This window comes from Lontra canadensis, unplaced genomic scaffold (genome assembly GCF_010015895.1).
Source record: "Lontra canadensis isolate GAN:19392208 unplaced genomic scaffold, GSC_riverotter_1.0 scaffold4, whole genome shotgun sequence".
NCBI lineage: Eukaryota > Metazoa > Chordata > Mammalia > Carnivora > Mustelidae > Lontra > Lontra canadensis.
In genome coordinates this window covers 1,272,243-1,416,421 of record NW_022630998.1, presented here as the reverse complement: position 1 = coordinate 1,416,421, position 144,179 = coordinate 1,272,243, and the positions used below count along the sequence as shown (strand labels likewise).

The following is a 144,179-nucleotide window of genomic DNA, read 5'->3' as shown; positions in this document are numbered from 1 at the left end:
CTCTCTCTCTCTCTCTCTCTCTAATAAATAAATAAAATCTTAAAAAATATATATATATAACTAAATGAGAGCGGTTCTGCCATTTTTGTAGTAGATGTTGGTATCAGAGGCCATATAACCCAAGTTATATGACCCTACATCACATCTTCTGGGCAGTCCAGAATATACCATCCTTTAACTTGAACAGTTACTTAATGGGAATCCAGGCAGTCCAACACTCTCTGTTAGATATCATTTGATACTAATACCCTAACTGATAAGAAATTGTAAGATGAGTGAATATAGGGAAATTTTTAGCAATAGATCCTGATGGAAAGACAGAGAGTCTGGGACTGGTTGTTTGGTACACTTGGAATTAAAATCAAAGTAAGCAAGTATTAAGGCATGCCTCTCTGGCAACCTTTTCATTCAGATTGAATCAAATTGTCATCTGGATTGAAATCTCCACTGAAGATAGTAAGACTTTGGGCAACCACATGGCTAATGCCATAGGACAGTCTAAAGAGCATGAGTTGAGGAATCCTATGTCCAGTGTTTCCTGGATATTGTATGCTCCTTACACCAGCATAATTTTCTTCAGTGTGCCCATTTCACTCTCCAAAGTGTCCCAGTGTGGACCACGAATCTCAGGCTTAACCTAGGATTAGGAGACTGAGAAAAATTGGTTGAAATTTTGTTGGTTCAGTTGGTTCCAGAACGCTTGAGGTTAGTGAATGACAACAAACTCCTAAAGCAGAGCTTACCCCCACCCAAATAAATAAATAAATAAATAAATAAAATAAACACCCAAAACCTTTTATCTCTTTAAGTTGCTGGCCAGAATAAAATACAGAATCTGATCCAGTGGCTTGTTGAGTAATATCAGCTAATCCTCAGCTCTTCTTGGTCCCTTGTGTGAAAATTAGAGCCATGATTGAAAAAGATTGGATCTATGAGAATAGGAATAAAGAAATTTGGAAGGAATGGAATGTCTCAGAGGGTTGTCTCTCTCCTCTTTGCAGAAGCACCTGTAAGAACCCTACCTGAGGAAGTTATCAAGCTAGGGAAATCTGAATCTGTGTGCTGACCGCCACCAACCCTGATCATCTCCAGGCCTATAATTAGAGTCCCTGGAGAAGAGCCCATGGAGGTTCTATTTGATTTCTATAACAACAGCAACACCCCTCTGGGCTTGAAGAGGCCTGTTTTCAGCTCCCACAGCAGTCTCAGCTTTCCCCCTAATTCTCAGACCTGTGTCTATACACAGGCATTCATTCCTAGCACATTGGGATGAGGCCCGATGCACTTAGGAAAGCACCTTGTAATATGCTAGTGTGTTCTGGGATTTCCTTTCCTGCTTTCCACAAGGAAAGTGTTCATGTACCAGATTGACAGCGCAGTGGAGAAAGCAAATACCGACACCTCTCAGGGATTGTTGGACATTGGCTCTAAGCTTAACACTGATTTGCAGGAATGGGGAGAGACCATCCTCATTGGTGGGGTTCACTCCTTAGTGTGGAGGCTGAAATAGATCAGGTAGTGGGGGAGCCTGGGTGGCTCAGTTGGTTGAGCATCCAACTCTTGGATTTAGGCTCAGGTCATGATCTCAGGGTCCTGAGATCTATCTTCAACATCAGGCTCCATGCTGGGTGTGGAGTCTGCTTAAGACTCTCTCTTCTGGGGCACCTGGGTTGCTCAGTTGATCAAGCATCTGCCTTCAGCTCAGATCATGATCCCAAGGTCCTAGGATCCAGCTCTGTGTCAGGCTCCCCGCTCATCGGGAGGCCTGCTTCTCCCATTCCCACTCCCCTGCTTATGTTTCCTCTCTTGCTGTCTCTCTATCTGTCAAATAAATAAATAAAATCTTTTTTTAAATGTACTGGTTTTAACAATAGATTATATGGTTACCTTAGCTATTATGGTAGAAAAGACGAAGGAAAACTCTTCTAACTCCCTCTCCCCAACAGAAAGTGAATCAAAATCCATATCATATCCTCAGGAGGAGGCTGGGAAAGGTGGGGGAGGAAATACAAAGTTAAATGCTACCTTCCAAGACTTAGAAGATGCACAGGTAGCTGGTTTGACCTATGCAGATATCACCAGAGTCTCCCAAATGTTTCCTGAACATCCTTATCCAGCTGATTATCATTGGCTGAATCCGTTTTCCAAATTCTAATGGCCAATCCAGATATAATTTCTTTACTGGAGCAAATAAGGACAGTTTTTATTTTACATCTGTTGATCTCAAAAATACTATTTCAATAAATAACATCAGAAGGTTCTTTTCACTTGGCAGGAGCACTAGTTTACTTATCTGGTCTCAGAAGTATGGTAGCTCTTTTTTTTTTTTTTAAGATTTTATTTATTTGAGAGAGAACATGAGAGAGAGAGAGAGGTCACGAGCAGAGAGGGGAGAGGTAGAGGGGAGAAGCAGACTTCCCACCAAGCAGGGAGCCCCATGTGGGTGGGGCTCGATCCCAGGGTCCTGAGATCATGACCAGAGCCGAAGCCAGACGCTTAACCGACTAAGCCACCCAGGTGCTCCAAGCACACCGTAGCTCTTGAACTGTGTGCCACAGTTGGCCCTTGGGTCCTTGATAGTCCCATCTTTTCACTGGGCATCATGCTGCTCTAATATATTATTGTTTCCTGTCAAAATACCCAGTAATAAAATGTAGAAATGACTTGAGAGGGGCCTCTCACCTGTCTGAAGTCCATGGGGATCTCCTTGTCAATATGAAGGGCAAGTTAACATACCTTGCATCTGACAGCGATAGAGAAAAGGCATAACGCTCCATCAACCTCACTGAATTTTCCAAGTAACGTATACTACAGGTGTGCTTCTTCAATTCATTTATAGGATGGCCCAAATGACTGCAAATTTTGAGTAAGACCGAGGATCTGAGAAGGCTAGGAAAGGTAAGCTTCACAGCAGGCTGCTCTACTATTTGACCTTTATGAACTGTGAATGACTCAAAGTCCCACAGCAGATTGGAACGCTGTCTATACCCAATGAAAATTCCAATAAACTGGGGGTGCCTGGGTGGCTCAGTTGGTAAGCATCGGCCTTCTGTTCAGGTCATGATCTCAGGGGACCTGAGGCAGAGCCCCACATCAGGCTCCCTGCTTGATGGGAAGTCTGCTTCTCCCTCTTCCTCTGCCCCTCCCCACCTCTCAGCTCATGCTCTCTCTCTCTCTCTCTCTCAAATAAATAAATAATTTGGAAGGAAGGAAGGAAAAAGAGAAAGAAAGAAAGAGCGGGGGGGAGTGAGGGAGGGAGGGAGAGAGGAAGGAAGGATGTTTGAGCATAAGCACACCCTCTATGGTGAGTAATAATTCTCCTTTTGAGAAACAGCTTTTGGCTTGTGATCAGTTCCTAAAGGGGTTGAACACCTGTCCTGATAAACTCCATTCATGAACCTCCCATTGTAAATGAGATGTTTGTGATAAAACCGGACATTCCTCGAGATACTCTATGCCTGCAATGAGGTCATAAACCAAGCGGTTTACCATGCATAGAACCTAAGCACGGGCTTGGCTACTCGGAGTTCCCCTCCCCAAGGCTGGCCTGCCTGCTATTACTGCTGAATGTCCAACTTGACATTTGCAGGAAACAGACGGAAGCCTCCATTGTGGGACCCAACTCTCATGAGACCAGAAAGGTGCTGGCATCCCATTGATTACATTCTTTCACGTTATGGACACTTATTTTGGATTGGATTTGCTTTTCCTGTCATACACCTGCAGTGTAGCACAGTCCATAGATGTACTGTATGCCTGACTCATTCGCAACTTCTCCTTCAAAACATTGTTTTTAATATTATAATTTTTAGCGGCGCCTGGGTGGCTCAGTGGGTTAAAGCCCCTGCCTTCAGCTCAGGTCATGATCCCAGGGTCCTGGGATCGAGCCCCACATCGGGCTCTCTGCTCAGCGGGGAGCCTGCCTCCTCCTCTCTCTCTGCCTGCCTCTCTGCCTGCTTGTGATCTCTGTCTGTCAAATAAAAAAATATATATACATATATATATATATAAAATAATTTTTAGTGAGAAAAGGCATTATACTAATACCCGTGGGATCGCTGGTCACACACGTGACACCACTTCAAAGCAGTTTGCCTTACAGACTAGCAGAAAGCCTATTGAATATTCAGTTATGTAGCTCAGGGAGAAACATCATGCCAGTCCGTGGCGGTAATGTATAGATGCGGTATGTCCTCTGAACCAGAGAGAAATAGTGATATAATATATGGGCCTGAGAACGAATGGGTGAAACCACTCACTGTTAAATCCAATGGCACCTCTCACTATTAAATCTAATGGCCCACTTTTCCTTCCTGCGTGGGGTTCTGCTGATTTTGAATAGTTTTTTTTTTTTTTATTTATTTGACAGAGAGAGAGAGATCACAAGTAGGCAGAGAGGCAGAGAGAGAGGGGGAAGCAGGCTCCCGGCTGAGCAGAGAGCCTGATGCGGAGCTTGATCCCAGGACCCTGAGATCATGACCTGAACCCAATGAGCCACCCAGATGCCCCCTGATTTTGAATTCTTAATACTCCAAGATTTCTTCCGCCAGGTAAACAATTATGGTTCCACTAAACTGAAAACAACTATGTCCTCTTAGCCACTTGTGACCCTTCACGCCATTGAGGGACAAATTCAAAAGGAGGTTATAGTCATGTCTGCCACACAGAAGTGACGCTCTTTTCAATATGGAATCATATACACACTATGTCAAATATTTTTTGGGCTTAAGGTAGTCAAGTGTCTTGTTCTAATAAGATCAGTGTATTGTAACAATTTTCTGACAGATGTCCCTAAGGCATCTTGAAGAAAGATCATTTTTTCCTAATTTACACATAGATTAGGTGGTCCTGCTTACCGTGATGGTTAGGGGAATGGAGTCTATCAAAAGATCATGTAGTTGCCACCAGATAAGAGGGCAAAGACATGTCAAGAGGCAACAACACAGTAGATAGCGGGGTTGCCATTCTGGTCACTCAGATCTTTTGTGGTGTTGGAGTTTTTCTGATAATCCCCCAAAGCATTGCAAAACTTGATGCTCTTTACAAGTCTGAAGAAATTGATATTGATAAGGATGGAGCATGAGGACAACTGCCTTCCTTATTTCAGATAAATTCCTTAGGGCACCTGGGTAATACAGTCAGTTAAGCATCCCACTCTTGGTTTTGGCTCTGGTGGTGACCTCAGAGTCCAATGAGATCAAGCCCTATGTTGGGCTCCGTGCTTAGCAGGGAGTCTGCTTGAGATTCTCTCTCTCTCTTCCCCTCTGCCCTTCCCCCCTCAAAAAAATAGATATTTAAAAATATATAAGATAAATTCCTCAGATAAATCACCTTGAATGATTCTCAGATGACCTGCATTTCTCAAGAGAAATTTCTGAAGAGAGTCTTGGTCACTTGTCTGAATGGAAACCTCCAGGAAGAGGAAGATGGCTTCCTTGACTACCGTGACTTCTGTACCGGAAGGGATTGCACAGTGGGGGATTCTATACAAATAAGAAGGAGACTGAGGTGCTGGTCGCCCTTCTTTAATCCCACAAAAAGGCAGTAAAAAATCAACTATCTAACATCCCTATAATTAGTATCTGGCATGTGTGTAAAAAAATTCTAACAACCTACAAGTAAAGTAAACAGAAACATTGTTTTAAACAAATCTATGGTGCTGGGAAAGCAATTTATATTTAAAACAAGTTTGTTTCAAGACAACACAATTCCTGCAGTGCAAAAGAATTTTGACAATTCCTTATAACTTACTGAAATGAGAGTTAACTTTTGAGGGGTCAAAATATCATGTCATGCTAACAAACGCAGTGACAAGTTCACGGTCATATTTCCTTATGATACTGGAGGTGACCAATTATGTGAATTGTTCTTGAACAAAGTCTCTGGAAATCTCCTGTTTATTTGTTTAGGTCCCACTGGGGGACTCAGGGTACACGGCAAGGACTTGCCTGCAGAAGCCTGAGAGGATAAGGAGACTGAGCAGGGCAAGGTAAGGTGTTCACCTTAAGCAGCCAGAAACAACATAATCAAGGGGGTGAATAGAAGTCATGATGAAAGAGGGATGCCAGCAACAAGAAAAAAGTTATGAATGAGGTCAGCTGTTGGGAAACCAGAAACAAATTTGAAAGCAGAAGGTTTAGGGGGAAAGCTTTCTGCCTAGAGTTCATACGGTACGTCAAAGTTGCTGCATGATATGGGAACAGCTCAGAAAATGTTGAGGCCTTGCAAGACCAGGCACTAGTCAGAAATCTTCTGGGCCAGAGCAGGGAGGCTGAATTTCTCTGGCCAGGCCACAGCTTAGCATGGTAAAGTCTCTTAATCTCAGCCTGGGCATCAGGAATTAACAAAGCAAGTGGACTAGAGAGTCAAATACACTTTCACCTGCTCTGGTGCCCACAGCATAGTCACTGGAAGGCAGAGCTCTGCCACTGGGGGATGCCTCCCATATCCCTTTCTGGGTCACTGGGCTACCTGTGACCATGAAGAAGAAAGGTGATCCCCACCCCCGTGCCTCCTCAAGTAACATGAGAACTCTCAGCACTCCTTCCACCTTTATTTAGAGAAAGAACTGGGCTGCTTACACGTAAAGGGATTTCCTCCACACCAAGCAACTTGTCTTCCTCTTACGTGTTTGACAGATTAGAAATTGTTCCATGACATATGACACTGTTGGCTTTACGTGGTCAAAATAGCTTCAAAATTCTCAAGAGAAAGGACAGTAGTTCCAATGGCCAATGCTATTTATAGTGTATATAAATAAATAAATATAGTGTATATAGGAAGAAATATAAATAAATAAATAAATAAATAAATAAATATAGTGTATTTATAGTGTATAGTATAGTGTATGCAAAATTCCAACAATTCAGAAGAGAAGGGTAAGGATCCCAAACTCAGACCAGGTAGACAAAATATGTAACAACTTGAAACAAATGAGTGCTATTGTTTGGAAGTTTCTAAACAACAGCATTTATTTATTATTATTTTTTATTTTTTATTTTATTTTTAAGATTTTATTTATTTATTTGACAAAGAGAGAGAGATCACAAGTAGGCAGAGAGGTAGGTAGAGAGAGAGGGGGAAGCAGGCTCCCAGCTGAGCAGAGAGCCTGATGTGGGGCTTGATCCCAGGATCCCGATATCATGACCCGAGCCAAAGGCAGCAGCTTAACCCACTGAGCCAACCAGGTGCCCCTATTTATTATTATTTTTTAAAAGATTATTTAATTTTAGAGAAGACAGAGTGAGTGAAGGGGAGAGGCAGAGGAAGGGAAAGAGAGAAAATCTCAAGCAGACTCTGCTAACAATGGTGCCCTATATGGGCCTCAGTCTCACAACCCTGAGATCATGACCTGAGCCTAAATTAAGAGTTGGTTGCTAACCCACGGAGCCATCAATATGCTCCTAAACAAAACTGTATAGGGCGCCTGGGTGGCTCAGTGGGTGGGGCCTCTGCCTTCAGCTCAGGTCATGATCTCAAGGTCCTGGGATCAAGTCCCACATCAGGCTCTCTGCTCCTCAGGGAGCCTGCTTCCCCCCTCTCTCTGCCTGCCTCTCTGCCTACTTGTGATCTCTGTCTTCAAATGAATAAATAAAATCTTAAAAAAAAAAACAAAAACCTTTAAACAAAATTCAAGAATAGGAGCACCTGGCTGGTTCAGTTGGTAGAGCATGTCACTCTTGATCTCAAGGTTGTGGGTTCAAGCCCCATGTTGGGTATAGAGTTTACTTAAAAACAAAATTTTTTAAAAATTGGGAATAGCTTTATACACATGGTATTATACCTTAAAGCCAATGTTACTTTCTGTAAAGTGATTTCTGAATTCTAAAACAGCTTACATTTTTCTAGTTTGCCATAGATTCATAAAGACCTTCTTTAAAAAAAAAAAAAATTATTTATTTATTTATTTGAGAGAAAGAGAGAGAGAATAAGCAGGAGGGACAGAGGGAAAGGGAGAGAGAATCTCAAGCCGACTTTGCCCTGAGCTCAGAGCCTGACACCAGGGCTCCATCTCATAACTCTGAGATCATGACCTGAGCCAAAACCAAGAGTCAGACCCTTAACGGACTTAGCCACTCAAGCACTCTAATTCTTAAAGACCTTTTAAGTCTGAACCATTTAATGTTTGATAAACTCAAAAGCTTTATGTTCAATACTGTATTTCCATGGTGTAGTTCAATATTTTGTTATCATGTTCTCATTAAATAGTTACCTGCACTTAAAGGTAACAAGTAGGCCAAATTAAAAATAAAGGAACCCTTTACTGAAATTTCATTCCATGAAAACCTAAAGACATTACCAACTTCTAAACATAATGTATGGCAAAGGACAAAAACACTTTTTTCAACATAATAATTGATACCTTATATAGTCAGTCAGTCCTATGTACTGTCAAGGATCAAAAGAGACTATAATTCTTGCCCTCATGGAACTGACATTATGGTTATCTCTGATTTTTTCCTTACCTGTATTCCTGATATTTACAAGTTCTCAAACTGCGTCATACTGATTACTGCATGATTTCTTAAATTTGTTCTTTTTTTTCCTGTTCCTCTAACCCCTGGGTTGATTTAGACTTTCATAACTGCTTTTAATGTTTATTTACTTATGACCAGGTACTCTGTACACATTCATTATTTCAAAATATTTTTTTAAAAGATTTTATTTATTTGACAGAGAGAGATCACAAGTAGGCAGAGAGGCAAGCAGAGAGAGAGAGAGAGGGAGAGGGAGGAGGAAGCAGGCTCCCTGCCTAGCAGAGAGCCCGATGCGGCACTCGATCCCAGGACCTTGAGATCATGACCTGAGCTGAAGGCAGAGGCTTAACCCACTGAGCCACCCAGGCAGCCCTCAAAATATTTTTAATGCTAAATGTTCTGAAGTATTCAAGCAGCAAAAAATGTCTCCCCCACATCTGTCTGTCTTCCCTCCCTTTTCTTAGAGGCAATCCCTCTCACCAGTGTTTTGGTATATCTGGACAGATATTCAATACATATGTTAGTATTTATTTGTATTTTATACAAACAGTAACATAATATATACTCAATTCTGTATGTTGGTTTTTAAAGTTAATATATTTAGAGGATCTTTCTATATTAACCATCCTAGCCTCATTTTTTTTTTTATTACATGATTACTGGACAGATACCAACTCACATTTTGCTTAAATAGTCCCCTACTGTATTAGTCAGGATAGACTAGGTTATATTACAGAAACAAATAATCCCACAAGTCTCAGTGGTTTATTTCTTGCTTACAAAATGTCTGTTGAGTTTCTGGGCAACTATCCAGGGCAAATGCCTTTCCATATGGCTACTCAGCGACCATTTGTTAGCATTTCCACCATCCTATAGCTGAACCATCTGGACCAAGTGTCCTCCTTCATTGATGCAGAGGCAGAAGAGAGAGTCTGGATCCAGAAGTAAGCCTCCATTGTTTCAGCCTAGAAGAGAGGCACCCAGTCTTCATGCAACCGATTCTCCAGCATTTATCTCATGGCCCCCCATCACTGCAATGACAATAAGGAAGTAAAATTCTCCACTAAGCCAGGCGAGGAGAGCTGTCTGTGCAATTAACTACAGATCCCCTGAAAAGCTATACTTGACAGCCATATTATTGGTCTGATAAGGAAGTACTTCACATACCTCTCATGTTTAGTAAATAAATGTTAGCTAGCCAGCTTTCATAGAGAACTCATATCCATTGATAGCAGAGCCAATCAATGAATAACATTTTGCAAGTATAAAACGGCTTAGTCAAACGGCATCATCACAATCATCACAATCATCACTACGTTATCATCACATTTTCAGGAAAGGCAAAGGGAGAAGACAAATGGCACATGTTTGAGGGATTATTTTAACACTGGTTTGGTTCATAAATGAGTAAATTACAAAGACTTTCAGAAATTGAGAGCAATAAGAAAGATAAGTGAGTGTATCAGTGTTTCTAACAGCATCATTCACAATAGGCAAAGGGTGGAAGCAACCTAAGTGCCCACCAGCAGACGAATGGCTAAACACAAGATATGGTCCATCCATGTAATAGGGTACTGTTTAGCCTTAAAAAGTCAGGAAATTCTCACACATACTACAACATGGATGAACGTCACATGAACTCATGGGTGACCTTGGATGAGGACATTACGCTGAGTGAAATAAGCCAGTCCCAAAGAAGCAACTACTGTATGACAAATGAAGTACCTACAGTAAGTCGAATCCAAAGAGACAGAGAGTAGACTGGTGACTGCCAGGGGCTGGGGGTGGGGAGAGGTGGAGCAAACTGAGAGTTAGCGTTTAATAGGTACAGAGTTTCAGTTTTGCAAGATGAAAAGAGTTCTGGAGGCGGGTTGCACAACAGTGAGAATGTACCTGATGCCACCAAACTGTATGCTTTAAAATGGTCAAGATGGCAAATATAATGTTGTGCTATTTTAACCGGTAAAGAAAAAAGAAAAGAAAAGAAAGAAAGCTGAATGAGGAAATATCTTTAAGAAAATGGCTGCAAGGGGCTCCTGGGTGGCTCAGTGGGTTAAAGCCTCTGCCTTCGGCTCAGGTCATGATCTCAGAGTCCTGAGATCGAGCCCCACATCAGGCTCTCTGCTCAGCAGGGAGCCTGCTTCCTCCTCTCTCTCTGCCTGCTTGTGATCTCTGTCTGTCAAATAAATAAATAAAATCTTTAAAAAAAAAAAAAAGAAAATGGCTGCAAAAATTTGGGAGGAAACTGAATGGCTCTGATTACTTAGAGGAACTTAGGAAGCAGTTGACAGGACAGTGGTGAGCTAGCAAGCTAGGAAACAGTTGTGGTCAGAGAACAAGAAATACGAGTTAATGATTTGGAATGTAAAATAGTTTCCGGGGGCGGTGACCGAGGTCTGGGGATCTGGCCCCAGGAGCAAGCAGATCCAGTGAGGCGGAAGTGAAGGAGAAACTAATGGAAACATTTGCCTGTCAAAGAACCAAGAAGCAGACTTTGGAAGGGACTTCCATCCGGGTGTTTAAATCACCCAGGAGGATGGCAGAATGTGAGATGAAGAGGAAGACTGTGAGCAAGGGGTCAAAGTCTGTGAGTGAGCAAATAGTTAAGGGATGTTGTCTTACTCAATCAGCATTCCTAGACCACGTTTAATCTCTAGATATCCAGGAGGCACCGAGTGAGCTGATGGAAGAGGACTTGTATAAATGAGAATGACAGCTAGCTGAGAGGAGAAATGTAGGCATCCCATGGACTTTGCAAGTTTGCAAGAGCAGCACATTCCTGCCCTGTGCAAAATCTGTCCGGGAAAGCACATTACAATCAGAAGCTATTTAATGAACATGGAATGAGAGACAGAGAGCTGTGGTGGTTGAGAAAGGAGGAGAGACAACTGTAACGTCTAAATGCTTAATGACATCCCTTATAATAACCTGATTTTTCAACCTCTGAGCTGTGGTCACTTGCTGTGGGGGTTGGGTAGAGGAGTTGTAGAACTAGACTATCCCCTCTCCACTGGACATGCTGAGTGGGTATTGCCAAGTTTTTTCTCTGCCGTCTCCTCTTTTCTAAGCACTCATGCTGACTACCCAACTTTCAGTGACTCCTTTCTTCTATTAGAAAAACAATAGCATCAATTGATTGATGGGTAACTGGTAACAATAGGATAAAGGAGACATTCTGCCTCTGGAAATTAGGTTGGCATTTGCCGTGGGCTGAATATTTGTGTCTCCCCCAAAATTATATGCTGTAGTCCTATTCCCCTTTGTGATGGCATCTGGAGTGGGGTCTCCAGAATGTGATCAAGGCCCTCAGGAAAGAGAAAGAGACATGGGATCTGTCTCTGAGTGTGTGCACCCAGGAAAGGCCAGGCAAGGACAAAACCAGGAAGAGGACCCTCACCAAGAATCTGACCTCGCAGGCACCCCGGTTTCAGACTTTTATAAGTCTCCAGAACAGTGAGAAAGAAATGTTTGTTTTTTAAGCCATCCTGTGCATGGTACTTGTTGTAGCAGCCGGAACTCACTGAGACAGCCTTTTTCTGATACCATTCCTTGGGGTTACTTTCACTAGAGTCTAAGAACCTTGGGTTTGCCTTACTTCATAACAACACAATTATAATTTTGTCACTTTCAGCTTCTTAAAATTTCTGATGCTTAGGCTGGCCTCTTGGCCATAGAATTACTTATCTAATTATTCTTTCATTAATTCATTCATTTCAGCGAGGCATCCAAGCGAAAGGCACTCCCATAGTTACTTTATACATTAAGATCCCAAGAATCCTAAACTGAGCTGTGTCCATTATGGAGAGACCTGAATTCCTGAAAGAATGATCTCTGATCTGGAGCAAGGACCACTCTAAGGAAAATGGGTTCTTAGTCTCAACGCTGAAGGAGTTGGATTTTATACCGGCATTTGTCCAGTTTTGAAAGGCTATTTTTATTTACTACATCTCACTTTTCATTGAATACTTAGGTGATGTAACCCTTTCAACTCTCTAGAGACCCATTCAGGATAGTATCACATTAAGGAGAAAATAGTCTGTGGTATCTAAGAATGACAAGGCTTTTCATTTACTTTTCTTAGCTCCAAACTTTCAGCGTATTTTCCCTTTCATAGTGGATAGCCCATTAAACTTGTAGATGGATAGGAATATGGTTATGTAAAATCATGTCAAACTATTTAGATTTGGATTTTTAAGCTTAAAAACCACATTTTCCTTTTAAGAACAATCTGTATCAATTACCAAGTCATTAGAAAGTATAAGAGAATATAAACAAGCAAAAATAAACTAGGCAGCAGCCATAATCCCATGTAAGGTTTAACATTTGGTTTCATGTCTTTCCAAATAATTTTTTCTCTGGTTGTGTCTCTCTTCAGACATTTATTATGTGTCAGTAAATACCTTTTTCATAGATGGAATCATACACACCATACTTGGTCACTTGTTATTTTTTCTGGATTGTAAAGCACTTTCGATGTTGATACATACAGATCCACATCTCTGGATAACGACTTCATGGTATTTCCTTGTACACATATACCCTACTTTAATTGTTCCTCAAAAAATGGACAATTTTTTCCAAATTTTTTGCTCTTTTAAAATAACTCTACCGTGAACATCCTTATACCTATACTTTTTGCAATTCCTTCTTTGAACTTAATATCTAGGCATGGAATTTTTCCAAAGGATATACTTTCTCTACTTATTGCCAGACTGTACAGAGTTTCTTCTGTTTTACTCTCTGACTCCAAGTCCAGAAGAGTGCATATTTTCCCAAACCCTCATCAATGAGGCATTATTACTCTTTCTCCCCCCTGCCAATTAACAGACAAAAATGGATAATAATGTTGAACTTATGCTTGAATGTGTGTAGATTTGCCATTCTGGGAGACTTGAAGAGAAAATAAGCCACATAAAAGAGACAGAGTTTAGTATTTTCTGGATGTTGGTCAATTTCTCCATTTTATTCCTTGCCCTGCATTTCCCCATTTTTGCTCTGTGGTTCATTAGGGGAGGGAAAAAAAAATTCATCTCTGACACTGAAGCAGAACAGCAGTCCTTTTATTTCTCAAATTACCACCTAGGTTTGAAACCTTGGACTTTCCCTCAGTCCTACCACCTATACTGACATAATCACAAAGTAAAATAGACTCTTGAAATGTCTCTTGCACCAAAACTTCCATCATCATACTTGACAACATCTTTATTTTACCCATTTCCCAAGGCTTAGTTTATATACCACATCCTCCCTAACCACCCTGCCATCTTTTCCTTAGGCTAAACTATGTATCTCACACCATATTGTGACATGGGTTCTTCCTGGTATAAGGAAGGATCTTTTCAAGTCCAAGTATATCTAATTACGGTTCATCTCCCTGAAAGAAATATGATTTCTCAGGTTTCTCTGAATCTTTGCAAATGCAACATCTTTCTTATCTTCACTGTTGCCCTCTGTAATAGGATACTCAAATGTGTTCCTCGTGAAAGCAAATCACCCTATAACTTCATAGCCCCCTACGGTAACCATTTTTTCCTTTGTAACCAAATTAGAAAGTGGACTAGGCTCTTCCTGATCCATGTCTTGTTCTCACACTCACTCCTCAGTACAATTGAACCAAGCTTCTGCTCCACCCACCCTCACCCAATTTTGAACAGTCTCTTTTAAATGCCAGAGTTGGGTGTTTTACCAAACAAAACAAAAAGAAATTCAATTTATACTCCCCAGCTCAAAATGTCTCTTTGTTGTTAGAAAAATGGCTGAAATCTTTAGCACGATTAACAAGGACCCATCTGTCTTCCATCTCACCTTATACTTATTTCTCTGTATTCCCGATACATCAACCATTTCTTATTTCCTTGAACATGACATTTCCTATCTGTTTTCCTAACCGAAATTCCTTCTACGTATAAGTACCTTAGCCTGAACAACAGCCATTTACCTTTAAGTCTTACTTTAAATATAGTTCAGGTTCTCCTGATATGTGGTCTTACAGCATCCTGTTCTCCTAACAACAATCTATCAAGAATGAAATTAATTCATTATTTGGATAGTTATTTAATGGATCTCTTCTCCACCAAACTGTAAGGTCCATGAGGTAAGAGATCACGTCTATCTCAGTCTTCTTTGTGTTTCCAACACCTAACACAGTGACTGGCCCAGAAGACCTTCAATAAATGTCTGTTAAATGGATTACAGTAAGATGGAAGGAAGAGTGAATGCAGATGTAAGTAAGCCCGTAGATGACAAGCTGAGGAGACTGCTTTTGTGATTATGTTAGGAAATGAAAAAAATCTGTGGGTGACTAAGAATTTGAAAGTGGGAGAGAGTATCAGAATCTTGAGGATAATGGGAAATGTATTAGAATAATATATGAAGAATTAGAGAGTTGGCTAAGTAACATAAATGTTTTTTTAGACTTTGTGAGAATTAAGGTTAACAGTCATGACAATATGGCAACAGTAACCTGTCCAGTGCAGGAGCACTAGAGTGTATAAGTGCACCCTAGTGTTGAAGCCTGAATGGGCCTGGTAAGGAGGGAGGACAGAAGAATAACTGAGTAAAAGAAGTTTAGGATACTGGGAAGAGAACGTTGGAAGTGTTGGAGTATAGTAACTAAGCTGTAGAGGAAAAGAAGTAAAGTCAAAGGGTTGATTGTTGGGGAAAGATAAAAGCTTAAAAGACTAGAGATCTAATGAAGCTTTAGAAAAATCGTGGTGAGAATATAGTTCAAGAAAAAACTGGAAAAAGAGGAAGCTTTGGTCACAGCACAGAATATTTAAATTAGTCATTCTGAGGGCAGAGTGCTTTCAGTTCATAAAAAGTTGCAAGGAATGACCACAGGAGTGGGTGGTAAAGTGGTATTGGGAGGTCATGGAAGATGTGAGAGGCGGGTGATGGGCCATCCAGGATACTGAATCACCTCAGATGGAAACCTAGCTCACCGTGGAGAGGAAGAGTGAGCGAGGTGCCAAAAATTTCAGAGAACGGAAGGGAAATGACCAGGCTGTTGGAAATATGGTTCTGGAGGGTCCTATAGATGAATCTGTGAAAATATATGAAATTGCCTGAGGAGAGCTCAGAGCCCAAGAAAATGAAAAGTCAATATTTACAAAGCAAGGAAAGGAAGCTCGGTACATTAACAGCATGGGAAATCATGGCCAGATAGGGAAGAGGAAAACCAATACAACGCATATGAAGGTAAAGAAAGTGATAGCAATTGGGATGTGCCTTACATAGATTAAAAATGAAGGGGGAAAAAAGAGGCCAATGAAATCAATGGTTGAAAAGAGATAATGATTATATTTGGGTATTAATAAGTTCTTGGTACACGTGGGGAGTTGTATAGTGAGTATCAGCATCAAATCCAATATTTTAATTTTAGATCTTATTTCAGATCTTCTGAGAAATACAGATATAAGGCATCAGATGAGAGGTTCTATCATTTTTTTTTCCACATTGAATCACCTGTCCCATTATAATTATACATTGGTTTTAAAATTTCTGCAAGGCTCCATCTTCTCTGCATAGGCTGGTGATTTGCTCTGTCCCAGTCCCCCTACCTTCCTTTTTGTCAAAGCTTAAGCTATTCTCATGACAGCACTGAAATTCAACAGCTTTCCTATTGAGAAATTGTCACAAATTATAAAGATGTGGTACTATAAATTTGGAAAAGCCACCATAGCATTATTAATATTTAGATAAATGTCTTTTGCTGGATATCTATGCTTGGCTCTATTGATTTTTTGCGGTGTGAGTGTGATCTGACTTGGAACAGGTACTGTGTTGTGAAGTATTTACTTGAAGACTTACTATATATATATTTTTTTCATAGTAGAAATAGAGTAACATATCAACCATTGTATCACCTGAGATAATCTTTTAAATTGTGTATGAAAGGCTTTTTACTTGAAAACACATGCTATTTAGAGTGCCTGGGTGGCTCATTTGAGTAAGTGTCTGCCTTCAGCTCAGATCACTATCTGAAGGTCCTGGGATCCCGCCAGGCACTGGACTCCCTGCTCAGTGGGGAGTCTGCTTGTCCCTCTTCCTCTGCTCTTCCCGTACCCCTCCCACCCCGCTCATTCTCTCACTCTTTCCCTCCCTCAAATAAAAAAAAAAAGAAAACACATGCTATGTCCTTCTTCCTCTGCTCTCAACAGCCCCCACCCCCGCTCATTCTCTCACTCTTTCCCTCCCTCAAAAACAAACAAACAAAAAACCTTAAAAAAAAAAAAAAAAAGGAAAACACATGCCATCTGGACTATATAGTACTAATTTTTGGAAGCAAAAAATATATGTATAAAAATGCATAGAGAACAGTCCTCTTTCCCCAGCCAACACGTGTTAAGTACACACACACACACCCCTAGGCACTCTGGATATGATAGTGCCTAGGGCAGAGACAAAGCTGCTTCCAGAAGATGGCAGCCTACAGGGAAAGCCAAACATTAAACTAATAGAAACGTGATGACTATTCTAAAGGCAGCAAAATCTGGGCTCTGGACATGTGTAACAGGGGATGGACACAAGCTACCATGTAATAGAGGTTTTTTTCTGGAAATCAAGAAAGATTACACATGATTTTCTCTTTGTTCCCTTTTTTTGTTTGTTTTTTTGTTTGTTTTTTTTTGTTTCAAACTTTGAATTTAGAACAAGACTTGTGTTACCAGAAAAGACACAAAGCTCATTGAGTGAAAAAAGTCAAACAAAGCATTTTGGGTCTGCTTCATCTCTTCTAATCAACAACTTCAGAAATTTAAAGCTTATTTTAAGACACATGAAAATTTAAGCTAAGGCACATCCCATGTTTTTTTTTTTTTTCCTGGATTAGTCGAAGACAGATGCTGGTCTTTTTTTTTTTTTTTTTTTTTTTTGCCCCTAATCCTGAATGTTCTAAGAATACTTGAATTAAAGAAAAGATTCATGGCTAGCCTACCAAAATAAGCATGAATTAAGAAACCCAAAGATTTAAGGCCAAGTGTCATGCTCTGCTCATATAGAATCATGAACACTTTTTACCTAAGTTTCTCCAAAGAAAGAAAGCAGTGACTGGGATGGACCACAGAGCCATATATAGGTAGGTTAGGAATCTACTTAAAATTACGGAAAACAATGCTCACATTTATTAACATTAAACCACAGAATTAAAGGACAGTTGGTGGAAATTCAATGTCAGAGTCTTCCTGGTTATAACTGTAGAGAGATAACTTTCATAACTATATATTATAACTTTTCCTTTCTGAATTCTGAAATGACCCATTCTGGGAACATAAAGGAAAAAAGCATGTAGATGAGAACCAAAAAAAAAAAAAAAAAACCTGGAGTGTTTAACAACAACTTTGTGCACACAGGGCACTCTATTAAGGAAAAAAGACTAATGAGAGCTAGCAGTTAAAAATATATACCCCCTTAGATTACCTGTACAAAACTCGCAGTACATTTCAAAAGGGATCAGAGAGTAAACGCACTCAACACTAAAAGCACACCAACCCTAACTGAATGTTCCCGATCTTGTAGACTCTTCAAGTTCATTATGATGAGCATCATTTACTATAGATCTGTGAAAGTGTCAGATGACAGAAAGCTGAGTAGATACGCTTTTGTGTTACATATAAACCAGGGTGAGTCCTCATTTTTCAAAAGAGCCTGAGTTATCCCTTTGGTCCAGTAACTGGTATATTACTTGAATTAGGTGGTTTTGAAAGCTATAAAGGGACTACTTCAAGATACTGACGTGATAATACGCCAAGTTGTATTTGAGTTTCCTTTAAGGCAACTTTCAAAATTGAAATATGCTGAATCAAAGCATTGCTAAAAATAAAGCTCAGTAGACAGCATTATATTGGGTTTGCTTATTCGAAAGATCTCAGTGATGAATGAAGTTTGGGCAAAATAGCAAGTGTTTCAGTGGAAAACAGCACAACAGGGATTAGGAGAGGGTTACGGCCTTGGCATCTCGTGAATGTCAACGATGCACTTAAGGAACCCTGTGCAAGAAGGCTAATACATCCCAGCCGGCCATCATTAATAACGCATGACAGAAAGGGAAAGGGAATTTAGAAAGAGAAGGAAAGTAGGAGCAGAGCAAGCGTTCCGTAGCAAGGCATTCAGCAAAGCACGAAGTGAACTGTAATTAGAATTAGTTACATTACCAGAGGACTCGGGAAAGGCTGTCTAGTGACAAGGTCAAGAAGTAACTAGGGGAATTGATAAGCATTTTGTCAGACTGTGAGTTTTTCATTTACTCCATTCCACCGTAAGTGTATGTGTATATGTGCACACAGGCCCCATTTAAGGGCACGTGGTATCATACTGGGCACATATAATGTGGTCAAGTTCTGACTTCCTTTAGGTTCCTAAAGATACTATAATTCAAAGCAAAAGACAGCTAAAATATTGCCATCTGGTCTGTATTCATCCAAATCCCACTAGGGACCATTTGTCCCTAGTGATATATGATACTAGCTGTTACTTCTGGGTTACCCATATACAAAGAGCTGAAAACTCTTCCAATATCCCTTTGATGCTTCCAGTCAATGCTATTATCCTTATCAGTGGTGCCTGAATTCACAGGGAGAAGTGTGCCATCCTAATTTTAAAGCACTCAATGGTTTATTCAACTGACCATCCCAACATGGTGTGCAAGTGGAACGATATGGAAGTAGATGGTGATATTGTCAAGGTGAGGATTTTGGAGGTCAAGGAAAGCTTCCTGCAGGAAGTGACCTGTAATATGACACCTCCAGGATAAGAGGTAGACAGGCAACGGTGGAGGAGGAATGGAGTAGAGAATATGATTCAAGGAGAGGGAATGTCATATGCACAAACTTAGAGTGACAGGGAGTGCAGTAATCTGGAAAACAATTTAATTTATATGGAGTGTAGATTTTGAGTTATGAAGAGACGATAGACAAGCTGAGAGACCCAATCAATCATAGAGCTGTGAGATCCGAGGGGAGGCAAGAGCTTTAGCAGGGGGATGGCATGATGAAGTCCGTATTAATTGCAGTGACCCAGGTGAGAGTGGATGAAGGTTCTCAGCAGTGGTTGTACCTGCATTAGGTGATGGTTGAATAGTGTTCCTAAAGGGGATGGGAAGCTGTAAGAGAAAAAATTAACAATATATACAGTTGATTTTCTCCCTTGAATTACAAGTTCCTGAAGGAATTTCAATTGTCACCTTACCTCATATTATGTAGCCCAGAGTAAATATGCAATAAAAATTTGTTAAATAGATGAATGAATGAATGAATGAAACAAATTCAAACTTATTTTCCTTTGCAACCTAACTGGGGAGAGGAATTCTTATCTCTATTTTATTGTATTGGGTTTTAACCATTGGCTCTGCCTGGAGTGTTTGGTTCCATCAAGCTACTCTGACTTGTGGAAGGGAAATTAATATTGCTCAATTTTTAATGTGAAATTTTTTTTAAAGATTTTATTTATTTATTTGACAGAGAGAGAGAGAACACAAGCAAGGGGGAGTGGGAGACGGAGAAGCAGGCACCCCGCTGAGTAGGCAGCCCAATGTGGGGCTCCATCCCAGGACCCTGGGATCATGACCTGAGCTGAAGGCAGACACTTAACGACTGAGCCACCCAGGCGCCCCTAATGTGAAAATTTTTTAAAAATGTGGAGAAGTTGAAAGAATGATACAATGAATAATTAAATATCATCTTGTTAACAATTTCATTCTTTCCCAAGTTGTGTGTGTGTGCTCACCTGCACATTGGTGTAGCATTTGAAAGTTACAGACATCACACTTCATGCCTAAATATTTCAGCTGTAACTTCTAAAAATAAGGATATTTTCATGTACAAGTGTAATAGCCTATTGCTCCTAAGAAAATTAACAGTAATTCGCTAATATAACCATATTCAAATTTCTCCACTTACCCTAAAGATATCTCTTATACTTTTTTTTTTTTTTCCAAAATCAGGATCCAATCCAATTTCACAGATGTACTTGGTTGTCAGGCATCTGGAAACGAGAGCTTCCTGGGTAAAGAATAAAAGTGACTGAGTTATTTAACCCGAGGCAAAAGCGCTGAGGATAACTTACTATTCGGTAGAAAACATGGGGCAACCAGATTTGTTTCCTAATTTGAAGTACTTTCTTTTTTTGTCACCAGCAAGTTCAGTTGGCAAGTGCATTGTATTTATGAGTCCCAGGTCAAGGGCTCACTGTATGGCTCTCCTCCCACTCCATGGAGAGTGATCTCTGGGTGTAATCATACGTTGTGCTGCATGCCCTAGGTAATCACTTGATAAAAGACTGGACTTTGCCACCAGCGGGAACTCAGTGAGTGTATACAGATGGTTAGGTGAAAAATCTCTTACTCCCTTAGGGGGAAAGAAACGCACTCAATAAATAAAAAATTCTTCATTTGGTGGGACAACTTCATAGACAAAATAGCCCATTGGTTTAAGACGCTTCCACCATGCATGGAGCACTTTGCATGGAGCCTCCCACTGACTCTGGGTCTGGGTACAGAGGATAAGCTGAGATAAAGGCCAGAGTTGGACATTAGTCTCTACCACTGCACCTGCCAAATCATCAAAGCGTAGAATATATTAAGTGCAAATATGTGAGCTGACTTTCAAGGGCTAAGATTTTTTTTCCCTTTCACAATCCTTTTCCTCTCCCCCTCTTCCCTCTTTAGTTTTTAAAAAAACCTTTTAGGGGTTTTTTTTTTTTTCTGTTGTTTCTTGTTTTTTGTTTTAGTTAGTCAAATTTAGGAATTTGACAGTGATGGACAGCCTAGTGGCACCGTAACCAGTCATTATTTAACCACCGTTTCCAGTCATCCCCGGGAACTGAGTTAGAGAGGATGGATAACCAAAAGAGGAACATTAGCGATCTCTGAATGATGGAGGTAGTTCCCTTAAGGGCTTTCGTCTTCCTTTTACGGCTTATAAATAATATATTCTTTAGTGGATCATAAAATCTCATTTTATGTTAAAACAAGCATCCTGGTTTCTCTCTGCACCGCTGTTTAATGTAGTACCTGAAGTCCTAGCCTCAGCAATCAGACACCAAGAGAAATAAAAGGTGTCTGAATCAGCAGAGAAGTCAAATTCTACAGGTCTTTTTTTTTTTTTAATAATTTTTTATTTTTTTATTAACCTATAATGTATTATTAGCCCCAGGGGTACAGGTCTATGAATCACCAGGTTTTCTACAGGTCTTTTTAAAAATAGAAGTGTTTGCAAGGTGGTGGTAGCGCCCGGGTAATGATGGGGCAGTAGTAGTGCTTTTGAAAAGCTCATGCAGGAATGATAGTCCTTTTCACTTGTACTTGTCAGTTTTTGGTTTCAGCCTTGCACGGCTGTTTGTACAGCCTGGCCTTGTTGGTAAGCTGGTATCTCTCATCTTAATATCTTTCCCCAGCCTTCATTTCAGGCAAGCTGCCATGTTTCCAATTGCTCTATGCTAGGCTAACCCATCCCCCTATCTGAGAATACACTTGAATGCCAAAGTTAGAGGCTTAGGGAACCTCTCTGTAGATATAAGGGAAACACTGTACAAAGCATTCTTTCAACATCCCCAGATCACTGGAGTTAAAGGGGGAAATGTACCTTATTGAAATAGGGCAGTAAATAGAGTTCCGGACCCAGATTATTAGAAATGCTTAGGGACGTTGCCATTTTCTATTGAAGCTGAGTCAGAGATAAAACTCACAAAACTGGAAACACCACCAGATGGGACAGCAACTGAAGGTTAGCTCTGCTTCAGGATATATTAGCAACTGCAGCCTTAAATTGTATGGCCATATGTTCATGGTAGAAAGGATTAATGGCAGGACCCGGAATTCCTAATCACCAGTGTGTGGCAGATTAGTGGGAGGTGAAGAGAGGGACTTACAGCTTAGCCTTCAGAGTACCGTGTGTGGCCTGCTTCCAAGTGTACCCCTGCTAAGCTTGTAGAAACAGTGGGTATCTTTATTTGTGCATATAAACATTACCCATCAGGAATGAGCTGCAGAAAAAAAGTTTACTACTCCCCACTACTGTGAAAGCCTTCCTATTTTTTCCCCAGAGCTTTATGCATGTCAACTTCCCTTTCTTCCTTTTAATTTAAATTCAATTAGCCAACATATAGAACATCATCTGTTTCAGATGTAGAATTCAGTAATTCATCGGTTGCATATAAATTCTCTTTGTTTGCCATTGTGAATCTCAAAGAAAAAGCCTTCCAGATAACATTAAGTCAGTTGATTGCCTCAACTGATAAAACACTGAACTGAGAACGTTTATAATAATTAATATTACGGAGAAATTTAGTACTTTTGATGGGAAGTTGTTTAAGGAAGTAGACACATGTGGGACTGTCTTACCAGTGATGCACACATTTCAGACTTTTAGCAGCATGCTAAAATCACCAAAGCATATGGAAAACTTGTCTTTGTTTAGAAAATGTAGTTACTGAAAACAGCCCGGGAATCGCCCCAAAGGGAGCATTAAAAGGAAATTTTCTCTACTGGTTGCTCAAAGAGGGTGTCAGGATTTCACGAGCATCTTTGTATAATCATGTAGCAGGGAATTCAGAATCCTGGACGGAGCCTGAGGTAAGATTTGAGCCACCAAGCTCACTTGAGGAACTGTTGGATGGCACTTCTGTGCGTCCATCTGCAGGAGAGTTTCTCACTGAAGACAATGGAGGGTGTAGAGAACACAAGGGGATTTGGGCCTCAGTTATCACTATCCCCTCCCCCACCCGACCGCCAGGGCCCCAGGTGTGGAGCTTACGGGGAAAGAGGCAGAAGGCAGGAGACATAAAAGTAAATTCCCTGAGGCATACTCTCCCGAGGGCAGAACATGACATCAGGAGGTTGGTTCCAGGTGAAACAGACCTTAGCTTTGGCGCAGTGGGAATCCAGGATTAGAAGCATCGAGAGATGGCACCTTGGGTCTGGCTAATCAGGCTACCACAGGGCCAAAAGCACATGAGTCAAATGATGCCCTTGGGTAGCTTAGGCCAGCATGGAAGAATATGTGTTTTTTGTGAGCTCACAGGAACCATTATTGGAAAGTTCCAGAAATAAACTGGTGAGACTTTAAGTGGTGCCAGAATTCCCTCAACAACAGACAGGGGAATAAGCCAGTGCACTCACATGAATATTAGCTCATGTGCAATCATGACCAAAGACAACTGTATCAGTCTTACGAGATAGATACTATTGTTATCCCTGATTTCTTTCAGATGAGCATAGTACAGAGGCACAGAGAAGGTGAATGACTTGCCTGAGATCACACAGCAAGTAAGTGAGAGAGTCCCAGGATCAGGCCCACCGAGGCAGTTAGACCCAGATCCCACTCCTGATCCCTTTATCTCATTGTCTTACCATATTAGCCCACAGTCCAGGAACATTCAGGTAACATATGTGATTTTCTATTGCATTTTAGGAACATCCCCAAGCCCTTATAAATCTAAGTAAAAAATTGTAATTTTTAAAAATTTAAAAAATTCTCTAATTTTTAGAATTCTCTAATTCTCTAATTGTAATTTTTAAAAATTTAAAAAATTCTGCTTCTATTACTATAAATTACTTGAGGTTGAAAGATTTCTAAACATAGTTTGATTTGAAAGATAAATGACTCTTTAACTCAAGGGTGGCTAATCAGTATATAAAAACACTGGTATTACTTATTCCTTAATTTGAGCAGTTTATCTAAATACTCATGAACAACCCTCAAATCACTGAAGCAAAATTTAAAATATAAAAAGTTTTAATGAGGAAGCTTGATGTGTGCGATGAACCTGAAGTGAGACAAAACAAGTCCCAAATTGATTCTTTGGCCACATTTTTTACCATTTTCACTGGAATTTCCTCTCTGAGAGGTTCTATTAGATGGCAAGAAAGGAAAGAACCCCCCCCCCCACCAAATCACCAGGAACATGTAAGCAGTGTTGATAGTAGTAAGCTAGGAAAAGATGGAGAGAAAGTAGAATAAGGCCAAACTCCAGGGACTAGGAAGGCCAACCTTCCTCCCTTTGAATTATTCTGCCTTTAGAAAGAAGGATTACAACTTGAGGACTGGATGTGCATCTGATGAGAGAAAGTTCTGCCTGATCATTAAGAACACTGGAGATGTCTTTCAGACACAGTTTTTGCTGTCTTGCTTTTTCGTTTTTGTTTTTGTTTGGAGTTCTGGTCTTTGAGAATTTAGCCTGTTGGGTGAAGACCATCTTCTTCAACCTTCTCATGGAGACTACATTTTGTGTGTGTGTTAAGAACAATTAACATGGGGCGCCTGGGTGGCTCAGTGGGTTAAGCCTCTGCCTTCGGCTCAGGTCATGATCCCGGGGTCCTGGGATTGAGTCCTGCATCGGGCTCTCTGCTCAGCAGGGGGCCTGCTTCTCTCTCTCTCTCTCTCTCTCTCTCTCTCTCTGCCTCTCTGCCTACTTGTGATCTCTCTCTGTCAAATAAATAAATAAAATCTTTTAAAAAACTAAAAAAAAAAAAAAAAGAACACTAAACATGAGATCAATTCTCTTCACAAACCTTAAAGTACCCAATACCATATTGTTCATTATAGGGGCTAGGCAGATCTCTGGAGCTTACTCATTTAGCGTAATTGAAACTTTATATCCTTTGAATATCAGCTCCTCATTTTCCCCTACCCTCCAGCCTCTCACAACCACTATTGAAGTTTCTGCTTCTACAAGTTAGACTATTTTAGATACCTCCTATAAGTGGAATCAGACCTTATTTCACCTAACAGAATGTCCTCCAGGTTCATCTACATTATCACAAATGGCAGGATTTCCTCTTTTTTTTTTTTAAGGCTAAATAATATTCCATTGTATGTATATGTCACATTTCTTTGTCCATTCATCTATCAAAAACAGTGTGGTCCTGGCATAAAGACGGTCCATTGGAACAGAATAGAGAGCCCAGAAATAAGCCCACACATACATAGTCAACTGACCTCGGGCAAGAGTGCCAAGAACATACAATGGGCTACTTTCTGTTTAAGTTTGACTGCAGGCTTAAGTGACAGCAGCCAAAGTGAGTTTACATTGCTTTCTGGCTTCCTGTGATAGGCAAACGATTCAGGGGCAGAAAACCTGGTCTGGGACCAAAATCCACATTCAGTTTGAGCGCCTGTTCAGAGGACCATGAACCGGGGCAAAGACCAAAAGGGAGATAAATACCAATAAATTTACAGTGTATTAATCCGTTGTAATGTGCTAGGTGCCAAATTGCTGAGTTCTAAGTACCTCCCTTATTAAATGATGACAGCATCATATATCCTACTTCCCACAGTTGTTCTAAGATTAAATGAGACGATTGTACATGTAAGTTCCTAAAAAACTATAAAAATCTTTTGTTTTTCAAAAGGGGTTATTGAAATATATTATTTTATTATTAATTAATAATTTTGATTATCTTTTTAAAAAAGATTTTCTTTTTTTACCAGTGAGAGAGAGAGCGTGAGTGGGCTGAGGGGGGGTGGGTGGACAGAGGCAGAAGGAGAAGCAGGCTCCCTGCTGAGCAGGGAGCCCAAGGGGGGACTTGCTCCCAGGACTCTGGGATCATGACCTGAGCCAAAGGCTGATACTTAACCAACCGAGCCATCCAGGCCCCTCCCAATAAGGGGGATTATCTTAATGAATAAGATTCTCTATGAGTAGCAGAAGCAGGGTTTTCAAACATATTTTAGAAAGTAAAGTTCTTACAACACTACCACTCTCTGCACTCCTAGTCAAGCCAGGTGAACTTTTATTTATGTAGTTTTTTTTTTTTAAGATTTTATTTATTTATTTGACAGACAGATATCACAAGTAGGCGGAGAAGCAGGCAGAGAGAGAGAGAGGAGGAAGCAAGCCCCTCGCTGAGCAGAGAGCCCGATGGAGGGCTCGATCCCAGGACTCTGGGATCATGACCTGAGCCGAAGGCAGAGGCTTTAACCCACTGAGCCACCCAGGTGCCCCTATTTATGTAGTTTTTATTCTTTCCTAGATTTTGAGAATCTTGAATTCAGGGAATATTGGATTTATCTTTATTCTCAATTCGTGTCACTCAAAGAAGTATGTGACACAGACAAATGACAACCCAGTCAATCAGGGATTCATTAATAGACCCCTTGGTGTTTCTATGAGCAGCAAGTATAATGGAATTTTCATGAAACGAAAAGTGTAGATTCTTAAATAATTTAATTAGGGCAAAAGTTTCGGATTATTTGTTAAAGTACCAAAGTAAATTAAATTATTCAATTCTGGTTTAATATTAAGTAGTCTCCATGTCCAACGTGGGCCTTGAACTCATGATCCCGAGATTGAAAGTCAAAGGCTCTATGGACTGAGCCAGCCAGGTGCCCTCAATTCTGGTTTAATATACATCGAGGAACATAAATTCTTTCACCCTACTAGGATGCCTTTAGTTAAACTAAAACTCCATTGCTAATGGCACCCTAATGACCTGTAAGCATTAATGAATACTGCCTCATTTACACCTGAGGCTAACCCACTTGTCAGATGATTCTGCCCAGAACTACGGGCATGAGGAGAAGGGTAGATCCCAGCAGGAACAACTGAGCATCTGCGCAGTGCCCCAGGATGGAAGACACTGGAAAATACCTCTGAGAGGAAACAGAAGTGGGTCCTATTCCTGACTCTTCCACCAGCCAGCTGTATGACCTTGGCCCCTAGGGCTTGTTCCCTAATCTGGAAACCAGCAGTGGCTCCCAACCAAGAAAAACAAAGACACAGCCGAGGTGGCATGCCTGCATCTCTGAACACATTCTAAGACGTTCTCATACTGACAGAAAGTACAAAACCTTCTCCAAGAATGTTTTGTATTTTGCTTTTGTTTCTGTTGTTCTTGTCATGGTGGGGTCCGGGGGGCGTGTGCATTTATTCCACGTGAAATGTGGAGAACGACTAGAACTCCCTAATGCATCTTCCACATTACAGCTCCGTGATCCAAGTCAAGCTGGATGTTTGTGTGGAAGGAGACAAAGCTGGCCATGAGCCAGAATTGGTTCTAGTTATCAAGCCAAAGCCTGCCCCTCAAAATAATGAGCTTTTGAAGAGGCTAAAACTGTTTTTATTCTTACAGGGAGCACCCTGCTTATAATGAAAGAGCAACTGACTTCAAGTTAAGAGTCAAAGCTAATATCCACATCATATGAATCTGCCATAGACAATTACGGTTGCAAAAATTAGAAAGGATTGTCATAATTTTCCCCTTCGAGTTTAACCATTTGTGACAGGGAATTTTTTCAAGGTCACCTCCTGTATTTTATTTTCTGTTTTTTAAAAAAATATTTTATTTATTTATTTGCCAGAGAGAGAGAGAGAGAGATCACAAGTAAGCAGAGAGGCAGGCAGAGAGAGAAGGGGAAGCAGACTCCCTGCTGAGCAGAGAGTCCAATGAGGGTCTCGATCCTAGGACTCTGGGACGCTGGGACCCTGGGACCCTGGAATAGTGACCTGAGCTGAAGGCAGAGGCTTAACCCACTGAGCCACCCAGGGGCCCCACCCACTGTATTTTAAAGAATTACACTTATTCTGAATAAGAGGCTAAATGCTTTTTTGGGGGGAAGGGGAATTAAACAAGATAAAATTCTCATTTTCTACATTTCATTGAGGAAAAGAGAACAAGACCATATGTTCCGATTAGCATAAAGAGACAATAAAGGTCTTCTTCTCCACTGCCCTCTCAGATCTCTGATAGGAGACATTATGTCTGGGACAAGTTATCAAGGGAGCATCAGAACTATTTTGTAGCATGACATAAACAAAAACTCAGCAAGCAGAAGGGAGAAGAAAACTGTAACCATGACAGTAATAATGAAACAATGTAGCATTTTACTAACCTTTCAAACGTTTCAGAAGTGGCTCTGAAATAGTGAGTCATTTTGCTGGGTAAAAAGAGAATCAGAATATTTCCTAACAGTTCTAAAGGCAAGAAAAACAGAAATCATGAGAACTTGCAATGATAAAAATATTTAAAATATCAAGGGAAAAAGAGCCAGCATTTGAAAGGGCACGACCTGAAAATAAATAAATAAATAAATAAATAAATATGTATATGTACGTGTGTGTGTGTATATATATATCTTCTGCCATTATATATTACATATTATAACAGATCTGTCTTTATCGTGAAGTAGACTAGCCTGGGTAATAAATTCTACCTAGCTGTAATTTATATGAATTAATGAATCTAATGAATAATGAATTCTTCATGGAAGGACAAGATTCTTAGAAGGAAACAATTTATCTATGGGCTAGTGTTTTCAGGACTGGCAATTTCGTTCTATACACTTGTTTGGAGATAATCCTCTGTGGGTCTTTCCCATTCCTGCATGTATTATAAGCAAGGTACTGATTGCCTTTTTTTCTGGTTAGTCTCAAGGATAGTTGTAGAGAGAACACACTTGGAAAATAGAGAAAGTGTTGCCCTTTGGAGCAAAGGGCAGGTTTCCTTATAATCCAGAAGAGAGGGATAGTGTCAGCTACTGGAGCAGTGAATGAGCAGGCATACATCGTATCTGGTATAACAAAGATAACCCCTCCCTCTAGAGTGAAGGACAGGCATGCTTACTGCCCATTGTAGAAGATGCTGGCTCTCTAGGCTCAGGGTCTTTCTCTCGCAAATCAGTCACCTGTGTGTTACAGCTGTCACCAGGCCCGCTTCATGTTGTCCTATGGGAGATGGGGCTCGGAGAACCTGCACAGAATGCTGACACACGGCTAAGGCTACTGCTGACCTTCAGCTCTGATCTGGGGACTCAAGTGGTTTCTACAAGCATCCATGACGGTGCAGCAGCTAACTTGGGAACTAGCAAGTGGAGTAAAAATCTCAGAACCGTCAAAGTTCTTGACAGTACTCACATGGCTGATTATCTTGGAAACATAGTGGTGTCTTCTCTGGAGTTTGGGTATGTCATGAAAAATTTCATGTGTTTAAAATAGATTTTTCAGGACATGCAGTTTACAGATGAGATACAGGTGTCTGTATAAAATCAGACTGACCATGCCAATAGGCTCTTGCAGATTTAGAAATTCTGTGCTATCTGGGTGTGTAGAATCAATGCAGTTTTAGGGCCAACAAAACTCCTTTGAGTCTGAGACATAGTCTATAAGGCTGATTTGTCCATTTGTATAAAAAATATTTCCAAGCAGATCAAAAGTTTGCTGGAAGAGGGAAGAGCCATGTCCCTTTTATATGCACATCAGGTGTAACGATTACAGAGATAATGAGGAGTTCTCAAGGGTCAGTGTGGTCAAGTCTGACACATGCATGAGCACTTTAGGTTTGATTTCAGGTTGACCATCCATAGCCACTAGTCGAGGTCTCTCTCTTGGGTGGATAATTCCGAATCGCTACATATGTTACTCTGAAGTCTTTTTCCAGAATCTATCCACACCGCTTCTTCTCTGTAGATGGCTTTCTTTTTTTTTTTTTTCTTCAGACACATTGCAATTCAGCTAATCGGGTTTCAACTTTCTATGTCACTGTCACTTTCTAACAATTCCATTTCACTGAAAAGAGCAACCTTTGCACATTGGCCAGCCCGATCTTCTCTGTCACACATTGACAGATAATAAAACAACTAGTTTCACCGGTTGTGTTTTCACTCTCAGACAGCTCACGATTGTTCCACTTACTTTCTGAACATATGGTGTTAGCTGTGGTGTCTGTGGTTTTCATCCTTCGGTTCTCAGAGAGAGAGGCCTGGGCTGCCATAACTACCATCGCCATTATCCAGCATCTTCTGGAAATTTTTCTTTTTTTAGGTTTTATTTATTTGACACAGAGAGAGGCACCGAGAGAGGGAACGCAGACAGGGGGAGTGGGAGAAGGAGAAGCAGGCTTCCTGCTGAGTGGGGATCCAGATACTGATGCATTGATTCTAGGACCCTGGGATCATGACCTGAGCCCAAGGCAGATGCTTAACAACTGAGCCACCCAAGCGCCCCCTCTGGAAATTTATTAGAACTGCAACTTCTAGGACTGATGGAAACCTAGTGAATTCAAAATTTTAGAGAAGCCCAATAATCTCTGTTTAAATGTGTTCTCCAGGATCCACGTCAGCGAAATCCCACTGGGTAGTTAGACTGAATTCCAGCAGGTTGTTAAAATTATTGAAAGATATCCATTTTGCCTCATGAAAAATAAACCGACCATTGAACTTTAGAGCTTGAAATATTTTACTGTGCATAAAAGACAATGTTAAACTTGATTATTGGAGGAAGCTGTATGAAGGTAGTATGGTATCTCTCTGTAATATTTTTTTTACAACTTGCTTTGAATCTATAATTATTTCAAAATAAAGAGGCTTTTAAAATTTTTGAAAATGTATGACTTTTTAAGTGAAGAGAATTTTGCCTTTATACGAAAAGAGTAAAGGGGCACCTGGATGGCTGTGTTGTTGTATATCTGCCTTCGGCTCAGGTCATGATCTCAGGGTCCTGGAATCGAGCCCCACATCAGGCTCTCTGCTGAGCAGGGAGTCTGCTTCTCTCTCTCCCCCTGCTTATGCTCTCTCTCTCTCTGTAAAATAAATAAATAGAATCTTTAAAAGAAAAGAGTAAGATGGCACATAAGTAAGAAAACAATGATGCTCACTAAGCAACCCGTGTTATATTGAAACTTGTCTTTTACTCTTGTTCTTCATACCTATGAGAGAAACAAATTCGTGAGTTCCCAAGACACAATGTCTACTTGGGTCCTGAATCACAAATAATACACAATTAAACTGATAGTCCTCTGATTTAAAATTACATAGACTATGTGGTTTCCTTCACTAAGAGTTTTGCAATTTCTGGATATCAGAGTTTAATTCATAAATGAGGAAGTGCAGGCTTTATAGATTTTCACGGACTTACTGTGCTTTAAAAGATAAAAGTAGCCACGTGTTAGAGATTGGCCTTTGTATTTGTTTAGGCCCTCTGAGGAGCAGATGCTGAGATGGGAGGAGACAAGCAGGAAATTTATTCATGCAGGGTAAAGGGGAGGAAGTAGGAATCAGGTGAGAGGGAGAGAGAGAGAGAGTGAGAGAGAGCGGACTGTCATGTAGGTCTAACCCCTAACAGAAGAGGATAGAGAAGAAGTCTCAGAGCATAGGGGTCTAAGGGAATTTTGGCCATCCCACGGGTGAGTCTTGGAGTAGATATTGTAGACGAGTCTCATGTCCAGCAGCAAGCAGTGTGCCCTAGCAAAGCCTCTGTGCTTAGTCCCGGGCTGGGGAACAGCCCAGTGCAAGCGTGTCCTCAGCTTGTACACTGAGGTGCCTCCAGAATGCTGAGCTGCCCGTCAACTATGCACACTGCCCCAGGACTTTTGCCTGGTGCGTTCTCACGGCCACTGGAGTTTTCAGCCAAGTCGTCTCGAGAGCACAAAATGCCTAACTACAAAACCAGGGTATGAGCTCCCTGTTCAAACTACGTAGTCATCCAGACACAGCGATGTCACACTGCAGATCGTCGAAGTCATCTTTGTCATTCCGAGAAATCTCTGAGATGAATACAAGAAATGGCAACTATACTATTTTGAATGTAATTCAGGGCTGAAGTGTTTGAAAATATGGGTTGAGACCAGAATATTGCAATATATCATGCGAAACAATGACGTAATAGTTTGCACATGCACGTTGCATGGATGCGCCCATTGTGACACTCATTCTACCATTCATACGGTGCTCTGTACGCTGTAGCACACGAAGCCACAAACCCGGACAGGCAGTGACATTCAGAGCAAAGCTATAGACACTTTGCAGGGCTCTGTGATAGATTTGGATGTTCACATAAAAGTCTTGAATGACTTTTTTTTTTTTTAAAGATTTTATTTATTTATTTGACAGAGATCACAAGTAGTCAGGGAGGCAGGCAGAGAGAGAGGAGGAAGCAGGCTTTTCTTGGAACAGAGAGCGCAATGCGGGGCTCGATCCCAGGACCCTGAGATCATGACCTAAGCCGAAGGCAGAGGCTTTAACCCACTGAGCCACCCAGGCACCCCTGACTTTTTTTTTAAGTCTTTATTTCAGTGAGCATCTTTTTTTTTAATATTTTATTTATTTATTTGACAGAGAGAGATCACAAGTAGGCAGAGACACAGGCAGAGAGAGAGAGGAAGCAGGCTCCCTGCTGAGCAGAGAGCCTGATACGGGACTCAATCCCAAGACCCTGAGATCATGACCTGAGCCGAAGGCAGAGGCTTAACCCACTGACCCACCCAGGTGCCCCTGACTTTTTTTTTTTTAATTTATTTATTTGACAGACAGATCACAAGTAGGCAGAGAGGCAGGAAGAGAGAGAGGGGGAAGCAGGCTCCCCTCTGAGTAGAGAGCTGGACGTGGCCCTCGATCTCAGGACCCTGGGATCATGAGCGGAGCCGAAGGCAGGGGTTTAACCCACTAAGCCAACCAGGCGCCCATGGAAGTCTTTTTTTTTTTTTTTTTAAGATTTTATTTATTTATTCGACAGAGGGAGATCACAAGTAGGCAGAGAGGCAGGCAGAGAGAGAGAGGAAGCAGGCTCCCCACCAAAGAGAGAGCCCGATGCGGGGCTCGATCCCAGGACCCCCGGATCATGACCGGAGCCAAGGGCAGAGTCTTTAACCTACTAAGCCACCCAGGTGCCCCTGAAAGTCTTGAATGACTTTTTAAAATCACGATTGGACTTTATATTTTAGAGAAGTTACTGGTTTGTGGAAAATTTGAATGGAAAGTCCAAAGAATTCACAAGTACCGCTTCTCCTTGCTTCCCACCTATGTGGTTTCTCCTGTTATTAGTATCTGGCATTAGTGTGGTACAGGTGTTGAGCCAGTCTTGATACATTATTGTTAATAACTAAAGTCCATAGTTCACATCTGGGCTCACTTCTCTGTGTTGTGCATTCTGTGAGTTTGGATGAACGGCTGAGGACATGTATTGACCATCATAGTATCATGCAGAAGAGTTCACTGCTGTCAAAATCCCTTGTGCTCCACACACCTCTTTGTCCCTTCTTCCTCTCCTTCCGAACAACCCCCCTGCAACTGCTGACTTTTCTCAATCTCCATTGTCTCATTTTTCCAGAAAATTCTCACATCGTGGGAATTATATAATGCGCAGCCTTTCCACATTGGCTTCCTCCACTGAGCAATGTGTGTTTAAGATTTTTCGTATCTTGGGGGCACCTGGGTGGCTCAGTGGGTTAAAGCCTCTGCCTTCGGCTCAGGTCATGATCCCAGGGTCCTGGGATGGATCCCCACATAGGGCTCTCTGCTCAGCAGGGAGCCTGCTTCCCTTCCTCTCTTTCTGCCTGCCTCTCTGCCTACCTGTGATCTCTGTCTGTCAAATAAATAAATAAAATATAAAAAAAAAGATTTTTCGTATCTTGAAAGCCCATTTATTTTTGCCGTTATGTGGACGTACCACAGTCTGATTATCCATTCACCTACTAAAAGACATCTTGGTTCCTTCTAAATTTTGGCAGTAATGAACAAAGCTGCTATAAACATTTCTGTGGCAGTTTTAAACTCATTTGGGTAAATACCATTAAGTTTAAGAGTTTAAACCATTCATATAATACCAAGGAGCATGTTTGCAGGGTCACATGGTAAGAGTACGTTTAGTTTTGTGTGAAATTGCCAATCTGTCTTCCAAAACGGTTGTACACATTAATGACCACCCTCCCACCATCCAAATAAGAGAGCTATTGTGTGACCCCTTTAAAAAACAAAAATTATCCCACTGTGAATTACTTGCTGTAATTTTCTCTTGAGACAGTGGGAGGAAATGATAAAGCTGTGAGGACAAATAGAGATTTTTCTCTGCTCCACTCAAGAGACCATCCGCCCCAAACCTTTCTAGTACAAAATAAACCTTTAATCACAAGTGGGACTTTCTGGAAAGAACTTAGTCATTCATGGCTGTTTTCACTTTACCCTAAGCTATTAATTAACATCTTTTTGGCAAGTAAACTTTGGCCGGAGTCAAAGCCTGCATTTGCAAAACTTCGCGAACAGCATTGTTGGTTGTTTCTAAATACACATTCCCTGAGAAAAGCAACAGAAGGTAATGCTGGATTGTAAGAAAGGTATTAATTTTCTTTTTCTAGCTTTTCAGCCAATGAGAATATATTTTAAATCCTTTTCCATCCTCTGGAAAAAAATCTCTAAGAGGAGGAACAGATGGTCTACCCCACCTACCCCACCTGTTTTACTGGTTACTCTTAGACAGACAAAGCTTCAGATATAAAAGACTCACACTGATGTACTAAGAATAACTACATAATTCTAAAATGCATGTGCCTCTACAGAGTGTGAAGGAACTGAGGCGTTTTCCATTTTTAAAAAAAGTACCATTGTCATTAATACAAAAAAAGATTTTTCCTGAAAGTAAGGAGAGAGCGTCTGCTTTTTGGTTCAAACATAAACGTAAGGCATGTTCAATGTAATCATTTTAAGAATGCAGAAAAATATTAAGAATATGACAAAAACCATGCCAGATTTCAGCACCTGGAGATAATTGCTCTTCGTATTTTGAGTAACGTACTTCCAAGTATCTCTCGATATATATAGGCTTATAAAATTAGGATAATACTATATAGGCTGTGTTGTAATCTATTTTTTAAAATCTGCATGGTCTTCTGTACATCTTTCCGTGTTAAATACACATGCAATTAGGGGCACCTGGGTGGCTCAGTGGGTTGAAGCCTCTGCCTTAGCTCAGGTCATGATCCCAGGGTCCTGGGATGGAGCCCCATATCGGGCTGTCTGCTCAGTGGGGAGCCTGCTTCCTCCTCTCTCTGCCTGCCTCTCTGCCTACTTGTAATCTCTGTCTGTGAAATAAATAAATAAATAAATAAATCTTAAAAAAATACACATGCAATTAATTATGATTGCTTTTTTTAATGGCTGCGTGGGTATTCTGATGTATGACTCTGTCCTAATTTATTTTACAAACCTCTTATTGATGAACCATTGGACTATTTTAAGGATTTGGTGTGATGTTCCCATAAAATATTCTTGAGGATTTACTTTACTGTCTTCCTGAGATATATTGCTAGTAATATAATTATCAAGTTAAAGCTTATGTAATTTGTTGAGGTTGTTCTATTTTGCCAGACTGCCTTCCAAGAGATTTGTACCTATCTAAATCCCATCAACATTACAAAAGAGATGGCCTGTTCTCTCCAGCTTCCCAACCATGGGCATTGAAAGATTTGTGGAAAAGTTCTTAGAGGTGAGAAACTCTGTGTCAGTGTTGTATTTATTTACATTTCTTTAAGTTTGAAGTAAAAGCTATTTTCATTTGCCTATTGGCCATTTGTGATAGTTTTATCCTTTACCTGTATTTCTATTAGAGAATATTTTTCTGGCTGACTGAAGATCTCACTATATATTAGATTAAGCGAAATGAATTTATTGAATTTCTAAAGGAGCTGCTTCTTTGACATTTCTATTTGGAAGCTTTGAATATAAAAATGTTATCCCTACATGTACAGGCAACTCACTAGAATTCTGCGAAGAGTATAAAAAAAATAAAAAAGACATTGCTAGGACAAAATGCTTTAAAAGGCTTTGTTTCACTCAGGAGAGAGTTCAAACGAGCTGCAAAAAATAATTTCTAATAGTCATTATCTAAGGAACTCGGTTCGTCAGGAGCAGTGAAAATCAAGGCAAACCAAAGAATGGAAAACCAATCTAGGTCTGCATCCGTACACTTTCAGGCTACGGTCCCCGTGAGTTCTTGTCTAGCTCTCTAAAATGGTAGGACGCAGTGTCTACTTTCTGTCTCATTTACACAAAAGAACCTGAAACTCAAGAAGTAATGAGGACAATGGGATGCTGCCTTTGTGAAAATCATGTAGCCGCCTGTGTCCCCACTTAGGCTTTAATTAGCAGGATCACATCCCATACTGTCGGGAGAGCAAGGCACCCTAAATGAATGCTCCTCCAGTGATTCCTGAGGAACATGGTCAATTCAGGCGTCTGCTTAGCTAAGTCTCAGGGTTCTGCGTTGTGCCAGGGGCTCTAAAGAATGCAACGTAGAGGCAGACGAAATGTTCTTATTCTCTCTGAGCCTTAAAATCCACCCCTCCAGGCTTGCAGACAGGAGTCAAAAAATAGAAGAATAAGATACGTGGGGTGTAATACACTGTATGCAGGTTTCTCAAATAGAAACAGGGAGTAGAGTCTCAGGTTTAAATTCTAGGTCATTGAGAAACAGATCTACAGGAGAATTTCTTAGACCCTATCTCGAGGAGAGAAGGAGCGTCTTACTTAATCTAGCTCTGTTTTCACCCCTTTCAGTGGAAAGAATGAGCTCTTCACTCAATGGTATGGCTCTGACCCAGTAGACGTTCAAAGAAAGATCCTTGAAAGGCATGGCATCGTTCACGAGGTCAAGCCACCAGTAATGCCAGATGAAAAATGAAAGTGCGATTTTTTTCTTCCTTTAACTCTGTCTTTTAGAGGGAGAGGGGGCAAATATTTCTATAAGCTCAGAATAAAATACAAAATGTGTGAATGTGCAAATCCTGTCTTGTTCACAGGGTCACTGATGGTTTTTTATAAGGCTATCTTATTTCCTAATCAGATTGACAACTCCTTTTGGGTGGGGATTTATTTCATACTTTTCTTGTATTCCCTCACACCGTATAAAACAAGTATCTCTTCATAGATTGCTTTGCAAGGCTTTGGGCCAATGAGCTAAAGGCATCTACGGTTGTGTGACACAGTTGACTTACGATTGTGCCTTGAAGAATATAAATTCCATCAAAGAATTCTGGGAGACAGGATGGATTTCAAAAGAATTGAAGAAAGCCACATTTAATAATCTTCAGAGACTATAGTGAATTTCCTACAAAATAGATCATTATGTATTTGGTGTGTATTGTGTGTGTGTGTGCGCATGTACATGCACGTCTGTGGGCTTTCCCTACCATGGTGGAAAATCAGTTTTGCGGGCGCCTGGGTGGTTCAGTGGGTTGAAGCCTCTGCCTTCTGCTCAAGTCATGGTCTCAGAGTCCTGGAATGGAGCCCCGCATCGGGCTCTCTGCTCGGAGGGGAACCTGCTTCCTCCTCTTTCTGTCCGCCTGTCTCTCTGCCTACTTGTAATCTCTGTCTATCAAATAAATAAATAAAATCTTAAAAAAAAAAAAAAAAGGAAAATCAATTTTGGTCCCAGACACGATAAATAGTCAACAATATAAACACAGCATTTTGCAACAGTTTGAGTCGTAGGTAAGAACACATGATGAAAAACCTTTATTTTTTCTGCAAAATCAACAATCTAAATGGCCATTTGACTGTCAGCGATTTGTTCTTGCATGAAAGGCTGTCGTTAGACATATCTCTGAGGCTAAACTGGAACTTCGAGTTTTGTTAGCCTCCCTTTGTAAGTACAACCCTTTATAGTCAGAGGACCCAAGAGTGTCTTATGTTCCTGAAATATACACCCGCACGCCCACACGGGCTTCTAGATAACAGCCGATTACAAGACATTGACTGCTTGCCTCTCTTTTTGTTACAGAAGGGTTTCATTCAGACACTTATATAAATCAGTTATAATCTGAAGTTTTTGTAATGATTTGCATGAACGTCCTTATCCTTTATGGACATTTCATAATGGATAAAGATATGGAATGTTTCATTACATACAAAATAATCGTAAAAACATTGAAATGCATTGTATGCTGTAGGAGACTGCTTTCTGTAATTATATGCAATAGTCTATATATTGAGTTATGCATTAATTATAAACAAAATATGCTGACTAGATTTGAACACCAAAATTCTAAAATAAAAAAGGTAAACTGATTCTTATAACTACTACAGTATAATATTGTGAGAATTTCTAAATGTGTTTTGGCCGTCAGGATTTTGTTTAAAAAACTTTTTATGATTTATTTGAAAGAGAGACAGAGAGAGAGGGTGATCACAAGTGGGGAGGAAGGGCAGAGAGAAAGGGAGAAGTAGGCTCCCTGCTGAGCAGGGAGTTGGATGTGGGGGCTCAATCCCAGGACACTGAGATTATGTCCGGAGCTGAAGATAGAGGCTTAACCCACTAAGCCACCTAGGCGCCCAAGGAATTCAGGATTTTTTTAAAATAAAAATCTAGGGGCGCCTTGGTGGCTCAGTGGGTTGAGCCTCTGCCTTCGGCTCAGGTCATGATCCCAGGGTGCTGGGATCGAGCCCCACATCGGGCTCTCTGCTCAGCGGGGAGCCTGCTTCCTACTCTCTCCCTGCCTGCCTCTCTGCCTACTTGTGATCTCTCTCTGTCCAATAAATAAATAAAATCTTTAAAAAAAATAAAATAAAAATCTACAGGGCACAGAGGAAAAAAAAGTAGTGAAACCAATGATTTGTACAATGTACTTTGGCCAAACACTCCATTCTCTGTCAATTAAATGGATTCAGTTTTTCTGTTATCTTAGAATAATTATAATGATATTAATATTTATTAGGCAGTTACATGCCAGGTGCTATGCTATACTGATTTCTTAAAACGGCACTGTGAAGTAGGTTTCCCTCCATCCATTTTACAGATAAAGAAACTGTGGCTTGAGAAGAGTCTTGCCCAAGGTCACAGAGCGACTTGAATGACCCGGTTGAGATTTCCATCTAGATGCTCTTGCTTCACAGTCTATGCCCTTGGCTCTTATCATTGCTTCGAAAAGTACAAATTGAGCATAGACTATGTGTCACACACCCTGCGAGATGCTGAGGATAAAGTACTCAAAGCTGAAAAATTCTGGATCTCAATGGGGATTAGCAGGAGGGTCCCAAACAAAAAGCTAAAAATACAAATGGTGAAAACGATCACGTCTGTGTGATATGTTCTGAGGCAGGTATATATACCTCCTGGGGAAGTGGCATTACTGAGTCAGGTGTTTCCCCCTCATACTGCCAGGTCATCGAGTTCACGCAGCAGCATCTCACAGTCTACTATCCTGCATGCTTGCAGGTTGAAGAAACAGAGTACAGAAAAATCTTTGATTTATATTACTGACCATTCTGTCATCCGGCTCCTCCCTTCCACTGTACGGGAAGCTAGAGGGAAACATGCCTGGAGGGAGGGGCCACACTCTGTATCAGAGTCTCGCTGCCCTCCTTAGGAGTCAAGCTTCCCCTCGGCATGGCTGGACTGGGTCTCACTCAGATACATCTGGTGGACAGTCAGACTTTTAAAATTTGTACACCAGAATAGATGGTTATTAGTTGATAGAAATAATGCTTATCTCACTTATGGATTATTGTATGATTTTATGGGGCCCATATTTTGGAATACCTTCCAATTACCTCTTATGACAAGGGTCACACCTCCGAGAACACCATCAGTCAGACTCATGGCTCCATTTTAGCCTGAGATGGTTTCCTCCCTTGAAGCACACACCTCATGCCATCAACAATATTCAGGATTGCTTTTTTTTTTTCTAAAGATTTTATTTATTTATTTGACAGACAGAGATCACAAGTAGGTAGAGAGGCAGGCAGAGAGAGAGGAGGAAGCCGACTCCCGGAGGAGCAGAGGGCCCGATGTGGGGCTCGATCCCAGGACCTTGAGATCATGACCTGAGCGGAAGGCAGAGGCTTCAACCCACTGAGCCACCCAGGTGCCCCTGCTTTTTTTTTTTTTTAAGATTTTATTTATTTGAGAGAGAGAGTGCACACAAGCAGCTGGGAGGGGCAGAGGGAGAAGCAGACTCCCCGCTCAGCAGGGAGCCCAATGTGGGGCTTGATCTGAGGACCCAGAGATGGTGACCTGAGCTTAACCAACTGAGCCATCCAGGCACCCCTACAGGATTGCTTTTAGTCACTTGACTTGAATATGCATCCTTGGTTGGCCCCCAATACAGAATTCCCATTAGTAGCCCCAAATACCCATCACTACCCAGAGAACCAAATCCAGATGGTCTCCATGTGTGTTCTAGATATCACTATCTTTGTCATATTCCAGGAAACGAGCCGCAGCAGTTGTATGAAATCTTTCAAATTTTGCTCCACTCAGAAGATGCCTTAGTGTACGAGGTCTGCCAGAACAGAGCACCACAGACTAGGTGGCTTGAACAGCAGCAGTTTCTTTTCTCACAGTCCTGGAGACTGGACGTCCAACGTATGAATTTGGGGGTGGGCAGATTGAGGGCACATGACAGGGAGTAACAGGAACGTTTACAAGATAGGAGAGCATCTCTAGCCAATCTGTCTTCCAGTTACAGAGTATACAGGATTTATGCTAAGTCCTCAACTCCTAGGACCTCCTAAACTTGGCCTACGGGTGGCATGGGGATATTTTCCCTACCGCTTCACAGAGGAGGGCAGCTGCCTCCAGCAGTGTTTGCTAGAGAGGGGTGTACCCCACCAGACAGGAAGCTAGATGGTATAAATAACGTTGAATCACATAGTGAAAGTGACCGCATTCCTTTGGGTTCTGAGGAAGTCATCTGGCAGTGGGAGTTTGTTGGTAATGTTTTTAACACTTGCTAAGTCCTCCCTCCCCATGGCTTCCCCCGCCCACCCCCCTTTTCCTAAACAAACAGGAATCAGGTCTCAGGCTCAAGAGCCTTTGGCAAGCTGCAGCGCCCATCCCTAACTAAATCCTATTTTTGTAGCTGTTGGTTTTCACTGGATTCATGAGGTCACCCACTATTCCATTTGTGGTGATTCTGTTCTCCCACTAAATTCATGACTTTTTTTTTAACGTAACACGAAGTCTTTAAGTTAAAAAAAGACTCAGTTGAGGAAAAAATATTAATGATGGTGCTCGCTATAGGCACAGATGGAAAGATCAGGAAGGCAGTTTATAAAGGATCGAAAGTCTTAGAGAGGCTGCTTTCACGTGTAAGGTAAGCAGAAATAGTGGTCTTCGGTTTTTGAATTGTCCACGAGGGGACTCTCCCTTAGAACAAAGGCACTTCTAGATCCAACCCGGAATCACCATTGTCAGTGTTGTGGTCAACGCTGGTTTCCAGGGTCCTGCTCCCCTCCCCAGAGTGATGGAGATAGTGGGGCACAGCTTTCTTTCCCAGCTGTTCTCCTGAAAACTCCCATACCCAGGATCCAAAAGAATCACGGGTTCCCCCTCTAGATCTTCTTATCCCTTTTACTTCAGTTCCAGCATTGACAACCAGCCCTCCTCTTGGTAAAGGAGCAGCTTATTACAGAAGCTGAAAGCAGACACGTGTAGACAAAGCAACATTTCTGGCTTGGATCTGAAGACTTCCAGGAAATCCCAGCCTATATTCAACTCATCATTCTTTTCCAAGCTTGTTCTGTCTCTTTGCCACATTTTTGTTTTACGATTTGTGGTTTCGTTCCTCACTTCCCTACCAGATTTCTGATTTAACACTAATTTTAGGACTCAGGTCGTTCAAAAAGGAGCTTGGTTTATGACTGTGTTTGAGACCTTCTAGCTTTGTGAAATGTTTTATCTGCAAGAGTAAGATATTTCCCCCAGTTAAGGTTGGTTAAATAATCTTATATATGATGGTTTTAGAAGAATTATTAATCCATGGGGGAAATGCATTTTAAACAAAGAAAACAGTTTACAAAACAGCATTTCTGGTAATGTACTACTTTTTTTTCTTTTAAAGATTTTATTTATTTATTTGACAGACAGAGATCACAAGTACGCAGACAGGCAGGCAGAGAGAGAGGAGGAAGCAGGCTCCCCACTGAGCAGAGATCCTGATGCAGGGCTTGATCCCAGGACCCTGAGATCATGACCTGAGCCAAAGGCAGAGGCTTTAACCCACTGAGCCACCCAGGCGCCCCTACTTTTTTTTTTTTTTTAAAGCACTCTATGTATACATATATTATCTGTAACAATTGATTCATATGTAATTGGAAAAGTATGCCATAATGTTATTAATGGTTCTTTAGGTGAACAGATAAGGGTTTTTAATTATATTCTTTATACTTTTCTACATGTTCTCAATCTTCTGCATTTCATTTTTATTTTGTTTAAAATTATCAAAATACTATTAACTTTCTAACACACCACATGGCAGGGGGGGAACAAACGAACAAACTGTTCTATTCAAATGTTTCCAAGATGAAGCCTCTACCCTCTAAGCATGACCGAACCACTGCTGGTCTGGAGGCTCTTCGAGAAATTCTTTTCGCCCTCTGCTGAGAAAGGGGTGGAAACGCCATAGCTAGTTTTGAGCCATTTTCTACCAAGGGACACGGTCTTAGGTGAGATACAAGGTCAACACCACCAAACAAGCTTGCCTGACTTTCTTAACACCAGGTTAGGTGAAATCTTTCTTTCTTCCTCAAAGAGATGAAAAAACTGTCATAGCTTTTATCACAGGGTTTGTGAAAGTGAAAGACAAGTGAAGAGGCAGACCCCGAGATAGAATACCAATAACCAGATATATCATTTTATTTCTTTATGGACCATTTATTTCGCCCCCTACCCCCTACCCCCAGATCATAAAGCTTTTTCCGTGGCAACAGTTCTCAGTCTTTTGAACCCCTATCATCTAGCAGAACCAACATAGTTCCAAAGTGTAATTAATTTTCCACAAGGCAGGCAAGAGAGCCGCATACAGAATCAAATCAGAATGGGCAGTGATTTTACTTAGATAAAATTATTTCTAGTTGCTTCTGATATCCCCCCCCAACTTTGAGAATTACTGCTTTATAGTATTTTGTTGGCTTTTATTGAATATTTAGTAGATCAACATCACCTATTAAAAAAAAAAAAGCTTGGCTGTCTTCTGCTAAACACTGTTAGCATTCTCCCTTCACCCTTCCTCACTTTGTCCTTTCCGTTGTGTCTCCCAAACCCAGATGCTTCAGGGCAAGGTGACTTCATCTCCAGCCTCAGAGCTAAGCCTGGGTGATTTGAAGGGTATTCTACTTAACTAATGAATCATTGAACACTACATCAAAAATTAACAATGTACTACGCAGTGGCTAACGGGACATAAAAATTTTTTTTTAAATAATAATAAAGGTCATCTCAAACGCTTGCAACAGTGACTGGTTTGGGAGGACTGGGACCTGGGCAAGTCAGCCGTGGCATTTCCCCAGCCACGGGATTGTTCAGGAATGAGCAACAGCCAATGGACTTTATTTAGCTGGTTAGAAAGAAATTTCGTCCCTGTTAGGAGAAAGTCCCTGGGAGAGACAAGTTCTTTCTCTGAAAGCCGTTTTGTGTAGCCGTGAAGTACAGGACTGTTTCACGTTCTCCCCAGTGAAGGAAGTGGACGCGAAAATGAAACAATTCTAATTGAAGAACACAGATGAGGAACTCACAGGAGCTACCCCCACCCACCCTGATACCTTTCCTGCTGCTCAAGCCCCAGTGGCAACCATTGCCTTAGTCTGCAACCAGCGGGGTAGGAGGGACTTTTCTATTCCTCACAGCTGAAAGCACACTGAGACTGATAAAATGTATGTAATAATGAAAAATTCCTCAAAATAGAGGTTCATGATTCTAGTGTGAACTGAGTTTTACTTTATAGATTGGGATGAGTAGGGAAAGAAGCTGCTTCGGTCTCTATTGATTTAAGTTAATCCCCTTAGATAGCATCTTAAATATTAATACCAAAAGTTTCCATTAAATACAGCATAATAATACAGTTGGTTAGAAGAGATGAGGCTTTTAGCAATCATAGAACACCAATGATTGTGAAGCAAATCTCAATAATAGGATTTGTGCTTAAACTATGTTTTTACCTATAATGCCCTTGAGATCTAATCTTAAAATATTGGTGCTGATAAGTGATTAAGATACATTTCTTAGTGAATAATTCATGTATCAGATCATCAAGTTGAAGAATTATATTGCAGAGAGATTTCAATAACCATTTATACTATCACAAGAATAATCCTTATGGTTTTTTTTTAAGATTTTATTTATTTATTTGACTGACAGAGATCACAAGCAGGCAGAGAGGCAGGCAGAGAGAGAGGAAGGGAAGCAGTCTCCTTGCTGAGCAGAGAATCTGATGCGGGGCTCGATCCCAGGACCCTGGGATCATGACCTGAGCCAAAAGCAGAGGCTTTAACCCACTGAGCCACCCAGGCACCCAATCCTTATGGTTTTTTTTAAAGAGATGTCTTTTTCAGATAATCCATTCATTCCTTTAAGTTTATCAAAATATTATAAAATAACAAAACTGTGAAAATAAAAGGTCAACTTAAAAAAAAAACCTCAACTTTTTCCCTCTTTGGTAAAATCATTTCATGTTTTGTTCCATAAATTGCTTGTCTAAGTAATCCGTACCTTTAAGTATGTGGGAAGGACAGGTGATAGAAAAAACAACAACAACAACAAACAAACAAGCAAACAAAAAAACTTAAAACCAAAAACCATAAACCCAAACCCAGATGCCAGATAATCCACAGGATTCTTCTCTAGAATTGAAAATGTGTGTTTTCGAAGGTTACTTAGGTGCCAGAATCATTGTGGAAATGCTATGCTCCCTTTTCATAGGAAATCTTCTGTCCTTCAAAGATGCTTGTTTTGAGGTTTCCATTTTTTTTTCTCCATTGAACTCAGTATCGATGCTGCAGACTCAAGGTACATAGGCACTTTGGTATCCATCTTCCATTATTTACTTATATTTAATTTGCTAGATTTGTACATTCCTACACATCATAATAATATGTGGCCACAGAGGAAAAAAAAGTATTCAGGTTGGCTGGATATTGACCATCTAGACTTAAACTGATTTCTATTTTGCTGACACAAGAAAGTGGGAAAAAGAAAGAGCGATGCTGGAAGAGAAAGCTCTTCCATTAAGGGAAAACGTATTAAATTAACTCTATTTTTTCTTGTTTGTTTGTTTGTGTGTGGAAGTTCATGTTTGAGACTTTAAAATGGGAAGGTGTATCGAATAGGGTCCAAACAGTTAACCTGAGACTATTTGGGGGTTCTATTTACCAAAAAATCAAACACATTTTAATACAAAAAGACTTTGGGGGGTAGGACCTGTAAACAAAATATCTCAATGAGTGAAATTTTAACCAAAGTGAATAACACAACTGGATACGTTATTATCTTTGGATAGAGCCAACGTTAATCTGAGAGGACTGGGAGAAAAAAACATATAGAATAATTTTGTCTCACTTCTGGTATCAGATTGAAGCACGTTGCTTGTTTTAAATGGATTTGAGGTGAATGCATCTGAGGAATGGCTATGAAGTTCTACCTTTTCATATCAAAATGATAACACGAGGCACCCACACTCATGAGAACCATCCTGGGTCGGGAGAAAGTTAATTGATCTGGGCAGAAACGCTTTAGGGAAAGGACAAGAAGAAAAGAAACCCCAGCACGTGTGTAAGATAAGTATTCCCTAGGCTCTCCGTCTCAGAAGTGGTTAAGTTAACTATTTGGATAGCATGATAATTGGGTCCATTGCAATGCATTTGATATTTAATGCTTTGAAAATGGAAGGAAAGTGGAATATCTGATCACTTTTCCTAAAACTTAAAAGCTTACTTAAAAAAAAAACACCAGTGAATTTGGCAGAACGTAGATATATGATAAATTTATTCAAACCTTCTGATTAAGTTCAGTGAGAATATTTTCCAAGATAGGCGGCAATGTGAATTTGGATATTTGAAATTTAAAGAACCCCCTGGGAATCTGATGGAGCCGATGGTTCTGTTTTGGTCCAATTACGAAATAGGAGAAAGTCCTTGAAAACTTTCGATATCTACATTTAAAAACCTGAAGCTTAAGAGTTTGACCAAGGTAGAAAGCCGCTGGCCAAATCTAAAAAAAATAATATAACATTTTATATTATATAAATTTTATATTATAAAATTATAAAAATGTTTAATATTCTTATATTTTTACTTTACAATAGAGGGTATTGGTCAAATATATCTCATGCCAGGTTTAAAGTCCATCTACTGGCTAAAATCCATCATAGTTTTGCCATTTGTGTAACAAATATTTACTGAATGTCTATAGTGTGCCATCTACTTATTCCAGACCCTGGGGATAAGGTCCCTATCTCATGGAACTTAATTAATAGATTATACTTTGTTGGCATTTGTGCTATTAGCCAACTGAATTGTTAATTTAAACAAGGATTTGGGTTGCTATGTATCCAAATAGTGTTAAAATTCCCAATAAGAAAAAAATAATGAACAAGTAATACAATGTCTTTTTATCTTTACTCTGCTGAATAGATATCCTTTTGGTGTATTCATATTCCTTGAGGGAGATAACAGAAACTGGTTTGTTAGTAAACATTGTCTGGATAGTGGTGGACAAAACTATAACATCCCATATCTTGGTATGATGCAAATGTTATCTAAGTAAAAATTATGAGAAATGGCTGGTGAATACATACTTGTGCAAACACACTTGGAAGATACTTCTCATTGCCTCTCTGAGCATTGGCTTAAATTCTGCAAAAGTCTAGATTTTTAAAAATATTTCTTGGGACGCCTGGGTGGCTCAGTCAGTTAAGTGGCTGTCTTCGGCTCAGGTCATGATCCCCATGTCCTGGGATCAAGTCCCACATTGGGCTCCTTGCTCGGCAGGAAGCCTGCTTCTCCCTCTGCCTCTGCCTGCCACTCTGCCTGCCTGTGCGGTCTCTCTCTCTCTCTCTCTCTGAGAAATAAATAAAAATAAAATCTTTTAAAAAAATTTCTTTCTTTGTCATTTTAAGTATCCTTCTCACTCCCTGATGAAGTAATCCTCTTCATTTATCAGATTCCTGTGGCAACTGTCAATGAGAATGCTAATGAAATATATAAGTTTCATATTTAGTTTCTTTTTTCCTTTCCTCTCCTTCAGTTTTTCCTCTTTCTCTTCTTGACACTTATACAATAATCATATTTTTCAAGGTTAACTTGATATTTGTGTAAAATTATCTGTTTATAGAGCATCTTAACCTTCAAATTTTTCCCAGAGTAAGGCCATAAATCTTTCTTTTCTCTTCTAGTCCAATAAATGACTTCTTTTCATTCTGATAGAAAGTTTCTGAAATCAAATAGACTTTGAAGTGTTTCCTAATGCATCAGAGAATGGCTGGTACAATCTGAACAAGACAGTCTCGCAGCTACATTTCTTAATCTGTGCCAAATTCCATATTCACCTTGGTTCTCTATCCATGTAAGATTATATCTCTATGACTATCTATGAGTGGCACAGATACAATTCTAACATCATTGTAAGTTTGGCTTAATTTATTTAATGAGAATTTCTTGAGCCTCTGCTACAAATTTACTCAAGACACTCTTCTAGGCACTAGGAGTATAGTAATGAACAAAATAAACATGTTCTCTAATTTACTAGAATTTGCTATTCCTGACTTTTGGGAGATTACATATTTCTGGTTAATGGTAGAATAATCCAGTTAATGCTGACATTGCAGATTTTTGGCTAAAAGTTAAAAAAAAAAAAAAGAGATCACTGCTTCTTACCTTGTAATCAACACTTGTCTGGGACATTCATCATTTTACGGTAAAAATTTGTAACAATTTGGGGCACCTGGGTGGCTCCGTCGGTTAAGTGTCTGGCTTTGTCTCGGGTCAGGGTCTCAGGGTCCTGGGATCGAGCCCCACGTTGGGATACTTGCTCCTTGCTCCTCCCTCTCCCTCTGCACCTATCCCCCATTTGTGCTCGCTTTCTCTCAAAATAAATGAATAAAGTCTTTAAAAAAATTTCCTAACAATTTATAGAGTATACTAACGTTCTGGTATCACACAAGAGTACCTCACAGCTAACCATCCAACCATTTACATCTGAAGTAATTAGAATATTCAAGTCAGCTTTCCTGAGAACTTCGCACCATATTGAAATAACAATGACTTCAATGTATGATTAGGGAAATAAATTCAATCTTCTCCAAGCCCTTAGAGCCCTATGCGGAAGGAAGACATTTCTTCCCTTTAGATATCGTCTTTGTCCCTTTCAGTATGGTGAATAGTAAAGCGAATCTGGCTCAAGAATGTCAGTAATGAACTTTTCAGCCAGTCCACCAAATGACCCCTTAGCTGGAGCAGAGGGGTTGATACTGATGGAGTCTGTGTGGGGAAAAGGCTCAAGATGTGATCCAAAATTAATTTCTTTGAAGGATTAAGTTTTTTCTTTTTAAGTCATGCAAAAATGTCCATTGTATCCATATAGCTTCATGTTTTTTTTACTATTGACTAACATTGCTGTTCTCTGATAGGATATGAGAATTTCTACTCCTTTCCTAGCATGGCTCCATGGGCTCAGGTCATACATGCACCCCTCTTCGAAATCACCGGGGTCGCTTAACACAAGCTGTCAGACCACCTGGCCTCTCATTATTATCCAATTGTTCCACTTATCAACTTCACATTGTCTCATGTGTTAAAAAGTAATGACAAGCAGAGATGCTTTTCTTTCCACAGGGTCACTGGGAAGATTGGAAGACTTGATAGGATATTATTATTTTTTTTTAAATTTCTGTCACTTTTCAAAGATTTTATTTATTTATTTGAGAGAGAGAGAGCGAGCAGGGGGAGGAGCAGAGGGAAGGGAGAGGGAGAGGGAGAAGCAGACTCACCGCTGAGCAAGGAGCCCAGGATCCTAGGACCATGACCTGAACTTGAATTAAGATTCTGCACTTGGATCCCAGTCAAGGTACAGATATAAAATGGTTCCATTTTTCTCTAGTTACTGCTTCTAATTGTGCTCCACAGAGTCTCCTCCCATCCCTTAATGACAGCTTGATCATAAGTTTCTGATTACTTCTACCTCTTAAAATATCAGTTCAGTCCAATTTAATCCATTTTAAAAGGTCACCTCATATCTGTTTGAAATCTCGTCTCTTCCCATTTTCCCTGTTCAACGAAGTTTCCACCTATGGTATTTGAATGGAGCAAGAAATGGGATCCACTCTTTCACCCTCTGTCCTCCCTTTCTTTTGAGACCCTTACTCCTCCAAAGAATTGGGATCCAAGATGGAGAACAGCAGCAAATATCCCTAACTTCGCAGATGCAGCTGTGGTCCTCTCTCATCTGTTGTGCTTTCTTTGTTCAAGATCTGTCTCTGATGTCCTGCAAGTGACTCCCCGATAAATGCTGTTTCTCTTGGGACACACATAGGAATTGCATCTAGCGGCAATGTTGGTGGGGGTGGCATGGGGAGCTTCCCAGTGCAATGTGTTGTATTCCGAAAGACCTGCCCTCATTCAGTCATTTTTGATTCCTCCTGCTCAACTCTTCTGGAACCAGATCAATTCCCGTATTGGAATTGACCCCATAGCTTCTCAAGGCTGCAGCCTCCTCACCTGATGACTTGGCTTCTTGGACACCAGAATGGCTCAATGGATGGGACCTACCACCATATTCTTTTGATCCACGGGAATCACACACATTTTTGACACAACAAAGACAAAGTAGGCTACTCATCTCTCTCTCTCTCTCTCTCTCTCTCTCTCATAACCATATAGACTCACAGCCTCTTTCTCTCTCTCTTTTCCTACTTAAGTATCTATAGTGAGCTGCTAATGAGCATGCCCACACACCTTTGTGAGAAATTCCTGTTGACTCACTCCTTTGTACTTGGCCTGGGTTGAGGAGGGGGAGCACTTTCACTCTCTACAACGGGAAGGCCCTCAGGCTTATCGCTAACCACTCCTCAGCCCGCCATGTTTGAACATAGCGTTAGGTGGCTACTCAGGCGATGGTCGTGCTGAACCAGGTGGTCAACTCCTCAAAGCCCAGGAGATAAGTGACCCAGGAGAGGCATCTGGGCCTTAATCGTCTTGGGTGCTCTTCACAATGAAGGAGAGACGACACCTCTTCGTCATCCTTTGAGTCATGGGTGACATCTCCAAGGCAACAAAGTCCCCATCCAACATACTGTTACCTGTTACACTGGCTAGACTCTGCCTGGAAGTGGACACGTTTTTGCAAATGAAAAATTCTATGGTGGCAGTGAAAACACATACAGTAATTTAGGAAGGGCAGTTTAATGATTTAGGCAACTGCCAAGGGATATCAGCTTTGCTATACCACTTGGGAAATGAGGTGACTAAGCACGCTGGCTGCTGGCTGTGGGCGCTGCTTGTGCTATCGCTCAGGGATGTGGGTGAGAAGTTGAGGGAGCCTTCTGTCTTCTCTGAATCCAGGCCATATGTTTAGAGCCTTTCTCCAAATTCATTTGATGGGGGGCGGCGGGGTGGGGGAGACGGGTAATGATTGTCTGTTGTTGTAATTTCTGGTTGTTGATGGTGGTCGTAACACAGACAGGGAGGAAATAGTTTGCTACCCTTCGGGTGTCCTTGTAATTTCATCGTGAACCAAAACCCTTATACCAGAGATATCTCACAGTGCAGAAGACCATGTTACCGTTTGATGGGGTCAGACTTCTGGGGGCTGAAACCCCCAGAAGCCTGGAGAATGTCTCCTCTAGATAGCTGAGTAGTCAGACTCCAGCTTTTCCTCCACCAATGGCTTCCAGGTTTCAAAAAGAAGCTTTTCAGAGGGGAAAGAAATTGACACACAGGAGACATTACGTAATAGGTTAATCAAAGTCCCATAATGTCATAGAGTGTCTCTCAATGACACCATGTCCCAGTGGCTGGGCTTTCATCCCAGCATAGAACATCTGTTGCATCCTTTACCCCTAAAATGAAGTCCTCTCAGGGAGCCTGGGTGGCTCAGTCCGTTGAGGGTCTGAATTTGACCTCAGCTCAGATCTTGCTCTCAGGGTTGTGAGTTCAAGCCCCGTGTTGGGCTCCATGCCGGGCCTGGAGCCTACTTAAAAAAAATAAAAAAATAATAATAATAACATAAAAAGAAGTCCTCTCAAAAGGCTGCTGCTTCTAGTATGCAGTTGCTCTACTAATGGCCTCCTCCTTCTAAAGCAAATTCAGTTGGCCTGCAGACCTTACCCACAGTTGCAGAAATATCTCTAGCTCTGTCTGTTCTCCGTGGAGTAGGAGGCATTCTCCCACCCCCCACCCTCGCTCTGTGCCTTCCCTCAGAGACGGAGCGACTCGGTACCTCAGACCCCGTCCCAGCCTAAAGGAACTTCCAGAAGCTTACTCCACAAAGAAGGGAGAGCAAGGAATGTTGCTCTTCTTCAAATGCTTACATTTGACTGCAAGCTTCTCCTGTCAGGCAGAAAATCAGTCTCAGTCGCTCCTGGGGTTCCCCACTGCACACACAAAATGTTGGGCAAAGGTGTTTGGGTTCTTACATGAAGCAAATATTTGCGGAGGGCTTGGGAAGTTTTGCCCTTCCTCTTAACTGATAAGTAGTCTATCATCCAAGCCTCTGCGGTCTCCTGACTTATCTAGTGAGTCTGCTGATTCTGTGTCAATTTAGGGGCATAAAAACTTGTGCCAAGGGTGATAAATGGGGGGCTACGGTCTCCATTTCCTGGGGATCCCACAGAGCTAATCTCTGCTTCTGCCCTTTCTGAAGGTTCTGCTAAGGGGAGTGCAACGGGGGTCCCCAGCACACTGTCCTTCAGTCCTCTCCTTCCCACTTGCAGGTGATCTCTTCTCCTTTCCTGATTCTTGTCCTTTCTCTGCCCTTCAGGAATACCCATTAGAACCACCTTCCTGAATTAATGCCTGAGCTAACTGAAGTGTGATTGGAAGAAGTTTTGGTTGGCTCCTGTAGTGCTGTTGCTGTTGTTTGTTTGTTTTTTAGCTGAAATTAATAACCAGCATTTATTGTTTTTAAAGATTTTATTTATTTATTTGAGACAGAGAGAAAAAGAGAACAAGCAGTACAGACTCCCTGCTGAGCGGGAAGGCAGACTCCATCCAGGCATCCTGAGATCATGACCCGAGCCGAAATCAAGAGTCAGACAACAGGTGCCCCAATAACTGGCGTTTAAAAATCAGATGAGGGAGGCACCTGGGTGGCTCCATTGGTTAAGTGTCTGACTCTTGATTTCTATCATTCTAGCTTCTTATGGAAATTTAGAAAGCCTAGCTTTTATTACCTGGCCATAAGCAGCTGGGCTGGGAAGGGCTGCTCTTTGGGCAGGCACCAGGCTCTGCTTCTGTGCACCTGACACTGGTTACTAACACCTGCCTGACCTGAACGGGTGTGTGACTTTGGAGCGCCCTGCTGTGGCCTTTCCCAAGAGCCAGGGAGAGAAACTGTTTCAGGACTACATCACCCTTAGAACATAAATATAGGCCAAACTGAGGGAATATAAAAAAGCTAGTTTTCTTTGCAGGAGCAGAAGAAAAAAAAAAAATGACACAATGATAGATCTGTCCAAATCAACAATCAAAATGGCTGCCGCGTTCAGAGATTTCATCATGGCTGGGGCCTCTCCCTGAAGTAACGCCAATGAATCTTCACGAACACCTATTATCCCTGTTTTACAGAAGGGAAAACTGAGGTTCAGAGAGAACAGATGTGGCCAGGTCACAAAGTGGAACTTGGGACACAGGTCGGTAAGGCTCTTCACTACTGGGCTACCCTGCCTCTCTTGCCATAGACATTAGTGACCCTTCTTCAGGGGAGTAAGGGCACCCAAATTCATTGCCAGGTTTAATGATATCAGATGCTGGGTTGGAAGTCAAGTCATGCGGATGCTGAGTGAGTAGAAGTTACTGCCTCCACTCTCCCTCCCTCTGCCTGAAGGAGGGACGTCAGGGTCTGGAAGGTCAGGGCCTGGCCCATGCTCTTAGACATCACAGGTGTTCAGTTACTGTGCTCATGTTGTTACTTCTGGTAGCTTGTCTGAAATTGTAATAAGTGCATGTGTGTGTGTGAGTGTGTATGCGCGTGTGTTTGTGTGGTGAGAAGGGGGAAGAAGAGGGCACGGACAGAGGCAGGGCTCCTGATCTTTCCTGTCTTGGGCCATAAATGTTGCTGGAAAGAGTCCAGATGAAAGGAACTGTATGAAAATTTTACTATGTGAAAGAGTTTCTTGGTTAATTTTCATGGTTTGTCAGAGTTTTCTTTTCTGATTTGAGATTATTTTCGGACATTCAGTGATGGTTTACAATCTAGCTTTTCAGCCTGAAATATCCTAAAACAAAACAATGAGACATCTTGATGGCCATTTCCTAGTTCCTGTACATCTAGTAACTTAAGGTCTGTTACTGTTCATGTAAAAAGATAATAACTGAATGCCATTTGCTACGCTTAAGTCCTGAACTAAGAAATTACGTATACTACTATTGTATAGCGGAAATTTAAGCTCAGAGGGGTAGAGTGACTTGCCTAAGGTCACCTAACATATAAATAGTAGATTTAGGTCCCAAACTCTGATTTCCAGAATCATTCTTTGCTTTGGAGATTGGCTCCTTTTGTCTAGGGTTTAAGCTAAATAGTGTTTTACACCATAATAAGCTTGAATTTGGCTCACTGTTGTTGACCTGTTTGCTGATCTCAAGTATTGTCAAACTGGACTGGACATCTTCATTAGACTGCTCAACAGGTGAGGTGTTCAATAATAACATTGTTCTTGTATCGACAAAATTTAGACTGTGGTAAACTCCACAGGGTACATGACCAATTACTTTAATGAAGAGTGTCGAGGGAGAAAAAAATGGAACTGAGTACCTCTACATGAAAAGACACAAAAGACAGATCAACCAAATACACTGTGTTTTGGAACCTCTTCGAATCCTGATTTGAACGAAGCAACTGAAAAGTAATTATTAGATCATCAGGGAAATTTGAAGAGTGTGCACTTAAAGGTTTTGAGGATTTTTTTAAAATTTTTTATGTAATTGAGGTTGAGATCAGTAGGCAGAGGCTTAGCCCACTGAGCCACCCAGGTGCCCATAGAGGTACATATTTAAAGAGATGAGTTGATACGATGTTAAGGACTTCCTCCAAATTAACGGAGCAGATGAAGATGGGTCTTCAATCGTAATTGTTGAAGCCATGTTTTGGGTATTTGCTGGTTCACTGTATCATTCCATCTACTTTTGAATCTGTTTGACATCTTACACAAAAGAATGCATTGTTCAACTATGAACCCAAAGTAGATCGTTACTTTGGTATTATATTGCATAATGCCTCATTTCAGGGAGCTCGAAAGGGGATGGAAAGGGTCTTCTTCGAAGTCGTCTAACCCAAAGTGCATATTCTTCTCCTCTCCTTTTAGGCCCACCCAATGGGGGTGGGGTGGGGATTGTTTTTTCCTCTTTACTCACCCCCTCCACCCCACACCTGGTTCAGTTTCAAGCTTATAACCTCCAGAGGATTCCTAATCGGTCGTAAAATAAAGCCTGAAGGTTTCGGTGCGGGGAGGGGCGGGGGGGGGGAATATGCTTTGTTTAATTTGGGTCTTGATCGTGCTAATTAGTTACCCTCTCGTCAGGGGGCCGTACAACCTATACTTTTAATGTCCCTGCCCACGTGACAATGTTTTTGTTTCAGGGTAATTTCTAAAGTACAGGAAATTCTCGGAGAGTTTACGTCACCGCCAGCAGTTACAGTAATTACCGTATTGACGCTACTTGTTTTCCAAAACGTGAACGTTTGCGGGGCGGTGCGCGTCCTAGTTAGGGATTTTTCAGTTCAGACTTAATTTTAAGCAGTCGTGACGCTGGGAATGTGAACGGAGGGGGGTGGGTGGGTGTGTGTGTGCACGCGCGCGAGTTCTCCTTCTCCACTGCTGTATTTCCCAGCTTGCGTCTGGGGGTGAAAAAACAGAGAATACACCACATTCACACTCCTCGTAGGCGCACTGCAGGAAGCGTCGGCTGCAGTAGTGCGCCTGCGCAGTCCGTCCCGCCAAAGCTCCCGCCTTCCCCCGTCCCGCTAGCAGGGGGCGCTGTGAGGCAATGGCCGCGTCTTCTGCCTAGGGCTCTGGAACATAGCATAAAAGGGCAGGAGGCGAAGCGAAAGGAGGGGCGTTCTATCCGCGACTGCCCTGGTCTCTATCACCCTTTGTCCTCCCAGCTTTCCCCCGGCCCTGGGCCTGCGGGCCTGGTTGCTAGGCGGAAGCGGGGCGCGGCGGATGCCGCGGCGGCTGCCCGGGCGTTTGAAAAGCTGAAACGCAGGCGGCAAAAGGTTTTCCGGCGGCGGGCTCGCCTCTCCCTGCGGACGGGCCGGGTGGCCGAGCAACCTTTGCCTTTGCTTTCAGTCGGGGCAGGGCGAGGGCTGGGCTGGCGGCCCGGGGCCGGGTTGCCCGGCGCGCTGCAGGCGGCGGCAGGCCCGGGCCGCGGAGCGGGGTCCCGAGGTCGGGAGCCCCGGGCGGGCGGTGGGAGCCCCGCCGGGAGCCCTGCTGGTGGTCGCGGGCCTGCCGCATCTCACCCGGGTCCTTCTTCCCCCAAGCAGACCCCGCCTGCGGGTCGCGCAGCGCGACCATGGTCTCCAAGTCCGACCAACTGCTCATCGTCGTGTCCATCCTAGAAGGTGAGCGGCGCGGGGCTTGTTTCTGCTGCTGCTGCTTGCTGAGCTGTAACAGTGGCGTGCGACCGAGGCTTGGTTACCCTTAAGAATCATTGCTTTTGCTCTCCCCCCCCACCCCCGGACGTGTTCACAGATGGAGCTAGTCAGGTCTGTTAGGCGATTGATTTAAAAACCTCCCCAAGGGAGCATGAGAGCTATTAGGGATAGGTGGTATTTAGCGTGAGGAGCCGGAGCCCCAGAGAATGTAGGAAAAACGATTTCCATCAGAAGCAGCTTGTCGATGACTTTTATATGTGAGCTGAGTGTGCCTGCAAAGCACGTTCTGTTCAGCGGCCTCCCGGTGACACTGTTCGCACATTTGTGAGAACTTGGCTTCGGGTCGCGGACAGATTTCCTGCGGTCTGAAGTACTGTGGGAGGCCATTCCCTTTACAAGTCTTGGTAGGGGACTTAGGAGACTGGAGTTGTCAAGACGGTCCACCGGACGTGCCTTGAAGTTCTGTTGGTTAGATAAGTGGCATTTGTTCATCGGAGGCTCTCTGAGTGTCAGGCACTGTGCTGGGAATGGAAGGAAGCAAGATCCCTAGTCCTAAAAACTCAGGGGATAGCATGGAGAAATGTGTGTAATTCCTCAGGGCGTGGAAGAAGGAAAGACAAGCTCTGGGGACGATTTCCCAGCAGAGGTGACATTGATTTGGGTCTTAAGGGATGATGAGGTCTGCCTCAAGGAAAAAAAATGGAAGGGAGGGCTTTCCATACAAAGAGAAGAGCAAAGAGAACTTAAGGTATGGAAAAGCAAGGCATATTCTGCAAGTGCTTAAATTTCCTGTAGTTGGAGAGTAGGTGGCAGAAAGTGGGGGGCATAGAATTTGGTAGGGAGAGTGAGGACAAGTTACGCGTATTGTGACAACAGTCGTCTTGAGTGGGCCAGAGGAATGGCTGGTCGTTTTTTGTTTTTTGTTTTTTGTTTTAAACCACTAGTGCAGGTATTTCGTGAGGCCTACCACTGTTGAGGGGATGAGAGGGAATGAGTTGTAATAAGTTGTGAGACAGAAGGCTGACCAGAGACTGTAAAGTGCTGGGACCTTTTTAACTGTTCCATTACTCATTGTTAAAAGACAGAGGATTGAATTCCCCTTGTAATTTGGTTAATAAAAGCTTTTGGACTTGGTTCTTGCTCCCTGTAGCATGGCAGCAAACCAAAAATAAAAGGCACTCTCTTGTCCTTTCCAACTTGCAGGCTTCTGTCTTCTTGGGGAGATCAGATTCATCTGCAGGGCACCGTATGTTGGAATGCTTTCTAATATTAAAAATACTGGATGTGGGCCATAAACATAGGTTTTGGGGGTGAGTGGGGATGATGGCTTCAGCACTGAGAACGGTTAAGTAAGGATGGAAGAAAGTCCTTGCTGGTGGTTGGATAACCCAGGCCGATGATGGAGCAAGTGTGGTAGATAGAATGGTGGAGAGGCCTTCAGGATGCCCAGGGTCAAGGGAGGTGAACACTGAGGAATATTCTGGTAAAATAAGCTTGCGTAAGTGGAGTGAATAGACCTTGGAGGATTTTGGAAGCCAAGGAGTTTAGATGGAATGTTCTAAAAAAGAGCCCACCCATAATGCTAAACAGGAGAGCATCATTTGCAAATTTCATAGGGGCTGTGCAGGGAAGGGACCCTGGCTTTAGGGAAGTCAGTTAGGTGTTGCCACAAATATGGCTGACCCTGGAGGGTGGGCTTCCCTGCAGACTGTCTCCTTTTGTTTGTGTTTCCATGCATCCTCTCCATGTTGTTGCCTCAAGTCCAGAACCGGAGAGTCCTCACCTGCCTGGGTTCCTTCTCCATCTGCACCTTCCAAATGGTCCCCAAGTTTTGTTGGCTTTATTTTTAGAATAATACTAGGGGCTTCATGTAAACGTCTGAATGAAAATTTTTCCACTTTGCGCTCTGTTGAGGCCCTAGTAGTTATCTTTTCAGTAGTCTGTTTGGTGAATGGTTTTTTTGTTTTTGTTTTTGTTTTTTGTTTTTTGTTTTTTTTTCCTTTTCAGAGAACCTCCACTGCTCACATTACTCTCTAGGGTGATTTTTTGAAATGCAAATCTAATTGTCTTAAAATCCTTCAGTGTCCTAAAGGATAATGTCTGTACTTTTTAGAACAGGATTCATGGCCTTTTATGACACACTGCTTGCCTGCCTTTCAGTTTGCTCTCCTCTCCTGCCCTGTTCCCAGCTCTTCAGTTATATTGAGCTACCCACAGTTTCTTGACTGCACCTCTAGAAATGCCCTATATTCAAAAGAAAATGAGATTTCTACCATGAGCAAAACTGGGGCTATGTACTGGATGCTAAGAATGAAAAAGACAAGGTTTCTGTTCTCTAAGTATTGTCTTTGGAAGGAGGTAGGTACTGGTTCCTTCTAGTACATATTCTCTGTTGTCAGCCCAGTTGGAACTTATAGTTAGGGTAGAGGGACTGAAAATAAAGGTTTTTGTTGTTTTGTTTCTCTTTTTTGTTTTTTTTTTTAAAGATTTTATTTGTTTATTTGACAGAGATCACAAGTAGGCAGAGAGAGAGGAAGGGAAGCAGGCTCCCCGCTGAGCAGAGCGCCCGATTCGGAACTCGATCCCAGGACCCTGAGATCATTACCCGAGCTGAAGGCAGAGGCTTTAACCCACTGAGCCACCCAGGCATCCCTGTTTTTGCTTTTGATACCGATGAATTTCATTTGGGGAAGGTGGTGATCTTTTAGAGCAGCTCAAAATGATGTCCAGAGAGCGGCCTCTGTGATAGCTGGTTGGGAGAGCCATATGCTATGTGGTAGGACTGCTAAGTGGGGAGTTTTAAATGGGAGCTTCAGGTGGAAGGTCACAGGATGGCGATCGAGATTTCTCTGAGACCTTGCATATGAAGTAGTTTGTGCCAGGGTGAGTAGCAGCTGGGATGTATTTATTTAATAGGCGTCAGTGCTTGTCTCACCAAACTTGTAAACAGGTGGACGATAAGATTCTTGTGCTTTAGTTCTTCACCTTCCTGTTTGCAGTGTCTTCAGTTTGTTTCTCTCCCCTAGACCCTCAATTCCTTGAGGGCAAGTACCATTTCACTCCTTTTGCTGGACGTGCTGGGCCTTCAGTAACCAGTGAAAGAACAGAGTCAGGCAGTACCAAATTCAATCATTTACAAAATTGTCCTTGAGATTGGAATGAATGAATGAATACATGTGACTGCTTTTCTCTCGCTGATTTGCTGAGTATTCTCAACCATGTTAAGAGGTAAATTAACATGAAGGTTGATGGGTGATTGCTTATTTGATTATTTCCTGACTCTCTGGATGACTTCACTGTTCTATATTAATAGCCAGTATAGTAATATCTAAAATTGGCGGAATCACATTTTTAATTGTTTAATTCTAAATGTCACTGAGATCATTGCTGCTCCAGGGGTGAACCAAGGACGACAGCATTGACATCACATGGGAAATGCAGCCTCTCAGGCCCATCCTAGACCTAGTGAACCAGAATCTATATTTTAACAGGGTCCCCAGATGATTCATGCATGTTAACCTTTGAGAAGCTCTAATTTACAACTTGTAGTCTTCAGTTCGATCCCTTTCTTAAGGATCATGAATTTGTACGTGTGAGTACGTGTTAGTAGGTAGGTAGTGGAATATGTTAAGTCAACCTGATGCAGATGAGTTTTTAAACCACGTGCTAAAAGATGATGTTTGATTTTTGTATGCTCTTGATTCAACTGTGTGGTCTTTTATTCCAGGTCGCCATTTCCCCAAGCGTCCAAAGCATCTGCTTGTAGTGGAGGCAAAGTTTGATGGAGAGCAGTTGGCTACTGACCCTGTGGGGCACACCGACCAGCCAGAATTTGCTACCGAGTTAGCCTGGGAGATCGACAGGAAAGCCCTCCATCAGCACAGGTGACTCTTACTGTCCGTTCCTTCTGCTCTGTTTCTCTGGGCTCCTAGAGGTGAATAAATTCTTATCTTATTATAGTAACAATGATAATAATGTATGTTTAGTGCTTTCATCACGTGCCAGGAGATTTTTCAGAGTACTTGGCAGTGATAATTCACTTGAGCATTGGAAAAACCTATGAGGCGGGTGTTAGGATTTACCGCTAGTTCAGATGAGAAAACTGAGGCCCAAGAAGGGAAGTCACTTGTCATCTCTCAGTCAGGTGGATAGCACTAGAGCCCAGCCACTTGAGCTCTGGAGGGTACCTTTCTAACCTCTGCACCTCGCTACCCCCCCCCACCCCCCCAGCTGCCCCCTGATGTCTGAGAGAATAGATACTGTAGAAGGGAAGTGGCTATTCTAGAAGGGCTGTGATGATGCTTACCCAGTATTAAATAAGGGTTGGAATTCCTTGTAATTTCTGTCACTTCATTTATTATACACTTGACCTGGTTTGCCAACGATTTATAGAGATATGTATGTAGTAATTACAGAAGAGACTCTTTCTAGTTAGTTTTATACTTGATTTTATTTATTTATTTATTTATTTTTATACTTGATTTTAGACATAAGAACACTTGGTATCCGTACATAAAACATAAAACAGGCTTAAAGTTAGAATGTCTTATTTCATGGACCCAGATGATTAGAAATAGGCAAGAGGACAGATACTTATATTTTATAAGACATGAAAAGTATTTTTTGTTGTTTTTTTTTTGTTTTTCTGGGAAACACAAAATCACTTCATTCATTGCTGTGACTTAGGACTAGAGCAAATAAAATAGCAAAGTTAAAAAATGAATGTCAGGAGAAATTTTTTTCCTATGGCTAAATGAGTCCATGGATTTGTTTGGGGCATGTGAAAGGGTAATCAGTTCTTGGAGAAGATCAGAATTGTGTTTTCAGTGACTTCTGGAATAGTTTGTGATTTTTATGGCAGTTAATTCCTAAGGTCTTTTCATTATTTTAGTCACAAAAAGAGCTTTAAGCATATACATATATTTGTAGTTTTATGTGTGTATGTGACAGTAGAAGGAAAACATTTTGAAATCAGTCTTGAGGATTCATGGTAGTTTTTTACTTGAAAAGAGTTCTGTATATTACAGAAGCTTGAAAAACACTGCCCTAGACCATCTCCAATGAGAGAGACCAAGATTTTTGACGTGGTTTGAATATTACTTGGTATAAAGATAAATAGGCATAATTAATCATTGATGTCAGTTGGATTTTTCAGAAAATACAGTGTTCTGTTATTCAACAAAATTATAATATACTTTATAGTAGTGACCAGCTTTTTCGAAGCTAACAGAACATCAGTTCAGAATTAAGCAGGAGCTACGTTATCTCTAATGTGAGTTGTTACCTTACAGGTTGCAGCGTACGCCTATCAAACTGCAGTGTTTTGCCTTGGATCCTGTATCTTCAGCCAAGGAGACTATAGGTTACATTGTTCTAGACTTAAGAACTGCTCAAGAAACAAAGCAGGTAGTAGCCTTTGGATGTTTTCTTACTGATTCTGTTAGTTGACGGTTTTTAGTAGATACCAGATTGCTGAAAAGGCTGTGGAATAATGGACCTGAAAGGTTGGGGGAAGGGGAGGGTGGAGACAGTAGGGCACTTCTCAGGTTTCTGTCCCTTTGACCTAGAACTGTGTTTCTCAAAGAATGTTCTCTCTGAGCTCAAACATGTGGTCATGTTGCTGTTACCTGGAGCATTCACCTGCCAAGCTCTGCTTTTAGTGGTACTCCTCCTGTAGTGGTGACCCCTTCAGTGAGTGCTCCCTATTCCTCTTCCAGGCGTGCAGCCTAGAAGGCCAGGAGTCTTCCTCCACCCCTCCCTCTTCAACCTCTGCAGCCTTTTCCATTTGGTTTCAGGCCTCCAGCTGCCCCTTCCTGATTCAGGTACTCTTCTCCATTCTTACCATGGCCGTTGTGGCCGAAGCCACCATGATTTTCTAACGTGGCTGTGGTGGTAGCCTTCTGATCGCATTCTCTGTGTCCTGCTCCTTGCGTTCCTCCTGGAGCTGTCAGAGCACGTGAACTTCCTGGAGCGCTCTCAGATGACTGAAACAGCTCCCCCCACCCCGCCTTCACCACACATACACACACACACACACACACACACACACACGGAAAAAGAATTCAGGGTCTTGATTCCTAGCTCAGTGCTTTCTGTTACTGAAAATGTCTTTCTTCCATCTTCTTAAAATCTCTTGTCACTGACTTGGGAAGTGCTTCCTTTCAACTTTTGTTAATAACCTTCTTTTGTCACAACTCTCTTAAGAAGGTAAATACACACACACACTTGTCTTTTGAAGTCTTTTATTTTTTATTTATTTATTTTTTTAAGATTTTATTTATTTATTTGGCAGACCGAGATCACAGGTAGGCAGAGAGGCAGGCAGAGAGAGAGGAGGAAGCAGGCCCCCCGCTGAGCAGAGAGCCCAACGTGGGGCTCGATCCCAGGACCCCAGTCCGGGATCATGACCTGAGCCGAAGGCAGAGGCTTTAACCCACTGAGCCACCCAGGCCCGCAAAGACCTTTATTCTTGATTGGAATCCTAAATTAGGATTCTGTGAAGAAAATGGATCTGTTACCAACATTTTTGCTGTGGTAGTCATGATATTTACAAATGGGCCAGTTAGCTTAGCCCGAATTTGGAATCCTTGAGAAGAAACTGAAATTTTAAAATGTTTTAAAAAAGAATCTGTCTCGGGCGCCTGGGTGGCCCAGTTGGTTGAGCGACTGCCTTGGGCTCAGGTCATGATCCCAGACTTCCAGGATCGAGTCCCGCATCGGGCTTCCAGCTCCTTGGGGAGTCCCTTCTCCCTCTGACCTTCTCCTCTCTCATGCTCTTCTCTCACTCATTCTCTCTCAAAGAAATAAAATCTTTAAAAAAAAAAAAAAAAGAATCTGTCTCTCCTTTCTCTTTCGATACTCCTTCTCAGTTCTTTGTATCCAGTTCTGAAAAAAGTTTTCTCTCTCAAGTCTTAGCCCTGCAACCATGATTGTGCCCCTGATGTTTTACTTAACTAGCTTTACTACTTGATCTAGACACTTGTGCAGTGACTTTGGTTACAGAGAAAGTGAATTCTCTTAGGGGGAGGATACCTGAGAGGAGGTCATGCCCGTAAATGCTCTTGGCATTCTCTCCTCCCCCACCCCGGCCCCACTCCTGGTCCTATAGGACACTTTGTCCTCATAGTGATTTTTTATCTCTATCAATGTTAAAGAGAAATGTTTCAGAAGTAAGAGTTTTAGGAAACCCGGATGTTGTCTTGCTTATTCTCTTCTGTTTATTAGCAGAAATATTTGAATTGGTGAGTAGAATATATGAAGTTCAAAATAAATTGATTGTCCATAAATGAACATCCACACAGAAAAAAACAGATTTGTTATTCTAAGTTATGTAACAGAAAAATAGGTCATAAATTTTGAGTTGCTGAAACTCTTTCCTCAGGCTCATACTTAAAATGATGAAATATCTATCATAAAAAATACAGCACAAGACTCCTGAGTTTCTTTGCTTTTAACAAACCTTGGGTGTGGATTTTTTAAAGGCTGTGGCCTAGTTAGTCCTCTTTTATGGGTCACATGTAACTTGATACACAGCAGCAGCTTTTGCTTTTGATCTGTAAAAGCACCGGCTTCTATGGCTTTATGTAATGGTGGTCAAAGTAGGAGCGCCTTTCCGTGAACCACAGTGGTGCCCCTGCAGGAATGAAGCAGGAGGTCCTGGGCCATGATGGCGCTGGCTGACTTGAGTTATAGACTGCTCACCAGTACTAGAATAATCAAGGATCCTTGATTCTCTGAGAAAGACTTTGTGTTTCCATCAAGTGCATGGTTTGTAACCCAGCCCTCTGCCTCAGGTCTCTGCTTTAGTATTGTGTTAGTGTTTTTTGTTACCACTAGCTTTCCTTTTCCCTCATTTGATACATGCAGAATGAAGCAGAGAGGGGGTCAGGCAGCAGAGGTATGCCAGAGAAAATGAAAAATGAGGGTTTAGGGAAATGGGAAATTGGTAGTCGAAACTACTTATTTTTTTTCCAAGAGGAAGTTCAGTTAGCTTCCCAAGCAGGATTAAAGTCTTTGGAGGAAAATGAAAAATATTTTAAAAGAGGACAAAGTACTGCGGAAGGACAGGGGATATATTAGGAACCTAATAGAATGCTGCCTACTCTCGTTGATTACCTATTAATGATTAAGGTGGTTTTGTTGTTTGTTTACTCTCCAGGCTCCAAAATGGTACCAGTTGTTGAGCAATAAATACACCAAGTTCAAGACTGAGATACAGATAGGCATTGCTTTGGAAACAGATACAAAGGCCCCAGTGGATAGTTTTAAAGCCAAAGGAGCCCCCCCTCGAGATGGAAAAGGTTTGTGCATCATCTCTACAGTCATTCTCCAAAAAGTTGTAACTGGGGACTGGGACTTGAGGAATGGTGAGTGGCATGATAGGAAAACACACTCGGGAGTGGACTGATTTTACTGTAGTGCATCACACACTTTTTGAGATTGCTAAACATGCAACTCTTGCTGCTCTAAGCTCTTGTTTACAAAACCAAGAAATAGAACAAGAGTTTCTTTTATGTGGTCTATAACAGAAGAAAGCAGAATTTTGTTTTCTTAAAAATCGATAGGAAAATTTTCTCCTAGGATGAGTGTAGGAAAGCCAAAAACACACACTGTTCTCTTTTCCCTCACCTATTAATCGCACCTTCATATTTTTTTTAACTAAATAAACTCTTTCTTATAGAGCATTTTGAGGTTCACAGCAAATTGAGTGTAAATTCAGAGTGTTGCCGCATTCCCTGATCTCCCTGTCACGCAGCCCCCCGCTGTCACCATCCCTCACCAGAGGGGAACACTTGGTAAAATTGATGAACCAACATTAACAATCACCCAAAGTCCATAGTTGATACTAGGATTTACTTACGGTGTTTGTATTACAGTCTATGAGTTTAGGCAAATGTGTAATGACACCCATCTGCAATTGTAGTATCCTACAGAAGACTTTCACTGCTCTAAAAATTGTCTGCTCTGCTTCTCCCTCCTGCCAAACTGGCAAACACTGTTGTTTTGTTTTGTTTAATTGTAGGATAGTTGACATAAATGTCCTATTAGTTTCAAGTGTACAATACAGTGGTTTGACAAGTCTGTTCCTTACACTGTGCTCGTAAGTGTAGAAACCCTCTGTCGCCATACAAGCCTATTTCAATCCCATCACTGTATTCCCTGTGCTGTTCCTTTTGTCCCCACGACTGACTCGTGCCATAACTGGAAGCCTGTACCTCCCACTCTCCTTAATGCAGTTTGCCCTCCCCTCCCCCTGGCAGCCATCAGTTTTGTTCTCTGTGTATTTATAGATACGATTCTGCTAGGAATATATTTTGCATCATCTGCTGACAAAGACTGTTTTATGTCTGTACTCCCGCTCAGCATGCCTTTGTTTCCTTTGTTTATCTTACCTTATTAGCCGGGACTTGCAGTATGATGCGAAGAAACACTGAGGAAAGGGGATATCCTTACCTTGTTCCTGTAGGTTTTTTTGTGGACATTTTTCATCAAATTAAGGAAGTTCCTCTCTATTTGTAGTTTGCTTAGGGTTTTTTATCAGTACTGAGTGTTGGATTTTGTCACGTGTTTTTTCTGCATCTTTTGATGCCATCGTGTGGTTTCTTTAGCCTGGTGATGTGAGGGATCAGAGTAACAGATTTTCCAGTGTTGAACTAGCTTTGTATACCTGAGCAAAATCACATTTGGTTGTGGTTCATATTTCTTTCTTTCTTTTTTTTTTTTTTAACTATTTTTATTAACATATAATGTATTATTTGCCCCAGGGTACAAGTCTGTGAATCATCAGGCTTACACATTTCACAGCACTCACCATAGCATATACCCTCCCGAATGACCATAACCCCATCACTCTATCCCTACCCCCACCCCCCCAGCAACCCTCAGTTTGTTTTGTGAGATTAAGAGTCTCTTATGGTTTGTCTCCCTCCAGATCCCATCTTGTTTCATTTTTTCCTTCCCTATCCCCCACAAGCCCCCCCGCCTCTCAAATTCTTCATATCAGAGAGATCATACGGTAATTAACTTTCTCAGATTGACTTATTTTCGTTCAGCATAATACCTTCTAGTTCCATCCATGTCATTGCAAATAGCAGGATTTCATTTCTTTTGATGGCTGCATAGTATTCCATTGTATATATATACCACATCTTTTTATCCATTCATCTGTTGATGGACATCTAGGCTCTTTCCATCGTTTGGCTGTTGTGGACATTGCTGCTATAAACATTCAGGTGCATTTGCCTCTTCGGATCACTACATTTGTATCCTTAGGGTAAATACCCAGTAGTGTGATTGCTGGGTCATAGGGTAGCTCTGTTTTCAACTTTTTGAGGAACCTCCATGCTGTTTTCCAGAGTGGCTGCACCAGCTTGCATTCCCACCAACAGTGTAGGAGGGTTCCCCTTTCTCCGCATCCTCTCCAACATGTCTTTTCCTGACTGGTTAATGTTAGCCATTCTGACTGGTGTGAGGTGGTATCTCACTATGATTTTGATTTGTATTTCCCTGATGCTCAGTGAAGTGGAGCACTTTTTCATGTGTCTGTTGGCCATCTGGATGTCTTCTTTGCAGAAATACCTGTTCATGTCTTCTGCCCATTTCTTGATTGGATTATTTGTTCTTTGGGTATTGAGTTTGATAAGTTCTTTATAGATTTTCGATATTAGCCCTTTATCTCCTATGTCATTTGCAAATATCTTCTCCATTCTGTCAGTTGTCTTTTGGTTTTGTTGACTGTTTCCTTCACTGTGCAAAAGCTTATGATCTCGATGAAGTCCCACTAGTTCATTTTTGCCCTTGCTTCCCTTGCCTTTGGTGATGTTTCTGGGAAGTAGTTGCTGTGACTGAGGTCAAAGAGGTTGCTGCCTCTGTTCTTCTCAAGGATTTTGATGGATTCCTGTCTCACATTGAGGTCTTTCATCCATTTAGAATCTATTTTTGTGTGTGGTGTAAGGAGATGGTCTAGTTTCATTCTTCTGCATGTGGCTGTCCAATTTTCCCAACACCATTTGTTGAAGAGACTGTCTTTTTTCCATTGGACATTCTTTGCTGCTTTGTTGAAGATTAGTTGATCATAGAGTTGAGGGTCCATTTTGGGGCTCTTTCTTCCATTGATGATCTATGTCTGTTTTTGTGCCAGTACCATACTGTTTTGATGGTTACAGCTTTGTAATAGAGCTTGAAGTCTGGAATTGTGATGCCACCAACTTTGGTTTTCTTTTTCAACATTCCTTTGGCTATTTGGGGTCTTTTCTGGTTCCATATAAATTTTAGGATTATTTGTTTCACTTCTTTCAAAAAAAATTGATGGTATTTTGATAGGGATTGTGTTAAATGTGTAGATTGGTTTAGCTAGCATAGATATTTTCACAGTATTTGTTCTTCCAATCCATGACCATGGATTCCATTTCCTTGTGTCTTCCTCAGTTTCTTTCATGAGTATTTTATAGTTTTCTGTGTACAGATTCTTTGCCTCTTTGGTTAGGTTTATTCCTAGGCATCTTCTGATTTTGGGTGTAATTGTAAATGGGATTGACTCAATTTCTCTTTCTTCTGTCTTGCTGTTGGTGTATAGAAATGCAACTGATTTCTATGCATTGATTTTATATCCTGACACTCTCCTGAATTCCTGTATGAGTTCTAGCATTTTTGGAGTGGAGTCTTGGGTTTTCCACATAAAATATAATATCATCTGCAAAGAGTGAGAGTTTGATTTCTTTGCCGATTCGGATGCCTTTTATTTTTTTTTGTTGTCTGATTGCCGAGGCTAGGACTTCTAGTACTGTGTTGAATAGCAGTGGTGATAGTGGACATCCCTGCTGTGTTCCTGACCTGGGGGAAAACAGAGCTTTCCCCCATTGAGAATGATATTCGCTGTGGGTTTTTCATAGATGGCTTTGATGATATTGAGGTATGTACCCTCTCCCTACATTTTGAAGAGTTTCGATCAAGAAAGGATGCTGTACTTTGTGAAATGCTTTTTCAGCATCTGTTGAGAGTATTCTATGGTTCTTGTTCTTTCTTTAAATAATGTATTGTATCACACTGATTGATTTGCAGATGTTGAACCAACCTTGCAGCCCAGGAATAAATCCCACTTGGTCCTGGTGAATAATCCTTTTATTTTTTTATTTTATTTTTATTATTTTTTTTAAAGATTTTATTTATTTGACAGACAAGTAGGCAGAGGGAGAGATGAGGAGGAAGGCTCCCAGCTGAGCAGAGAGCCTGATGCGGGGCTCGATCCCAGGACCCTGGGATCATGACCTGAGCCGAAGGCAGAGGCTTTAACCCACTGAGCCACCCAGGCGCCCCCTTGAATAATCCTTTTAATGTACTGTTGGATCCTAATTGGCTAGTATTATGGTGAGAATTTTCACATCCGTGTTCATCAAGAATATTGGTCTGTAATTCTCCTTTTTGATGGGGTCTTTGTCTGGTTTTGGGATCACGGTAATGCTGGCCTCATAAAATGCGTTTGGAAGTTTTCCTTCCATTTTTTTTTTTAAACAGTTTCAGGAGAATAGGTATTAATTCTTCTTTAAATGTTTGATAGAATTCCCCTGGGAAGCCTTCTAGCCCTGGGCTCTTGTTTTTTGGGGGATTTTTGATGATTGCTTCAATCTCCTTACTGGTTATGGGTCTGTTCAGGTTTTCTATTTCTTCCTGGTTCAAGTTTGGTAATTTATATGTCTCTAGGAATGCATCCATTTCTTCCAGATTGTGAAACTTGCTGGTATATAGTTGCTTATAGTATGTTCTTATAGTTGTTTGTATTTCTTTGCTGTTGGTTATGATCTCTCCTCTTTCATTCATGATTTTACTAATTGGGGTCCTTTCTCTTTTCTTTTTGATAAGTCTGGCCAGGGGTTTATCAATCTTATTCTTTTGAAGAAGCAGCTCCTAGTTTCATTGATTTGTTCTACTGTACTTTTGGTTTCTATTTCATTGATTTCTGGTCTGATCTTTATGATTTCTCTTCTCCTGCTGGTTTTAGGCTTTCCTGGCTGTTCTTTCTCCAGCTCCTTTAGGTGTAGGTTAGGTTGTATACTTGAGACCTTTCTTGTTTCTTAAGAAAGGCTTGTATCACTATATACTTTCCTCTTAGGACCGTTTTTGCTGTGTCGCCAAGATTTTGAACAGTTGTGTTTTCATTTTCATTTGTTTCCATGAATTTTTTCAATTCTTCTTTAATTTCCTGGTTGACTCATTCATTCTTTAGTAGGATGCTCTTTAGCCACCATGTATTTGAGTTCTTTCCAACTTTCTCTTGTAATTGAGTTCTAGCTTCAGAGCACTGTGGTCTGAAAATATGCAGGGAATGATCCCAATCTTTTGGTACCAATTGAGTCCTGATTTGTGGCCCAGGAAGTGATCTGTTCTGGAGAATGTTCCATGTGGACTAGAGAAGAATGTGTATTCTGTTGCTTTGGGATGGAATGTTCTGAATATATCTCTGATGTCCATCTGGTCCAATGTGTCATTTAAAGCCTTTATTTCCTTGTTGATCTTTTGCTTAGATGATCTGCCCATTTCATTGAGGGGGTGTTAAAGTCCCCCCTATAATACTATTATAGTATTATTGTCAATGGGTTTCTTTGATTTTGTTATTAATTGGTTTATATAATAGGCTGCTCCCATGTTAGGGGCATAAATATTTAAAATTGTTAGATCTTGTTGGACAGACCCTTTGAGTATGATATAGTGTCCTTCCTTATCTCTTATTATTGTCTTTGGCTTAAAATCTAATTTATCTGATAGAAGGATTGCCATCTCAGAAAGAAAACTATATCCGGCTAGGCTATCATTGAAAATAGAAGGAGGGGGCGCTTGGGTGGCGCAGTGGGTTAAAGCTTTTTTTTTTGATGTCCATTAGCATGGTAAATTGTTTTCCACCCCCTCACTTTAAATCTAGAGGTGTCTTTGGGTCTAAAAATGAGTTTCTTGTAGACAGTATATTGATGGGTCTTGTTTTTTTATCCATTCTGATACCCTGTGTCTTTTGATTCCGGCATTTAGCCTATTTCCATTCAGGGTAACTGTTGAGAGATATGAATTTTAGTGCCATTGTATTGCCTGTAAGGTGACTGTTACTGTATATTGTCTTTGTTCCTTTCTGGTCTACTACTTTTAGGCTTTCTCCTCGTTTAGAGGACCCCTTTCAATATTTCCTGTAGGGCTAGTTTGGTGTTTGCAAATTCTTTTAATTTTTATTTGTCCTGGAAGCTTTTTATCTCTCCTTCTATTTTCTTTTCTTTTTTTTTTTTTTTAGGATTTTATTTATTTATTTGACAGACAGAGATCACAAGTAGGCAGAGAGGCAGGCAGAGAGAGAGGGGGAAGCAGGCTCCCTGCGGAGCAGCCTGATGTGGGGCTTGATCCCAGGATCCCGGGATCATGACCCAAGCCGAAGGCAGAGGCTTTAACCCACTGCGCCACCCAAGCGGCCCCTCCTTCTATTTTCAATGACAGCCTAGCTGGATATAGTTTTCTTGGCTGTATATTTTTTTCGTTTAATGCTCTGAATGTATCATGCCAGTCCTTTCTGGCCTGCCAGGTCTGTGTGGATAGGTCTGCTGCCAATCCAATAATTCTGCCATTGTATGTTACAGACCTCATGTCCTGAGCTGCTTTCAGGATTTTTCTCTTTGTCACTAAGACTTATAAGTTTTGCTATTAGAGGACGAGCTGTGGACCTATTTTTAGAGGGGTTCTCTGTGCTTCCTGGATTTTGATGCTTGTTCCCTTTGCCATATTAGGGAAATTCTCTACTATAATTTGCTCCAATATACCTTCTGCCCCTCTCTTTCTTTCTTCATCTGGAATTTCAATTATTCTAATATTCTAATATTGTTTCATCTTATGGTATCACTTATCTTTCAAATTTTCTCCTTGTGGGCCAGTAGTTGTTTGTCTCTCTTGTGCTCAGCTTCTTTATTCTCCATCATTTGGTCTTCGATATCACTAATTCTCTCTTCTGCCTCATTTATTCTAGCAGTAAGAGCCTCCATTTTTTATTGCACCTCATTAATAGCTTTTTTGATTTCGACTTGGTTAGATTTTAGTTCTTTTATTTTTCCAGAAAGGGATTTTATTTCTGCAGAAAGGGATTCTCTAATATCTTCCATGCCTTTTTCGAACCTAGCTAGCACCTTAATAATTGTCATTCTGAACTCTAGTTCTGACATATTACCAATGTCTGTATTGATTAGGTCCCTAGCCGTCAGTACTGCCTCTTGTTCTTCTTTGGTTCTTGTTCTGTGGTGAGTTTTTCCACCTCATCATTTTATCCAGATAGGAATAGATGAATGAGAACTAAATATTAAAAGGGGTGGGAAAGACCCCAGAATTGTATATGCTAACCAAATCAGAAGAGACCTGAAACCAGGGGGAGAAGAAAGGGGAAAATAATTTAAAATTAAAAAATAAAAAATAATTGCATATTAGACTGGTGAGTAGAATAGGGCCACCCACTTGATTTAGAGTGTATTCTGGTCTCTTAGAAGAAACTACCTCCCGGTCGCCTGGGTGGCTTAGTGGGTTAAAGCCTCTGCCTTTGGCTCAGGTCATAATCCCTGGGTCCCTAATGATGATGACCATTTTTTCATGTGTCCATTAACCATTCGCATGTTTTCTTTGGAGAAGCATCTGTTCATGTCTTCTGCCCATTTTTTGATGTGATTATCTGTTTTGTGTGTGTTGAGTTTGAGAAGTTCTTTATAGATCTTGGATATCAGCCCTTTGTCTTTAGTGTCATTTGTGAGTATCTTCTCCCATTCCATGGGTTGCCTCTTTCTTTTGTTGATTGTTTCCTTTGCTGTGCAGAAACTTTTGATGATAAAGTCCCAAAATTTGTGCTTTTGCTTGCCTTTTTTTTTTTTTTTTGTTTGCTTTGCCTTTGGGGACATGTCTTGAAAGAAGTTGCTGTGGCTGATGTCGAAGAGGTTACTGCCTATGTTCTCCTCTAGGATTTTGATAATTTCCTGCCTCACATTGAGGTCTTCCATTTTGAGTTTATCTTTGTGTATGGTTTAAGAGAATGGTCGATTTCATTCTTCTATACCTAGCCATCCAATTTTCCCAGCACCATTTATTGAAGAGACTGTCTTTTTTCCACTGGATGTTTTCTCCTGCTTTGTCGAAGATCATTTGACATAGACTTGTGGGTCCATATCTGGACTCTCTACTCTCTGCCACTGGTCTATGTCTGTTTTTGTGCTACTGCCATGTTGTCTTGGTCACAGCTTTGTAGTAAAGCTTGAAATCAGGCAATGTGATGCCCCCAGTTTTGCTTTTCTTTTTTCAACATTTCCTTAGCAATTCGGGGTCTCTTCTGGTTCCATACACATTTTAGGATTGTTTGTTCCAGCTCTTTGAAAAATGCCGGTGAAATTTTGACCGGGATGACATTGAAAGTATAGATGGCTCTAGGCTGTATAGACATTTTAACAATGTTTATTCTTCTGATCCATGAGCATGGAATGCTCTTCCATCTTTCTAAGTCTTTAATTTCCTTTGTGAGTGTTCTGCAGTTCCTCGAGTATATGTCCTGTACTTTGTTGGTTAGGTTTATTCCCAGGTATCTTATGGTTCTTGGTGCTATAGTAAATGGAATTGATTCTCTAATTTCCCTTTCTGTATTTTCATTGTTAGTGTATAAGAAAGCAACTGATTTCTGTGGATTGATTTTGTATCCTGCCACATTACTGAATTGCTATATGAGTTCTAGTAGTTTGGAGGTGGAATCTTTGGGTTTTCCATATAAAGTATCCTGTCATCTGCGAAGAGAGAGAGTTTGACTACTTTGCCAATTTGAACACCTTTTATTTCTTTTTGTTGTCTGATTGCTGTTGCTAGGACTTCTAGTGCTATGTTGGACAACAGTCGCGTGAGTGGACATCCTTGTCATGTTCCTGATCTCAAGGTGAAGGCTGTCAGCTTTCCCCCATTGAGGAGGATATTCACTGTGGGTTTTTCATAGATAGATTTTATGAAGTCAAGGAATGTTTCATCTATCCTTACACTTTGAAGCATTTTATTTATTTTATTTTTTAAAAGATTTTATTTATTTATTTGACAGAGATCACAGGTAGGCAGAGAGGCAGGCAGAGAGAGAGGAAGGGAAGCAGGCTCCTTGCGGAGCAGAGAGCCCGATGTGGGGCTCTATCCCAGGACCCTGAGATCACGACCTGAGCCGAAGGCAGAGGCTTTAACCCACTGAGCCACCCAGGTGCCCCAGATAATCTTTTCAATGTACTGTTGGGTCCTTTTAGCTAGGATCTTGTTGAGAACCTTGGCATCTGTATTCATCAGGCATATTGGTTTGAAATTCTCCTCTTTGATGGGATCTCTGCCTGGTGTGGGGATCAGGGTAATGCTGGCTTCATAAAGAGTCTGGAAGTTTTCCTTCTGTTTCTGTTTTTTTTGAAACAGGTTCAGGAGAATAGGATTGTTTCTTCTTTGAATGTTTGGTAGAATTCTCGGAATCTGTCAGGTCCTGGACTCTTGTATTTGGGCAGGTTTTTAATCATAGCTTCAATCTCGTTTCTAGATACTGGTCTATTCAGGTTGTCTGTTTCTTCCTGATTCAGTTTTGGGAGTTTATAGGTTTCCAGGAATGCATCCATTTCGTCTGGGTTGCTTAACATACTGGCATATAGCTGTTCATAATAATTTCTGATGATTATTTCTATTTCCTTGGTATTAGTCAATGATCTCTCCCTTTTCATTCATAATTTTATTAATTTGGGTCCTTCTCTCTTTTCTTTTGGATTCATTTGTCCAGTGGTTTATCGATCTTATTGATTCTTTCAAAAAACCAACTTCCAGTTTCATTGATGTATCTGTTGTATCTCTAGTTTCTATCTCACTAATCTCTGCTCTAATCTTGATTATTTCCCTTCTTGTGTGTGTGGTTGGCTTAATTTGTTGTTGATTTTCCAGTTCTCTAAGGTGTAAAGAGAGCTGGTGCATTTTGGATTTTTTAATTTTTCTGAGTGAGGTTGGATGGCTATGTATTCCCCCTTTGGACCACCTTTGCCGTATCCCATACGTTTTGGACCGATGTGTCTTCATTCTCATTGGTTTCCACAAATTGTTTAAGTTCTTCTTTGATTTCCTGGTTGATCCAAAAATTCTTAAGCAATGTGGTCTTTAGCTTCCAGGTGTTTGAATTACTTCCAAACTTTTTCTTGTGGTTGAGTTCCAGTTTTAAAGCTTTGTGGTCTGAGAATATGCAGGGAATTATCTCAGTCTTTTGGTATCGGTTGAGTCCTGATTTGTGACCCAGTAGGTGGTCTATTCTGGAGAAAGTTCCGTGTGCACTGGAGAAGAATGAGTATTCTGTTTTTTTAGGGTAGAATGTTCTGTATATATCTATGAGGTCCATCTGGTCCAATGTGTCATTTAATGCTCTTGTTTCTTTATTGATTTTCTGCTTGGGTGATCTGTCCATTACTGAACGTGGCATGTTAAGATCCCCTTCTGTTAATGTATTCATATCAATGTGACTCTTTATCTTGATTAACAGTTGTCTTATGTAATTGGCTGCTCCTGTATTGGGGGCATAAATATTTACAATCGTTAGATCTTCTTGGTGGATAGACCCTTTAAGAATGATTTAGCGCCCTTCTTTATCTTTTGACTATAGTCTTTAGTTTAAAATCTAATTGATCTGATATGAGAATCATTACCCAGCTTTCTTTTGAGGCCCATTGGCATGAAAGATGCTTCTCCATTTCTTTACTTCCAGTCTAGATGTATCTTTAGGTTCTAAACATGTCTCTTGTAGACAGCATATGGACGGGTCCTGTTGTTTTATACAGTCTGCAACCCTGTGCTGTTTTATGGGAGCGTTTAGGCCATTCACATTGAGAGTGATTATTGAAAGACAGGTTTTTATTGACCTCATGTTCCCTGTGAAGTTCTTGTTTCTATAGATTGTCTCTGTAAATTTCTGTTCTAAGTCAGTCTTGACTTAGAACCCCACCTTAATATTACTTGTAGTGCTCACTTGGTGGTCACATACTCTTTTTTAAACTCTGCGGGTTTTGGAAGCTCTTTATCTCTCCATCCATTTTGAATGTCAGTCTTGCTGGATAAAGTATTCTTGGCTGGATGCTTTTCTCATCTAGTGCCCTGAATATGTCTTGCCATCCCTTTCTGGCTTGCCAGGTTTCTGTGGACAGGTCTGACATTATTCTGATGGACCTTCCTCTGTACGTGAGGAATCTTCCCCCTAGCTGCCCTCAGAAGCAGTTGTCTAAAATTACGATTCATCAGTCTCACAATCAGGTGCCTCGAGGTCTTTCTAGATTGGTTATCTTGGGGGGTGATCTTTGAGCCTCTAGGACACAAATGTGGGTTCCATTCCCCAGATTGGGAAAATTTTCATCCAAAATTTGTTCAGCTCTATCTTCTGGTCTTCTTTCTCTGCCCTATCACGATCCCAATAATTCTGACGTTGGAACGTTTCATAGGGTCATTTATTTCCCTAATTCTGTTTTCATGGCTTCTAAGCTATTCTTCCAGGCCTCCTTCGGATCCTTTTTTCCTGTCAATTTGTCCTCTAGATCTTTTGCCTTGGTTACACTAGCTGTTAGAGTATTTAGATTAGATTGGATCTCATTGATAGTATTTTTAACTTCTTCCCAGGCGGCTTTCACTTCTGCCATTAGAGAGTCTATGTTGTCACTAATGGTTTTCTCAAACCTGGCCTTTGCCTGGATAATTCCAACCCTGAATTGTGTCCTTATCCAATAATTCTGATGGAGAGGGCACAGTCTCTGAATTTTTCCTCTGTTGGGTGTTCCTCCTCGTCATTTTGGTGAGAGGTGGTTGAGGGGATGTATCGCTGAATATATCAGTCATGATCCAGGCAAGGTGCACTCTGGAATGCTTCTGAGCAATCCGGAGTCACCACCAAAAAAAGAAAAAAGAGCGAGAAAGAGAAAGAGAGAGGGGGAAAAAAAGAGAAGACCCAGCCAGAATGGGCCCCAAAGATAAGATTTATAAGGTATACAAACAAAAACAGACAAACAAAAAGACCGACAAAAGTAAATGGAAAAAAAAAAGAACCCAGCCAAAATGATCCCCAAGGATAAGATTTATATAATACCAGAACAAAAACAAATACACAGAAACACTGGCAGGAGAAAAAGATGGGAGGGTGGTTATAAATCCTTAATGTGGGCGAGGAATTCTTCCTGGGTGTATCTTGATATCTTTGTTAAAGGACTCAACTTTCTAGAGATGAAGGGAGATTAAAACTGGTTTATATATAGGGGTAGTATTGATTAGTGAAAGAGGATTACTTTGAAGCTTATATGTATATGTATATTAAAAATAGAAAAGGAAAAAACACGGTACATGTATGAAGAAAGTTCAAGTTAAAAGGTTAGTATGGAATATGTTGTATTAATCCTCTGGTTGTAATGGTAAGTAGGTTAAAAAATTAAAAAGAACAAGAATAGTGAGAATGAATTAAAAATTAAAAGTTGTATCTGTGAAATATACAGGTTTTAGGGCAATACCAGGAGCTTAACATATTATTTTCCCCTGATACTGGGGTTTTACAATTTTATGGGGACCCTCTAGTGGTTGTCTTCCCGTTCTTTTGGCTTGTCTTCTGGGAGAGAGGACTGCCGCATTGTTTTTCAGTCAGATTTGCTTGGGTTGAGTCCTCCTGTCCCCTATCAAGGGGCTGGGCTCTGTGAAAACCGGTTTTTCAGGCTTTTGTTCTCTGGAGATTTTGGTTTTTGGTGGCTTTTTGGTTTAGTGGAAATAAACTGCACCCAGACCTCCATCTCAGAGGGAAGCCTCAGTCTGCTTCCTCCTGGTGGTTCGGAGCACACAGACTCCCCCTCTGCAAACTCCATGAACCGTGCAACCTCAGTGCAGGCGGTGCAAGTCCCCAGCCACTGTCTCAGGGGTCGCTTGAAGTGCCGCTTGTCTCTGCACCCATGTGCCTCTAAAACTGCAAGCGATATTGGTCCAGGGAGTCTGCTTCCGTTGGCTGCCTTTGCTGGGACTGATTCTGGAGTCCAGACTTGATGGCCGTCCAGGTTGCTGCCAAGGGATCCCGACCAGAGGTCGTGCTGAGTTCCTTCAGGCCGGGCTGGGGTGTGGGTCAGACCCAGTTTGCATAGTGTGTGCAGAGCGCAAAAGGCTGTACTTCTAGGGAGCAAAGGCTGGCGCCGTCACCAGACTCCCCCTTGTGGGGGCAGGAGTGCGCCCAGCCTAGTGGTGGTGCAAGCTACACAACCCCGGGGGAGCTCAGCAGCCAGAAACTGGAGGCTCCACCGCGCACTCTGGCACCGGTGGTTGCCGGCGGTGGCCATCCTGGGTCCGTGGGCCTAGACCTGTGCCCGTGACTGCCTGATTCCACCAGTTGCCCTTTAAGATCTTTTGCTCTTTTTGAGTGCTTTTAACCAGATTCCAAGTTAATGCTGGTCCCCAACCACAGGGCACTTTCGTATGGGGTATTACTTTCCAATGGGTTGCTTCTGGTGGCTCCCTCCCCCTTCTGCTTATCCTCCGGTATCAGTCTGAGCATTCCCACTTTGCTTTACCTCTCCCTGGTGTCCTCTGACCCTGTAGAGATCCAGAAGTGTATAATCCTACGTCTCAGGCTGATTTCATGGTTTTCAGGGTGTTCTGGTAAATAATTAGCTCACTTTAGGGCTCCAGTTGAAACAGGGTCTCCTACTTCTCCGCCATCTTGGCCCCCCCCCCAGTATCCTTTTAATGTCCGTGGAATCTGTAGAGATGTCTCTTTTATTTCTGATAATAATTTGTGTTTTCTCTCCTTTTCTCTTAGTTACATTGGCAAAATGCTTAATGGTTTGATAGATGTTTTTGGAGAGCTAGCTTTTGGTTTCTATGATTTTCTTCATTGATTTCCTGTTTCCATTTCATTGATTTAAGCTCTAGTTTTTATTATTTCTCTCCCTCTGCTGGCTTTGAACTTAATTTGCAAAAATTTGCTGCCGTTTTTTCTATTTTCCGGAGATAGAAACCTAGTTTTTTGTTTTGTTTTGCTTTTTAATATGCCTTGTAATTATTTGTTGCAAGGTGGACACGATATACTGGGTAAAAAGAAAATAAGCCTTTAGTAACATAGAGGGAAGGTGTGGGGAGAGGGAACCTTTCTGTAGTCCCATGACTGAGTCTCAGCTCTGGGTGAGCCTGTCCCCCTGTACCATTTCAGCTTGTCTGATAATAGATGTAGGTTGTACATCTTTGGCATGAATATCATGGATGTGATGCTCTGTTGTTCTCATTTCATCTTTGCAGGTGGCATGTAATTTGGATTTGCCTCATTACTGATGATAAAATGATTCTCATTTTGATCACTTGATTAAGGTGTAGTGTGTATCTGTTCTCAACTGTAAATTACTATTTTCTTAGGGAATTGATATTTTGTGACTCATTATTAAGAAATTGTTAAAGTGCTCATTCCTTAAACCTTCAATTTACTGTTGTTGTTTTTTTTTTTAATGGGTTAAAATATCTATCATTGTCCCAGATTTGTGCAAGGGGAACCCCTTCAAACTGCTTCTGTTTCCTTTAGCCTGTCTCCATAATTCTTTGAACTTTCTCTTGGTTTCTGGCATAGGAAGATGGTACAGGCTGATGTCCTTTCCTGTCTAGGCCTGGATTCAGCTGTTTGTTCAGGGAGCCCTGCTTCCTTACAAGAACGAGTCTAGGTGCAAGGTATGCCTGATGCTATTGTGGTGTTCTGCTGCCAGTGCCTTCTAATGAAAAAAGTGAGGTATACATAAACACACATACATGAACATGGGTACACATGCCTTTATATCTGTTTATCCATACATTTAGTGAACCGTGTACATTCACACTGACACCTTCAGTCCTTCCAGTCTTACAGTAGGTTTATCCTCGTTCTCGTCCCTTTTTTAACTTGTGCCTGTAACTCCTTGGCACCAGGAGACCTGTCATAGTTATTCTTCTCATTTTTAAGCTCTGCTGACATTACTGTTTTGTGGATGTCTTTAATTAATGTGATTGTCAGATGCCTTACTTTGATTATTTAATTTGATCTTCTAAACAACATTATAAAAGCTTTGCAGAGCAAAAAATGGAAACAGGAAGAAATCCTACAGGTTCTCCATAAAACTGGTAAATGGCAGAAATGGGATTGGAACCTCAGTCTATGTTACTGGAGCATCCGTGTGCTTAACTGTTTGGCTATATTTAGCCAGTGCTGTAGGAAGTTCATTTCTTCAGGGGTAACCCTGCATGCTGCCTTCCCCCTATCAGAGTCCAAGCTGTCTTTCTAGCTGCCTGACTGCTTGGGGGAACCGTTTGGTTTTAAGCTCCTTTTCAAGCCAAAGGTACAATTTCTCAGGCTGCAAAATAGGAATCTGGAGAGGATTGCTTATTGATGGGGGGGATGCATATCTCTGAGGTATGCATTATATCACTTCTCTTCCCAAAATTGTTTCATGCTCTCCTCTTAATCTTGGAAAATGACCCCAGCATTAGAGTGTGGCGTGTAGGGAGTCTGTCATCGGGCCTTGACCCCGCATCTTCCTGCCTGTCGGTCCTCACCTTGTGAGCCAGCACGCCCCCCCTGCCCCCCCCCCCCCCCCCCACCGTGTGCTTTCTCTTCCCAGGCTGTGTATTCTAGTTCCTTCTGCCTGGGACAGTTTCCTACTCCCTTATTCTCCGTTCATTGCCCTTTCTTTTCTTAGCCACGCTGGGCTGATGGTTCAGTCCCCGGTTTAGATTCACTTCCTGGGGCGTCTGGGTGGCTCAGTGGGTTAGAGCTTCTGCCTTCGGCTCAGGTCTTGGTCTCGGGGTCCTGGGATCGAGCCCCACATTGGGCTCTCTGTACAGTAGGTAGCCTGCTTCCTCCTCTCTCTCTGCCTGACTCTCTGCCTACTTGTGATCTCTGTCAAATAAATAAAATATTAAAAAAAAAAAAAAGATTCACTTCCTTCGGGAAACCTATGGGGTCTCTTCTCTGCAGTTTGTTCAATTTTAAAATGTTACCGTATTTCAGACTAGAAGGAAAATGGTGGTTAAAATGGTTTCTTGGGAGAGAGTGTTTTAAAAAAAAAAAAAGAAAGAAAAAGAAAAGAGAAATTTACTGAGGTACTGAATGTATCCATGAAAACTCTCCAGCAAAATACAAAGCATAACCGGCTTTCAAAATCTTACAGTGGTTTATGGCAAACTGTAATGTAGTTGCATTGTGGTTTTCCCCATAAAGTACCTGCCAGCCTGTCTGGACTCGACCCCAAGGACATTGTGGTGGTGCTAAATGAGGAGGGAGGCTACCATCAGATCGGCCCAGCAGAGTACTGCTCTGACTTCTTCATTATGTCGGTGACCATAGCCTTCGCCACCCAGTTGGAGCAGGTGAGACTTCCCCTCTGATGAGGGATTCATAATGAACTGAAAACATTGATTTTTATTTTATTTTTATTATTTATGTTTTTTAAGATTTTATTTATTTGTCAGAGAGAGACTGCACACAAGCACAAGCACGGGGACTGGCAGGCAGAAGGAGAAGCAATAGCTCCACAGCTGAGGAGCACAGAACTTGGGAGATAGACCACTGGCAATGTAAACAGTCCTGGTCTCTCTCCAGGAACATACTTAATCCCTCGAGGTTACCAGCTGTACAAGCAACCCTGGGAAGTAGCCTGGGGGAGAGTGCTCTGGGCCTGGTGGTCTCGGTGCCCTCAGCAAGGAGAGCAGGGACGCTCACGACCCATGCCAACGTTGCCTCCTTCCAAAATGAGCTGTCCTTCCATCGTTTTTCTCAAGATTCAGCCCACTTTCTCAACATTATATTGGTCTATAGCAGCTGAAATAATAATTTCAAAAATAGAGAAAATGGCTTATGACTTCAATTTTTACCATACTGTTAACTTCTTCAGAGGTACAAAGCTTCCGCAAGGTCCACGTTTATAAGTGAAATACCTGGTAGTGACCATATATGTGTACATGACTCGGAAGTGTCAGGTAACGCTTTTTCTCAGGAAATATTTAAAATTTCTCATTCCAGATTCATGCTTTTGGCTCTCCATCAGTTTCTCTCTTTTTCTTCATAAAGCCCTGCTTATGAATAGCTCCACCTTAATATGCCGTTCCTGCTGGGGGAAGGTCAGATGTCCACTGCCTTCATTAACCACATCAGGGTACATGTTAGATAATGAGGCCGCTATATTTTTACTGTGTTATTAAGTAGATGCAAAGGCATTTTACATTACCACTTTAATTTTTTTCAACTCTCCTGGGTGGCATAATTGTTCCTCATCATTTACTGTGTGTCCTTTTCTGTGGACCAGGCATTATGCTAACTACTGTGTTTAATCCTCCCACAACTTTAGGGGATTATTATTTTCATTTTCAAGATCAGGAAACCATTTCTTAGGTTTTACAGCTAAGTAAAGGGCCTGCGTATTTCTGGACATAGAGTCACTTCCCTTATTCTCTTGTTCCAGTATTATGCTCTCTTCCCTCCTACACAGTTTCGGAGTAAGATGGATTGGCATGGGGCTTGCATTCTCTCTGCTTACTCACTGCTTACTAGCTGGCTCCTTCAGTTTAGGCACCGTAACCTTTCTGAGGCTTGAATTTTCTCAGGAGTCGAGTGGCGATAATACCAACTTTCCATATAAGGATGAGGGATGAGATAATATAACCAAAATGACTATCATGTAGTTTGTATGTGTGAAGCTACATTTGTACAGTAAAAGCTTGTTGAGAGTAACTGACTTATTGAATCCACAACTAAAACAGCTTTTCGTAATACAAGATGATTTACTGGGACCAGTCCCTCCGTTTAGTTTTTAAAAACTCAAAAACCAGATTGATGACTGACCATTGGCTCTCTCTGCTAAAAAGGAAGCCGAACAGTTTTCTCTCAAGAGTAAATCGAACTAGCGTGGAATCCAGCAATGTCAATGCTAGGTGTGAATCAAAAGAACTGAAAGCAGGTGTACAAATAAGAACGTGCACAGCAATGTACTAAGCAGTATTCAGTTTCCAAAAGGTGGAAACAACCCAGCTGTCTGCCACTGGATGAATGGATAAACCAAATGCACGTCCGTACAATGGAATATTACGCGACTATAACGGAACGGGGTGCTGACAGGTGCTGCAGTGTAGGCAGACTTTGAACGCATGCCAAGTGAAAGAAACTGGACACACAAGGCCGCCTGATGTGTGCTTGCATTTATATGAAATAGACTAGCATAGGTGAGCCTATAGAGACCCAAAGCAGATGGGTGCTTTTCTGTGGCTGGAGGAGAGGGGGAATGGAGACTACTTCATGGGTGCGGTGTTTGTCCTGGGAATGATGAGAGCGTTCTGGAACCAGATGTGACCAGTGCACTCACAGCCTAATGAATGTACTCAGTGTTACTGAGGTGCATGCTTTGTAATCGTTAAAATGGCACATTTTCTGTTACATGTATTTTACAATAATGAAAAAACACAAAAAATTGAGCCCAGTAATCTAGTCATCTTTTGATATTGTTTCCTTTTTTCATTATGTATAGACAAGCCAAGGGTTTTATAAATTAGCCATTTAGTTTTTTTCTCAAACTAGTGAGAAAGGTAGTGTGAGAAAGCACCAAGCAACAAATAAAGGTAAGAAATAATACCTTTTCAGGTGCTCCTCAGTGACTCAGGACATGTGCTGTCCTGTTGCAAAACGGAGGAATTAGTTAGGAGCAGGAGGACTGGGTGGTTTTCTTTTTTTTTTTTTTTTTTAAAGATTTTATTTATTTATTTGACAGAGATCATAAGTAGTCAGAGAGGCAGGCAGAGAGAGAGGAGGAAGCAGGCTCCCTGCTGAGCAGAGAGCCCGATGTGGGGCTCGATCCCAGGACCCTGAGATCATGACCTGAGCCGAAAGCAGAGGCTTTAACCCACTGAGCCACCCAGGCGCCCCTGGGTGGTTTTCTTAATATTGAATGTCGAAGGTTAAAAGAAATTACCTTCCAAATACAAAGATGTTAAAGGGTTTTTGAAAGAATCTTTTCTTAGTGGGAATTAACTTAAAATTAAATATACTGTGAAATATTTAAGGGCTATCTTTAGTTCTTAAAATTTTTTTTTTTTTTTGCTTTCTGATGATGGAAGAAACAAAAGTCTTGTCTAATTAAACTCTGAAATAGTCACTGGTAAGGATACTATATTTTTGCCTCCGATTTTCCTGAGCACAGCTCAGCTGTGCACAGCTGACTCTGTGCTGGGTGGTGGAGTTGTCCTATTGAACAAGTATTCTTTCTTCTAATCCTTCCAACAAGCCTAAAAGAAACGGAGGTACAGAGCGATAGAGTAGTTTGTCCAAAGCTTCATAGTAACCCATGGATGGAACCAGAATTGGGGGCTTAATCCAGAATCTGCTCTTAACAACTGTAGGTATAGAAGTGCTGGCTCTCTCTAGATAGACTAAAACCTACTCAAATACAGTTGAATGTATGGGGTTCAAGTAAGCATTTACTTCACATACAAAAATATACTTTATATGAAACAAGAGTTGTTGAGTATCTACTGTGTTATTTCGTACAAGACCAGTGACTATTGAATGTGGGGCTGTTTTATTCTAAGTCGTTAATTCTTTTATTTTCACGAACTCTACAAGCTGTCCTGTAACTCTGCTTGGCCTAAAAGGATGTCTTAGGTAACTGTCATGTCAGGATATAGTTATTTAACAGCCCTGTTGTATGATCACTAGGATATATTCAAAACTCATCGATGAACACAACCACTGTCTTTTTAACAGTGTGCTAGTGAGCACTTGATCTGTTAGATGACTCCATATTGTATTGTCCAAGAATCCACGTCTTTGCCATACGTGGCTATGAAAGTACGAACTTTGCGAAGTAACACTCGCATTAAAGCAAGTGTCTTTTTGCAACTATTAATTTATAGTTTTCCCAGTTTGGACAGATTGGCTAGAAAGCATTTTTTGCGAAGGCCTGGGCCAAGGTGTTACATTTAATAGTCTGGATTACAGTTGTTTAAAACCCTTCTCTTAGGAATGAAGAGGGTGGCAGAGTGAGAATAAGATGAAATAAGGTAAATGGAAATAAAGAAAGCTCAGTTTAAAATACTTGACCACTTCCTTCTAAAAGAACTTCCATGTACTCGTTCATGGGTCAGTTGAATGAAAAGTAAACTTGAAAACAACAGAAATCTCTAAAAATATTTTAGTCTCTGGGCTTTTCTGAAGTAAGCCTTGAAAAATTAAACCAATCATTTGGTTGTAATTTTTCAGAGATGTAGGAATTCTGAGTGAATAATTGTAGACTTAGAAGTTTAAAAAAAATCAGTATTTTAGCAGATATCTTAAAGTTTGTCTTTAAGATAGATCTTTAAGCAGATATCTTAAAGACATGAGTAGCATGTATAGTGGTTTACAAATTAATACTCTCTTCTTTTTCCTTGAATGTTTAGTTAATTCCATGTACCATGAAGCTTCCAGAAAGACAGCCTGAATTTTTCTTTTACTATTCTTTGCTGGGAAATGATGTTACAAATGAACCCTTCAATGATTTAATCAACCCAAACTTTGAGCCAGAGAGAGCATCTGTTCGAATACGTAGCAGCATAGAAATTCTTCGTGTTTACCTGGCTCTTCAGTCTAAACTACAGGTAAGTATTGCAGAAAGTTGCTTTATTTTAGTTTTGTTTTATTATTTATTTGTTTGCTTGTTTATTTATTTTGACACAGACTGTGAGAGAGGGAACACAAATAGAGGGAGAGGGAGAAGCAGGCTTCCCAGCAAGCAGGGAGCCTGATGTGGGGCTTGATCCCAGGACCCTGGGGTCATGACCCATGCTGAAGGCGGTTGCTTCAGGACTCAGCCATCCAGGCGCCCCATTCATTTTTTTTTTTTTTTTTTTTAAATTAGGGATGATTTTTTTTTAAGCTTCAGAGAGGTACCTAAACTCCTATTTTAATAGCAAAGATGATCTCTCTGCCACATCTTTTAAATTTTTAGGAATTATCCTGATTTGTAAAGGCCTAGCATAACGGTTACTTCAGAATTTTAGGAGATTGACTTCTTTATCCAGTTACTATGAAAAGAAGTGGCACTTGTTGGGCTTTATAATTTAAAAAAATGGACCTGGAGTCTGAAGTAGGCTCAGGGAAAATTTCATCATTAATTAGTGGGCATAGTAGCTATACACACACAGATCACATGCTGGAGAGTTCACAATTTATATACCTTATTACTATTAAAAGCAAAGAAATAACACAACTTCCTAGAGCCTGCCCTTGAGCTTAGTACTTTTGTAAAGTAATTTTACTGGACTCTTGAAAGTAAACCTTACCTAGTGAAAATGACTGTTTTATTTATTTTTTTATTACATTTGCTTTTAATCAGACCAAAATGGCATAGTGAAATAAAGGATTAGGTCCTCATTTGTGTAACATGATCAGTCATGAGATTTTGCTTGCAAATTTAGGTGGGACATGGGAAGGGGGCATTAAGAAATTAGAGTAGAGCTAGGGTGTGCCTGGGTGGCTGAGTTGGTTAAGCAGCGCATGCCTTTTGATTTCAGCACAGGGCGTGATCTCGGGGCCGTGCATCCAGCCCTGCTTCAGACTCTACTCTCATGGAGGAGTCTGCTTGAGGTCCTCTCTCCTCCTCCTCCCCTACCCGTGCTCGCTCGCTCACTCTCTCTCTAAAATAAATAAATTCAAAAAAAAAATTATAGTAGAACTAAATTTTAGAAGTGATTCTGCTAAACCCAGGAGACTAATGAAATACTATGTAAAATGATCAACTGCTTTTTTCCCCCCCACATTTCTTCTTTTCAGTACTTTTTAGCTTTCCAAACCTCTTGCATTTTTTTATCTCGCATACCAGTCTTTACTGAAGTAATGACCTTTCTCTTAGTTTGATTCTTATGGACATTTCAGTCCTAAAAATCCTTACTCTCCAGCCTACCACCAACATCCTACCTAATAACATTAAAACTAAGTGACAGGTCATTGCCAACATTAGAAGTAAAATAGTTTCCTGTTGCAATTGCTTATTGTGCATGTGAATGCTATGTTTGCCTATGTAGTAAGGAAAAAAAATACAAAACACAGTAGGTACCTCAATAGCCATTTTTTCCCCCGTGTTTTTGTTTTGGTTTTTTTCTTAAAATTTTATTTATTTGACTGAGAGCACAAGCAGAGGGAGAGGGAGCCCTACATGGGACTTGAGCCCTGGATCCTGGGATCATGACCTGAGCTGAGGGCAGCTGTTTAACTGTAACTAAGCCACCCAGGTGCCCCTCTTTTTTATGTAGTTTCAAAGCGGGGGGATAATGTTGAAGTTTTGATTAGCTATCCATGATAAATAGTTCAGTCCACCCAACAGGTACTCTATTTGACCTTGTACTGGTCCACATTGTTCTGTATATAGAATCTGAAAAGCTAGAGAAGAAAAAGAAACACTAAGGATGTTTTATGGGTGAAGAAAACAAAACTGTTTCAGGTTCTTTAGTTGCCAAATAGGGCCGGATCCACTAACTTACTTATCTTTTTAGAACTGTGTTTAAATTAATGTTGAAATGGAAATAGAAAAAAAAAATGCTTGAAGTATTAGTTTTCTGTTTACATGCATGTATTCATGATACAGTTTGTGAAATAGCATAGTAAAATATTTAACCATAACTCCTAAAAGAGAGAAGGGTGGTAATTTATGAGTATATAGTATTGAGAGAAAAAATGGAGGCGAATGGCTTTATTATTGAGTTCTTTTTTTTTTTTTAAAGATTTTATTTATTTATTTGACAGAGATCACAAGTAGGCAGAGAGGCAGGCAGAGAGAGAGGAGGAAGCAGGCTCCCTGCTCAGCAGAGAGCCCGATACGGGGCTCGATCCCAGGACCCTGGGATCATGACCTGAGCTGAAGGCAGAGGCTTTAACCCACTGAGCCACCCAGGTGCCCCTATTATTGAGTTCTTAGTAAAACTTCGTGCCTTATCAACAATGTTAACCATCAAGTATAAGAATCTGTTAGTCAAACAGACTCCATGCTGAGCGTGAGTGCAGAGCTGGATGTGGGGCTCGATCCCATGACCCTGAGATGACCTGAGCCAAAACCAAGAGTTGGATGCTCACTGACTGAGCCACCCTGGTGCCCTAACTATCTGTTAAAGTTTCTGTGTTTAGGAGACAGGAGAGAATATTAAGCCTCTTTTGATTTTTCTCTTTCACATTAGATACATCTTTGCTGTGGAGACCAGTCACTTGGAAGTACAGAAGTACCCTTAACTGGACTCCTGAAAAAGGGGAGTACAGAAATCAACCAGCGCCCAGTCACAGTCGAGGGTGCTTTTATTCTTGACCCTCCAAACCGAGCCAAACAAAAGCTTGCGCCTATCCCTGTGGAGCTAGCCCCGACTGTCGGCGTGTCTGTGGCTCTGCAGAGAGAAGGCATAGATGCCCAGGCAAGTGGTGACCCTCTAGCCCCTCCTCCAGTTTTTGTGGTGTCACTCGGGACTGCTTCTGAAAGCTGAACTTCCAGAGAGCTACCTTGTATAGGAAACTGTTATTATTAATTAGTGGCCTATGTTATACGATAACTTCCTTTCTGAAAAGTACCGTAGCTTCCCAGCTCTACTTCATTAAGTATTTATAGATTCCATGCGTGCAGTTTTGTTTTGTTTTGTTTTCTTAAAGATTTTATTTATTAGAGAGAGCACGAACAGGAGGGAGAGGCAGAGGGAGAGCAAAATGCAGACTCCCCGCTGAGCAGGGAACCCAATGCGGGGCTTGATCCCAAAACTTAGAGATCATGACCTGAGCTAAAGGCAGATGCTTAACTGACTGAGCCACCCAGATGCCCCCTGCTCTTTTTTTATTTTTAAAGATTTATTTATTTTTAGAGAGAAGGGTGCAAAATGAGAAAATCTCAAGCAGACTCCCAGGTGCCCCCATGCTGTCTTCTCATGTAGTAGGAACCATTCCCCCCAATCCCAGCTCCTGGTCAGTCACTGCCAGAAAAGGAACTCCTGGGAAAGAGAATGTTGTTAGACCCAGTTTCGGGGAATCTGCATTGATGGTAATGGTTTCAGTTGACTGCTGGAGCCAAGACAAAGTTCTTGTCCATTGGTGCTTTATGGTCCTCATACTGTCTTTAGGCAACAGAGATCAGTATTTGTTCAGATGTAAAAACATTTTTTGATTCTATATAATCAACTTTAGGGTACTGTTCTTTTGAGGAACTGATCTTTAGGTAGGTTATGAATTGAAGGTAGAAAAACTGAAGTGAGAGTTTAAGTATGTGCATATATGTGTGTATGTGTGTGTGTGTGTATGTGTGTATGTATGTATATATCTTTAGAAGAAAGTTGAACAAAGGAGAGGAAGAAAATAAATTTAGATATGTTTTTGTTTGAGTAACAGGCCTCCATTGTGTTCATTGCCTTGGTAATAACCATTCCCAGGGACACCTGGCCTGACTTGTTATATCAAATATCCCTTCTTACCAGTTAGGATGCATTTTGGTGCTCAGCTCTGGATATCATATTTCTTTCCTGTTCATCTTCCTTTTTCTGGTCCTAGATGCTATAAGAAAATTTGCAAATTATGAAGAAAAATAGACTAGGAATATCCAAACTGGGAAAGGAAGCTTATATTTTTAAAAAAACAACGTCACATTTTTTGCTTAATTATGAAGGAAAGTGCTTTGCAAATTATACTTTATTTAAAAATTGTTTTTAGTCTTTAATTGAGTTAAAGACCCAGAATGAACATGAACTACAGCATTCAAAGAAGCAAGTTTTAACTCCTATAAAAGAGAAGACACTCACTGGGCCAAAGTCACCAACTGTGTCCCCTGTTCCACCTCAAAACCCATCACCTCCCACAAAAGATGATGCAACAGGAAGTGAAGCGGAAAGCTTGCAGTATGATAAGGACACAAAACCAAATCCAAAGGGTAAGATGTTCTTTCTATAGATATTCTAGGTTTACATTTTATAGCCATCTAATTAATGATTAAGAGAGTTTTCACGGTTTGTAAGTAAATGGTGAGCTTTTTTTTTTTTTTAAAGAGCCAATGATGTTTGGTGATGTAAAAAAAAAAATCAGTTTAAATTGAATTAAATATAAATTGAGTTTATAACTTCATCATAGAATTTGCTAAAAGGTAAGAGAATTTTTCTATTTTATTTTAGAAGCAATAGGTTATTCAGAAGAAATTACAGAAAGTAGTTCTTCAGAACATATTTTTAACTAGTAAACACTTAAACATTGTGAATTATTTGGAATTTGAGGGAGAAGAGCTTACTGCCTACGGCAGTAATCATTACACTCCTTGTTTGATCCTACAGTTAAGGGAGAGACTCGGAATGGTTTTACCTGGTTTTAAAAACTTTTCCCATCTGCTGCATGAGGGTCTGCAGTTGGATTTCGTAGTGAAAGTAATTAGAGTAGTGGGGGATTAACAGTGAAGGGTTAAGGTGGAGCTTCTCACTCGGTCACTGAATAGCTGTAGGACTTGAACTACTTGCTAAACCTCTCTGGTCTGTAATAGGATTGCACTAGATGGCTCTTTCTGTTAGACTACATCATATGTGCCTAAAATAGCCAAAGCTACTTCTTAAAAAGTGATGTTGTTATTATCTGCCCTAAGCCTCAAGTACAGCCCTTCAAATATTAAGTGTTGCTGCCTCTTGGAAAGAAGTTGGTGCCTGCCAGGCTGAAGGCATACATCCCTGCGACAGTAGACAGTCGCATATGCTTTTATGTTTTGCATGCTGTGTGAAGAGTAAGCTCTTTTTTACACGGTTCTAAGATGGGATTGAAAGCCTCCCTTGTTTTGGGTAAGTTACTTTAAGAAGTTGATGGCTCAGTTCATATGTTCATGGAGGCAAGTGACCAAATTCCTTGCTTGAAGGTAAATGAGGTATCTTTTTTTAAAAAGTGCCATACTTAATGTAAAGGGAGATATCCGTAAGTGATGTAAATAACTTAAGAGAAACTGTTACCAAGTGGAATTGTTTCTTTGGAATTTTTGTGTTCGTTCTAGCCGTCGGTCCTTCCATACCTGCTTCTGTGGCCCAGCCAGTACCCGCATCCCATGCTTCAGAAACAGCCTCAGGACAGAAGATTGCCGTGCCGGCGACATCACATCATTTTTGCTTTTCGATAGACTTAAGGAGTATCCATGATTTGGAAGTTGGTTTTCCAATCAACTGTATATTAAGGTGTGATCTGATTTTGTCCCCAAGTATTATTTTCTGAAGAGCAATGCCTTTCCTCTCTTTGGGAATTGCAGCAGGAGAACTCTCACCAGAGACATTCAAACAATTGTTAAACCCCTGAACTGAAAAGGAGGCCAGGCTCTTTCATAACGACTGAACTTAAACCAGGGCGGCATTGGTGGTAGGAGAGCTAATTCTAATTGTAGGTATTGATGACAGTTGATTCATGCTTGTTAAAAAAAACAACAACAACAACAAAGTGACTCTTGAACTTAAAAGGTGTTGTTTCTAGAAAAGGTACCATAGGTCAAAATAAGGGAAGTGTAGTACCTGACTTTTTTTTTTTTTTTAAGATTTATTTATTTATTTATTTGACAGAGAGAGAGATCACAAGTAGGCAGAGGCAGGCAGAGAGAGAGGAGGAAGCAGGCTCCCTGCTGAGCGGAGAGCCCCATGCAGGGCTCGATCCCAGGATCCTGGGATCATGACCTGAGCCGAAGGCAGAGGCTTTAACCCACTGAGCCACCCAGGTGCCCCAGTATCTGACTTTTCTATAAAACTTTATTATAATGGGAGGTTGTAGTCTAATACCTACACTTGGTAACTGAGACTGTAAGAACCATACTTACAGAAGCACAAGTGGAATGTGTTCACCCCGTTCCATGTACAAAATTGAACTACGTATATATTTCAGTCAGTTAAATGGTCTTACTAGCTTGGTATTTTGGGTTTTTTTTTTAGATTTTATTTATTTATTTGACACAGAGAGAGAGATAGTGAGAGAGCACAAGCAGGTAGAGTGGCAGGCAGGCAGGCAGGCAGAGGGAAAGGGAGAAGCAGGCTCCCTGCCGAGCAAGGAGCCTGATGTGGGGCTCAGTCCCGGGACCCTGGGATCTTGACTTGAGCCGAAGGCAGAGGCTTTAACCCACTGAGCGACCCAGGCACCCTCACTAGCTTGTTTTTAATAATAATAAATTTTCATCAACTTCCTGGCTGAAATGTATATTAAATGTAATACAATAATGTGTTTCATTGGAGTATTTAGTTTTTCCTTATACATGTCTTTGGAGCAAGCATTAGCATTTCTAATAAAGTTGTTGCTCCTTATGTTTTTAAAATGTGAAAATCTTTTCTGTCATTTGGGGTTGCCGTTGGCAGAAATGTCTACCACTACACAGTGCTCCCTGATGGTATTAAGGCATACCTGCTTTGCCGATGCATAAATTAACTCATACTTGTATCTCATTTTTCAGTTGTTAGATTTTTATCAGGCTATTTCCAAAATCCTCTGGACTTTGGTGTGAATACTGGACAGAATCAAAGGGACCCAACACTGAGTCTGATTGTGAATTCACAGAACAGGTGTCTCTCTGTCACAGCTTGTTTTGCTTTTTGCCTCTTGTTAGAGGCCGAGAATCATTATGAAAATGTTAGTTGAAAATGGAGGGCCATAAAAAAAAGGCTTATCTCACAAACAGAACTTTTCTCAGAGGGTTTCTAAAACCTCCCTTAAAATGGTTTTTAGAAATAGAATTATTATTGACTTTCTACTTTACCTTTTTGTCTTTTTCCCTCTAGTTTTCTAACTGAGATCTCTTTACTGCTGCTGGTAGAGACTGTGACCTCAGGGTACTTAGAGATATTGTTAGCCAGAGCATAGAAATACTGATAATCTGAAATTAGAAGCTGTGAGGGGGAAGCCTTGAACCAGCCCACTTAGTAGGCACTCGTCGTAGTTTTTGTGGTTCAGTCCTGTCCTGTGGGCCATCGTTGAATCATGAATACCTGTGTGCCTGATGTTAGGGGTTTATAGGTCATATAAACAAAGTGCTCAGCCTCGTGAAGAAGACAGATTGAGAAAGAAGTTAACACATGAGGGAGGCCAGAAGTCCAGTTGGCAAAGAAAAGGGGGAGAGTACCATAAACCAATGGTACAGTTACGATTCACTTACACACCCTGCATAGAATTCACTTGATGATGAGAGCCATTGGTTCTGTCTTGGAAGTCATTTTATGGCTTTTTAAAAAACACTTTACCTTTGAGTTTGAGAAATCTTATGGTGTCATGCTCTCATGAACTATCATGAAACTGTAGTTGGCAACTGCATAATGGGATTTGTGAGATGACCTGATTTCAGTGATGTGTAATTATATATGAATTGAGGCGTGCGCAGGATTCTTAGTTGTGGGAAAAGGAGTTTTCACTACTAGGCTTTAAGCCCCAGTTTTCCTAAGGGATAACAAGATAGAAGATGAAATTTAAGTGAGCATTACATTGTCAATACAAAGTAAGTTCTACAGTAGTCAGGCAGCTTCCCATTTAATCTGGTGCGGCTTCTGCGATGACAAGAAGAAAGACTTGTTACTCATTGACTCATCTGCTTTCATCCTTGATTTTCAAAGACAGAATGCCATGGGTGCACCCTTTTGGCTCTGACTAGGAGTTTTTTTAGCCCATAAACATCAAGACATTATTGAATAAAGAAAATAAGTTTTGAAATTAAATTCAGCAAGTATTTCTGGAATGTTTATTATGTGCCCCAAACTGCTTATTTGTTCCTGGGACGGCACAGATAAAAAACATGGGACCCTGTGCCCTCAAGGAACTCCTAAACAAATAGCAGCTTGGTCTTTGTTTAGTGGCCTCCTTGTCATTCCTAAATCTTAGTCTTACTTAGAATGTATCAAAATGATGAGCTCTTCCTTATTTGGTGTCATTGCTTTCAAAATACCAGAATTCTACTTCCCCAGAAGGTCATTCTAGGATCACTTGTAAAGCAGCTTTGGGAACTAGTGCTGAACACATAATGCTTTTCTTTAGAACTGCTACAATTTCTATGTCAACACTGACAGTATTGGCAGTATTTTAAAGTTGGTGTTAGGACTAAAACCATCATGTATTTGTACCATCTACCAATTTTAAAAATTGTATTTGTTCATTATATTCATAGTATATTTTTAAAAAACAGACTAAGTTTTATCTGTCAAATGTATCATAGGACTTTGTTTTTCTTACATTCTAGGTACTCCTATCCATTCTTTGGTAGTGCAGCTCCCATTATGACTAATCCTCCCATAGAAGTTCGCAAAAACATGGAGGTTTTTCTTCCACAGTCTTATTGTGCGTTTGATTTTGCAACTCTCCCTCATCAGCTGCAGGATACCTTCTTAAGGTAATATGCATACGGTGCATATGCTCTGAAGTCATTCTGGAAAATTGATACCCTGTTAACAAGAGGAATTCCTAGAGTTTTAGACTCACATCAGTCAGTGCGTTTGAAAACCTAGGAAAAAAAAAAAAAAAGAAACAAAAAGAAATCTAGAAATAAATGTGCTAAGAAGGTCGGTGACGTTTGTCCTTCTGCTGTCAAGTTTTAATGTAGTTATGGAGGCTCTTTGTAGATTTTCGTATCTTCTTTGTCTTGATTTGGATGGAAGAACTGTGTTAATACAATCTATGAGTAAAGAAGAAACTCTGAAAAGTAGTCTTGTTTTTTTCATAATATGTGAAGATAAATACGAGCAAGCTGTTTACTTTTCATTCTTGCTTCACCAGTTGACTGTAATGTATTACTTGCTTTTTCTGATTTGTCATCTGTATAAAATGGAGGTGTTAATCCAGCTGTCTGAATTGGATTTGTGAAGAAAAGTGAGATCAGAAACGTCTTCTTACTTTCTCAGGGTATCGCCATTCAAATTGCATATTAATTTAAAGAGAAGAAGGAAGAATAAAAAAGAATAGTATTTGAAGGGTTTTCTTTATTGCACAGAAAGAGATGTTGAAAATGTGATAGTATTTTCTGTTTGTTACCTATGGAATTGAGCCTTTCTGATCCAGGTAACAAACCATCTCTGAATACATTCAGGAAACTCAAAGATGTCAGTGCCCTAGTTCAGAACTGATAGTTATGAACACTGGTTTCTCTTTTCCTTAGGATTCCATTGCTGGTTGAATTATGGCACAAGGATAAAATGAGTAAAGATTTACTTCTGGGGATCGCCAGAATCCAGCTTTCTAACGTCCTGTCTTCAGAAAAAACTCGCTTTTTAGGTTCCAGTGGTGAACAGTGTTGGCGTCAGACTTACAGTGAAAGTGTGCCTTTCATAGCCGCACAGGGGTAATGGATTTCCCAGAACTGGCCTTCCCTTGCCTTTTCTTCTCATTAGCTGACTACGCCTTGTCCTTTCCTGTCATTTTTGTTCTCACATGGGGGCTGTATTCTCCTTTGCTGTCTAGCCCTCTGTAGCTTTCAGGTACCACCATAGCCTGTGATACTGTTAACATTCAGGCTCTTAAGTATTTCCCACCCGCCTTAAGCCTGACAATTGTAAATTCTGGCCTTTTTTTTTTTTTTTGTAAGTCAAGGTGAAATTTATGATGCATTGTTACATTGTCTTGTATTGGGAGTGACTGTTGTTCTACTTGACAATATTTCAACTTTTGCTTTAATTCTAATTGCTGAGAATGTTACAAATATTTGGCACTTTAAGAAGAGTATTGTTTTTCTGCCCTGGGCTTTACTGCCGCAGTGAAAAACTGGAGTTCACATGTCTTCCACAAATGACATCTTTTGAGTGAGCTTTTTAAAGTTAGCAACAGAAGTTTAAATGAACTTGAACATTATACATCGCGTACCTGGATTTTTGAAGCATAATTAGAAGGTAGAAAGAAATCAGGATCAGTAAAAAGCTGTGGTCCTAAAAGTAGCGTTGAAATCCCTTCCCTTACTGTTCGCCACCTCCACTCACTTCCAGGGAGTGAAGAATTGAATAAAACGGACTTACTTGGAGGATCTGGGAACAGGTACTTTACAGCGTCAGATATTCTGCTGAACCGAAGATTCTTCCAAAAATACCATTCTTGGGACGCCTGGGTGGCTCAGTTGGTCAAGTGTCTGCCTTCGGCTCAGGTCATGATCCCGGAATCCTGGGGTGGAGCCCTGCACTGGGCTTCTTGCTCAGCAGGGGGCCTGCTGCTCCCTCTCACACTAGCCCTGCTTGTGTTCTTTCGCCGGCTCTGTCAAAGAAACAAAATTTTGTTTTTCAAAAGATTTTATTTATTTATTTATTTATTTGACAGGGTGAGAGAACAAGCAGGCAGAGAGGCAGGCAGAGAGAGAGGAGGAAGCAGGCTCCCCGCGGAGCAGAGAGCCCGATGCGGGGCTCGATCCCAGGACCCTGGGATCACGACCCGAACCGAAGGCAGAGGCTTTAACCCACTGAGCCACCCACACATCCCAAATAAACAAAATCTTAAAAAAAAAACATTGGTGACATAAGTAGAAAATCATGAAAATAATCAGATCATTACAAGTTGTTTTAAATCTGTGGGTTATAAACATTTAATTGTTATTGCCTTGCTCTGTAGACAGAAAAGTTTTAGGACACTTAGGTAAGACAGTGCTTAATTTTGCTGTATTCATGTCTTCTAAAGGCTATGAGATTAGAAGAAAATGTAAAAATTGATTATTAAAGGTTTGCGTGTGTGGGTTCCATTCACTGAAGTTGTGTTTGACCAAGGATTTATGGAACAGATTTAGACAAAGCTACGTTTCTTGTAGCCAAGATTGTATTCTCCTCTAACAGTTTTGTAAATGCTCCTAGTAGTTCTCTGATAGAGAAATCCTCATTGTAATAATTACATATAATTAACCAATTTTCAGAAATTATCCTGAAGCAACACTCACATCCAGTAAAAGATTTATGTACAAGTGCTTCGTCCAAGGGAAAAGGTAGAATAAGAATTCAGAATAATCTTTATATAATCAAGATGAGGGAAATTGTTTTTTTCTTAATTTTACTATATAAATTCATTAGGATGTTGTATAGGTATTAAAGCATACATTGAGTTACTGTTGATGACCTCAGAGAAGTGCTCCAGGTGGAAATGGAGAGAGGGACAGAATGGTTTGATCTTAACATGCATGAGTGCGTGTCCCTCTGCACATGCAGAATATGGAAGAGAGGAAGGAAATGAAAGCTCAGTAATGATTACCTACCGACATTAGGTTTTTACATTTTTCTACACCTACAGTGTTAGAGGTCATTTTTAAATAAATGTGGGTATGTGCTAATTAGAGTGTTTATGCTCAAGTACAATCCTGTATGTGGAAGGTCTTGATTGAAGCCTAGAGAACTTACTGCAGTTGGAGTAGCGAGAGTGTCAGGTTTAAGAAATGCGACTGAGTCACTGTATAGCATTGGGGAAATAAACGAAGAAATAATGGGAAAGGGTTTCCATGAATTTTAAGATATTTCTGATCCATCTGTAGGTCAAACAACAGGATAATGGATCTTTCTTACACAGTAACTCTTGAAGATTATGGACTCGTAAAAATGCGTGAGATCCTTGTCTCTGATTCGTCTCAGGTCAGTATCCCTGAAAATGAAACCCGACTTCTCACGGTGGATCTCTTGCACTGCGGGTGTGGGCGTGTGGGATTCATTTCATTTTCGTTCCGATGTCAGGGTTTATCTGCTGTGCAGCAGAAGCCACCTTCTGTTCCTCCGGCACCTTGTCCTTCAGAAGTCCAGACAGAGCCTCGAGAAACCTTAGAATACAAAGCTGCTCTGGAGCTGGAAATGTGGAAAGAGATGCAGGAAGACATTTTTGAAAATCAGGTGACTTTATCTACTGACTACATAGCTTTTCTTCTCTGTAAGGCTTTTCTCCCTCTGTCCATTGGGTACCCTACCCAGTCCCTCTGAATATCCAGAATGCTTTACTCTTACAGAAAAACGATAAAAAAGTACTCCATAAATGACAGCTGGGCAGAAGCCATGCAGAAGAATTGCCCTAAACTTTCTCCGTGACTCTGGGGCAGGATTTGGACTGAAGGTTAGAAGGCAAAGTTTGAATACTTGAACGTTTCCTTTGGTTTCAGGCCCTCGTGTAGCATTTCCTCCTGGAGCCTGGAATCATTCTTCTGGAAACGAGAGTTAGCGAACAGGTCTTACATTAGCTTTATTCTCATATGGGCATTTCTTGCCTCAGGCCTTCCCTTTGTTTAGTTTAGGAATAAAAGAGAATCCTGGAAGAAACATAGTGGTGAACAGTATTAACTCTTTACCACAGAACAACTGATTGTGTGCTGGAAATACTGACGTGTTTGCTGTGACTGTTTTGTCTTCCTCTTGTAGCTAAAGCAGAAGGAATTGGCTCATATGCAGGCTCTTGCAGAAGAATGGAAGAAAAGAGACCGAGAGAGAGAATCGCTTGTAAAGAAAAAGGTAATCACATCTGTAGACATCAAAGGTGGAAAGGGAAACTATTATTGACAATACCTGGTACATGCATTAAAGAAAATCTGTGGAATATCGAAGTTATAGTGGTTGTACATTGGCTTGGGTAAAGTGGATGAATGGGTCAGGAGTAGGAGGAAGGCCTTTCTCTTAAGCTGTTAGGTGCTTTTTCGATTTTGAACCCTGAAAATGTATTATTCTTTCAAAAAATGAATACTCTAGGAAAAAAGCCTACTTCTGTATGAAAAAAGAAAAGACATTTAAATATATATAAATGTTATAATTTGTTAATAAAAAAACATCAGAAACTTAGATGCCCTTTTAAAGAACTTAATTCTGGAAAAAATGACATCTTTAAAAAGAAAATGAGACCATCTGATCTTACTCCAGAAAGCAGAAGTTCGATACTTACCTATTCACACTCAAGTTATTGTGTAAAACAAAAACCCTGAAAATTAGATGTGTTGCAAATACTGAAATTTAACTTTTGTATTAGTGGTTAATGATGTATCTATAAATGGAGAAGACACCAATGGCAGGATGGTTTGTTACACTTGACCAGGAGACAGGAGCAGGGTACGGACTAGAATGTTTTTGGAAGTTACTTTATTTTCTTCTCTGACTTCAAGCATTTTTTTAATGGGTAATTATTGACATGCTTGGGGTTTATTTGTTATTTTATTTTTTTTATATGCTTGGGTTTAAATCTACTTTTTTCGCTCTTGGTTTTCCATTTGTTCCATCTTAGCTTTTTTTTTTGTCTTCTGCTTTGGATATATTGACCTTTTTATGATCCCATTTTATTTGTACTATTACCTTATTAGCTGTATCTCTGTTTTTCTGCCTTTTTTTCCGTGGTTACTTTAAGGTTTAAAATATGCAGCTTTAATTTATCACAGTATGCTTCCAAGTGCTGTTGGACCACTGCACGTGTTGGACCACTGCACGTCCTCTGTGTTGTTACCATCATAGATTTTTGCTTTTACATGTATTACCCTAAAATATATTTTTGCTTTAAAGAGTTAGTGTTTTTAATGAAGTACAACTCTGAGGCAGTAGTCCTTCTTTATTATCCAAATACATAACATTCCTTGGAGTATGGGTCTGATGGCAATAAATGCTGTCCGCTTTTGTGTGAGGAAGGGTTTCTCTCCCTCATTTTGGAATAAATATATTTTCATTGGGTATAGAATTCTCAGTTCACAATTTTTTTGTTTCAGTCTTGAAAGTTGTTTCATTTGTGTTTTGGCTTGTGTTGTTTCTGATGGAAAGTCCGCTGGCCTTTTTACCATGGCCTTCTATTTGTCATGTCTCATTTTTTTCTCTGAACTGCTTTTAAGCTTTTTTCCTTACCACTAGTGTTCAGCATTATGATTTTGATGGGCCTTGCGGTTCTGTGTGTGTGTGTGTGTGTGTGTGGATGTGGATGTGTTCACCCTCCTTGGAGAATTGTGAGTTCCTTGATTGTAGCATTTCATCAAGTTTGAAACAGTCTGGGTTTTTTATTGCTTAAAATTTTTTCCTGTGTCTCTTTCTCCTCCTGTGTTTGGGTTGCAATATACAGGTATCTGAGATTGCTTGATATCGCCTTGTAAGACGTTCATTATTTTTTTAAGTTGTTTTTTCTTCTCGGTGCTTCATTTTGGGTGTTTTTTATAGCTGGGACTTCAGGTTCACCTGTCTTTTCTTCTGAAGGGTCTAATTTGCCATGAACCTAATTGAGCATTTTTCATTTCATATACTGCACTTTCTGTCTTTGAAAGGTCCATTAGGACCTTTTCCTTTTTTTTTTTTTTTTTTAAACATATTCCACTTTTCTTCATGGTCATGTTTTCCTTTTCAGTATCTACAATATTTTTATAATATATTATCTACTTGTTCCAACACCTATATTATTTTCAGGTCCCTTTCTGTTGTTTTTTTCACCTGGTCATAGGTTACATTTTTCTCCTTAGCATGATGAATAATTTTTTGTTATATACCAGAAATTGTGAACTTTACATTTAGTCAGTTGATGGATCTTGTCGTGACGTGATGTTCCTTGGGATGAGTTGGATCCTTTAAATTTAGTTTGGCTAGGGTGAGTTGAGAACACCCCATACTGCTTGGGCTCCGTAGGAGTATGTAGATGCCTTGGTGTGTCACAGCGTCTCTCCCCTCGAACAGGTAGGAACGCACACTCCTCTCAGACCTGTCCAAGCTCTGGGAATGCTTCATCCTACAGCTTTCCAGTGGTAATGTCCCAGCCTTGCGGGGTTGCCGACTACTCTGCACGTCTCTGGTGCTGTCTCTGCATCTCCCTCTTCCCTCATGACCTTCACTCACCTCTGTCTCTTCACTCACCTATTTGTTGCCTCAGCTCAGCCAGATTGTGAGGCTCTGCAGGGTCCCCCCTCCTCTGAGCTAGTGTCTGGAAAATTCCTCTAGGAAGTGCCCTAGAGTTCCTGTTAGGGCCTCATTTCTTTCTGCTCTGTCAGGGATGATGGTCCTGGGCCACCCATTCTTCAGCGTGTGAAAGCAGTTGTTCTGTGTGGGTTGTTCCAGTTGTGTTTGGGGGAGGTCAGGGCGGTTAGTCTTCTTGGGTAGACTGAGCAGAAGGCCCCCAAGCCTTTGACTTTAAAGTAACTGAACTTTATCTCCCTTAATTCTCAACCATTAAAAATGTGAAAAACCAGTGAGTTATAAGAAAAAGATAATAGGACTACTTTAAAGCATCTGTTCTTTAACATGCAAATAACTGAAATTAAAAAGTCAGAGGCCCTCACACAAACTTTATAGTATGTGTGTATTTGTATTAAATATGACTTTTATATTAAGTAGCATTTATAGTTCTCAAGTATCCTTTATGAATTGCATCTGAGTGAGCCATATAATATTTAAAGTTTTTGAATTTTTCATTTAGCTTTTAAGGCAAGACGAGTTTATTGGGGTTTTTTTGTTTTCTTTTTAATTTTTAAAGATTATTTATTTATTTATTTGACAGAGAGAGAGATCACAAGCAGGCAGACAGGCAAGCAGAGAGAGAGAGGGAACCAGGCTCCCCGCTGAGCAGAGAGCCTGAGGTGGGGCTTGATCCCAGGACCCTGAGATCATGACCTGAGCCGAAGGCAGAGGCTTTAACCCACTGAGCCACCCAGGCGTCCCAAGATGAGTTTATTGTTGAACCATTTTTTAAATGCTGTTGAAGAGTTTTCCAGGGTTGAGGTTTGCAAAAGTCAAATCTTGAAACATTTTTTAGTTAATAATTTTAACAAATCCAGCTTGTGCCCTAATTGAACTTTCTAGTGCCAAAAAAAAAAAAAAAGAAGAAGAAGAAAGAAAAAGAAAAATCAGTTTTTATGTAATGAAAAAAGTCATTTTTGGTTGGTTGTAATTTTGCTTTTTAGTCTTCTCAATTGGCTTCCCATATATACAATTTCTCCTACCATTTCAGCTTGAATTGACAAGCTTCTGACTAGTTAGTAAGAGCTCTGCTCAGAAAATGGAATATATTTGTCTAGTAAGTGGCTGAGCTGTTTATTTGAATTAGTCCCGTCAAAAAGTACATTGGATGTTGCCATTGTATTTCGACTGAAATACATTGGACAGTAACAAGTCATCTAGTGTAGGGTGTGCTCCACCTTGCAAGAATATGGTCAACTAGGATGAGATCTGTTTTCTAAAACTTGATAAGTTACTGTGAAATTGAGTCCATTAGGGAAGAAAAAAACAATTTTTTCCTCAGTAGGATGAAACCTTTTCAAGCTGAATTCTCTGAATCTCACTGTACTATTTTTAGGTCTAAAATGTATGGGCCTTTTGTGTTCATTTATTTTCACTTTATTTACCTGTTTTCTTCAATGTATAACTCTGTTAATACTTAGAAAGTTCACCTGAAGGAGTCTGGGTAATATTGGTGGAACATACTATGCAGTCATTTAAGTTTCTTCTTATTTCTGCTCTTTGGCTCAAAATAACTAGTTAATAGTAAAATGGAACTCATCTGCTTATTATGAGGAACTTCCATCTTGCCTTACCAAAAAGATGCTAACTAGCTAATAGCCCACCAATTCAGGATGTAGTGGTGAAGGAGTATAGGTAGTAAATAAAACTACATGGAGTTAGATTTGCAAGACACCAGTATTTCATAATAATAAATTAATATTTTAAGCTTATGATAGGCATCTAATGGTATATATCCTTGTGGGTGATGGGGTTTATTAGTCTATCAGTTAATGTTTTGTGGTCATCTTCTGGGACAATTTTGGAGGCATTATTTTGTTCCCTGAGAAGGAGCAGATTGTTTTAGTGGAAATTTTTCTGTTTGATAAAATAATTTATTATTCTCTGGAGTTATACATAAACTTTCCCCCCAAATTAATGAAGGGTTAGTTAACCTTGAAACAGATAATATAATGACCTATCTACCATCCACTTGGGGCCTTGAGGCCTTGTGGGAAAAGTGAAATATATCAAATCTTTATTTCCAGAATCCAGTGTATTGCTAAAGACTTGGTTGTACAGACTGATAAGCTAACCCAGTGATTGTTAAGTAATGAATGTGTCTTAAACTAATGTTGTATGAGTATGATACTCCGGTCCTGTCCTGCCTTCTACATAGCTGACATCATGTTTCTTCTGTCTTCTGCATGACTTCCCATCAGATAGCAAAAGATCGCTATCGTGTACCCACAAAGAAGGAAGACCTCAGTTCTACATAAGGGAATAATGTGAGGAAGTGTTTCATGGATAAGATAATGCTTTCACTTTGATACAGATTAGCAGATACTACTAGGTGGACTCAAGGGACATTCCAAACAAAGAAGTTTGAAATTGGCTTGGCGTTAAGAAAACTGTATGTAGTTTGATGTGGGAAGGAGAGAGGAGAGGGTATGCCTCAAGAAATAAGGTTTAGAGAGGTTTATGGAATATAAATTCTCTTCTGTTCCATTTTGAGGAGGTTATACTTGATGCTGCAGACTTTCTCAGCCAGGGTTTCCTGAGAGAATTAAGGCCTAATGCCTGCCAGCATCCAAGGTCGCTGATGGATTAACTTTAGCCTGTGCTTCTACGTGTTGGTAGAGTCGTGTGCCATTTTAAGAGGAGACAGAGAAAATACTTACTTGAATCATTTGTTATGTTCTGTGGTTCAGCTGGTAACCCAGCTTGGGAAAGGTAGAAATTTGAGAAACTTACTTTTTTTTAATGAAGACATTTATGTAAGAGAACAAGGAAATGAGATTGTCATTTTCAGACAGTTATTCTGGTGGAAGTCTAGTGGGCAGAGAGTGGAGGAGGGTAAAGCTCAAGTCAGGAAGACCGGGGAGGTGATAATAGATATAAAAGGATATGAAGGCTCAAAAGTCAGAGCAGTGATAAGGTGGTGGAGAAAAGCGGAATGGGAGTTAAAGAAAAGGCATTAACGAGGTTTACGATCTGAAGGCTTAAGGAATACTCACGGCTACCCTCCACTCCTCCTGCTTTCCCTGATGACTCTGTTCCCTCTCCAGAACAATTCTCAACCAACCCTCCCTCATCCTCACCCGTTTGGTCTTGCCCTTTCTAAAACACTGCTCTGCTTGACCTCTCCTCCTGTCTATTGAATTCACCCGTCTCCCCTTCCCCACTTTCGTGCTGGGTCCTTTTTTCCCTTCAGCCTCTGCTGGGTTTATTGGCTTGCCCCAAGGCCCAGTCCTTGAATCTCTTTTCTGTTTTTACATTTCTTCACGTGTTGTCTTCCACTTTCTTACTGTCCTATACAAGTTAGGTACAAGTGTGCATGGTGTACATAATACACATGTGTTATATATAACATTTATCTGCTTGCATCCCCTGCATCTTGCCTGTTGACACTGTCCATTGACTGTCTCATAAGCAACTCAAATGTAACCTGCCTAAAAACAAGCTCTGTATCTCCCTCCTGTATAAGTTTGTTCCTGTTGATTCCACCTCTTAATAAATGGTGACACCTTTTACTCCGCTCCTCAGGCTACAGGCAAGTTATCTTTGACTCTCTGATTCCACATCTAGTTTATTAGCAGATCCTTGTGGTTCCACGTTGAATATGTATCCTGGAAACAAACCACTTTGAGCTCCCTCCTTTATGACTTTATGTGTCTCACAGATGACTAGTTACTTCTTAACTCAGTATCCCTTCCTCTTTCCTGACCCCGGTAGCTCACTTCTGGTACCAGAGGTCAGACGATGCACTCCTTGGCTTAAAAACCTGTCATGCTCCTCCTGGCACATAGAGTAAAACTCATGGTTTACCGGGTCCGACAAGGCCTCAAGGCCTTATGCGATCTACCTCCTGGCTTCCTCTGTGACCTCATTTCTGTCAGCCTGCTGCTACAGTTTGTTCTTAACAACCTGGCTTTCCCCCACCTCAGGATCTATGGAATGTCCTTTTGTCAGAAGTACTTTCTGGTCTCTGTTCAGGATAATCTTTCCGAAATATGCCTTCTTCCTTTGCTCCCGGCCACTAACTAGACACTCATTCTGCTTATTTTCATCCTAGCATTTAGTTCGGATTACATTAAATATCTACTTCCTTGTTCATAGTTGGGTCTTCCCTCAGAATATAAGTACCACAGGACTTTATTTTACCCACACCTACTAGGTTTGCCATAAAACTTGTTATTTAAATGATGGTGATTTCCAGGTTTTAAACATTTTTGAGTTTGAGATATCTAGGGAGTAATGGCATATGCAGCAGATTCGAGGTCTGAATCTCTGGAGGGGGTTTTGACTTGGCAGTCTGGATTTGGGAGTTCTTCATATACGTGATGGTAGGTGCCTCAGGTCATCTGCAGAGGTCATGTAGCAGGAAAGGACACCTCCTGAGACAGAGCTCTGGGAACTCCTGCATTTGCGTTGCCAGGGGCAGAACATTGGAATTCTGACTCACCATCCTGTTTCCCTTTCTCTATATGACTTTATAAGGAGGTAGGGCACACTTAGTTGTTTTTTTTTTTTGTTTTTGTTTATTTGTTTTCTTTTGTTTTTTAGATAAATCAAAAGTAGGTAGTAGAATTAACAGAATTCTTATGTAAGTGACCATGATTGGTTGGTATGTCAGGCCTAAGTCACTGAAATAAAGTTTAATGAGGACAGATGTCAAATTCTGTAGTCACAGCAGTCTTCTGGACAACAGGTGTGTGGGTATAGTTATCCCAGGTTTAAAAACAAAAGCCTTGGGGGAATTTCTCTGACACAGCAAATGGTGTGATTAAGATCCTGAAATAGCACATGTGAGTTTAGACCAAGTTAATGTACTTGCTGTTCTCGTCGCTGGTGGGGGACATTCTTTCGCTTCTGAAGTAGTGAGATCACATCGGGTACCACATTTATTTTAAAAGACTTGGTCTACCATCTAGACTCTAGATTAAATCCAAGGTACTAGATGTGAAAATGGTAATATGTGAATAATTGCTAAAACTTGTGTTTATCTTGGAGAAGAAAAAAGACTAAGAGGATATATGATGGCTATCACCAGATTCAAATACGTGAAGACAGATATTTTTTTCTTCTAAGGAGTACAAGTAAGGTTCGGGAGAATAAAACTGAGGTCCTGTTGACTATGGGAAAAAGATTAATATGCGGCCTGGGCTGTGGAGACTAATTGGTGAGGATAGAAAAATTGGTTCAGAAAGTCCTAGTAAAAATGATCAGTTAGAAATGAAGGACAGGAACTGTCAAGAGTCCTACATGCTGTGTAGGATGCGCTAGCAGACTCCTTACTGTGAACGGGACTCACAGCGGAACTGCAGGCCTACAGCAGCCAGGGTACGAGGCTAATCATGAGGGCAGAAGTAATCCTGAGGTCAGTTATTGGAACTGCAGGAAGAGTTGGATCTGAACCATGAGGAGGTTGGACTTGAAACTGACGAGCTGCCCTAGCAACAGAAGTAGTTCTAGGGAAGGAGCATAAGTGATGAAGGGGGCATCCGAGAAATACCAGCGTAGTGACCAAGGCAGATTTTTAAGGAGCTGGATGTTGACTGAACATAGGATTTTATTGGCAGAGTATTGTCCAGTGGGAGAATGAGCTTCCTCAGGAAACTGGATGTCTCTAGAGATAACCAAGCAGAAGCTAGAGGTGCTTCCTTACTTAGAGTACTAGCAAGAATTTCTGCTTTGAATTGGTGGATATAATTCATGATTTTCCTGTTCCCACATCACATGTTTCAGTATGTTAAAATGTATGCAGCGTTGACTTTGTTCATGTTTTGAATTGGGGGAAAAGGTAATTTTTCTTTTATTGTACTGTAGGTAGCTGAATATACTGTTCTAGAAGGAAAACTTCAAAAAACCCTAGTTGACTTAGAGAAGCGAGAGCAGCAGCTTGTCCTTGCAGAATCGGAGGTAACTGTATTCCTGTCTTATGTCTTCATTTTCCAGAATCTGCACTCTAGGTACATGCTATTGCTTTTCCTTTATGTTCGTACGAAATCCATTTCATGGAAATGGTCTTGTGGGCGTGATGGAGAAAAGTGCTATTCAATAATAGGTCAGAATGGGAGGAGTAGATAACAAAGTATTTATCAGAAATGTTAATTGTTACTCAGCCAGCTTTGGCTGACATCTGCAATGGTAGAGACTTTTGGTGAAGTTTCCCACATAGAGAAAATGTAGTACAAGCTTGGTGGCCCAGCCTTTTGCCCTTGTTCTCAGTAAGAAGGGAATACCCCTCTTTGTTGACCATTAAAGGTTAGCTCCAAAGGATGGATGAAAACTTCTGTTAGTGCTATGCCTACCTAGCCATTTTGTTAGGTCTTACTGAATTTTACCCAAAATATTTATTTAAATTACTACAGAAGTTTCAAAATAATTAGAATTTCTTCCACATTAAATTTATATGCCCCTTCCCTAACCACACGTATTTCTCAAAATTTTTCTCAGCATATCTCCCTGACTTTGTTCTCATATATTTTCTGGAATTTCTAAAATGATTTGGAAACTGATATATTTAAGGTCAAACATCAATACTAAGGCTGAGTCACCTTCTATGTTACCAGGCAGAATGTTTGTTTTCGGTGGGCTCCACGTTTCGCTAGGCTTCGCCCGCAAATCAACACCTGAGTTGAGATGGAACGTCAGTTGCTTAACTGACTGAACCACCCAGGTGGCCCCATTTGTGTTTGTTTGTTTTTTTTTAAGATTTTATTTATTTATTTGACATACACAGAGAGATCACAAGTAGGCAGAGGCAGGCAGAGAGAGAGAGGGAAGCAGGCTCCCCGCTGAGCAGAGAACCCGATCGATGCAGGACTTGATCTCAGGACCGTGAGATCATGACCTGAGCCGAAGGCAGAGGCTTAACCCACTGAACCACCCAGGTGCCCTGTTTTTTAAAGATTTTTTATTTATTTGATAAAGAGTGTGTGCAAATAGGGAAATGGGTAGAGGAAGAGGAAGAAAGAATCTTAGACTGAGTCAGATGCTTAACCGACTGAGCCACCCAGGCACTCTCAGAATATAAGAAATCGCTAAAGAAGAAAAGAAACTTGGGCATATTTGCTTAGGTAATACAGTGAGTTTTATTCAAATAGGAATTTTAAGTGATTAGGGCCTTTTCAGTTGAATTTTTTGCAAGTCATGTATGGAGTTTTGGAGGTACTTTTTATATTAGAATTAAATGATGATGGATTAAAATGTGGCATTTCAGTATGTTTAAACATTAATTCTAATAATGGAGAAGGACATGGAGATAAATTTGTACATATTCTGAACATTGTATATAAGGATGAGAGACTACTGGACAGTGTCATGTAGCCCAGAGCAAGCCAACCTCTGACAGATGCATCTGTTGTCAGGTTCAAAGAGAAAGAAAGGAACTGAAATTAGAACGTGAACGGAACCTGCAAGAACTTCAGGACTCTATCCGGAGATCCAAAGAGGATTGTGTGCATCAAGTCGAACTCGAGAGGTTGAAGATGAGACAGCTTGAAGAGGACAAACTCCGACTGCAGCAGCAGGTGGGAGCAGCGCTCAGAGCTTAGCTGTAGTTGCTGAAAAGTTAGAAAGATACACAGTCAGTCCAACTGTTGATCACATTGATGGTGGCGGGATTCAGATGTACTTTAAGTCAGAGCTTGTCTTCCTAAATCAAAGCGAAAGATGACACTGGGATAATGTTCCTTCCTTTACCATTATTGACATAAGAAGGAACTAAGTTTCACTCCAGATTGTTATTTCTAGTAAATCTCATGGGGGCCAATACATTGTTCATGTGCCCCTGGACCCGGTTCAGTTGTGAGCCAGGCTTGGGGAGCAAACGGTCTGTGCTCCGTTACCTTACACTCCCCTGCCTGCCTCTCCCACTCCCCTCTGTGGCCCTGTCGCTGCCGCCAGGTGTCAGCCCAGGTGCTGTGAAGCCTCCTGTCCTCTGACTCACACTTCCTCACGGCTTCCTCACTGTTGTCGTGGTGTTGGTGCGCACCAGTGATCTCGTGGTCTGCCTCTACTTTGCGGGCCACCCCTCCAGCTCCTCTGTGGGCTTCTTTTCCCTTATTCTAGCCAGTCAGTGTTGGACGTCCTCCCGGCCCAGGCCTCAGTTGGAACTGAACAGTCTTATTCGTGCCTGTGGCCTCAGAGACACTGTGCACCTCTGGGACTTTCACATTTATATCCCAGCCCTTTCCTTTGCATTCCAGAACCATATATCTAATCGCCCTTTGGCCTCTGTACTTGGATCTCTTAAAAGCGTGGGAAACCCACCCTCACGCCCCTGTCCATACACTGCAGTCACGGACTCCTCCACTCTGGTCTTCTGTTGCAGCCAGTGTGATAATTTTGAAACTTGGGAAGCCTGACCTCCTCCGCCGACATCCTCTGGTGTCGTCTTACTGCTCTAGGATAAAGACCAGAGTGATAAGCGTGCCCTACAAACCTCTGCGTCGCTGGGGACCCCCAGCCTACCTCTCCCACTGCTTCTCCCAGTCCTTTACTTCTGCTGGAGGCTCTCCAGCCACACTGGGTGTCCTTCGGTCTTCAGGCCGACTGTGCTTGCCTTCCCCAGAGCATCTCGGTGTCTGCTGCTTCTCTCAGCCTCGTGAGCTACACTCCTCCTTGGGTTTATAGCCCACTTCCCTAGAGCCATCTTCCCTGACCCTTATTCTCCAAGTCTCGGTCGAGTTTTTATTAGATGTTAGAACAGTTTGTTTTTACTTTCATTAGCATGATAGTTTGATCAGGGTCAAATGATTAGCTCCATAAAATTCTTTGGGTTTGTATCTGTATGCCTGGAGTCCAGCCAGTCTTCAGAACATAATAGGGAATTAATATTTGCTGAAAAAAAGCAGGATCAAGCTGTTAAAAATTAAGCTTCTCTTTCTTCAAAAATTTCAGCATAGATTAGATATGCACGGTGAATGCCTCCAGACTTCTTCGGTGAATTCTGGCATGAAGAATAGTTTCCATAGCTGTTCAGGGCCAGTTAAAGTCCCGTTGTTTAAGCAATTGTAAATACAAATGTGATTGTTATAGAGGCCTCACTTAAAATACAAAAGAGTTATGTAAGTGGGCAGTTGTGACTAGGATTCACAGGTAGTGCTTCTCCCACTTTGCAGGAAGATCGAGGCTTCTAATGTGTCTTAGACTCATCAGGGGATCTTTTTTTTTTTTTTTTTAATTTTTTTTTAAGATTTTATTCATTTATTTGAGAGAGAGACAGTGAGAGAGAGCATGAGCGAGGAGAAGGTCAGAGGGAGAAGCAGACTCCCCATGGAGCTGGGAGCCCGATGTGGGACTCCATCCTGGGACCCCAGGATCATGACCTGAGCCGAAGGCAGTCGTCCAACCAACTGAGCCACCCAGGCGTCCCCATCAGGGGATCTTTTTAAAAAAACCATTCCTACCTTGTCCCAGACTGACGTAATTAGCTCACATCTTTGTGGGAAGAACCTTTCTGGCACAAACTGGTATTTTGGAAAAATTACCCCAAGCACTCCCCTAAAACATAGTCTGAGACCTGGGGCAAATCTAGTGGGGAAGTGGGGAGGGAGCTGTGGGGCAGCACACGTGTCTGGGAGCTGAAAGTGCTCAGCCCTTACCTGGGAACATTTCACAGTTCATATAAAAGAAAACATGCTAGGCCCTGATTCAGAACCAGGTTCCATATACTCAACACATAGTTCTAACGAGACAGGTAGAAAGGACAAAAAGATACCCTGTCAGTGAAAGGGGGTCAAGTGTCTGTGTGCTCGTATAGGAAAAGCAAGTTGCACAAGTCAGTCCGTGTTTAGGGACCACTTAGCAAAAGAGAAAGAGGCCCTTATGCCTCATAGCTTACTTTTGTACAACTGGATTGGAGTCACAGTAATTGTTTATGATGAGTTCTCTGAATGCTGGAAAAAATAATAAATATCAAGTCTGTTAGCTTTTGTTTAAAACAGAAATAAGTGTGATGGAGATGCTTGAGGAAGGTTCTGATTCAAGTTTAAAAATGAAAGTTCAGATATGCAGAGGTAAACTTCAGTCATATGAAAAATTTTCAGGTAACAGACTACCTTAATACCTAAAGATGCTAGCTAAATTCTAATTAGAACGATTTCTATTGACTGGCATGAAATAAGAATTTGTTATTGATAATTGAAGTTCCATTTCTGTCACAGGTTTTCTCAGTGTTTCAAATTCAGTTAAGTCTTATGTCTTAGAGAGAAGATAAATGGGTTTATCTAATGATTGGTAGTCATAGTGTGACATGTTTTTGGAAGGCATCTTTAACAGTGCTTATTTTCATTTCATTAAAAAAAAACCCAGATCAAATCAAAAAGAACATTTTTATATCCTGTTTTGGTGGGGGCAGGGGTCGGTAGTTCTGAAACTCTTCAAAGGGGAGTTATATATAGATTTGAGTCAAGGTGGTCTTGCTTTTTTAATTTAACAAAGTATTTGCCTGCTCTCCTCAGAGCATTATTCTAGGGGATAAAGACATTCGATGCTACTCAGGTCTCTGCTACTTTCCGGCCAAAAATGAAGGGATTGGGGCAAATCATCTTGAAATGACTTAAGTTGTAATAGTATTTGATTTATGAAGTTCTTATAACTTCAAATAATAAGTAAAATAAATGCTACACTAAAAGTTTGTTTTCATCCATAATTAGCTGGTATGTATATGTATATATATGTGTATGTATATATATATATATATAAAATGCACAATATGTTCTTACATGTGCCCTCCTACTAGTATTGGTATTTTTGTAAAGTGAATTTCATCTGCCATCTAAAATTTACCAAAAATGTTCTGGTGATACTGGTTTTATAACAAATTTCATACTCTTAAAAAGTTTTTGTATGTTGTTAATTTTCCTCATTATACTTTAGGGATTTCCTAAATTTTCTGCTATAAACATGTTTTAGCATAAGGGAAAAATGACCCTGTTGAATTCGGTAGTATTGAACTTAGCATACTGGTATTTTTTAATGGCTGTACTTTTTCCTTTGTTAAATACAGCTTAATGATGCTGAAAATAAGTACAAGATTTTGGAAAAAGAGTTTCTTCAGTTCAAGGATCAGCAAAGCAACAAACCAGAAATCCGTCTACAGTCTGAAATAAATCTTCTCACCTTGGAAAAGGTACCCATGTCAGATCATGGCAAATTAACTAATTCTAATAATTTATAAAGTCAGTAAGTATTATTTGAATATAAAATATAATATTTCACTGTAGTGTTCTGATGTCAACTAAGAACAATTCTAGAGATGTGACATTGTCAGTACCTGAATTTCTTGGCTGTTCTCAGTTTTCTCAGTTCTAGCTTGTACTGATCCGAATTGTTTGTTGCAAACAACAGAAGTGACTAACGGTACGAATAAAGGAATCCCCGAAACTTTGAGGAAGGCTACAGAACAGTTACAGAATAGGAACAAGAACCAGGGGAGCACAGCATGGCCTGTCCTGTCACAAAACTCTCTTCTCTTGCTACTTTTGGTGCTATCATGGCCCTGTCCCTAGATTTCTGTATCCCCCAGTTCTGGTGCCAGTCTTGCTGTTGGGAATGCTCTCTGTGTATTACTCTCCAACAGGAGGATTCATTTCAAGCCTGCACTTCTCTAGGATGACGTCCCCCTCGAGGGGGGACGTCCATCCTCTTCTGTTTCCTGTGGTTGGAATCCAGGTCCTCCCTCTATTTATATGGGATTCACCACCAACAGGAAGTATATTCTGGTTCTAGGCATTAAAAAATGTGTAAGGTCCAGCAGCCAACCTAAGTTTGACAGTATAGGCTCTTGCATTTTATCATTAGATGTTCTCTGGGCATTATTAAAAAGATACAGCCTACGTAAGAAAATGACACCCGTTATAAAGAAGAAAATAATCTGTGGAAGTTAAAGGCCACTAGGGGGCACCACCCGAAGATGGCAGGATGGAAGTTGGGAAGATGCCAGGGTAGTCCCTGTGCTTTTCGTATTTTCTCAGGTAGTAGGTGTACTCTATGGTTTCCTCTCCCACCAGCCAGGCCTTCTCTCAGCTTGCCCTGGACTATCCCCACTGGGGCTCTAGCTCACGGACAACCCCTGTATTTGGGTTCTGGGTAGGAAAAACTACTACTCCTGCTTTTTCCTTCTGTAGTCCCTCCTACCTGGGAGAGGTGGGACTGGCTGCTGCAGCTCCTGAGGTTGGGGGTGGGGCAGGGGCTCATCCCCTCTGGCATTTCTGCTTTTCGCCTGTCTCACCAGTTGCCTGTATTAAGATAATCCCTTTGGAAGACCTAGAGTGGTTTCTGGTTTCCTGGCAGGATCCTGATGGACAGAACTGATTTTTCATTATCCAGTAAAGATGTACACTGACACTGTGTAACTCCTGTTCTGAATGATTAAAAAACATTCAGGATAGAGTTACTTAAACGGCAGGTCATACAGAGAGGCAGAGAACTTAGCCTAGGTCATAATAGTGGAAAGGAAGATGATGGCTCCTACCGTCTGACTTTGTCTTACTAAAAGCCGTGAAGGTAAAGGGGAGACAAAGCTACTTCTAGTGAAATCTGCACATGAAGTATGGAACCTAAAGGACACATGACCTCTTAATGGGTGAATGTGTAGGGAAGGATATTCCAGAAAGAGGTATGCAAGCAAAGGAGCAAGGTTAAAAAGTCTATTAGTATTTCGGTGATAGCTTGATTAGAACCTAATCATTACTGTCCTATTTTCAAAATAAAAATAGGACTGCTAAGAGAATGCTGGGAATTTTAATTTTTGGTCCTATGGCAGGGGAAGACCTTAGATGTTAAGTTAAAGAATTTGTATTTCATCTGGTAAGGGAAGTCAGAGATGACAATCAAGTTTATCAGGTTGGCTTCATGGATGTTAATAGAAGTGAAGAATTTTCAGGAAGATCTTTGAGGAGGTGGAAGTTGTAGAGAATTATGGTTCTAGACATACTTCGCTTGAGATGCTAGCAGAAAAAGGGAAGTGGAACAGTGGATGGAGTGGTTAAAAAATGGGAAGTATAGTAGGAAGAGAGAAAAGAACTAGACTTACAGATTGGGGAGTCAGTGGCATCAAGTAAACACCATAATGCAGATGCAATGGGCTGAGGCGTGCTGAGGAAGGACCCCTGAACACTTCTGGGAAGTGCAGCCTCAGGGACAGAAGGTGAGGGAGAATGAGGCTAAAAAGATTGAGAGGAGTAATAAAAACAGTCCAGTGCAGTGCTCAGGAGAGGAGAACTTTTGAGAATCAGTAGTAGAGGCCATCCCTCACGAAGGGCAAGTCAAGCATGGTGAATGAAGGGCCATGGGTTTGACAGGTAAGAAATCACTAACTTTGAAGAAGCCAAATTGGTGGGGCTTATTGAAAAGTTGGACACAGGAAAAAACAAAATCTAAACCAAGGGCTTCACACTGTTGAAAAAAATCTATATGGCAGAAGGAAAATCTACACGTGTTTTTAGATTGAGGATAAGCCATTAAAAACAAGAAATTCAGCTTTTAGAGAGTAGGGGAGTAGTGGACCATGAGAGTTTCTCTTGGGAAATAGAGACACTATTTAAGAGGCAGAAAAAGAGAATACATAGAAAAGTTGGAGACAGTTTTTTAGTGGAAATGGATATTAATTAACCAGTTTTTGCTGCTGTTCCCAAACTCAGTAAATGTTTTCACAGCCTGTCCACGTCTGTGCTGTGTTCCTTTTCTTACCCAGCATGGGCTTGACTGCCCAGCCTGGTTGATGCTGCTTCTTACATATCGGGACAATCTTTGCATTTTTCCACTGGCTTTGGTGGCCTGTTCATTTGTCTGCCAGTGAATTTGAATGCAGCTAGACCTCCTCAACCCCTCTTGATAAACCAAGTGTTCATCTACTTCCATGTTGACCACTCTGAATTCTGTGGTATCTGCCAAGGACAAGTGACACGCATGGCTTCTCAGCCCTTCTCACAGGCCCTGTTACATAGGTGTCAGGATTTTCATTTTTCCCTTCAGACACTATCTCAGAATTAGAACAGAAGCACTATCTTTTCTGAATATAAACCTGACACTTTCCACCTTAGAAACACATTTTAAGTGATTTTTAGTATCTCTTTTTCCAACTGTACTTATAGCAAATTGGGGTAAAAATCACTCAACATATTACAAGTGTAAACCGTGACATTAAGTTAAGAGCAAGAGGGAAAAAATTACTAGTTCACCTGCCAGAGCACCAGACCTAACAAATTCACCCGGCATGTGTAAGTGTTCAGTAAAACAAGCCTTCTGCTCTTGTGAAAATTCTTGGTAAATTTTTTTTGGAGCCAGAAGAGGGCAGAATCCTATTTGTTATTTTTACATAATAACAAAGACCTAAAAGCACAAAAAGGAAGGCAGAAGTGAAAAAGTATCTAGTTCTCCATATAATTTTCTGGTTATGACTGAGAGCTTTTCATTTCTGACTGCCCATTCTCTTCAGTGTAAAAGAAGTATTTCTATTTTCACGAAATGGTGTAACATTAAGTTAAGATACAGTTTTACCAAATACAATCCTGATTCCTTTTGTTATGTAAGAAGTCAGTTTATGGTTTGCTTTTTGGTAGGAGTCTCTTCAATGGCTTAGAAATAATCCAGTTTTTAAATAAAATATGGAAAACAATTTAGTAGGGCAGACTAAAGTTAAAAATAAATGCTGAAGTTTTTTTTTAAAGATATTTATTTATTTATTTATTTGACAGGCAGAGATCACAAGTAGGCAGAGAAGCAGGCAGAGAGAGAGGGGGAAGCAGGCTCCCTGCTGAGCAGAGAGCCTGATGTGGGGCTCGATCCCAGCACCTTGGGATCATGACCTGAGCCGAAGGCAGGGGCTTTAACCCACTGAGCCACCCAGGCACCCCAATGCTGAAATTTTCTTAAGATTATTTGGTAGCTATTGCCTGTCCACTCGTGTCTTAAGGTAGAGGGAAAGATGAAGGGAAAAAACACATTATCCTTTGGGACCTCACTTTTAAAGAGTTCGTAAAGAAATTAGGGAGATGACTCAGCCTTAAGTGATTGTATGTAATCAAATACCAGGGAACGTGATAAGAACTCTTGGCAATTTAGAAACAGTTTTAAGACAGCTTCAAGTTTTAAGTTAGAGTAGAAAAGTAACCGGCTCAAGAAGTTAGTGGGGCAGGGGAGGTGGTGTATAAGACATGGACCTGAGGACAGGAGGAGAGGGTCTTCTGTTGAGGAAAACCCAGGAGACAGGTTCAGCAAGGAGAACAGAGGTGCGATTCTGGAACACCGTGAAACCTAGACAGAGGAGAATAGGCTCCAGACTACAGGCAAGTCGCAGTGATGGTAGATTCTTTTTAGCAGAGAGGACAGTGGGATGTGTAGATAGAAAAGATTTAGGCTGAAGAAACCAGAGAAGAGGAAAATAACTTGGGCTAAGGAACTGGCAGTAGGAAAGTAGAAGAATAAAACCACCAAGGTTTTCCAGGAAGAAATCTAAATCGTTGGTTTGTGACAGACTCGAACGAGGGAGTAGAGCATCAGTGATGAAGGCAGTGCCCTCTGTCTTGTAGGGGATGCGAGCTGTGGGCATAGAGACAGGCAGATGGGAGCAGCAGTGAGCACAGCTCTGTGCTTACTGCCATGCTAGCCTCTCAACTGACTCCAGGTCCTGAGGTGAGTTTGCACACTAGAGGTCTGTAACTAGGCTCAGGATCTACGTGTACGGGCTAGCTCAAGCCTCCCGTCTACTCACAGTGAGTCGTCTTAGCTCGAGGTCTGTGAGTGTCCTGGAAGTAGATCAAATCTTCACTCGGGTGCATGTTTCTGGGAATTGGGTTGGTATGGTTTCTTTAGAATCACAGAGGCTCCTATATTCTTAAAAAAATAAAAGTAGGAATAATTGATTGGGCCAAAGGAATGAACTCAGAAAAGTGAGGTTTCAATCTGAAATTTGATAACTATAGTTTTTTATTTAAGCATGAATAACTATGCAAATGGGAATTATTTTGAGACTCATGGCAAAACTGATAAAACCTTATCCCGCTTTTTCTGTTGAGTCAATCCCCTGGGTTTATGTCATCCCTCTGGTTTCAGTCCAGTCCTGGCTCTCCTCCTTAGTCCCATCCAGACTACTACACCTTCTCCAGGACCCATGGACATGATTGCTTTCATAATTAAATACTACCCTTTAAAAAAAAATACGACCCTTTTATCTTAGAGCCATAAAAAGATTTTTGCTATTCCACTGACTAACACCCTATTGTTAAATTAACAAGTAATATGGATAAATCTGGAAAGCATAAGTAGAAGAGATCATCTTTGATAATCTCACAGTATTATTCAACTTAGGACATGTAAGTCTAGTTGTGAAATGTCAACACCTTTAAATCCAAGCACCAGGGATTTGTAAAGCCGAAAAAACCTTGACTCCATGAAGTCATATATTACTGCAGAGAATGTTCTGGTCTTTTGTGAAGGGAATTTGGCAATCAGCTTTTCCTTACATGAAAATAAAACAAAAGTTTTCTGGAGTTTGAATTTTGGGAGAGTGCCTTTGGGTTTGTATTCCTGCAAAACACAAGGATCAGTGTGTATGGGAAAAACTAGACTTGATATAAAAAAACTTAGACCTGTTTAGAGTCACAGTATTTTACTGTAATTCAGGCATATTATTACATTATCACTTAAATAGTAAAACTGTCTGTTGGCTTCATGAATTTGTTTGGTACTTAGTTTGAAACACTGAGAGAGTACATTCCAGAACTTAGCCAAGTTGGCTTGAGTTCATGCACAACAGATTGCCTGCTGCAAGTATAAATAACCATTTTTTTAATGGAATCACTTTCATGTTTTTCTTTATATATTTGAGGGAAAACAGAAAATAAGAGTTAGATGAGTATTAGTAGGAGCATTATTTTTCCTACTCTTGGGTTTATTTTAACATTCTTAAAATATTTTTCACTTTGTACTCTTGCTTAGTAAACTGCTCTGATAAAACATTTCACTGTTTTCGACATTTTCTGATTTTTGCCGAAATATACAAGTATCTCTACTAGCTTTTTTTGTTTTAAGACCAAGTTCCATGTCATGAGAGGCCTCCAAAAGGAATAAGTTGGTTTCTCAGATTGGGAGTGCCAGCTGAATTGGAATGCTAACAGTAAGAACTGCTTTTTGTAAAAAAATGAATGTGTTTTGCACTCTCTACACGTTTTAATACATTTATAGTAACTGTCTGGAGGTTAAGACTGATTCAGTTCCTTTTAGTATAGGCTGTTAGGCAGTAAAAATACGACTATATTTTAAACAAGAAAATGTTCATGTGCCATAATATTTATAGTAAATTATATAACAGTTTTAGATGATGTCGTATGTTACACTGTATAAACTCTTTTCTTAAGCCAGACTCTTTGTATATATTATCTTTCAGTGATTGTACACAGTGGTATAGTGTTTCACTTGATACGATTTTAATCACTGTCAGGTTGAACTTGAAAGGAAGTTGGAATCTGCAACTAAGTCTAAACTGCATTACAAGCAGCAGTGGGGACGAGCTTTGAAAGAACTTGCCAGACTTAAACAGGTATGTAGTTGATAGCTGGTGATGGATTGGTCGTTTTATGTCTTTTTCCCCTTGACTCTTTACAAGTATGCATATTTGGCAATATCTCTTATGGTCGGATGTGTTCATTTCAATTGTCAGGGCTATTTCTGACATTAGGAGGTTAGCGGCTTTCTTAAAGAGCTTTTTCTTAATTAAAAAAAAAGAACTTTTAGGGTTTTTTTTTGTTTGTTTGTTTTAAGTAATAGCCACCTATCCTCCCCGGAAGAAAGTGGGAATAATTTATTTTACTTTCACTTCTAAAATGGCCATTTTTTTTTTCTCTTAGTAGAAATTCCTTCCACTGAAAGTACCTTTCAAGAGAGAACTTTAAGAATAACTTTAAAAATTTAACATGTCCTGCAACTGAATAGCTTATTTTAAATGTTATTCCTAGAATTCATAGTCATTTATATTCAGTGAAGAAAAGGAATCAGAGACAATTTTTTGCGTAATTTTACAAGAATTTAAAAGGTGATAGTGGTTTCCTGAATTCTTCTTAGGTTACCCTCCCCGTCCCCTTCTTCCTACTTGGTAACAAATGCCATAAGCCTCAGGAGAAATTAATCTCATTTTGGGGTGTAATTTCCTCAGATGATTAAGATCAAGTAAAATATGAGCAGGTTTTTTAGAATCCAACCTACTTGACCTGACACTTCTAAGGATCAATAATGGTTAGCTTTATTCTAACTTCTGCCTTTTCTTTAACAGTCAGTTTTATTCTGAAGGAAATTTGGCACTTGGTCCTTTCAAATTTGTATTCTTTTTAATCTGTCTCCATGACCATTAAATGCTATTAAACAAATTCGTGGTATCATACCGATCACTTCCTGCCCTCAAAGAGAATTATGTCCAAGACCGCTGAAGAATTAATAGTACAATTTGCCTTAACGTAGCTCCTAGAAGAGTTGAGATTGTACAGAATGACTATGAAAGTTCGCAGGACTAAAGATAGATGAATGTAACTGGGGGCCTCTTGTATTCGAGGTACTGCCCTAGATTGATTGATGTAGGTAAAACTTAAGTCTTTCCCTCAGGGAGCTTGCAATTTGCTAGTAGGGAAGAAAATTACAAGTATAACATATATATTTAAGAGCCCTGAGAAGAACCATCCAGAGTAGTCAGGAGGGGAAAGTACGTATGTTTTACAGCACTTAAGAAGGGGCTTATGGAAGAGGAGGTATGTCAGATACAGCTCTGGTGAGTGGGTAGTGATTCAGGAAAGTAGTGAGGGAAATGTTGGAAATAAAATTGCCAAAACGATTATGGTGAACAGGATCAAATTGGAAAGCAGAGGCTGTACTTGAACCCCAAGAGGAGGACCCCTCATAGCAGTCATTTGAGGCTAGAAGGACTGGAACGTCAGTGGGAACGTGACACGCAGACTCATGTAAAAAAACAAAAACAAAAAACACATAGTTTTGGTAGATGCTGTGTAGCACCATCTACTTGATTTTAATGTGGAGTAGAAAGTCAAAGATGATGCTCAAGACTTAAGCCTTACAATCTGGAAATTTAAGATGAGAAGGAGAAAGGACTTACAATGTTGGGCACTGTAACTCGTGCAGAGGGACATTCAGCGAGCAGTCAGAAATGCAGATCCGATGTGGGGAGGATGCCGTAGCTGATGAACAGAGCAAGGACTCTTGCAGGGGTGAGAACTGAAGCTGGGGCAGGCAGAACTGAGCATTCTTAGGTTTGCAGTGGACAGATGAGAGCTGATCCTGGAGGCAGCAGCTGGAAAGAGAGTGATCCTGATTTCTAGCCTCTCACTTGTCATTCCATTCTAACCAAGATCCGGAGCAGGTCATTTTATTTGTTTTCCAGAGGAAAGACACAGACTTAGAGAAGTCAAGTCAGGTGCACCTGCTCATACAGAGACCGAGGACTGGAGTCCAGGCTCTTTCCCCTTTATGTCAGCTTTTTTATTCCCTAGAAGCCAAATAGTGAAAGAATTTCAGGGAGAACAAAGGGACCCAGGGAAGGCTTTAGAGATTTCTGACCAAGGACTGAGGTACCGGTCACAGTTTGGCACATCCCAGCCAGGAAAATGTTAGATAGAAGAGCTCTGATGGTGAGAATTCAGGGACTTTGGAGAGGAGGAAGCTCAAGTCGTGATGCCAAGGTCCTTAGGTTACATGCGGTATGAGGAGTCCCAAGGAATTGGGAACAAGGAAGTGATGTGTTGAGAGTAGCTGTTAGAGGTAACAGGATTCAAATTCTCTCAGAGGCGGCACACGGGGTGGTTTAGAACATGGCCTGGAGTCCTAAGAGGTGAGCGGAATCTGGGCTCTACCTCTTGATTTTTCACCTACCAATGAGGAGACTAATCTCTCATCACAAGTTTGTCTGAGAATTGAATGAGTGGCTTATACAGCATTTAATAAAGGTTTGGTTGTAGGATGTGCCCTCTACCTGGGAACTGTTACAAGGAGATGAGCTCTAAACCTGGAGCGTTCTTGGTTTTAGTCAGCGGGGACCTAATTGGTTGCTAGGTTTGGGTATTTTGGGAAAACCATTGGAGGGATTTGTGACTACAGTGTTCTACTCAACAATTTCAGATTTTTAAGTCTCCAGTAGCGGCGGATGTGATTATATAATGATAGAAATAGGCAAGTGGGCAGGCTATAGTTTGAGTAGTAATAGTACTTTATTTATTGATATGGTAGCTTTATAGGTGTTCTTTAGAAAACTGTGTAGAAGGAAAAAAAAATCCTAAAGTGCAGATATACCAGGTAATCTGTAGAACTTCCTAAAGTTTGGGTATAAAGAGATGAGAGTGCACGGAAGCTGTGGCTCTGTCAGCGTGTCATTCCCGGGAGCCTGCGGTGCCCCTTGCCCACTGAGCGGCGCTCTCCCCTGCGGAGTCCCACGTCCAGCTGGGAGCCCCGATCTTCCTCAGGGTCTTGCCGGGTGGTGAAAATGCAAATGAAGTGAGCCAAAATAATACAACATTGTTAGACAAGTACGAGGACAATGGGCTTACCATTGTATTTTGTCCCTCAAAGCTAAGGGAAAAATGTTTTAAAGACAATGTTTGCAATAGCCCGATTAGATTTGCAATCGTTTCCAGTCTTAAAACTGAGAGGAGACAGAAGATGTGGAAGACCCTGCGTGCAGCTGAAGGAAAGTTACATAGTGAAGGCTGAGACTCAGAAAGGCTAAATCCATAATGAAAAGGTAGAAAAGGGTTAGCTTTTGACTAGGGATGACTTGCTTCTCCAAAGCAAATACCCTGAGTACTGAAACGGAATTTCATTGGGCTTGTCAGGAAAAGGCTGCCACCCCCTTGCCCCTCCTTCCTATCATAGGCATCCTTGTACACTTTGGCTCTTTCTGGTTACACTTTCTTTTCTGGTTACACTTTCTCCCTCCATCTTTTCATTTTGCCTAAAAACCATTGGCAAAGTAATTCTGGCAGTTTATTCTTCCAGAGAAGTTATTGTCACAAAAGTCACATGCTGGGCGTCTGGGTGGCTCAGTGGGTTGGGGCTTCTGCCTTCGGCTCAGGTCATGATCTCAGGGTCCTGGGATCGAGCCCTGCATCGGGCTCTCTGCGCAGTGGGGAGCCTGCTTCCTCCTCTTTCTGCCTACTTGTGATCTCTGTCAAATAAATTAAAAAAAAAAAAAAAAAAGTCAGATGCTGCCCTGACTTAGTGTCTGTGTTAAGAACAGAGCAGCCCTACATGGCTGGTTTACCTCGGAACTATTGCTCAAAAAAAAAAAAAAGAAAAAAAAAAAAGAATCTCATTCTTGGAGTGCAGTGATCTTCCTTGCAGACTAATTCTCTTCCTTAACCCACAAACTTTCTGCTTTGGAAACAACACTGTAAACAAACTTTGAGGTCAGCAGGAATCACTGATGGTCTGCAGACAACTTTCGAGGTTCGGCACTTAGGAAGAAAGGCAAGAGCCAGACTGAATTGTGCTCTGCCACTCACTGTTTTTGCAGGATTAAAATTAATAACTTCAACTAAGCACAATTCATATGTGTGAAAATACAATTTTTTAGAACTTTTTATTAAAAACACATTTATTGTGTTTGAATAGAAAATTGGAATCCTCTCTGCTTTTGTTCAGATGATTGTTTGTGCAACTTCTTGTTTAAATTGGATTAGTACCATGTTAATTTTACATTGCCTCTGGTGAATAGCCACGGGGCTCTAATCTCTGCCAGTAATTTGTCACAGCAAAATCCTCTGGAGGGCCATACAAAACATTTGTGTAGTACGGATTAGACGGGGAAGGCCATATCTTAGATTGTTAATAAATGTTAATGACAAAACCCAGCTGGTAAAGCTTGGAAATAAGATCTAATGTTTGGTGCCTTTTGCCAAAACAATGTTTAAACAGATTTCCATTACTCAAAGGTGACCCAGTATAGTCAATTTGTGAATTAAAAAAATCATACTCCTCTAATGATTTAGGGGGGAGAAGGTCTTTTCCGTTGCCTCACAACCATAAAAATCTGTGTTTCTAAACTGCAGTTTTGTGATTTTGTGTTGCTGTTGTTGGTCTTCGCAGACGGGGGAGACGACAGCTGTAAAATGGAATGTAAAATGGGTCCGAACTTAGAAAACAAGGAAATGAGCCCCAGACATTCTGGAACTGATGTCTTTCCTACAGGGTGTAGCACGGATCTTTAAAGAATTCTGATTGTTAGACAGTTAAGGGGGAATTTAGTTTATTTTTCCCACAGGTCCACCAAGATACACTCTAGAGCTATTTTTAAACCCAAACAGTTGAGTTTCATTGTTCTACAGATACTGAAGGTTGTGGCTTTAACTTTTGTTTTATAAATAATATGTTTACTTAAAAGCATTTCTTGTGACCTTATAAAATAATTGTCTAGGTAGCATAAAAGCCACTACTTAAAAAATCATTAAGAGGTATGAATTTGGTGCTGGAGAAAATTTAACATTTTCATTATGTCAGACCCATTAACACTAGGTACGTTTGTTCCCAGGACAGGAAACAGAACGAAGATTTGGGGGTAGGATGTGGGTCTCTTACCATATTTGTGCCCAGTAGATCTGTTTAAAACTAAGCTCTGATGTATTTAGTTAAAACAACCCAGACTTCATTGGCTGACATCAGCACTATCTTGTCCAGCCTCCTGCTTATCCACTCGGGGTAATTAATTTGATTAATTTATAAGTAATTTAGCCAAGGAGGGGATGTAAATCTTTGTTTAAGAAAACAGTTGGAGGTCCAAGTCTTGGTTAAAAACTGTGTCTTGAAACCATCCAGGCCCTCCTACTGACTTGTCAGCTCTGGGTTATTTTCAGAAAACTTGACTTGAGTTCCTTAGTTTCGTTGTAAGTTTTTCCCACAGACTTACATGGTATGTGTGAGTGGGAGAGTCGGTAGTGGCCACTTTTTAGCCGCTGTTTAGTCTAGTGTATGCATGTTTACATCTCCTCTCTGGATTTATAGGCAGCTAAGGCAAAATAAAGATTATACTCACTTGATGGAGGAGCCTTTAACCCAGAGCACCTGGCAACAGAGAGGATTTCTTGCTCTAACCTTTAATTTTTGTGCGTGCATGTGCGATGATTATTAATGCCACAGACTTGAAGAAAAATGCAAGGCATTTAAAGGCTTTTCTTTAGTGTTTTAGAACTAGAATGTTTCCAGTTTCGTAAAATGACAGTTTTGTAGGTAAAGCTCGTATCCTATAATTGCCTTTAGTATTTTTTTTCTGCTTGTAATTATGCTTGCTTATTGTAAACAAATGCAAATTTTGCAACACTGCATAACACAGAAGAACGAAATCACCGGTATTCTTATCCCCTCCTTAGCCAGTGTTAAGAGTTTGGTATATTTTGGTTGAGCTTTCTTGTCCTTTGTTTTTTAATCATTACTTTTTAAGATATCCTAACAGTCCAAAGAGGGGGCTTAAAGAAAAGATGAGGATTCTTAGACACCCCAACTCCAACTTTATGAAACAGCATTATCGGGGCTTTGGAAGCTCTCCATGTGCCTTCTTTCAACTGTGTCCCCTCCAGAGGGGACCGACTACTTGCCTAAATTTGGTAGCTATTCTTCCTTTGCTTTTCTTTACTTTTGTGTGTTTTTAAACATTATATAGATGGTATCATTTTGTTGTCTACCTTATATGACTTAGAATTGCTTTTAAGATTTAGCTATAGTTAATTTTTATTGCTTAAAAAAAACCAATATGAACATATTGCACCATTTATTGAGTCCTTTTTCAGTCATTTTATTTTATTTATTTATTTTTTTAAAGGTTTTATTTATTTATTTGTCAGAGACAGAGGGAGAGAGAGTGAGCGAGCACAGGCAGACAGAGGCAGAGGGAGAAGCAGGCTCCCTGCCGAGCAAGGAGCCCGATGTGGGACTCGATCCCAGGACGCTGGGATCATGACCTGAGCCGAAGGCAGCCGCTTAACCAACTGAGCCACCCAGGCGTCCCAGTCATTTTATTTTTTTAACTTAGAATAAGACAACACTGAAAATTTTTGTCTGTGCCCGAGTTGTTCTCGTATTTATACCAAAAAGTAGAGTTTCTGGTAATAGGGTTCACTGGTTTCTTCTGCTAAATATGGCCAAATTACTTTCTAAAGTGGTGGTACAACTTTTCAGTTCCCAAGAGTGTTGTGTAATTGTTATTCTCCATTACCATGTCCAGCCCTTGGCTATTATAACATGTGTTAATTTTTTCCAGTTTGGTGAGTCAGAAATAGTATCACTTTGTGGCTTCAATTTTCATATCCTTGATTACTTCTTTGGAGCACTGTTTTCATTTCTTTATTAACCACTTGTGTGGTTTCACTGGGGAATGGCTTTTTATGTCTGGGGCTCAGTAGAAGTAAGGCAACAAGTAATCCAGATTTTCAAATTACAGCAGTGATAGTTATTTCAAATTTGACTTCTGGTAGAAAATAGGTGATATGATGGAGATTTGGAATCTTGAATGATACAGAAATTCTAGAACTGAGAAGTACTTTAAGTGCAATGGAAGATTTCAGTGGATGAATTAACAGCATATTGGTTAGAGCAGAACCAAGAATGTATCAACTGAAGTCAATAAAAAGCATCCAACCTGAAAGAGGGTTTAAAAGGATGGAAAATATAGCCAAGACCATGAGCATCACATGGGATCGACTATATGAGACTGACTTCCTTTTGTGTGTAACTGTGCCCCTATCTTAGTCTGTTTGGATGCCATAACAGAATATCACAGACTTAAACAACAGAGTGGTTTCTCACAGCTGTGGAGGCTGGAAGGCCAAGATCACGGTGCTGGCATGTCAGGCTCTACGTTTGGTGAGAGCCTGCTTCTCAGTTCATTAATGACCACCTTTTTGCTGTGTCCTCATGTGGAGGCTCCCGAGAGCTCCCCTGGACCTCTTTTATAGGGGCAGCACTCCCATTTATGAGGGCTTGCCTTCACGACCTAATCAAAGGCCTCCCAAGGGCCCCATCCCCTAACAGCTCAAAATGGGAGTTGGGTATCATTAGGCACATTTCCCCAGCTATCCAGAAGTAGAGAGTTCCTGAGAAACTTGTTGGAAGTTGAGATGGCACAAAGCAGAGAGTATCCCCAACTTTCCCCCAGTTGGTGTTTTGCCATTTGGCTTTTACAAAAGACCTACATGTATGGTAATGGCTTTTTCAGTAGTAGTCAAACTCTTCTTTGGATTTGTTTAGCAAAAGCCGGTACTAACGTAGGTTTTTTGGAATAATGAAGCCGTATAATACCAACTTTCAAAAAGGTGGGAAACCTGTATGCATTTTGGAGAGACACAAATATTAAGTCTCTAGCAAGCCCTCAGAAGACAACAGAATGGGAGACAAAGCAGTATTTGAAGAGATACTAGGTGAGAATTCTCTGAAAGTAAAAAAGCTATCAGTTTACAGATAGAAGAGTATTTATGAACTCTAAGCAGAATAAATACTGAGTAAATCATACCTAGATTCATCATAGTAAAATTGCCCAAAAAAAGCAAAACCATAAGGGATAGGGGTAGAGGAAGGTATGGCCTTCATGGGAACAACAGTCAGACATATGACTTCACAACAGCAGTGCAGGAATTCATGAGAATACCATCCTTGAAGTACTGAAAGAAGATAACTGCCAACCTCAATTTCTTTATGCAGTGAAAGTGTTCTTCATAAATAACAGTGACATAGGACTTTTCAGACTAACAAAAATTGCGAGACGTTGTCATGGCAAAACTGAAGTAAAAATATAAGGTTTTCTTCAGGCAGAAGGAAAATGATCCCAGAATGTAAACAGGAGAATAAAAAGGAATGGAAAGAAATATCTGACTAAATAGAAATAGTTGTTGATTGTAGGAAACAACCCTCACAGGCTTTGTTGGATTTAAAATATACGTAGAGGGGCACCTGGGTGGCTCAGTTGTTAAGCATCTGCCTTCACCTCAGGTCATGATCCCAGGATCCTGGGATCAAGCCCCACATCGGGCTCCTTGCTTGGTGGGAAGCCTGCTTCTTCCTCTCCCACTCCCCCTGCCTGTGTTCCCTCTCTCTCTCTCAAATAAGTAAATGAAAACCTATTGTGTGTGTGTGTATATATATATGTGTGTGTATATATATATATATATATACACACACACACACGTAGAATTATGGGGCACCTGGGTGGCTCAGTGGGTTAAAGCCTCTGCCTTCGGCTCGGGTCATGGTCCCAGGGTCCTGGGATCAAGCCCCACATCGGGCTCTCTGCTCAGCAGGGAGCCTGCTTCCTCCTTTCTCTGCCTGCTTGTGATCTCTGTCAAATAAATAAATAAAATCTTTAAAAATAAAATACACATAGAATTAAAATTAATGACAAATATCCGGAAGAACAAAAGTAGAAAAGATAATGAAGGAATGAATAGAGTTAAACTGTTTAGAGTACATTCCATTCTCTGTGCAGTTGTCAAAGTCCTGGTCTGTATTATTAGGTCTTAAAGAAGAGTGGGGCGCCTGGGTGGCTCAGTGGGTTAAGCCTCTGCCTTTGGCTCAAGCCCGATCAAGCCCCACATTGGGCGCTCTGCTCAGTGGGGAGCCTGCTTCCTCCTCTCTCTCTCTGCCTGCCTCTCTGCCTACTTGAGATCTCAGTCTGTCAAATAAATAAATAAAATCTTAAAAAAAAAAAAAAGTAAAAATGACTAAGAAGCTGATTGGGGGGGGTGGGGGTGGAAGGACAAAGGACTAATCTAAGAAAAGACCAGAGCAGAGAATAACATAAAAAATATGGAAGAAATACAGCATCCTAACATGTTAAGATTTAAACCAATTATATGACCAGTTGCTTTAAATAAAAATGGACAAAATACTGTCATTAGAGACAACTACTACATGAAAAACCAAAAACAACGGCAATATGCTACTTAAAAGGGATGTGGCTTAAATATCAAGACATAGAATGGATAAATTTGAAAAAGGAAAAGTATTTTACACATTAATACTAATCACGAGAAAGCCAGTCTAGCACTACTTTTGTCAGGCAAAGACTTCAGAGCAAGAGAGATTATTATAGGTAGTGTTCCTCATCATCAAAGGGTCAGTTCACCTGGAAGACGACAACAGTTCCACCTGTGTATGCACCTGGCAACAGCCACAAATGTATACAAAGTAAAAAATCAAGAGAACTCCCCCTTTGGGAGCTTTCCACTATTGCTCAATAAACTTTACTATTAAAAAAAAAAACATAAAAGGAGAAATAGACAAATTCATAAAAAATGGTACATTTTAGTGTAACTCTCCTGGGACGTGATAGAGCAAACAAAATCAGTAACGATTTAGAAGATTTAATCAGTACAACTGTTGGTGTATATATAGAATTATTTCATGAGAGAAGTCTAAAATACACATATTCTAGTGCCCATGGGACATTTAGCCACATTGCTCACATGCAAGATCACACTATTCTCAACAAATTTCATATGGTTGTAATTGAGAGTATTTTCCGTCCACAGTGAGATTAAGCTAAAAATTAACAAAAAGTTAATATCCCCAAATGATTGAAAATTAAGTAATATACTTCTAATTACCTATAGCTAAACTGAAAACCACAAGTGACATTAGAAAACATTTTGAACCAAAAAATAACAGCATATCAAGACAGGACATTAATGCAAGCTGTGCTTAGTGGGAAATTTTTATAACTTTGAGTACACTTAAAAAATAAGAGCAAAAAATTTATTTTCTAAATACCCCTTTCAGGTGGTCAGTAAGAGCAAGAAATTAAGGCAGCTAGAAGAAAGGGATGAATAAAAATTGATGAAATAGGGTGAAAATATACAACAAAATTAAAAAAATGAAAACTTCTTTCTTAAAAAGACCTCCTTCGTGGCAGACTGTTGAAGGACAAAAAGAGTATGCACTAAGTTCCAGCATCAACAATAGAAAAGAGGGACACAAGGCTATTGATCCCATAGTCACTAAAAGAAGTAAGAGAATGGTAATACAATTTTTCTGTAAACTTTGAGAAACAGAACTTACAAAGCTGACACAAGAAGAAACAAAATATTAATTGGATAGCTATTAAGGAAATTGAATCTGTAATGAAAAACTTTCACATAAAGGCTCTAGACCTAGATGGCTTCACATTTGAATTTTAGTAAAAACATTAGAAATACCACTAAATCATAGACAAACTGTTTCAGAAAGTAGGAAGTCCGAACACTCCTTTTTTAAAATGAGACTAGCATACTCTTGATCCCCAAATCAACAAGAACATTTAAGAACAAAATAAATGGGACCGTTTCAAGAACACTGATAAACCACTTATAACAATCACAACAGTTTATTAAATAAAGCAAACATGGGGGCGCCTGGGTGGCTCAGTGGGTTAAGCCTCTGCCTTCGGCTCCAGTCATGATCTCAGGGTCCTGGGATTGAGCCCCGCATCAGGCTCTCTGCTCGGCAAGGAGCCTACTTCCTCCTCTCTCTCTCTGCCTACCCCTCTGCCTACTTGTGATTTCTGTCTGTCAAATAAATAAAATCTTTAAAAATAAAAAAATATTAAAAGCAAACATGGTAGTTTACTACCTTAAAAAAATACGAGGGAGAAAAAGTCAGAAGGGTCTATTAGATGGAAAGGTGAAAATAAAACTGTTATTTGTAGATGACACTTACACTTAGAAAACCAGAAAGTATCTACAGATGACCAAGTAGAATTAGTGAGTTTAGCAAGTTTGCTGGAAACCAATTCAGTATATAAATGTCAATGTTAATTCTCTATACTAGAGCCAATTAGAAAAGGAGACTTTAAAATCTCTGCCATTTACATCCAGAAAGAAGAAACACCAAGCAGCATATTCTAAGAAAGTTGTTACCCTTACTATATAGAAAAGTATAAAATACTCAGTGAAATTAAAGAAGACCTAAATAATTGAAGAAGTAAATGTTGTTCACTGACTTAAGAATCAATATTGTGAAGATAATAGTTTGGCCATGGTGGTCTGAAGATTAAGCATAATCATAATCAAATCCCAGGAGCCTTTTTTTTTTCAGCCATCGAAACGGAGATTGATATAAAAATGTGGAAGACTTAGACTGTCCCTTATCAAGATTTATTATTTTAAAAGTTATAGTATTAAGGCTGTATGATTTAATGCAAGGGTAAGAGAAATAGATCAGGTTAGAGAGCCCATTAACAAATCCATACATATATGGACAGAAGTGGTGTGTGAGTGCGGTTACTGCCAAGCAGGAGGGAGGATATTTTTTTAGTAGATGTTGCCATGTCAGTTGGAGTTCTTTGGCGGGGGGTAGGGTGGGGAGAAACTTGATCTCAAACATACTCAAAACCCAGTGCGTATGAATTTTTGATCTAAATGAAGCTTCAAGATGCTACAAAACAGCATCTTCATACAAAAGTGTCTTTAAGACTAAGGCAGGCAAAAACTTCCTTAAATTGGACATAGAAGGCACTAGCTAGAATAGAATAGATGAATTTGGACTATGTTAACATTAAGTCAGAAACACCATTACAGGAATGAAAAATGCAAGACAAAACTAGTGGAAAATATTTGCAATTTAAATAACCAACAAAAGACTTACCCCTGTATATATGTATAAGGTACATAAGGAAAAATGCATAACCAAGTAGACGTAAGTGCCAGATGGTAACAGGAACTTTACAAAAGAAGAACACCATTAAAATACTCAACCATGTTCAACCTTATTAGTCTTGGAAAACAATGGAAAATTTACAGCGAGATGCCACTACATAAACCTATCAGAATGGTTTAAATGAAAAAAAGAATCACATTACGCTAAGAATATGGAGCACTGGAGTGCTCACAGGAAAGTATAAATTAGTACTGCTACTTTGAAAACTGTTGGACAATACTTATTAATAGGGAAATTCTCCTACCCGGTGGCCCTTCCGTTTAAGTCCTAGGTATCTACCCAGTAGAAAGGCATACCAACATCGGCCTGTAGACATGTACAATAGTATTTACATCAGTGTTTGAGAACGAAACTACAGACCAACCCACATGTCCCTTAGCAGCGGAATGAACAGCTTGTATATTCCTCTAACGTGATACCGTGTGGCTGTGGCAATCCTCAAACGAAACGTCCCTACAGCAATCTGTGCAAAGAACTCTGAGCTAACTGTTTGATGGTGGGGGTTTGCAGCCCCGCCTGCGGTACCAGACCCGTCCGTTCCTGAGACGGGTTGATTTGGTCATGGGCCAGCCATTCTGGGGAAGCTCGCCCATTTTATTCCGGGACATTTTGTCCTGTGTGCAGAGATTCTTGTGTGAACTTAGAGAAGAGAGGGAGGGGCAAGGCATACTCTGACATACTCTGAGGCTGATGTGAACTTAGTGACCAGGGCAGAGACCATTCATCTGGGTTTTCATGGTGTATCTTTGTGTGATTTACCGTTTCTTCGATGCTTTTACCACCGGTCCCTTGGCAACTCACTGTGTTGCCAGAAGACTCTTCCCTCCTTCATCTTGGGTTCTCCTGGGGTCTTTCGCTAACCTCAGTACTGACCAGGCCTTGAATGACTGTGGCTGACCGCAAGAGGAAGGGACTTTTTTTTTTTTTTTTCAAAGATTTTATGTATTTATTTGATACAGAGAGAGAGATCACAAGTAGGCAGAGAGGCAGGCAGAGAGACGGGGAAGCAGGCTCCTCGCTGAGCAGAGAGCCCAATGTGGGACTCGATCCCAGGACCCTGAGATCATGACCTGAGCCGAAGGCAGAGGCTTAACCCACTGAGCCACCCAGGCTCCCGAAGAGGGGACTTCTGAAGAGAACCTGGCCCTTTCTAGACCGTGTGACTCGGAATGAGCCCACATGGCTGTATCGTGGGTCCTGTCTGATAGGAACATGATCACAAGCCAGAGTCCTATGAAATATATTTACTCCTCACATTCGAGTTCTGGCTTGTTTCTTTCTTTCCAGCGGGAGCAAGAAAGTCAAATGGCTCATCTGAAAAAACAGCAAGAAGAGCTGGAACAGATGCGACTACGCTACCTGGCTGCTGAGGAAAAAGATACGGTGAAGGCCGAGAGACAGGAATTACTGGATATCAGAAATGAATTAAACAGGTACAATAACCAAAAAATTCCTTTTTTTTTAAATTTTTTTCCCATACAGAAATGGGAGCTCCAGTAGGAAAACCTCTTCATTAGCCATGGGGCCAGGGCTGTCCGAAATAAAGGACTTCCCGTGTCAGATGTAGTACGTGGGCTGCCACAACCAGAAGTCTACCCGAAAGAACGTTCTGCTCACGTTTATTGCCATGAATGTAGCTGTATTTAGCTGGTTCGTTCCTACTCATGTCCTTAGTACTTTAAATTTTATTTTTGTGTGACTCATGTAGGATTGTTGTTACTACTTCAAGGTAATTGATTATACTGAATTTTTAATAACAATAGACACTTCAAATCTAGTTATATTATTATAATAAATAATAAAATAGCTCTTACTTATTAAGCCCTTACTGTATGCCAGGAGCTATGCTAAGTGCTTTCTTTGCTCATTTTTTTTTTCTCTTAAAAACAACTTTTTGAGGAAGATATCCCCATTTAGAGATGAGGAACCTGCTGATTAGAAATTTAAGTACCCTTTCCAAGTGGTTCTATGGCTATGTATATTTTTTAAGACTTCATTTATTTATTAGAGAGAGAGGGAGAGCCAGCATGCTCACAAGTGGGGGAAGAGCAGAGGAAACAGCCTCAAGCTGACTCCCCGCAGAGTACAGAGCCCAAGGCAGGGCTGGACCCCAGGAATGTGATGGTGACCTGAGCTGAAACCAAGAGTCCAATGCTTAACTGACTACACCAGCCCCAGGCGGCCCTGGGGCTGTATTTTTAATTATCGTTCAACACCAAGCTTCTCTGTAATGTCATGTTCATCTTAGTGACAGTTTTCAGCAGCACCTCATGTTAGAAAAGCCATCGTTAGAAAACAACATAAGAACAAATTCTTTTTGGAGAGGTTTTGGGGGAAGGCTTTTTAACTTAGTTTGTGAAGACACTAGTATTTTTGTTCCAGCAAAGCCTACGTTCTTAACTGGGACTGCCTTCACCGTAGATTGGGTGGCTTCAGCAACAAATTCATTTCCTCACAGTTCTAGCGGCTGCAAGTTCAAGATCAAGTACCAGTATGGTTACTGTTAGTTATGGTTAGTATGGTTAGTTTCTGTGAGGACCCACTGGCTTATTCACAGCTGCCTCACACTGTGGGAGAGGGAGCAATTTCCCTTGTATCTCTTCTCATAAGAGCTTCTAATAAGGTCCCCGCCTTAGGAACTCATCCAAATCGTGCCACCTCCCAAAGACCCTTTCTCCTGATAGCATCACATTAGGGTTAGAGCTTCAGCCTCTTACTTTTGGGGACACAGAATTCAGTTCAGAGCACATACGTTTGACACCTGCAGTCACTATCAGGTCATTTCAGAGCTGAAGTAAACAACCGCATTTACAATACTACTGTATACGTGTCATTTGGAAAAGGTCAAGTACCATGCGACAGGGGTCAGTTTTGACTCTTCCTTTTTATACAGCAGATAATTAGTATGCAATGTGTTACGGACATGGAGGATGTTATAAATGACCCTTGCTTTCTAAAATGTTGCAGTCATGTACTTTTTGTTTGTTTGTTTGTTTTAGTTCATTTTAGCATATAGGTATTAAGCCTCTGCTGTTCACTAAGCACTGTTTTGGTGGCTGAGATACCAGTAAGCCATCTGGCTATCAAATTTGCAGATCAAGCGCATTTGAATCTTGAGAACTTAAGCCACTAAGTACATTAGAAATAAAAGCAGAGTCTTCTGTATAAATTACAAGGCAGACCTCCTTAAGTGATGGGAAAGGCAGGAGCAGACCATTGATGTGAGGAGGCCTGGGCAGACGCCTGGGGCCACAACCAATGGTGTGACACGACTGTCACAGCACCATCTTTATAAAGATAAAATTCAGTAGTTGCAAATTAAAACATTTTTATAGCCACTTGCATAAGGGTATGAAGTTATCTCTTAATTGTACATTCTCAATTAAAAACCTACTCCACTGTCCAAAGCTGGTATTACTCTCACTTAGGAAAGTATACTAAGTATACTTAACATTCACAAGGTCACGCGATTAACAGTATTCCACTGGAAACACCCAAGTCCCAGTCTGGTACCTGCTGTCCCTTCTCTGACCTCTAGATGAGGCATCACAAACATATAAGATCTTCAAGGGTACATGCTGTCTAAACCAGGCATTCACATCGAAACACTATCCCCAACACCTAGCACTGTGGGGTACACAGAAGTATTGGTTGAATGACTTGGGAAAATTTTGTTCCAAACAACCAAAAGGATTTACCAATGACTTAAAGACCAGCAATAAAGGGTGATTAAATAAGAGTACATCCAAGTGAGGGGATGTTGTGAAGCCCTTTAGAAGACACTAAAAGGTGCAGGAAAACATTTTATCAGTAAGTGGAAAAAAGTAGTATACAGCCTTGCCTATATCCTATCATCGTAAGACGTACGCATTTTTAATTGAAAATACAGAAAATTATTACTTAGATTGGTTATCTTTAGATAAGATCATCACAATTTCCTTTCCTTTTTCTAGAATTTCACATTTCTAGAACTGCTACAGTTCTTACATATTTTATAATTAGAAAAACAAGTATTGTTTTCAAAACTGTCTTTTATGAGCATGTTCACTCTGGCTAGCCAAGTGGAATACTGGTTTTTGTTATCTCCCTGAAAATAATGCTACGGGCATAATTTCCCATTAAATCATTTTTTGAAATGGTGTTTTGTTAACTAAAAAAAAAAAAAAAAAAAAAAAATCAAAACCCAAAACAGCATTTATTGCCTGCTTAGAGTGGCATCTGTTCTTGACTTCTCAGGTTAAGGCAACAAGAACAGAAACAGTACCAGGATTCCAGAGAGATTGCGAGCGGAAAACTGGACAGCCCGCATGGCAATGCCCTGGAAGAGGGTTTGGATGATTATTTGACTCGACTCATAGAAGAAAGGGATACTTTGATGAGGACGGGTGTGTATAATCACGAGGATCGAATAATAAGTGAACTAGACCGACAGATCAGAGAGGTTTTGGCAAAAAACAATGCCAGTAATTAATACCATTTGGAAAATCTTTACAGAGACTCCAGACCTGAATATTAATTTCATTGTAAAACCCTCGAAAGAAGGGAAAATGAATATTTTAAAACCAATTTTCAATTTTTTATAAGCAAAGTTTTGTATGTTACTGTACAGTATTTATTTGACTTTATTTACTTTATGCTACCTCTCCCACTCTGGTTTTATTTGTAATTGCATTTTATATACTCATTTTAAATGACTTTTCAGTGTTTCTCATAATTTATAATTTCCTGGCTAACTTTCCCAGCAGCTTTTCACGAGATTTGTCCTTAGAGAAATGACTGCAGTAATTTCCAGTTGTATAATTTTTCACATTGAGCTGAAAGAATATATGTTGCACTTTAAAAATGCTGCATCCTATTCATTTGAATATGGCTATCTTGAAAGTTGAGGCCAACTGTAAATAATTTATTTTACTTTAGACAGCCTGTGTTTTTAACTTGTAATATTGGACAAGTTTGAAAACAGAGAGCAAGATCAATGCAGAGAAGCGCTAGGCTCTATTGAATGACAACCTAGGCATTTATTTAAATAAAGTTCATATAGAATAAACTTGTTTCCACACCCATCGAATTTCCAAATTTTCACTGTGCTCCTAACTTTTAGGAAGATGCAAGTCACAGTTTAAAAAGATGCTTGTCTGCCCACTCATGCCCCAGATTGTATTTTGATTTCTTGAAAACCCAAACCCTCTGTAATGTAACAGACACAAAGGCTTCTGCTGAGAAAGAAGAGGGAGAAACAACTATTTTTTGCTCCCCCTAATTTTGATCAGTTGGATGTTAAAGTACACGAGATGCAGTTACTGGGGTTCGCTTGGAGTGCCCTCCCCTGCGAACTTCTGAGAATTCCTGCACAGCTCGGCTCCCTAGCCTGCCTTGGCCCTTAGGGCATCACTTTCCACCTCCTTTTCCAGAGTCTGTTAGCCGATTCACAGATTATGCGAGTCTTAAAATAGAAGTAGTTTGCAATTTCTGATTCCCAGATATAATACATTTAAGTAGATTTTAGGAAATATATAGTGTTTACCGAGTACTTCCCTAAAAGCAGAATAGGCTGGAAACATGAACATTTTCTGTTTTCAAGAAGGTGTATTTTTGGGGGGAAAGCAAAGCCCCAGCACGCATTCTATGTTTTGTTTTGTTTCCTTCATAACAAAGTATTAATCTTCTAAAAAACACCCCAGCAGTACAATGACAGAGACCGAAATGACTGAATGAGAGACTGACGACTCTGACTCCCAGCAGGAATGTGAACCGTTCGTTATGGTTAGACATTTCTCTCGCTGATTCTCCGGCCACACGCACGGAAGCAAGCATTTCTGTTGCAGGAGGGCGCTGGTGAAACCCAGCCCCTGGGCCTTCGGGGGCTTGGTGTGCGGCGCGTGACTGTCCTCCGACACTAGAGGGGGCCTCAGATTTAGAGAAACGAAAAGGACTTTTTTCTCCTCCGGTGTGTGGCTCACGTTGCCCTCTGTAAAGCCAGCTTCTGGCTCTGTAGCTTCAGCAATAAAAACCAGAATCCTGCGGACACGGAGTGCCCCAGCAGTCTCTTACTTCTGCTCCCCCACAGAGCAGGCCCGTGATCGGCACCTCCTGTCACCCTGTGGGCTGGGTTTTTAGGGGTGTACGTTGCCCATGCTTTCATAGGTCTGGCCATGGGGAACATCTGAAATTGCGCCACCTTTTGCAGTCTTTCAGCAACAGCCAATTCGTGCATAAGAGTCATTTCATGACCCTCCAGGGTCGGAAAGCTGAGTGTCAGCACAGTAGGTGAAGGAAGGGGGGTGGCCGCTGAGGGAGGTGGCTTCCTCATTACCGCACCGAATGGCAGACCTCTCATCGTGTATTTCTATGTGAAACAAAATTCCTCTCCAAGATGTCTGGGGTTCCTTGACACAAAGGAAGCCCAGTTTCCACGTCTGAGTCTGGCGCCTGCTGCGTGGGAAGGGGGCAGCAGAGCTGTGCCTGGTCTGGGCCAAGTCAGGGCTGGGCAGGTTCTAGAGACCTGGAGAGCTCTTTTACCATTGCAGCCCGGTGATTTCAACCAGATCTGGGTTCCTGTTTGCAGATGGGGGAGTCTGAGTATGACTTAAGGACAGATTGGGGCACCACAGAAACATCTGGGGGAGAGAACAATCTGGTTGGACCACCTACTGCTCTGTCCACTGCTTCCCAGTATGAATGTCAGGTATCGGTTCACAAAACATACCTCCTGTTCTTCCGGTCCGAAGACCAGTTCTCTGCCAGCTCCAAGCAGAATTTTACAGTCTGGCCTCCCACTGCCATTGTGTCCACATTCATGGAATAGCTGACTTGATTGCTTTTATCGATATAATTCACAACAATAAAAGCCACCTTTTCAAAGGATACAGTTCAGGGGGTTTTAGTGTATTCTAGTATATTTAGTATATTCTCATCCTACAGATGTCCTACAGCCATCACCACTATGTAATTCTAAAGCACTTTCATCATGCTCAAAGGAAACTCTGTAGGGATGAGCAGGTCACTCCCCATTCTCCCCTCTGCCCAGCCTGGCGACCGCTAACCTACTTTCTGTCACCGTGGCTTTGGCGATTCTGGACATTTCATATAAATGAAATCCCAGACTCTCTATTTAAAACCAGAAATAAAAGAAAACCTGAAGTAATTTTCTATAAGCAGCAGTTCCTATGTTCTACAACGTTTTATCACATGTTGAATGAAGGGATGCGGAGATGGCGGAAGGCCACACTGAGGGTGTAATGTGTCAAGTTACACGTAAGAACATAGCTCGACTCTGACTATCCATTCCCGACCAAGGCAGCGATGAGCATGAACAGCGAGAGTTGAAAAATGTTCTGCTGTACTACCTCCGAGCATTCCCATGCTGCTGGCAGTGATGACCGGTACGAGCGTCAGGCCCCGGAACCTTCCCTGCATCGCAGGCCATCCCCATGTTCTGCCAAGGTCGGCAATAATGAGAAACATGGGTGACCACAGAGCCAGGTCAGGGAGGACAGAGAATAGGTTTAGCTCCCTTTCTGCCACGTGCCAGGACTGAAATAGTGCCTGCCACATGCAGGCACTCAGTAGTTGGTGGATTCATAAGGAAACAAGAACAGCTCATGTATGGTGTCTCGGTCCAAAGACTTAAAAAATTAACTATGATGGAGATGCTAGGAAAACAGGCTCTCTTGACCTTACCACCCAGGTCCTACTGAAGTTGAAGCTGCCTTTGTTGCACTGTCCTGCCTTTAAAAATGGTGCTTTGGGGTACCTGGGTGCTGCAGTCATTAAGCATCTGCCCTGGGTTCAGGTCATGATCCCAGGGTTCTGGGATTGTGCCCCACTTCGCGCTCCCTGCCCCAACCCCTGCTGTGCTCTCTCTGACAAATAAGTACTAAATAACTAAATAAATAAATATTGTCAAATGCTTGGAGATGGAATGAGTACAAATGACCAGGGGTTGGGGTGGGGAGTGAGAATGAGGGAGTGCTGAGTGGGGACAGAATTTGTTGAGGATGATGAAAAAGTTCCAGATCAGGGATAGTGGAAATGGTTGCCCAGCCCTGTGAATGTATTTAATGCCGGTGAATTAGGCACTTAAAATGGTTATACTTTTATGTACATGTGTTTTACCACAACTTAAAAAAAGCTTGCTTCCTCCATGAGTTGCCTGTCAAAACTTTCTGGAAGATCCTATCTTCTCATTCCCTGACAGTAGGAACAGATCCATCACTTCATTAGATGCTTGTTGGACGACCTTTGTTAACAAAACCCAGAGTTACTGAAAATTAGTGGCTACTTTTTCATTCCTGACTTCTAGAGGTGAGTTGCAGGATCCTTGAAACTTGCTCTAACACACCCGTGCTTTATAAAATTAAGGTCTCGTTGGTGGACAACAACAAAAACCCAGACGGACGAAATCCACGACCAGCGCTGTGTCATTGAGCAGATAGTCCAGACCGTGGACATAAAGCGGATAGAGAATTTTCCACAGTGGGTTTCAAGTTGCCGAAAGTAGGCTTCGTAGTCTTACTGTCAGTTGGTGGTCCTACCAAGTGATGAAGTGATTTGTGTGGGAGCGCTGGATAGTCTGCCTGAATAATTGTTCATATGGTACGATGTGAAAATGTAAACTCATCCTTGATACTTGTGTTTTGGCAACTGTAACAGGCTCTGGAGCCCAGACTTTCCCACATTCCCTTTTCTGCTTCCTGCTCTGGAGCAGTGCTTACCCTTTCTTCTTCCTCTCTTCTCCCCTCGGCTTCCGTGACTCAGGGAAATCAAGATGTAACCCCTCTCTCGGTGTACGTGGGATATTTAGACAGCATAGCGTAAGCACCTGCATTTTTCACATAAACCCAAAGACCCAGAGTGTTCACAGATTCTATTATATAACCTTGATTTGGCATCAAGGTCAAATCCACTCTTGTTAGGAATATAACTGTAGAAAGGCTGCTATATACTTAAATCTCATTTTATTTGCTTCTCTGGGGGTTGTCTTCATGTTTTCATTAGAAATGTTTTTACAGATGGAGGCTCTTCAGACATAAAGTTGCTGAAGTGGAGACTCAGAAGTTTAGCTTTCAAATTAAAGGGCGGTGGAAATCTGTTTAGAAAGATTAATTTATAGATAAATAATTTACTGACTGATACGCTCATGTGCAAGGATCCCCAGAGGCTTTTAAAGATGTAGTCATTATATGCTTAAGGTTTCTAAGAATGTTAAACCTGTCATTCATAACAGGAGAGAACTAAAATAAGGCCCATTTATAATTTCTTCTTGGAAACATTTCAGCCACAAATTCATAGACAAATATTTTTTCTTTTCCAAATAACCCATCTAATAGTTGGACAGCACAATCCTTTTCTTGAGTAACATGTTAACTAGTCGAAAGCACGCAGATGCATTGGATGAATGCTGAGTTGTCCTGAATATTTTATATTAAAACTTGGCTGGAGAAAAAGAAGTATTACTGCAAAATCTTACTTGGACATTATTGTAAGTTTTAGCGAATGCCAACCCAATACCAAGAAAGTCTGTGCCTGGTAGGTTTGCAGTATTTTAAGCAAATGCTCCCCTTAGTGAATAGAGCAAACAGGATTAAGGCATCCAAGAACTGGTTCCCCTGCTAGGGCTTCTTTCTGTAACCTGAAAAGGCAACGTTGGGTCGCTAACATTTCCATCTGTTTGCCTGACGGAAATTCTGGGTTACCAGGCAAGACTGGTACTGTCCTCCTTGAGTTCAGGTCAGATTTTGTGAAAAATCTGACGCCCCGAAGAAAGTACGGCAAATCCAGAACTTGGGGCGTAACTACTGAGCACCTGTCTTCATGGTGTTTAGGTTGGACGAGCCAATGTGTAGCGTCTTCACCTTACTGTGGCCTCGAGGAAGGAAATTTCAGTCCTGACTTAGCTCCATTGTCGGCAGATGAGCTTAATGGTCTTGTCTTGGTCTCTGACAGATGTTTATTTAGGGAACCAGCTGAAATCTGTAAAATTTACACGAAGAAAATAAAGGTACCAAATAGGAAATCGTTTCATAAATAGTTTTCAGAAGTAATTTAGCCCACAGACTCGGCCCGCCCACATGTGGCCTTCCATCAGTCGCTCTGTTGTCAACTCACACTCCTCTCCCTTATCTCTCTGTGCGCGTGTGTTTACCGGGAACAAGTGACGCGCAAAATGTGTGTTCCAAAGATTCTTTTAGAAACCCACAAAAAAGAAAAGGAGAAAGAGTAGAAAGAAGAGCTCACACCCCAGTTTTGTCCTTCAATCCACCTTTTCCCTTCCTCAAGGCTGTAAGGTGCCATTTGGTTTTGCTATTCGTCGGCTCTTATGGTTTGAACCTTATTATCACTCTCCCGATCTTCAAGGTGTCTGTGAAGCTAGTGGCCCACATACGCAGGAGGAGCAGATGTCAGCCTAGTCTGTTGCTGCCTGAAGCCCCACTTGAAACTTGCTGCATTCACACGGTCATTGTAATGTGCCCTCCAGTGTGTGCATTTACTGACCAATCCCTCGGGCATGTCCTACCAGATGAGGGACAATAAGCTGCCCATTCTACTGAGATCAGATGAACTGAGGCATTCATGATTATATACACTTATAATTTTTATATTTGTATAGTATTGTGTTTACATATGTATCAACTGGAACTCCTTTGTTTAGTATGGGATTCTCTTTAGTCATATATAAGTCACTCGTGCTGCACTTCCTATTATGGTATCTTAGAAATTACACCCATCACCGTTATCAGTGATCAGAGTTAGGTGACAGTGGGCCTCTCTTCTCTTTACAAACCAACAGCAAAGAGTGAACAAAAGACCATTTCTGCCTTTTTTCTTCTCATCTCTTTATACTCACTGTTGTACCTTCCCTGTGATTACTGTGCATCCTAGCCACCCAAGGTAACAAAAAAGTTTCTTAGTGCAGGATTATTAGTAAAAGCTCTAGTAAGGCCTGTTTAGGTCAAAAGAGACTTTTCTCAGATTGAGTCAGAGTTTTTTGATACTAAGAGTAATATCAAGCCTGTTGGAAACACCTGCTCAGCTTAGTCATAAACTCCCTCCACTTAGCTCCTAGTCACATTGCAAGTGCCAAGTTAACTTGGGAGAAAAATGGAAAAAACACAGCCAGATTATAAGCCTGTGCTCTGAAATGTTGGTGGTGGGGGACTGGAACATGGCAAACTCAGAATCTAAGATGGCCTTCAAATCCATAGGGTCCAAACCTTTGTATAGAACAGTGATAGGCAGTTTGGGGTACAAATGAAAATGGTCATCAAGTGAGAAAAATATTTATCAGAAACTGACATTCATTCCTGATAAAGAAGCCCAGGAAACTAAGAAGGGAACTTCCTCAACCTGATAAAGAACATCTATTAGGAAAAAAAAAAAAAAAAAAATCTATAAAAATCCTGCAGGTAACATAGTTCATGATAAAAGGTGAGGAATTTCCCTAAGATGAATAACAAAACAACATCTGTTCTCAGTATCTCCATTCGATATTATATGGGTGGTTCATAACCAGTTCGATAAGGCAGAAGAGAAGAAGATGGCAGACTTGGAAAGACCAGTTTTCATTCCCCACCAAAAAAAAAAAAAAAAAAAAGGAAAAAGTAAACAAGAGTACATGAATGAAAATCACCCTGGGAGGACTCAAAGAGTCCAATTAGAAACCTACAACAACACTGTAGAGCCCACAAAGAGAATAACCACATACGAAGGATCTCTAGGGAGATTGGCATAGCTGAGGCATCTAGAGACAGCCAGGAACAAAGTATTTTAATATCTTAGTAGGGGTGTGTGAAGAACTTAACTCTAGTATAAAAGTTAAAAGACAGAAGTTTAAAAAAATAATTATAGATACAATAATTTATTAATGGATACACAGTGTAAAATGATGTAAATTGTGACTTCAGAAACAACGTGGGAGAAGGAAAAGGATAGGGGTTTTGTATATGATCAAAATCAAGTTGTGACCAATTTAAAACAGACTGCTGTAAGATATTCTGTGTCAAAGCAAAAATGTACAGTACTTATACACAAGGTAAGGAAAAAGAAATTAGGGTATATCACTACAGAAGTTCATCAGATCATGGAGGAACAAGGAAACTATAAAAACAGCCAGAAAACAACTAACAAGACAGTTAATTCTCAGACCTTATTTCTGTAATTACTTCAAATGTAAATGGATTAAATTCTATCAAAAGACATAAAATGGCTGAATGGGGTGGGGGACCCAAAGACACCCAACTATATGCTGTCTTCAAGAGCCTCTCTTCAGTTTTAAGGATACAAATAGGTTGAAAATGAAGAGACTGAAAAAGATATTTCATACAAATGTAAACCAAAAGAGATCAGGTGGTAGTTATAGTGCTATCAGACAAAATAGGCTTTAAGTCAAATATTGTAATTAAAGAAAGAAGGTCATTATTTAATGAAAAAAGAGGTCAATTCATCAAGAAGATATAGGAATATTAAGTATATATTTACTCAATATTGGAGCCCCTAAATACACTGAGCAAATATTAGCAGAGTTGAAGGCATAGACAGCAATGCAATAATAAGGTACCTCAATACTGTCAACAATGGGTCTATCACCTGGACAGAAGATCAATAATGGAACATTGTACTTGAACTACACCACAGACCAAATGGAGCTAACAGACTTATTAATAACCTACTGTTCAACAGGAACAGGACACATTCTATTCAAGCACACGCAGAACATTCTCCATGATAGATCGTATGTTAGGTCAAAACGAGTCTTAAGAAGACCAAAGTCATATCAAGTATCTTTTCCAACCACAAGAGTATAAACTAGAAATCACCATCAGGAAGAAAGTTGGTTAATATTGCAAATAATGTAGCACTTAACACATTCCCGAATATTCAATGGATCAAAGAATAAGTCAAAAGGGAAATAAGAAATGAGATATAAATGGAAACACAACACACTGAAGTGTATGAGATGGAGCTCAAAGAGTTTTAAGATGGCAATTTATAGCAGTAGAAACCTGCATTAAATAAGGATCTCAAAGAAATGAACTAACTTTGTATCTCAAGGAACTAGAAAAAGCAGAAGGAATAGGCCAAGGTTAGCAGAAGGCAGGAAATAACAAAGAGCAAGCAGAAATAGAGAGTAAAGAGACAAAAAAGATCAATGAAATTAAGAGCTGTTTTTTTTAAAACGATAAAACTGACGTACACTTAAACTACGAAAAGCGAGAAAAGACCCAGATAAAATCAGGAATGAAAGAAGCAGCATTACAACTGATTCTGCACAAAGGACCACACAGATTACTACTGAACAATTATTGCCAACAAATTGGATAACGTAGGTGTGGATACATTTCTAGAAAAATAAAACCTACCAAGACTAAATCATGAACAAATAAGAAATATGAACAGGATATTGAATCAGTCATCAAAAACCTGTCAATAAACTGAAGTCTGAAACCAGATGTTTTCACTTGCAAGTTCTACAGAACATTAAAGAAGAATTCATACCAATCTTGCTCAAACTCCCCCAAAATAGAACACTTCCAAATTCATTTTATAAAAGGCCAGTTTTAACCCTGACTGCAAAAACAAAGATACCACAAGAAAATTGCAAGCCAATATCTTTGATGAACTAGATGCAAAAATCATCAATAAAAGACCAGCAGACCAAATTCAACACCATGTTATAAGGACCATACACCACAATCAACTCGGATTTATCTCTGGAACGCTAGGAGGGTTCAACAAATATAAATAAACGTGATATACCACATTAACAAAAGGAAGGACAAAAATTCTATGATTGTCACAAGAGCTGTTAAAAATACATCTATCCTGTGATCTACCAATCCCACTTCTGGGGGTGTTCATCAAAAGGAAAAAAAATAGTATCTTACAGAGATACTGTCCTCCCATGTTCACTGCAACATTATTCACAATATCCAAAATGAAAACAACCTAAGTGCCTGTCAACAAAGGAGTAAGGTAAACAGAATATAAATATAAGTATAAACATATGGACACACACACACACACACGTTGGAGTTACTCAGCCATAAAAAGTATAAATGCTATGGGATCACTTATATCTGGAATCATAAAAAATTTGACCTCACAGAAACAACAGAATTGACAGAGGGACAAAGATGGTGGAGGAATAGAGGACCCTATTCCAGCCAGTCTGCTGAATTGAGCTGGATATTTAGCAGACCACGCTGAACACCCACGAAACCAGCCGGTGCTCTAAGATCTATCCAGATCTCTACAAACAGAATATCTCTAGCATTTGGCCTTGAGGTATGAAGTGGGGAGCCATAATTCTACAGGCAGATATTGAAAGATAAATGGAAGGGGGAGGGATCCTCTGTGATCTTGCACTGGGAAGGCAAAAGCCTCCTGCGCTGGGGCCTGGGAACGGACTTGAAGACCAATAGTGGCGGGGAAAGGAGTTTAGGGCAGCCCCCAGACTGAAACCTGGAGCTGCTGGGGTGCACATGCAAACTGGGGGTGGCTGATAGTTTTAGAAGCACAAAGGGCAGAGGCGTGCCTAGACCTGGAAGTGAGGGCTGGGAGTGCCACTCTGGGGCACACAACCCAGGACGCTCTGGTGTTTAGCAGCACAGACAGAAATGGAGTCAGTGTAGCCTGGAGGGCTCCCTGGAGATCAGACCGCTATCTCTGTTCTGAGACAGAGGTTTGGATACAGTCACTTCAGCTCTGACTCTTGGAAGAGATGCAGAAAGCCACCAGAGAACAAAAGCCCCCCAAAAACCAGTTTTTACTGAGCCCACCCCTCACCCCAACACACACACATAGGGTACAGGGCAATTCTGCCCTAACAGGGTTGCCTGAGTAACCATGTAGAAGGCCCCTCCCCCAGAAGACAGGCTGGAAGAACAAGAGGCC

At 40.8% G+C, this 144,179-nt stretch overlaps 1 protein-coding gene and 1 long non-coding RNA gene across 5 annotated transcripts; one reads left to right on the top strand and one right to left on the bottom strand.

Annotated features, from left to right (window-relative positions):
* Positions 1-867: 867 nt before the first annotated feature.
* On the bottom strand, positions 868-5,416 carry LOC116858735. Its single transcript, XR_004381004.1, has 3 exons — positions 5,332-5,416; positions 1,888-1,985; positions 868-929 (listed from the first exon to the last, which is right to left on the bottom strand). It is a non-coding gene; the product is annotated as an uncharacterized LOC116858735 (long non-coding RNA).
* A 49,838-nt stretch (positions 5,417-55,254) lies between these two features.
* CEP120 (centrosomal protein 120) lies at positions 55,255-134,334 on the top strand. 4 transcript variants are annotated; one of them, XM_032844364.1, is made up of 21 exons: positions 55,256-55,370; positions 55,638-55,715; positions 59,476-59,632; positions 61,040-61,154; positions 63,907-64,048; positions 79,984-80,132; positions 84,189-84,386; positions 86,958-87,185; positions 88,462-88,678; positions 89,771-89,948; positions 92,969-93,118; positions 93,881-94,063; positions 96,218-96,314; positions 96,414-96,566; positions 97,086-97,175; positions 105,438-105,530; positions 106,982-107,143; positions 110,626-110,748; positions 117,061-117,159; positions 130,575-130,720; positions 133,524-134,334. In XM_032844364.1, exons 2-21 carry the CDS (start codon positions 55,667-55,669, stop codon positions 133,756-133,758), a joined length of 2,964 nt encoding a protein of 987 aa, XP_032700255.1. In that variant the 5' UTR covers positions 55,256-55,370; positions 55,638-55,666; the 3' UTR covers positions 133,759-134,334. The 4 variants fall into 4 exon arrangements, with proteins under 4 accessions (XP_032700264.1, XP_032700255.1, XP_032700261.1 ...); XM_032844370.1 differs by having other exon boundaries at positions 55,263-55,370; positions 55,635-55,715; XM_032844373.1 differs by lacking the exon at positions 117,061-117,159 and having other exon boundaries at positions 55,255-55,370.
* Positions 134,335-144,179: the final 9,845 nt, after the last annotated feature.

Excerpts from the sequence above, each read along its gene's own strand:
- CEP120 (XM_032844364.1), top strand. The coding sequence starts at position 55,667 with ATGGTCTCCAAGTCCGACCAACTGCTCATCGTCGTGTCCATCCTAGAA. Across the intron at positions 61,155-63,906 it reads CTGCTCAAGAAACAAAGCAG|GCTCCAAAATGGTACCAGTT; the intron begins GTAGTAGCCTTT and ends TTTACTCTCCAG. Across the intron at positions 87,186-88,461 it reads GAGAAGGCATAGATGCCCAG|TCTTTAATTGAGTTAAAGAC; the intron begins GCAAGTGGTGAC and ends AATTGTTTTTAG.